The sequence below is a fragment of the Rousettus aegyptiacus genome, unplaced genomic scaffold (genome assembly GCF_014176215.1).
Source record: "Rousettus aegyptiacus isolate mRouAeg1 unplaced genomic scaffold, mRouAeg1.p scaffold_m13_p_13, whole genome shotgun sequence".
NCBI classification, from domain to species: Eukaryota; Metazoa; Chordata; class Mammalia; order Chiroptera; family Pteropodidae; genus Rousettus; species Rousettus aegyptiacus.
Window position 1 is genome coordinate 61,962,020 of NW_023416288.1, and position 141,908 is coordinate 62,103,927.

The 141,908-nt window shown below is 43.7% G+C and overlaps 6 protein-coding genes and 1 pseudogene across 10 annotated transcripts in view; 1 reads left to right on the plus strand and 6 right to left on the minus strand.

The window, feature by feature from the left end:
* Positions 1-281: 281 nt before the first annotated feature.
* On the minus strand, positions 282-6,738 carry CPA1 (carboxypeptidase A1). The gene is made up of 10 exons (XM_016148723.2): positions 6,607-6,738; positions 6,051-6,132; positions 5,402-5,635; positions 5,082-5,183; positions 4,447-4,548; positions 4,190-4,300; positions 3,406-3,496; positions 2,700-2,899; positions 2,105-2,189; positions 282-543 (listed from the first exon to the last, which is right to left on the minus strand). Exons 1-10 carry the CDS (start codon positions 6,669-6,671, stop codon positions 356-358), a joined length of 1,260 nt encoding a protein of 419 aa, XP_016004209.2. The 5' UTR covers positions 6,672-6,738; the 3' UTR covers positions 282-355.
* Positions 6,739-16,171: 9,433 nt separating this feature from the next.
* Positions 16,172-35,346, minus strand: CPA5 (carboxypeptidase A5). 2 transcript variants are annotated; one of them, XM_016148644.2, is made up of 12 exons: positions 34,958-35,346; positions 33,546-33,757; positions 32,405-32,486; positions 31,270-31,404; positions 24,456-24,554; positions 23,170-23,271; positions 21,873-21,974; positions 21,411-21,521; positions 20,859-20,949; positions 17,364-17,563; positions 16,989-17,073; positions 16,172-16,496 (listed from the first exon to the last, which is right to left on the minus strand). In XM_016148644.2, exons 2-12 carry the CDS (start codon positions 33,659-33,661, stop codon positions 16,309-16,311), a joined length of 1,311 nt encoding a protein of 436 aa, XP_016004130.1. In that variant the 5' UTR covers positions 33,662-33,757; positions 34,958-35,346; the 3' UTR covers positions 16,172-16,308. The 2 variants fall into 2 exon arrangements, with proteins under 2 accessions (XP_016004130.1, XP_016004129.2); XM_016148643.2 differs by lacking the exon at positions 16,989-17,073.
* A 15,185-nt stretch (positions 35,347-50,531) lies between these two features.
* CPA4 (carboxypeptidase A4) lies at positions 50,532-72,710 on the minus strand. The gene is made up of 11 exons (XM_016148722.2): positions 72,514-72,710; positions 67,131-67,212; positions 66,535-66,669; positions 65,362-65,460; positions 62,609-62,710; positions 61,249-61,353; positions 60,399-60,509; positions 59,231-59,321; positions 57,637-57,836; positions 56,513-56,597; positions 50,532-51,909 (listed from the first exon to the last, which is right to left on the minus strand). The coding sequence occupies exons 1-11, from the start codon at positions 72,579-72,581 to the stop codon at positions 51,722-51,724; spliced, it is 1,266 nt and encodes a 421-aa protein (XP_016004208.2). The 5' UTR covers positions 72,582-72,710; the 3' UTR covers positions 50,532-51,721.
* Positions 72,711-74,886: 2,176 nt separating this feature from the next.
* CPA2 (carboxypeptidase A2) lies at positions 74,887-96,647 on the minus strand. Its single transcript, XM_016148721.2, has 11 exons — positions 96,511-96,647; positions 94,577-94,658; positions 93,790-93,924; positions 92,560-92,655; positions 90,640-90,741; positions 88,273-88,371; positions 86,843-86,953; positions 85,681-85,771; positions 83,922-84,121; positions 81,792-81,876; positions 74,887-75,123 (listed from the first exon to the last, which is right to left on the minus strand). The coding sequence occupies exons 1-11, from the start codon at positions 96,612-96,614 to the stop codon at positions 74,936-74,938; spliced, it is 1,293 nt and encodes a 430-aa protein (XP_016004207.1). The 5' UTR covers positions 96,615-96,647; the 3' UTR covers positions 74,887-74,935.
* A 7,371-nt stretch (positions 96,648-104,018) lies between these two features.
* LOC118611168 lies at positions 104,019-104,137 on the minus strand (annotated as a pseudogene).
* A 9,551-nt stretch (positions 104,138-113,688) lies between these two features.
* SSMEM1 (serine rich single-pass membrane protein 1) lies at positions 113,689-120,275 on the minus strand. The gene is made up of 3 exons (XM_016148645.2): positions 120,093-120,275; positions 115,741-115,795; positions 113,689-114,182 (listed from the first exon to the last, which is right to left on the minus strand). The coding sequence occupies exons 1-3, from the start codon at positions 120,273-120,275 to the stop codon at positions 113,689-113,691; spliced, it is 732 nt and encodes a 243-aa protein (XP_016004131.1).
* A 2,343-nt stretch (positions 120,276-122,618) lies between these two features.
* Positions 122,619-141,908, plus strand: part of TMEM209 (transmembrane protein 209) — a 23,685-nt gene continuing 4,395 nt past the window's right edge. Inside the window, exons 1-13 of one of the 4 annotated variants that reach the window (XM_016148719.2) lie at positions 122,619-122,724; positions 123,624-123,760; positions 123,889-123,947; positions 124,769-124,900; positions 125,389-125,630; positions 129,135-129,336; positions 132,966-133,141; positions 133,752-133,823; positions 135,708-135,804; positions 138,171-138,296; positions 140,189-140,286; positions 141,139-141,253; positions 141,349-141,446. In XM_016148719.2, coding sequence (XP_016004205.1) covers positions 122,722-122,724; positions 123,624-123,760; positions 123,889-123,947; positions 124,769-124,900; positions 125,389-125,630; positions 129,135-129,336; positions 132,966-133,141; positions 133,752-133,823; positions 135,708-135,804; positions 138,171-138,296; positions 140,189-140,286; positions 141,139-141,253; positions 141,349-141,446 — 1,557 coding nt within the window. In that variant the 5' untranslated portion in view covers positions 122,619-122,721. The other 3 variants (XM_016148717.2, XM_016148718.2, XM_016148720.2) reach the window with 3 other exon arrangements.

Here is a 141,908-nt window from a genome sequence, read left to right on the forward strand (position 1 = left end):
GCGGGGTGCCAGGCATTTGGTTAGCAGCTGTGGCTGCTGCTTGCTACTGAGGTATGAACAAATCACCCCGCTGACGAGCCGAGCTCAGGGTGGTCTAATTAAAACAGACGCCACTTGGATACAACTTCACAGGACCTTGGAATGCGGGGGGATTTAGGGGTCATCTAGTCCAACCACCCACACATTTCCAGTGAGGCCTGCAAGAACTAAATCACTCCCGCCGCGGCCTGAAAAGGCAGACGCACCACGTGCATTCCCATCCGCGCATCCCACGGCTCTGCTCCACGTATGCTCAAGCTTTATTGGATTGCCCGGGTGGGGCCAGAAAAGAGGAGGAGGAGAGCGCCTGGCGGGTTCAGTAGGGGTTATCCCGGGTGTACTCCATGATGACCTGGAGCGCCAGCCACGTCTCCTGCGCAGAGGGGATGATCTGGGAGGCCGGCAGCACGAAGCCATAGCGCCCCATGTCCCGGAGCTCGAAGGTGTAGGAGTACTTGATGCCCTCGTTGTAGGCCCAGTCAACGGAGCTGCCGCTGGTTCGGTCTGGGGCAGGAGAGAAACGGGAGGGCAAAGGTCAGTCACTCGAACATTTCTGTGGGCCGCGCGGATAGGCCCGGGCCCGAGCCCAGAGCCTCCGCAGAGTCGATTGGAGTCGGCGGCTGCTCAGTGCCTGCTGTTGATCAAGCAGCCTGGCTTCCTCCCCAGAGCTCCGGAGGGGCTCAGCCCCCAGAGAGGCAGACCAGCGATGGTGCTCCTCTCACCCTGGGATGAGAGGAAGTTCCTACGATTGCAAAAGCGCCAATGAAAACCACCTTCGTCCTCCAGTACCCGCTTCGTCAAGACTCAAAGACACCAGAGCTCCCGGCGTGGGTAACCGGGTCCCCACGTGGGTAACCGGGATTGTGCCCCTGGGCTGCGGTCTGCAGCGGGAAAAGGGCCAGCCAAAATGAAGCCCCTCGTCTGTCTTTTCGGAGGAAAATCTGCCTAGACTTAGTCACCGAGCAGCTCCCAAGCGGCTCTCCAACTGGGGCAGGGAGAGGGGAGTGGCTGCATATCAGGATTTAAGGTGACAACGTTGAATGGAGCAAAAACCTTCTGACTCGGGGTTGAAAGAGTTTCAAAAGAAGGCCCTGCATCCCAAGGCAAGGCCAGCCCCAGTAAGGCTGTGGCCCGCTCAGCCCTCGGAACCTGGGCGCCCTGGGCGGGAAGCGCGTGAGAGGTGCGTTTCGCCCTCCCGCCTCTGCCCCTGTCGCCCCTGCCGCTTCAGTGCCGCTGCCTGCTGGCACCCGGCAACCCTGGTGGGCTCCACAGAGCCACACGGGACCTGCCCTCACCCCGCCTGTCTCTCCAACCCCAGCCTGTCACTCGGCTGCAGCCATCAGGGTCTCCGTGCTGTTCTTGCTGTTTCAGGGTGGGGACGCTCCGGGCCAGACCACACAGTCGGAACCTTTGCTCTGCCTGGACGCTCCTTCCCAGATAGACGGCCCCTCGGCTCCCTCCCTCATCTCCTTCACCACCTGCCCAAATGTCACTCCCTCAGTGAGGCCTCGCTTTCCACCCACCCTCCTGCTCCCACCCCCGGTATTCCCAAGTCCCCTCGCCCCATTCTAGTTTTCCTTGTTCTCCCTAACACTTCCCACCTAACATACTGTATCACTTACTCCCTCGATGTATCACGGCACCTCCCAGGAGTGTTGCATGTCTAGGTAAGTTGGGAAAAGAGGATATATTCTCTGATCGAAGGGCACTGGCGGAGGAGTATTTTTTTCAGTCGAACTCCCCGGTGATCTACAAAGGCCAGCAGCACTCTCCTCCTCCTCCATGCCCGAAGCTGGACTTAACCCCAAGACAAGGGTGCAAGAGTTCTCAGAGGACCCGACATGTTTGTGTGAAGGCATCGAAAAGGGCAGAGTTCACTTCGGGAAAGGGCAGTGCTGTGCCCCAAGTCAGCAGTTGTGGGCATGGCCAGGGGCCATTCTCCTCACCCATGCTCCCAGATCTGAGCACCCTTGGGTACTTCCTCCAGGAGGGACACTCCCTCCAGGAGGACAAGCCAGCTGAGTGTCCTCCCAGGGCCACCCACAGAGACCATGCACCCACTTACAAATTGTTGTAATGATGCTGCCATACTGGAAACTGGTCTTATACAGAGAGGCCAGGGCTGTCACAGCAGACTTGGCCAGCTGATCCTAGAGAAATGCCAAGCAAGACCATCTGTCATGGCCAGCAATACTAGGCCCCCAAAGGACAGGGCCAGGTAGCCCTAGGACTAGCAGCGTGACCAAGGAGCATGCATCCTGCAGAAGCGGGTCCCCAGAAGAGGGCATAGAACCTGCTAGGTCCTACGGGGTCAGCCCTGAGCTTAGCAGCCGCATGATCCTCCAACCCTACAGGATGTATGGCCGGCTGCACGGTAGCTCCAAGTGTGAACTTGATGTACAAGCTTGAAGTCCAGCCCCGCCCCTCATTCTGTCATGTGACAGAAGTGACTCAATCACGCTGTGCCTCAGTTTCTCAGACAAAAGGTGAAGTTAGACAGCCTTGCCAGCCTTCCCAAGCCATCAAGGGTCCCTGGGGTAAAGGGGTGCCAGGCACTCTGTAGGCACTCCTTGTGCCTTAAGCATGTCTGATGGTTGAAACCCCAGGCCTCCCCAAAGCTACCTGTGGGGACAGAAGGGCAAAGAGGGGTCAGCACATACTAGCTCTGCCTGGTCAGGAGCTGGTTCTTCGGTGTAGCCATAGGGATAGAGGAGGAGCTGGGAGTAGCTGTGGATGGAGATGAAGGCCTTGATGTTCCCATGACCCTTGATGAAGTCCACGATGGACTTGACCTCCGATTCGGAATTGGCGGACGTGCCATGGTAAGTCTCTGAGCAGGGGTTGCTGCTGGCTCCTGCCACTGCAGGAGGAAGAGAGGTGGCTGTTAGCATTCTTTACAGCCGAGCAGTGTAGCTTCCACAGCTTCCCATCCTTTGCATGGAGTTAGGGGTGAGGCGGCATGCAGGAGGGCTCCCCACCACCTCCACATTAAGGAAAGGCCAGCGGTCTTTTACAACCTGGGGGCCCACCTCCCTCCCCAGCCAGGCTTGGGCAGGTGAGAAGGGCTCCTCAAGCAAGATCGGTTCTTGCAGTGACGTGGTCACAGAGTAAAGGAGCTGGGGTCACTCTAGAAAACCCCTAGGTAGGTTTCAGACCATAGTTCCATTGGGAGACACTTTCTTGTCACAGACAAGAAACAAGCAAGCCTCAGAGTGCCGCTCCCTCACTGAGAGCCTCAAAGGAGGGGCTGACATCCCCCAGCCCTCGGGATTGGGGTGGGACAGAGGTGGGAGCAACAGGACAAAGGAGGATGAGAAGCCATTCTGGGAGCACCATCCCTGCTCCCCAGAGCGCGCTGGGCCGTACACCCGAAGCCAGCGTCCCAGTTCCGGTTGGCGTCCACCCCAACACAGCCGGAGCCCGCCGTGATCGATCGAGTCTTGCGCCACAGGCGGTTCTGAGGAAGAAATCAGACACTGCCCGTCACCGTCCCCTCGCTAGGCTGGGGTTCAGAGCCCGCAGGGAACAGCGTGGGCTGCGAGTGGCCTCAGTCAACACAAGGCACCCCGATCCGGAGTTGGGGTGTGGACACAGTGTGGGACCGGAAAACAATTTCAACTTGTTTGTCGGAGAGGAAGATCTGCAAAGGGAGCTCTCGGTTGGAGAAGGGAGGAATGGTGCCTGGCATTTGGCCAGAGGTTTCTGCTGGAGGAAAGTAGAAGGCAGGGGGTGACCTCCCCCCATACGCATCCGACTGGTGACATGCTGCACCTGCCAGAAAAATAAAACAGAACCAGGAAGCAAGGTCTGGGGCAGTGGGTATCCACTGGGGACAGGTCCGTCCCCCACACCCAGACATGTGGCCATTTTGCTGGTCTTGGCGGCAGGGGGAGGAGGGTTTCTACTGGCACCTAGTGAGTCCTTGGTCAGGATGCTGCTAAACACTGGGCGAACTCTGGACAGCCGCCCACGCAAAGGATTACGTGCCCAAAACGTCAGGAATGCCAAGGCTGAGAAGCTCGGCCTAGGGGGACAGGCCTGTTTGCTCTTCCCATGGGTTCTGAGGGTTGAGATGAGGGGTGAGTAACTTGCGGGGCTCAAAGGCCAGAGACCCACCCTGCTTTCCCCAAGAAAAGGAAAAGGCGTATACCTTGCTGAGGGTGAAGGCAAAACCATCGGGGTTGGTGACGATCTCCAGGAAGATGTCCACATTGTCAAGAATGGCCGTGAAAGCCGGGTCCTGGCCATAGTCTTGTGTGATCTGGGGGTGGGGGGGGGGATGCAGAGAGGCAGAGCAGTGGATGCCTGCGCTCGGCCTCCCTCTGTGGCCGCTGCTTCGAGATGGGAAGCGGAGGGCAGGACTTCCACGGGACTTGGAACGCCCTCCGCCCACTGCCCCCGGCTTACCTTCTTTGCAAACCAGACCCCGCTGGCGTGGGTGACCCACTCCCGGGCATGGATGCCCGTGTCAATCCAGATGGCAGAACGGTTGTCGCCCCCAGTGCTGAACTGGACGAGAAGAGCATGCACATGGTCCCGCCTCCTCAAAAGGCAGTGCGCCCCAGGCCAGGCAACACCTGCTCTCTGGGTATCTCAGGTTGAGGCTCTGATTATGGGGCCATCATTCAGGTGGGGTGTGGGGGCCAGGGGCTGGGCAGGGGGCCCACAGAGTTTGGCCTCCTGCTCTCAGCCCAAGCTCGGGGCAAATGTGCTGGGCCAGATTTCTGGTCGCCACCCCACCCCCATGCCACTGCCCATCCAGTTCTCTGACAGAGGTCACTAAGCATTTTATTGGGATTACCCCAACTCCAGGATAACTCTCCACAATGTGACACTTGATTGAAAACTTGATTTGGGTCACTTAAAAATTCGAGTCGTGTGTACAGGTATGCGTACACCTAGACTAGCGTGGAAATTCAGAACTTTGTCCAAATGTCGGCAGGGGAGGTCTGTGTAACAGTGTGCCCCCTGTGCCCACAGGCTAACCTTACACACAGATGTGGGTGCCCATTCTTTCATACACACCCATGGACACCCGTTACCTTCAGCACATAGATGGGACGGTCTTCAAAGGTTTTGCCAATCTGGAGCTTGCTAACAAGTTGTGGGTGCTCGGCCACCAGCAAGTCTATGAAGTCATAGATCTGAGAAGGGAGAGGAGGCAAGGCCAGGCTTAATGGCTCTCGGGCTCCCGAACGCATCCCTTAGCAGCTCCATTAACCGACCAGCCTCGAGCCGCAGCCCAGACCATCCAGGCCACGTGGAGACAGAGCAGGCGCCACACGCGCCCTGGCCTTGGCCGAATTCTGTCAGCCTGGCGAAGAGCGGGGGCCGGCGGGATGCGGCTCCAGGAGCCCCTCACCTCTTCCAGGGTGTGGTAGGCGCCATAGTTAAAGGTGTCGGTGGAGGTGGCCCGGGCCTGGACGGCCAACATCTGCTCCTGCTCCTCGTCCAGCAGTGCCTGCACGTCCTCGATCATGATCGTGTACTCGATGCCGTGTGCCTCCAGGAAGACTTTGACAGCCTGGATACTGGGGAACGGCACTCGGACATCGATGGGGGAGCCAGGCAGGGCAGGGGCCTTCCAGAAGTCCAGCTGAGGAGGACAAGAACCGGCACCGTCACGGCGGGCTGCGGAAGGGCCGGCCTGGGAGGCAGTGTTGGCTCCAGTGTGGTGTGTGGCGGGGCATAATGTTGGGGCAGAGGATGGAGGGAAACCCTCGGCACTGGACAAAGGCCAACATGGTCAGGGAAATGGCCCAGGAAGCAGAGGGCTTTAAGACAGCAAAGGAGGGAGAAGTACGGAAATGGGGGTCCCCCCTTTGCTCAGATGCTCAATGGCACCAGGATTCAGGACCTGGGAAGTTTAATCACTTTCTAACAGGGCTCAGTCCCATGATTCCTTTCTGGGTGTCTGGGGAGGCAGAGCCCAAGCCCCAGGGGTTGGCGGAGGCCTAGGGTGGGCCCGGCTGGCCTGAGAGGCACCCTGGGGCCCCGACCCATCCTCTGACCTGCAAGTGCTCCAGGTGCTCCAGCTCCATCACCTTCTGGACCTGGGCTTCACCAGCTGCAGAGATTCGGAGCACCTGGTGCCTGGGCAGAACGGGAGGGAAGACTGAGGGTCCGCACAGCCCACACTGGCCATGCACACTCCCCAGGTGGGAGGAGGGCAGCAGGTGGCCTCGGTCCTCTGGGCTGAGCAATAGGTAGCACTGGGGGCCTTAGCAATAGATGGTCTAAACTCCTTAGAACCTTCTGGACACCACTGCTGTCCCCAACCCCAGTTTAGACTCTATTTCTCTTTCCAAAGCCAGCCAGGCCTCCTCCAGCCTCCTCTCCTGGGAGGCCTTCCTCGGAGCTCGGTTTCTCCAGGGCTCAGGAGGCTGTCGTGAGACCGGACCCCTTCTCAGCCCTGGTCCCCCGTCAGCCTGCCTTCCGCGACGCGCTAGTCTGCTCCTTTCCGGCCATCTTCCCATGTGTCTGTCTGTCTACCTCCTCTAGACACTGGCTGGAGGCTGAGTCCTCCCTATCTCCCCTCTGAGCACCCCCTCCTCTCCACACTCCTACCCCGAAAAGTCCTCTTTGCCAAGGACAGCCCCCAGCAGCACACTCAAAATCAGCAGCCCCCTCATGCTGCAGACAGTTGTGAAGGTCAGCTAAGACCAAGAGAGGGGCCTGGGGCCTTTTAAACTCTCCCAGGACAGACAGAAGTCTCCTGGCTGTGCTAACAGTTGTCCTCCCCCTTGCACCTGGGCCCTGTCCCACGGGGTGGGTGTTCTGATCTCTGACACCTTCTCACACTCCCTGATAAAGTGCCAGGGAACAGAGCAGCTGGAGAGATTAGCTGGGCCTCAACCCCTTGACCATGGAGGGCCAGCTTAGGCCTGAAGGTCAGCTGGGTCTTAAAGCCTCCCTGCTCGACCACCGCCCACAGCCCTGCAGCCCACAGCTGGCCCTGGCAGCGGGAAAGGACCCAGGACTCTGGGGTGGCCATACTGGCTGGGGCCTCCTGCGGGGAGTTCCTGCTCCCATGTCCCTGAGTGTCTGCTCTTTGGTCCCTGTGACAGAGCATGCCGGGACCCTCTGCCGCCGTCCAGCTCCTGTACCTGCTGGCCCTTCACCGCGCTGGCTTTGCTCCTACTCTGTGCATGGAACACCCCCTTTGGGGGTACATGGCCTAGAAAAGCACTTCCCAGCCCCATGCCTACCAGCCTCGGTGGCCTTGTGGGAGTCAGGCCACAGCAGCAGCAGCTGGGCCGGGAGCCCAGCTCTCCCCAGCATGTCCCCAGTGCTGCAGGGGTCTGGGATCAGGGGTGCCCTTGATGGAAACTGTAAACGAGGCCATGTGAGTAGACGGCCTGGTGGTGGGAACCAGGGCCAGACCTAGTGGGGACTGTGCAGTGTACAGGAGAGACTGGAACTTACCATGGGAATTCGCTTGGGCTCTGGGCGCTGATCTCATCACAGAGCCATCTAACGCAAATCCGCCTTAATCCACAGGGGCCCCCGGGGGCTCCCAGCACCATCTGGGGGCCCTGCTCTGTGTCGGGGCCTCCGGCTTGGGTGCAGATGACAGCCAAGGAGGCCCTTTCTGGTTTCCAGCTGCTCCTTCTGCCTCCCTACCCCACCCCCTACCTGGCCAGACCTCCCAGGCCAAGGCAGAGTGACCCCGTTGTATCTACCCACAACTTCCTCCTGAGCCCAGCTCTGGGAAGATCACGAAACACTGAATTCAACCCCAGCAGATGCTGAGCTTCCACGAGGACCGTTCTCTTCCACTCCAGCAGCCTTGTCCAGCTTGTGCCCTGCACAAAGGCATTCTGCTGAGAGGATGAGGGGCTGTGTCTGCCCAGAGCAGGAGGGGCGCCTTTCTCCTGGGCAAGGCTCACTTCCTCCCTGAAGCTTCCTCTGGCCTCTTTCTTTCTCACTTAGCTGTCCCTCCTCTAACCTCTCAGCCCTTTGCCCACTCGCGCTTCTGGGCCAGGTACTGTGCTCCACTCTGGGATGACGCCTAAGACAGTCTGGTCTCATGGTCCAGCAGGAAACACAGAAGTAGCCAACTAACCGTGTTCTCTCGGGTCCTACAAGAAGCTGTCACCAAGACAGGATTAAACACACGAAAGACTTCCCGGCGAAGGTCTCCTCACTGAAAAAGTCCTGAGCAGCACATTTTCCGCGATGCGGCATGAAGAGTACCCGTAAGGCTGTGGACTCAGCCCTTTGTGTCCAAACTCAAGGGTCCAGGAAAGACTTGACCAAGAAGGTGATGTTCAGTCTGAGTCTTCATGACAGGGTTTTGCCAGGCTGGGAAGGGAAAGAGGTGTTTATCAATCACACTAGTCAGTGCTTGAACACAAACTCACACCTATTCCTCCTTAATCGTTCCCGGAGCATTATTTCCTCAGACTAGGACCCACCTTACTCGTTCCTCATCTCATGGTACCCTGCAGTAGTCTCGAGCTTTCCAATCTATTTCCCACCAGGAAAGAAGTTTTCGTAGAGCCTCTCTTGAGTATGCATTATGAAAACAATATTTATTTTTCTATGTCTAACTCTAAAGCTGTCCTATAATTCTGACTCTGATTCATGTACACTACACGTGTTGAGGGGTGTTGGCTAATTCTTGGGTCTTCTGTGAATTCCTTCCAGCAAAGACAAGTCCATGGGAAAAGGGGGGAGGGTGGGGAAAGGGCAAAGCCTCCCCACGAGGGCCTCTCGAAGTCTCCAGCCAGCAGTCGAAGATGTCCAAGAGTCATATAATCTATTTCCTTGCAAAGGTGGAAAAGATTAATTCGATGCTGCAAACTGAAATTAGGGCTGCCACTGGCAGAAAGCTGCAAACACAGTGACAGAGGAATGTGGGTCTCAGGTGGAGGCTGAGCCTAATTCCCCAGGTTCCAAAGCACCTCAGGAAGCTGAAAATTGCCTCTTGGCAAAAAAAAAACAACTCTCCAGAATGGACCCTGGGGCAAAGGGCCACAGCTCTGCCTCCCTGTGCCGAGCGCTGGTCTCACATCGATCCAGAGCAAGGACAAAGGTGGAGGCCATGAGCACCCAAGAATGAAACCACCAGGCTGGCGTCTAGATTCAAGGACAAGTGACCGGGCAAATGCAACTGGGTGGAGGCCTGCTGCCGCCACACTCACCGGTGCCCACAGGGTCCCTCCCTCTTCCTGACTGAACAAACCCAGATCAAGCGATCAAGCGCAGGCGTCAGCCCTCCGGAGACTCACCTCATGCACAGCTCAGGGACTAAGTGTACGATCAGTCTAAGACAATCAAGGAATCTCATTGTCTTGCAAGTGATTGGTTTAGGGGTGGACATGTGACCCAGTTTTGCCAATGAGATGTGAGGTGCGGCCAGCGAGGAAGCTTCTAGAAAACGTTTCCCCACTTGCGAGGAGGAGGCCCCTTTCTCTGGATATTGTCGAGTCTGTTGCCCCTCCTTTGGACTAGATGAGATGAAAGAATATACATTTCCTTTTTACTAATTGGGGTTTCTGAAGTTGCTGTAAAAAGTATTCTAACTGATGCACGTAATGAGCTTTTAAAATCCTTGTAGTGTCAGAGGACAGTACGATTTTAGCCCAGGGAACTTGTATGTGAAATGGAGAAAGGTACCCCGCCCCCGCTGGGCAGACATAGTCCCTCGTCCTCTCGGCGGATGCCTTTGTGTAGTGCGCAAGCCCTGCTGCCAGCGACTGCCCAAGCATGGTCCATGAACAGAGGCTCTAAGACAATGCTCAGAGACCACCCCACAAACCAAAACCTAGAAAATGGGTTTCTAAAGAGATGGGAGAAAAACCAGTCGCCCATGTCCACATTAGGGACCAAGGGGGGACAGTAGACGTGGGAGACCCCTGCAGCGTGCAGACAGGTGCCGTCGGAATGGCTGCATCCAGCCGCCTGGCGAGCCGTCCTCTGTCTCCCTTTGGCGAGCGTGTGTAAGGCGGCACGGGGCACAGTCGTGTGTGTGTGTGGGAAGAAGTCTGTGAGAATTTGGGGCAGCCAGGTGGTGGGCTGTCATGGGCATCTCTCGTTTCCCCACCAGGCATCCTCCTTCCATTTTCCTTCAGCGACCTCCCTTCCTGCCTCTGAGGCCGTGTGATTTATGGGGGGGAGCCTACCCCGCCCCCCACCACCACCACTGCCACCCGCACGCTCGGGGTGAGCCAACAAATTTCATTTTTTTCCCCTTCAAGCTTTTTCAAGTTGATTTTCCGTGACTGAAAAAAATGCGCAGCTAACGCAAAGTCATTCCCTAACTTAAGAAGAGAGCAAAATGGAATTAGGGAACGCCTTCTAAAGGCGGATTGGCCCCCCCCAAAATATTAAATCATTTCTTCAATTAAAAAAATAAATAAATAAAAGCAGATTGCCACAAACTCATTATATGATTTAAGGCAAGTCGCAATGGGCCTCAGTTTCCCCACCTATAAAATGAGGAAGTTAGTCAGAATGGTCTTCAAAATCCCTTTCGGCTGTGACATTTTATGATTCTAGGACATTTTCGTTTTTTTACCCCCAGACAGATTACAGCTGTGGAGACAGGTCTGGGCCCCACAGCGAGAGGCTGTCCACGTTTGTGGGAGACCAGAGGAGAGCCACAGGGGCCCTGCGGCAGTGGAGGTCAAGAGGTGCCACATCCTGCCGAGGCTGCAGTGGGGGGTCGCAGGGCTTGGGGGTGCCTTGGAAGCCTGGGAGGGGGACGTTCTCACTGGCCTCTCTCAGCTTTGCTTTCCTAACTGAGTGCCCGGAGCCTGCGTGTTTGTTTGCTTTGAAGCTGCAGAACTGTCTGTCACTTTAAAGTGGCCGGGGGCGCTTGTCTGTAGAGTAGAGGCAGAATTCTTCTTTGGAGGGAGAGTCACCTGAAGAGAGGAGCACTCCAGTGGGTCTTTACGAAATGTCAAGTCAGAGCCCAAATCGCAGAACAGAGACGTGGAAGGGAGAGGAACTGCGCGGGAATCTGGCCCACAGTGCAAAAGGCACGATGGGGGAGGGGCGGTTTCTTCGTGCTGAGCTTGGGAGAGGGGCTGAGGAGCACTTGGAGGGGTGTTCCTGCCCTTGGGGGGCAGGATGGGCTGCCCCTGTGATGACATGGGAATAGGCAGAGGACAAAGGAGAACGAAAGCTGTAGGGAGGGGGTGCCTCACGAAAGAACGTGAACCAACTCCAACGCCAGCTTCCAGTTGAGGCGTTTTATTTTCTGCATTGTCTTTCCCTTCTGTATTCCCGGAGTAAAATTTTGCGAATTTACCTCCTGCGGTCTTAGCTATGTTTTGGGGGATCGAGGGAGCTGAGCTGAGGGCAGGAGGGTAGAGAAAGAGCCCCAGAGCTTGACAAAACCGGTGAGGGGGTGGCGAGAGTCTGACTGCAAGCAGACCCCCACGGGGACAGGCCCGCGAGGGACAAGCCACAAGAATGGATTTGCAAACATGTCGCCAGTCTCGAGGACTGTCCTCAATACTCAGGGAAGGAGACCCTCTGAAGGCCGACCTGGCTGGAGGGTGTCCTTCAGGACACCCCCGCCCCCTGAAGACAATTATTTGGCCCCCAAGATCAAGACGTGGCAGGCTTCACCAGTGTGTGAAATGCCATTGTCCTCTGGATTCTCCCTCAGCTTGTACTACATGGCTGCCTGGGCCGTCTGAAGTTTCTAAAGAAGTTTTTTTTTTTTTTTTCAAATTTAACTTTTTTTTGGCAAAGCTGTTTTCTCTCTGGCCCCATCTGGGGCTGTCAGAAGGAAGGCTGGCCAGGCTGGGGGAAGCGCCTCACCGGACGCCCTCCCTCTCCCGCCCTCGACCCCCGCCATCAGCCCATCACCCTGGGCCTCTGCCGCCAGCCCTACCCTCACACAAGACTCTTTCACATTCCAAGCTGCCTGCCTGGTTTGTTTTTTTAAGAAAGCAGTAACCGCAGCACATTCACTGTGGTTCTTTATGGCTTTCCATATGTATAATCGCTCTTTCTCTCTCCGGTTTTTCCAGTGCTTTTTCCTTTTAAATAAATGCTCATAAATTTTACTGGTGAAAAGGATGAAAAAACATACCTAAAAAGAGTGGTTTGTTGGAAGGAAAAAAAAAAAAAAAACCCAAGCTGAATGTAGAAAAACTAAACTGTTTAGCATTATATACCTAAGAAATAAATTTTTTTAATGTTCAGGTTTTATAAAAAAAGAGATTATTCTGTAATATCTCTGAAACGTGCATGTCTAAGTATCGAGCATTTATCTGATGAACTCACACCCCTAAGCCATCGCCTCCCCCGGCTTGCAGAGGAAACCCTCGACCTGGAAGGAAAACCCCAGGCTATGGTCCTCTCAGCCTTCAGGTTCACGTGGGACCCTGTATAAGCTGCACAATCCCGAGGCCTCCCCATCTTTATAACTACAAAATGAGGAGGGGGTTGGGCTAGAAGCTTTTAAAGGTTTTCCCTTTTATCTGGAAAGTTCTATGGCTTTATGATTAAGTCAGGCACCTGGTAAACTAGAGCGAAGAAACTGATTTGAGATGTTCTCTCCCCTTAGAGAAGCCGTGGCAGACTCTGCTAGCCGCCCTCTCAGTATCTATCCTCCCCTTCTTTCTTACCAGCACAACTCCAGTTTTTATTTGGGGCAGCCATGTGCCCAGCTGTAAAGCAATTTCCCAGCCTCCCTTGCAGCTGGACGGGGCCACTGACACAGTCCCAGCCAATCAGACGGAAGTTTAAGTTCATGGATGGGTCATCTCAGTTGGCTCGCCTGGAATTCAGTTAGGTGATGGAGATAGATGAGGGGTCAAGATGATGATAGAGTTTCAAAACTGAATAGGCCAGAGGAGTCTGGGTCCCCAGTGCATCAAGGAGACACTGAACAAGCCTGGGACAGCTCACCTCAGGCAGCTCTTGTTATGTGACGAAAATAAAACCCCAATCTAGTTAAGCCACCAGAAAGTGGGTGTCTGTCACAAAATGCTAAACCTGGTCCTAACTTGTACTAGGCTGAGGAGGAGGAACAATCCTTCATCAAATACTGAGTGCCTACTGTGTGCCTGACTGGAACTGAGTAAGAAAAATAACCCAGATATGGTACTTACCCTCACAGAGTTCTCGAACTAGTGGCTGAGACAAACATCAAATAAACAAAGCCAATTAATTATATCATTGCTATCAAAGAAATAACGCCTTGGAAAAGAGAATAGTAGAAGATAGTGGGTGGGCCTAAAAGGACTAATGAGAAATTATACTGAAAAGAAAAATTTAAGGTGTGCACCATTTGAAGGAAGAGCGGCAGAAAAGAATGTTCCAGACAAGAAGGAGCAGTACACGCAAAGGCCTCTCGCTGGGAAGGAGCTGAAAGGAAGCTGCTGAGGTTGGGGCTGGTGATCCGAGTGTTGTAACAAAGGGAGAGGGAGGCAGGGCCTGTTTTCTTTCGCCACTGAAGGATTTTAAGGAGAAAGTTGCCTTTCAAGGCACCCATCTGAAAAGAAGTTTCAGTCCCAACTTTTGTGGGCCTATCGGCTGCACTGAGATCTTGGTAATGTGGCTGTGAGAACAAGTCCCTGGCCCCCCATCAGGGGCTTCGGGCATATGACTCGGGTTCACTTGTCGGTCAGTCCCAGGCTTGTCACTCAGTAGCTGTGTGCGGTTTCACCACTGCCCTGAGCTTCCTCATCTGAAAACAAAGGCAGTAAGAGTCCTACCTCTTGTAGCTGTGAGGAGGCCACGTGTTGAATCGTGGAATGCACAGAACCATGCCTGGCACATAGTAAGTATTAGAAAAGATTTTATTATTCTCACTGTTACCAGGAAATGACCAGGGCCCAGAGACTCCTGCCTCTAGGGCGATGCGCGTCCAGCTTAGCATGAGCACCACCTGGGTCCCGGCACCAGAGAGTCTGATTCAGTAGGGCTGGGATGGCCCAAGAATTTGCATTTCCAGCAAGCTGCCAGGTGATGCTGATGCCTGTGGCCAAGACAGCCCTTTGGGGATATTTCGGAGAAAGATGACTGGCCTCCCACTCCTATAAACCTTTAACCCTAACGGACCATGGCAGGGGGTGGGAGACCCAAAGCTCCAGTTCCCCTGAGAGACTTGAACACGTTCCTTCTGGTGGGGAGGGGAACAGGGATCAGTGGTCCTCAGCCTTCGAGGGACCTCACAACTCTTAGGGCAGATTGAAATAATGCAGATTTGAAACAGAGATTCTGTTTCAACCTAGGGGTGGAACTCCGAAATCTTCACCTTCAATGACTCCCCATGGATTCTGCTGCAGGTGTGACCACAGGCCCACTTGGACAAATGGTGATACTGTGGTTTTGGAATTAGACAGACCCAAGTTAAAAAGTATATAAAGGTACTTTTTAACTTTCCATCCATGTGGTCTCACATGGCCATTAAAACCTCTCCAAATTGTGCTTTCCTTATCTGAAAAATGAGCTTATTAATACCACTGATATCCTCCCCATGAGGATGAAATAAAAACATTTGTGCAGAGGACCTAAAAGTTATATTCACAGACTCCAGTGTGCAGAGGTATAATTTGCTTTATTTATCTATAGCTTATATTAATTTAACCCATGGCCTCATATTTCCGCTAATAGCAGAAAACTTCATCTTAGAAATTCTAGTTCACTCATACCACTTCCAGCTTTAAAAAAAAAAAATGCTCAGTCTCTTTTGGGAAACTGCAGCCTAAATTGGGATTCTCTCCTGTTCTGTTGCTGGCTCTTCCCCTAGAAATGAATTGGGGTTCTTCAGGGATTCCTTACCCTGATTTCCTCAGGCTTCCCACACGGCACAGCGGGTCCTGGGCATGGGCCTCCCCGGTTAGTGCCCACTGTGCCATCATGGCCGCTGGCTGAGTGGCCCCTGGGCTTGGCCTTCTTGCCTCTACCTAGGCCTCCTCGCCTGCAGCCTTCTCATGTATTTGCTCGGAGTTCTGAACAGCTGCATCGCTGAGGCATGCCCAGCCACATGGCTGCTTCTATCACCTGGCCAGATGCCTTGCCCAGCTACTGTTAACCTGCTGCTCAGGTGCCATATTAGACATGGGCCTTACCTAGTACCACTGCTGATACTCTCCTTCCACTAATGAATCCAACCTCTGTGTTCCTCTACAGGCAGGGTGTGTGAGTGTGTGTGTGTGTGTGTGTGTGTGTGTGTGTGTGGTGGTCGGGGGCGGGGAGGGGGGTTGTTCTCATCTCCCCCTGCTTTCTTCCCTGCGATTTACAGTAAAACCCCATGTCTCCCTACAAGCGGCCAGCTCACAGGTGCCCACATCCCTTTATTTTACAGCAACAAGGAAAGTCTGGCCCTTGCTTTCTGCCACGCAAACCCATTCAGCTCTCCAGCTGACTTCTTCATTCTTGGGGGTACCTGCCTTCCCCCAAGGGCAAGGCAAATAGACCTACTATCCCTACTTCCCCACAGTGGGGGAAGCAAAGGTATGGACGGAGAAGCCTGAGGATGAGGGAAGACACCTCACCTGCGTCTCAATATATTACCCCTCTCTCTCCCTTAAATAAAGTCCTTAGCATGTGGCCTGAACTAACTGCTGTGTGTGTGACGACCATGACGTGGTGAAGAGGAGAAAGAGGGTCCCCTCCCCCTGGACGTGTGGTGCGTTGCTGTGCCGGCTCTGACTGGCTGTGCCTCTGTGCTCCCAAGACCAGGAGAGCCTGTGAGGGCGCCCAGGAGGAGCAGGTCACAAACCAGTGACTTGTTCACTTTCGTTTATGAGGTAAGTGGGATCTTCCGGGGAGGGGCGGGGGGCAGGCTCTGACACATGCCCCTGTCCCTTAGCCAGCATGAGAAGTGAGCAGAAAAAGGAGGAGGCTGATTCTCTGTGCCAACCTCTCCCTCAAGTTGCCAGAAATGACACCACTAGAGAGCCACTCCTTTAGATCAAACATTGTCCCCTGGGGGCATCTTAAAATGTAAGTACCACCAAGGGGACAATGTGTATATAAGTAGCTCCCAGGGGTCGAGTTCCCTGTTCTGGGCCCTGAGAACACTGCGAGGGGACAGAAGGTAAGGCCGGCTGGCCCACGCATCCTCCCGAAAACCTGCGTAGTGAAGAGGCATTTCAAGCTGCCCCTGCTCCCTCCTCAATGCTGAGCCCAAAGGGGTGTCAGCCAGTGCAAGAGGCATCGAGCCTATTCAAACTCGTCTTTATTTCCTAAGGGGTCAGAGCAGGGCTGTGGGAAAAGGGAAGGATAACTTGGGGTTCAGGAGGAGCCCCAGGCCTTGAGGAAGTGGATGAACCCTCGTGCTCTTCCCTGGTAGTGTTGCTAGTAGGGGTGATTCTGGGTGTGCTCCATGATGGTCCGAATCGCCACCCACGTCTCCTGGGCCGTGGGGATGATCTGCGTGGCCGGCAGCAGGAAGCCATAGCGCCCAGTGTCCCGGAGCTCAAAGCTGAAGGCGTACTTGATGCCACTGTCGTAGGCCCAGTCGACAGTGATCCCACTGGCCAGATCTAGATACAAAAGGGCAAAGAAAAAAAAAAAAAAGCCCCCAAAGGGAAAAGCAGAGTGTGGCCACAAGGTAGAGAGGTGACTTGAAGCGGAAATAGGGTCCTGAAGGCCAAATCCCCACCCACCCCAGACCATGCCAAGCCTCCCGACCACCTAGGCCTCGACTTGGGCCATACCCTGCCCTCCCTGCCCATTCTCTGTGAAAGCGCCTTGAAGCCACCAAACAAGATCTTCCCCCTCCAGGATCATCACAGTAACCCAGGCCTTGGGAGCTGTGCACTCACTAATCGATGCTGCGAAGAAACAGCTCCCTGTTTCTAGGTACCACCATTCACCCTTCTATCCAGATGTGGAAATCAGCTCTGGCCCAGCCCGGCTAGATCTGTGGCACTGTCCTGTGGCCCGCCAGGCCTGCCAGTCAGCAAAAAGCCTGCACCTGCCCAACCCCAGGTGGCCGTGACGCCTGCAGCAGTAGCCAGGGAAAGCTCACTCACAGAGGGTGGTGCTGATGCTGCCATAAATGTACTTGATCCCGTGGACCTCATACAGGGCCTGCACTGCATCCTTGGCGACACTGTACTGCAAGATGACAGCCAGAGGGTGAGCGTCCAGGGCCCCCCGCACTCCTGCACCCTCACTGGCTGCTAAGAGTGGGGAGTTGGGAGTCCTGGAAGTTGAATGTATAAATGGCTCTCATTAGAAGGGATCACAGCACCTCCGGCTTTGAACTTGATCACATTTGAAAACAAACTCCCCTGCTCCTCCCTACCATGGGGCTGGTTGGTCTGGACCCTTGTTTCAGAGTGAGAACCTAAACGCCCTGGAAGTCTGCTGGATGCCTCCCCCAGCCCCTAAGCAGCCAATCTCACCAACTCCTCCTGGTTTGAAATAGGTTCCAGTGAGTGGCCATAAGGGTACATGAGCATCTGAGAGTAGCTGTGGATGGAGATCAGAAGCTTGACGTTCCCATGGGCTGTGATGAAGTCCACAATGGCAGCCACCTCGGGCTCTGAGTGAGGGTAGGGCCCATGGTAAGTCTCTGAGCAGGGATTGTCATTAGAACCATTTCCTGGAAGTAAAATAAAAACCACCCCAAAAGGTTTGAATTCCCAGGTTTGGGAAAGACACTTAGTGCTCACAAAATACCCATGTACTTCCCAGCCTCCTCTGCAGTTTGTTTGAGGCCAGGTGACTACCTCTGACCAATGAGAATGTGATATGTCACCTCTCGTTCAAGGCTGTTAAGAACAAGCACGGCTTCTCCACACTCTCTTCTGTCTGTGGTTAAAAGCGAAAAACTCTCAATGGAGAAAGCATCCTAGGGCCCTCTGTCACCATTGCTAGAGACCGTCGCCTACCCACACTGGACTCCTGTGCATGAAAACAAACTTTTGCTGTGTCGAGCCACTGAGGGGTGTTTTGTTGCTGCTGCGTACTCCTACTCTAATCCATCAGAGGAGTGTAGCCGTACTGTGGCTCAGCGACTCTGTGGCCCTGGACAGAGCTCCGTTGGCTGGTCCTTCGGTTTAATCCTGACTGTGGTTCCATTAGAAAGGCAGGCCTGCCTCAGCAGTGGCTCTGAATCCAGCCCCCTCTATGAGCAGCAACCCCTCCAAGCTGACCCTTCTCTGCTGACTGTCCTGCACCCTGGGGGAGGCCTGTTTATGGGGGTGGGGTGGGGTGGGGTTGGGGGGAGTCAGCTGAATGCTGCTCAGACTTAGTGTCTGCGTTAGTTCGCCCAGCCGCAGAAGCAACATGGACCTGGGGCCAGGAAAAGAGAGAACAGAGCCCCATAGTTGCCCGAGGCTGGTCTGGGAACCACAGATGCAAAGAGTCTTTGAAAATTCTTCTCGGGGACCTAAGCTGGGGGAGAGGGCCAAAAGAAGCTATGTTTCTGTTTTGCTCACAAATTTAATTTGTTTCCATCTCCAAAATTCTTTGCTCTCCATCTCTTTTCATCCTCTTTCCCTCTTATTCTGTTTTCCTCCCCTCCCTAGGGCCATGTCATGGAGGGGTGAGCTGGGCTGGTAAGATTTGTGGGTTAGGGACACATTTGGAAAGAGCCATCCCAATTCCTCCTTTCACTCTCCTCCCTAAAATGACCACGCACAAGCCGGGTCCAGAGGCCAGGGATCGCCCCAGCTTCTGAAGCTTCATAAGGATGCCAGGGCAACCCCCTGGCCCCCCAGGGCAGTGGGCTGGCTGGGGAGCTGGGATGCTGGCCTGAGGACCAGTTTAGGCTGCTCTAGGGATGCAGCAAACCATGCCTCCCTGAGAACGCAGGTGAGGGCGGCGCGGGTGGGAGGGATGATCCGCAGATTACTCATTACACAACAATTAAATTAAGACAATAATAAAACCATAAACAAAATCTTCCTGCCTGAGTCACCAACCCAGACAGACACTATTTCTGATCAGAGACAATTCTGTCACTGGGGAGCACATCCCCTCTTGGATCGTGGGTCCTCACCTGGGCTGGGGACCCTGGTTAGGAGGGGAGGTGCCTGCAGGGAATGAGGGGGTGAGGAGCAGCCCCACGGGCTGGAGTCAGCCCAGCTAACAGTGGCCCTGATTGTTGTGTCTGCCGGGAGCTTCTGCACCTGCTACACTTGATGAATGACAAATAGCAACAGATGAGCAGAGCGGGGGAGGCTGAAAGCTTTGTCTGCTTTTGCAGCCCACGCATGGAAAGCAGTTCCCCTGCCAACGACCAGGTGGCTTTGCCCAAATATGGAGAAACACTTCAGGCCATTAGTTCTGGTTTGAGCTAAACAGAATAAACTAATCTTCCCCTGACCAAATGGGAATTAGCTGCCTGCCTTTCTCTGACGTTTCTTGAAGTCCTCTGAGCCTGCCTGTTTCACAAGTACCTGCTAATGGATTCATTAGCTATTTATTTTTCCTTCTCTCAAAATGTAATTTGTAGCAAGGGGAAATCTCTGGAAGGACATGGTAAATCATTAAAAGTAGTAATCTTGGAATAGTGGGATTATGAGAGCTTTTTTTGTCCCCTCTGGGCCTTTTTTTTCTCCCCATATGTACGTATTTTTTACGTTGTATATGTAGTGATTTTTTTTCCTGTGGTAAAACCACAAAAGTTCTTTAAGAGGTAATTTGTCTTTCTACCAGCCAGTTAGTTAATCTCAGCATCTGTGGGTACACACTTCAGCTGGTTTCGAGGGGCCTGCGTGGATGACCACTTGGGGCAGGTGTCTGGTCACTCAGAGATAGAAATGCCTAATTTTCCATGGTGTACTCCCTTGCACAAGCAGTTACACGCACGGCTCCAGAATCTTCAGAAACCTTCACACTGCGGGCTCAGGGGAGCTTCTTTCTGGATGTTTGAGGGCTTATTTTGTCCTTATTTTTCATGAGAACAGACTCAAAAAAGCGAATTTTCAAAGCGACTGGCATCCAGCTCTAGAATGTTCTCTCTCACTGGTTCAGCCACCAGTCTGTGGATCTGCTTTTCGGCAGCAATGGCACTGTCTCCTGTGGGGCCAAACCCCGATCCCCCAGCATGGTGTGGGGGCCACATTTGTGGGCAGAAGGCTGTGCCCATGTAACTCTCCACTCTGGACACTGTCCTGGCCAGATCCAGCATTCCACCCGTCAAGTTGCCATTGTTCCCAGGTCCACATACCCATCCCTGAGTTTTCTGGAAGCCTCAGTTTCCCCATCTAGTCCCCGTGCCGCAGGCATGGTAAAGGAGATCATCAGGGAGCACATCAAAGAACTGGAGGAGTGCGGGGAAGCCGCCCACCCCTCCCTGGAATCACACAGCCCCGGCAGATAACCCCAGCCCCGTCAGCCCAGAATTACTAAGTAATTGGGTCAAAAATAAAAACCAGGTCCAAGTCAGTGTTGATGAAAGTGTTGTCTTATTCTATTTTTGAACTATTGCCCCGGCCTCTCCAGAGGGCAAATTTCAGGTCACCGCTCTCAGGAAATGAGTTTGAAGGCATTTTGCTGCAGTGTGCTCCCTTCAAGGAAGGGCTGGAGACATTTCAGGGGCACCATTAAACTCCGGGTTTCAAATAGCGGGCAAGGCTGCCTTTTGTAATCCTTCGGCCTGTCTCTGCCGTATTTAGAATTTAACCCTCGCAGTTAGTCCTGTGCAAGACACCATATCCCATGTTTCTCATGAAGGCTTAGCGTATGTATACATTTCACACGCATGGGCAACTCTCCTCATACCCCACGGCCACTCCTAGGCACGTGTGTTGCCTGCCTCTGACTACGACTCACTTGCATGAGCTAACTACATTGCCTTGCAAGTTGGGAGTCAACGTACTCTGAGGGTGTGGAGATGTGCCGAGGACCGGCCCTTCTCCAGCCCCGTCCCCAGGCCCAGACTGCCATACCTCCGAAGCCAGACCTCCAGTTCCTGTTAAGATCCACACCAAGGCAGAAGACTCCGGGCCTGTTGGACTTGTTCTTCCGCCACAAGCGATTCTGAAAAGCCCAGGGCAGATGACCTCATCCAGGGGGCCCATTCTCAGGGGCGGGAGCCCCTGACATTCTGGCCTAGGAAGGACGGGGGGGGGGGGTCCAGTGGGACAGGGAGGAGCGAGGGAAAGAATTGCTGGGGTGGGATCGGGCTTGCATACGGCTGGCCCAAGGCCACAGACCACACTCTTTGTGGTTAAAGCCAGGGTGTGGGCAGAAACCTGAGCACAGGCTGCCAACAGTGACCTTCCCCAGGCAGCAGGAGGGAGGTCAGAGGGCAGAAGCCTCAGCTACGAGACTGAGCAGCCCCTCTGCCTCAGTGAGACTCTTTGAAAGGAGCCACTGAGAGGTTGGCCCGCAGGAAACCTCAGCCCAGCTTCCCAAAGCCAAAGTGCCCTTTTCTCTATCCTCCCGGAGCTGACTCCAAACCCCTAACCCCTGATCCCACCCTTCCCAGGTGCCCTCACCATGCTGTGGGTAAAAGCAAAGCCATCGGGGTTGGAAACGATCTCCATGAATATGTCCGTGGTGTTCAGTATGTTTGTCAGCATGCGGTCTTTGCCGTATTCACTAACAATCTGCAAGAAAGGACAGAGTGTGTACTGGGGAAGGGATGGGAGGCCCTGCTGGGCTCTCCTCCGAGGTGGAGCAGGACATTTGCACAGCCAGTGGCTGTAGCCAGGGGTAGTATCAGGCCACCTGGTATATCCTTCATGCAGAACCAAAGGCTTGGATTTTAGACAACTAGAAGGCAGAGGATAAATGCAGGCTCTGCGCTGCAAAAGGCCAGCTGGCAGCTGTTGCAAAGGGCAGGAGGGTAGAGAGCACTCTGAGTTTAAACAAACCAAGTATAATATTTCAACTGGAGGTGCCCTTAAATAGTTGAGCAGCCCCCCGCCCCCTGCCCCAGCCCCATGGTCCGTGCTGACCTTTTTGGCGGTCCAGATGCCGGTGGCATGGGTGATCCACTCTCGGGAGTGAATTCCAGAGTCAATCCAGATAGCCGGGCGCTGAGAACCTCCAGTGCTGAACTGGGGAAAAGCACCAGGCCCCAAGCAAGTTGAACCGAGACAGCTACAGGGCTGTCCCCAGACTGCCTGGAAGGAGGCCGGGCAGCTATCCTCACTGCCTGGGGTGGCCCTAGGTACCCAGAGAGGAGGCTGTACGTGCAGCTGGGTGCCTGTGCATGAGCCCGTGAAGTACACGCATGTGGGGGCCCTGGTGACACAGTGCTGCTCCTGGAGAACAACGCGATCCAGCCAGAAGCACGGAATTTCCCAGGTTTGAACGTCTCGGATGCTTCTGGAAAGTTCTAGTGCTTCTCAAACTTTAAAGGGCGCAAGAATTCCCTTGAGATCTTACTGAAATGCAGATTCTGATTCAGTAGGTCTGCGGAGGGGTCTGAGGTTGGGCATTTTTACCAAGCTCCTGAGGATGCTGCTGCTGTGGGTGCAAGGACCACTCTCTGAGCAGCGAGGTCTTAGACAGCATTACAGAGAGAACACGGACAGGCCCCGGGGGAAACTGAAGCAGGGGCAGGCAAAGTAAGGTCCCAAGTTCAGCGAGAGCACTTGACCCTTCAGAAGAGTTCCCTAGGGCATTGTAGAGGGCAGCAATGCCTGTCTTTTCTGAGAACTGGATATTAAAGGCCCCGTCTGGTCCATGTGCCTAAGTGGCCTTTGGGGCACTTACGAAGAACGGCTTTCTAGTGGGCTCTATACCCTTCTCTATCCTGCCTCGGCCAAGGACACTGCCGCTGCCATGTTTGGTCACACTCTGTTTCCAGGGGCCCCTGTGAAGGGCTGGGAGGTCTCCTCACAGACTCACACCTATCTGTGGGGCTGCCTGAGCCAGATGACCTCAATAAATGAGGCCTCTCTTCCCATTCAATAGACGAAGCAACTGAGGAAACAGGAAGAAGGCTGACTCACCCACACTCACACCCCAAGTCCAGGCTGATGACTGCCACTCTGCCATTCCGGCTCCTTAGCAACCCTTCCACCTACTTCCTGACTCAGGACGTGCCAGGTTATACACTGTCACCTGTCCGTTCCTACAAGTGTGGGTTCCTGAACACCACAATCTCAAAGTTTATGGGTCACTTCAGGACAGGAGTGTCTACATCTCTCCCTAAAACTCCTACCCAGCCATGACCCCACCTGAGCTCAATTCTCATGCCAGAGGCTCTCATTGTAGCAAATTTTAATCAACACTTCTAGCTTTTACCTTCAGGACAAGAATGGACCGATTTTCAAAGCTGTGGCCAATCTGAATTTTTGAGACAATATCTGAATACTCAGTTACAAGGTTGTCAATCCAGCTATATATCTGAAAGAAATGAAGTTCATCAAACTGTCAGTTCATCAGCGGGGGCGGGGGGGGGGGGTGTGGAACCCAGGATCTCTCCAAATAGACTTCCCGATCCCACCCTCCTTAATGCTTTTCTACTTCCCATGAGAATCTGAAAGAACCTAGATAAAAACTGCAAGACGACACCCTCCAGGCCTAAAGGAATCAACCGGGTTGGCCAGGATTCTCAGTGTTTTCACCATTGTGCAGAGCTAACCCTTTGCCTGGAAGAACAGCACGTGCGGAGCTTACTCGGTCCCCAGGGCAGCCTGCGAGGCTCTCTCTGGTTACCAGATTCTCTCGGTTCCTTTCTTTTGGCCCATTCAATCCACTTGACAGAGTCACAGACCTCCCAGCGTTGTTTTTGGGCCTCTCACCCTTTTAGATTCTAAGCCCCGTGAAGGCAGGATTATTTATCTCTGGCGTCGGTAAGTACTGACGGGCTAGATTAATCATTCTCTTATTTTTTCAGTACATATCACTGAATTAACAAATATCTGAAAGAAAATGGATTTTCTATTACAGGACCTATGAAATGGGAAGAGTGAAGACGATGATAATAGAGTGGACATTGCCAATGATGTCCGTCCTTTACATGGCGTCTGTTGTCCCTTCGGGCCCTTTACATGGACTGGGCGTCTCTATGTTCTCCTTGCATTTTCTCCTTCATAAACAAGTCACAGTCATGTCTGCCCCAGCTGGCTATGATTGTGATCACGTATTTTCTCCAACTGAAGGCAACTCTGTTTGTTCTACAAAACGGCCCTCCAATGTGCCTGGCTTCCTGCCCCTTCTACACAATAGTGCCCAAAGGTAGAGCTACTTACCACCAGGAACGATCATGGAGAAGTCATGACCCCTGGATATGAAGGTGCCTCCACCCGCTCCATCCTGGCTAAGGACGGATCCTGGCTTAGTGTCCTGCCATTACTCTCGTCCTGTACCTGCCATGGGCTGTGCTGTTGAACCACGGTCCCCTCTATCTGAATCTTGGCTTCCGGGCCTCTGAAACTGACTGGCCTCCTCACAGACCTTCACCCAGAGTCTACTCCGCACACCCCAAAGTGTCGGTTCACTCATCCTTCGCTAGTTTGTGCCTGAGTCTGGAGGCCCCAAGGGTCCAAAGGGACAACAGAGCCCAGAGCTTGGCCGGGCAGACTCACCTCCTCCAGGGTGTGGTAAGAGGAGTAACTGAAGCTGCTGGTGCTGCGCTCCAGTCTGCGGGACTTCGCCATGGCTGCCCTCTCCTCATCCAGCAGCACCTAGGGACAAACGCACTCATGGGAAGGGAAGGGGAGGGCCGGGCCAGGCGTGCCCCTTCCGAGCCCTGCCTTGGCCGGCCGTGCACAAAAACAGCCTTTTCACAAGAGAACGAGCCACCATGAGCATGGGCTGCACAGCAGGAGGAGATGCTGGGTTTCCGGGTGATGCTTCTGCTTGACGAGTCGGCATCCATCATGTGTGTCTGTGTGTGCGCACACACGTGCACACACAGAGGACGAGCGAACGTTTAAAACGTTGACGACAGTTGAGAAGTCCATCCCTCTATTGCGATTTTTTTTTAAAAAGTGTTTTAAAATAATGAAAGAGTGATACCCCGAGCATAGGACCACAAAACACTGACATACCAAAAAATATACCAAAATGCTAACAATTCCTGTTAGGATAAAAGGATTATAATTTTAAGCATTTTTTTTTTCGTTTCTACATTTTGGCGATGCCTTTATACCAACTCAACAAGTAAAACGTTCGAAATGAATAAGTCATACTCAAACAAAAAGCCCTAATGGCTAAAATACAGTAGCAGCCACAGAGCCTTCAGTCCCTGGGCTGGAAAAGAGCCCCCCACCCACCCCCATCTGCCACAGACCAGGCCCTGCTGCCCCGGTCAGCTCACTCACAAGCTTGCACGAGTTCGCAGATTTTAAAATAGGGCTGACAATCCATGTGTGGGGCTCATTTTTCTTTTTGTGCACCAACTACGCACTAGGCAACTGTCCTTGCAACACCTTCTAGCTGAACTGGCTGGGCCGGGACAGTGTCACTGGGCAAAGCTGGGATTGCTGGCTGAGTTGGAGTGGCACAAGTGCCACCCAGGGAAACTCTCGCAAACGGAATCTGTCTTCTTCCCAGGAAATCGACGGACATCTCAGCCCCCACGACTGTCGTGTGCGGGCACTCCAGCTGTGGTGGGCAGCTAGCCACAGGGGAGAGAACAGGCCGGTCCAGTGCACCCGGAGTCAGGGCCCGTGCTCTGGCCCCACCAAAGTGAAGTTAAAGGGTCCATATGGCCAACTTCCTGGGGACTGGTGGAGGGCCCGAGGCAGTAGGTGAAGATGCAGGACAGGGAGGAGAAATTGGGAAGAAAGGACCTGAGGGCCCGGCTCTTCCGCACAAGACACACCAGGAAGACAGCTCCCATAAGGCTGTCCTTTGTTCTACACAACAGCTTGGAGGCAAATGGGAAGTCGGCACCAAACTGCAAATATCTTTCCAAACACCCTCACAGGCTTGTGAATGGATATGACACCCACTTACAAATTGGGAATGCTCAGCCCTCACAGCTGGGCCCCAATTCCAGGAACTGTTAATCTACCCTGGCCTGAAAAAGACACAGATGTTTGCTCCCCTCCCCGGCATGAGGGAAGGGGAAGAGAACTAAGGAAGCAGTCTGGCCCCGGGCTGAGGAATGCCTAATTACAGCCCTGTCAGGCTTCTCACAGAAAAAAAAAAAAAAAGGGAAAAAAGTAACCCTCAGAAACAAGCCATTTGCCTCCCTGGAAGTCATAACCTGGCAGGAAAGTAATACCTGGGCGTGAATTAATTTATGACAGGGGTAAGGAAGGATGCAGCATTAAGCGAAGAACAGCGTCTCCGGGAAGGGGGAAGAGGGAAGCGAGGAGCCCGAGGACCCCAAAAAGAGGAGTTGACACCTAACAGGAACTGGTACTGCGCAGCTGGATTCCAACCACAAACATGAAATGGCCGCCACGGCCCGTGGAATGGGGGGGCAGGGAGCGGGAGATGGCTCTGACCCCTGCTCTGTGACCACAGCCGTCACCTCTCCTTGTGCCCCTGGCCTTCTCTTCAGGCCCGACGTTTGCGATGGCGGCGGCATGGCTGGTGGCAACTACGGTCCATGCCTACATCAGGGATGGCTGCAGATCCGAGGGTGTTAGAACGGACGCGCCCCCCCCCCCCAGAGGCCAAGGCTGAACGGTGGCTTCGCTGCCCAAGAGGCAAAGTTAAAACACGACACAAACGACAACCTCTGAGGACGCGGATGGCGGCACAGGAGCAAACCGTGCCCGGCCTGGAGCCAGGTCATCTCGGATGACATCCTGACACTGTCACTAACTCGGGCAAACTGCTAACTTCTCTGTGCCTCCGTTTACTAAATTACTAATTTCTCCGTGTCCTTATAAAAGGGAGGGGGTCGCGTTATCACACGCTTTGGCGTATACTTTTCAAGTGTTCTCACGAGGGTAGAGGAGTCAATGCGTGCACAATACTTGGCACATTGCCAAGCATGCAGTAAATACTAGCTATGACGACGACGACGACAGTGGCAGGACAACAATAGTAACTCTTGGGGTGACTCCGGGACTCCGATGGCACAATTGCTGCAAGGCATGTTGGGGGAATCTGGATTCCTCCATAGAGCAGTGGTGTTTGTAGGACTAGGGACGGCAGACGGCCCTCATTAATGGTCACTTGGCTGAGCCAGGTACACTTGCTCCCCTTGAGAACCAACAGAGGGGCCAGTCCTTTTGTCCCTGCCCCCTTGGTACAGCTGGACTCCACCTCTCCCTCTGCGCCTCGGCCACCATTGCTTCCTCCTTCCCTTGCCTCCTCCTGTACTCACCCCTGCCTGTCCTCCTCTCCTCTTTAGAGCTGCCACCCGCCCCGACCCGAGCCAACACCTGGGCGTCTTATAAATCTCTTTTAAACAAGTGTTTGTTGAGCACACGCAGGGCACCAGACACGTGGCAGCCAACAAAACAGAACCACCTGTCCTCATGGAGCTTACAGTCTGGTAGGGGAGACAATAAACAAGATAAATAAGTAAATGATATGGGATATTAAAGGCGGTAAGTGCCATGGAGAAAAGCGACGTGGCCAGAGGAGGGAAGGAATTGGGTGAGTGTGGAGAAGGGTAAATTTAAAATAGAGTAAAAAGGTGACATATGAATAAGACTTTGAAAGCAGGGAGGGACTAAGCCATGCAGATATCTGCAGAAACAGCATTCTGGGTTATAAAGCCCAGCATGTGCAAAGGCCCTGAGGTGTGAATCTAGTCAAGGGCCCTGAGGCACGAATGGGTCAGGCGAGTGTGAGGAAGACCTAGGATGTCCAGGTGTCTGAAGCAGAGTGATCACGCGGAGAATGGTTGGTGGTATGGGGAGGGCCATATAGATCACGTAGAGTCTTGGCTTGTTACTCTGAGTGAGCTGGGACGTCGGTGAGGGTTTTGAGCAGAGTGACATAATCGGACTTGCATATTTTTGAAAGACCCCTTTGGCTGCTGTGTTGAGACTAGGCAATAAGGAGGCAAAGATGGAGTCGGGGAGAGCAGTTTAACTAGAGTAATCGACGTGAGAGCTGATGGAGCGTTGGCCCAGGGGGTAGCGTAGGATGTGGTAAGATACATTCTGAAGAACGTGCTGAGGGACCGAATGTGGGGTGTGAGAAAGGAGGCGAGGATGAGTCCAGGCTTCTTGGCTGAGTGACCAGAAGGATGGCATCGGCACTTCCTGAGATGGGAAGGCTGTGGAGGAGCAGTTTGTGGGGCTAGGGGAGCTCAGTTTGGACCCTAGGAACTGTGAGATGCCCCTTAGACACCCAGGTGGAAATGCCGACGAGGAAGCCAGGCGTACGAGTCTGGAGTTCAGGTTGGAGGTATGAGTCTGTCTGGAGCTACAAATCTGTAAGTATTCAGGAGCTTGAAGGTACTCAACGCCATGATCCTGGGTGAGTGGACAGAGGAGAGATCAATGGATAGAGCTAGAAAACAGAAGAACCACACGCGAAGGCACAGCAGTGGGTTGGAATAACCCGGAAGCACACAGGCTTCCAGGTTTGCCCTACGGGAGAAACAGGGTGATGGCTGGAGGTGGGGGGAAAGGATCAACAGAGGACTTTTTTAAAGAGGAGAGAAATAACTCCATATTTATATGCTAATGGGAGCGATTCAGTAGAGAGGGGAAAATTGGCGGAGCAATATTTACACAAAATTGTATTTTGCTCTAGATACTGGGAGCACGGATGATTTTTGTTTTCTCCTTTGTGCTTTTCCCCTATTTTCCAAATTACCTAACATGAATATTTATTAATTTCGTAATCAGAAAAAAAGCCATTAAAATCCACAGAGCTGATTGCTCAAGTGAAGCTTTTCCACGGTGACTCATCTTAGGGAAAAGGAGGGAAAAAAAAAACCACGAAAGGGCTAAAAAGAACAAGGAGGTGAAGAAAAATTAAATGCAAATAGAGCTCACGCGGAATCTGATCATTTCTTGCCTGGCCCACTGCAATTTCCTCACCACCTTCCTGCCTGTCAGTCTCTCCCTGCTCCTGTCCCCAACTCAGCATTGTCACTGTCAGAGGGATTTTTCTTAAATGCAAATCTGATCATGTCAGAGACCTCCGATGGCTCCCCCACGGTTTTCGGGATAAAATCTCGACCTCTTCACCCGGCAGAGGATGCCCTTTGTGATCTGGATCGTCCTCATCGCCAATCGGGGGCCCCCTTCCCCTCCCAGTCCCCCCCACCCCACTCCACTCCTCAGCCACACCGTAATTACCGCCTTTTCAGAGCGACTAGCCGGGCCTCTTGTACTCGCTCCCATAGCAACCTGCTGCACTCCATCAGGGCTCCCATCCACTCCATTGTAATCACTGATTTACTCCCTCCGCTCCCCGCCCCTAGGACACGCCGGCTTCCCTGGACACAAGAACCAGATTTCTTATCATTGTATTTCCAGCACCTTGCCCAATACCCCAGCACACAGTAGGTCTGTCTCTCTGTATCTGTGGGTGGAATGAATGACTCCACCTCTTCCATCTCGAGCATCCTTCTCATAGTGGCAGAGGTGGGTGGGGGAACTCTGTCCTCAAAACTCTCCAGTGCCTCTGGCCAAAATGCTAGCCAGCCTCAAACTCTTCACACTCTCTCTCAGCCTAGTGCCACGAGCAAACACACCATCTCCTCTTTTGTTCTCACATCCACGAATTCAATTAAGATTTATTAAGCTCCTACTAGGTGGCAGGTTCCATAGTAGGGGTATAAAGATGAATAAGGGACATGATCATGGACCTTGAGGGACTCAGGAGAGGGGGCTCTGGGGACAAAGACCAGCTCGTATTACTGAGGTCTTCCTCTGTGGGCATGCTCTTCCAGAACCTGCCAATAGAGTAATTCAACAGACAATTGAGGGCCCACCATGCAGGAGACGCTTTGCCAAAAACAGGCAGAAAAGATCCAGGAGACGGGGAGAAGAAGTCAGGCCTACGTGTCAGTAACTAAAACCTAATACCGGAGGCCAACGACCTGCGTGGCACGAAGCCCTTCCCTGCTGTTAGCGCCTCTGAGCTTTCTTCCTCCTGGACACCTTCCCCCATCATCACCACAAATCAACTCGACAGGGCAGCCTCCCCCCACCTCCAACTCCCTCTAAGCCAAAATTTGATCTCGGGTCTGACAATCAGAGTTTGATGCGTTGCAGATAGAGCAACTTGGTGAAAACCCCGCCTGGCTGGGTTCGGGCGGAGAGTCCAGGGCATTTTACTGAGAGAGAGTAAAAAGTACCCCCCCACCCACCCACCCCCTCCAGGGACCCAGGGCTGGGGACCACGGGAGGGCGACCAGCTCCAAAGGAGCCAGCGGGGAGGCTCAGAGGTGCCTCTGGGGCTACTCCCGATGTGCGGAAATCAACAGAAAAATGTGAGAGACTTCTTCATGTCTGTTTGCCAAATGCTGCGGGGTTCCCAGGGCGGAGCAGGAGCCGGGAAATGCAAACTTCAAAATGCAGGCATGGGCCGCAGTGAGAATGGAGTGCTAGTTCTTTTGATGTGGCGGCCTCTCTTGTCTGTGGGAGTTTCCCCATTTCTGTTTGTGGGGATTTAATTAGAGAAATCGCCCACCCCCCACATGTTGAGCGGGGAAACAGATGTGCCCGAGGAGGATGAAGGTCTTTGAATGGATCTAAGTGCCCCGGCCCTGTGCCTGCATGGGAAAGGAATGCTGGCTAATGCGTTTATCCCTTGGCATGTGGTGTCAAGTGTGTGCGCTCCCCAGGAGACTCTGTGTTCCCACACTCCAGCCCCGAGAGGAGATTAGCTGCCTTCGGGAAGGAATCTCCGAGCAGGCAGTCCTACAGGTACACGACGGCATCTGCAGAGGGGTGCCGCCGCAGGAGGCCTAACCCGAGGGCGCCCCAAAAACTCGCTTGAGGAAGAAGGCTCCTTGGTGTCTCCTCGAAGGCAGAACGATTGAAATAGGACCCCACAGCGTTCAGAAGAGACGCTGTCAGGGGCACCAGCGGGAGGGGGAGGGGAAGATGGGGTTCCTGGGATGAAGTCTCCCTTCGCCCCACCCAAAGGCAAGTCTGCGGCCACGTCTCCCAGAGCTGCTCCTCTTCAGGAAGCCTGCAAGGGAGAGGCGCCTGGTACGATCGGCCCCGTGGGGGAGGTGCGGGGAGAGCAGCCACCGCCGGCCCCCGCTCTGGAATGAAGGAATTCCCTGAATCGGATGCCTGAGACACGACTGGGACAGGAGGGAGCAGTCAGAAAGCAAAGCGAGCCCCCCCGCCCCGCACGCTGCCCCCCCCCCCCACACTGCCTCAGAAAGGCTGAGCTAGTTCCTCCTCCTGTCTCCCTTCTCCACTTTTAGCCTTGGAGGCTTTTCTTCCATGTTGGGCCCAAATCGGAAAGGCATCTGGAAAGCGAGCCCCCAGCCGCAGTGCTAGGGCAAAACCTCACCTGGATGTCTTTTATCATGATGCTGTAAGCCAGGCCGTGAGACTCCAGAAAAGCTTTGACATCTTTCAGTTCAGAGAAAGGAACTCTCATGTCCACAGGGAGGTTGGGCCTAGCTGGGCCACGCCAGAAGTCCAACTTGTTCACAAAGGAAAGAAAAACAGGCACATTCATCACATCTCCTTACACACAACCCTGTAGGCATCCTGGAAAGCCAGGCAATCTTCTTTTATATGGATAAAAGGTCCCAGTTCCATAATGAAAACCCTAAGGCCAATGAGAAAGACTGGCACAAAAAAATATCTCCAAGACTGAGTTTCTGTTTCTAATTTCAAGCACCTTCATCTCCCAGCCTCACTCATACACTGCAACTTTGCCCAGATCCAAAAGCCTAAAACAGTTGCTGAAGGTGAGACAGCTCAACCTCTGGGCTGTGAACGTGGACAAGAACCCTGGTCAGCACAGAGAGAGACGTCACTGCCCCCAAACCCGGAGAAGCAGGAAAGGCCTGGCCTGGACCCCCAGGTCATCCGGATGCTCCGTCTATTTTTCAATTTATAAAATGGAGGGAATTATTATAAGGTGTTACGAGGCCTGGTTGATAGGAGCACTCATACAAATAGGAACAAGGACTTTGGGCCACATCCAGATATACCTGGTTGTTTCAATGGCCCTCAAACAAAACCCTTCTATTATACTAGCCGAAGATGTTTCCATTGTGGAATACTTGCAGAGGACAAATGCTCTTGGAAAGAAATGCTCAGGCTGACAGGGACAAGCCCAAATAAAACACAGGTTTGCCAAGCTCAGCCCTTTCATTGACAAACAGATGTGTCCAGTCTGTGAGCTGCTTGACATCACACCCAGAGACATGTGCACTTCCCGTGTGCCTGACAGGGTCAGCTCAGCATCTCCCCATCCCCCCATCTAGGCCAATAAGAGCCACCCGACCTTCTGGGCAAGGGTCCCCAACCCTTCCTGAAAAGGAGCCATGGTTGATTTTTACACGATGTTGTGATCTTTGGCAGAGCCATCAGGGGGCAGGTTTTGGGTGGGGGGAGCAGGAAGGGGAGAGCCAAATACGCTAGCCACTGGGAGGGGAGGGAGAACGTGACCCCAAGCTGTGAGGAGTCCTCACCTTCTGGGGCTTCAGGCCCTCCAGATCCCTGAGGAGTGAAATCTGCTTCTCATTTTTAGCCAGGACTCGAAGAACCTGGTCTCTGGAAAGACACAGGGAAGGGTGGAGGGAGCAGCTGAGAGGAATTCCTTGGAAGGCTGTGCTGCTCAGAGGAGGCAGCGTGGAGAAGAGACCTTGCCAAGGGGACCTGGCAGGAAGGCTGGGAGGCCCCTGAGCAGAAGGACTTGCAGCTCTGGGAAGCACTCAAGCCCTTTGGCATGGGGCCAAGGATCTCTCAAAGCCCCAAGGACAGACCGCCCAGGGGACTAACTAAAACCTGTCAAAGCTACTGAGGAAACCATTGCTGAGACTGAGGAAGGAGGATGGGGAAGGATATGGGAGATGGAGGAGAGTGTAAGAAAGAGAGGAACAAGGGAAGAAAGAAATAGATACGGGATCGCAGGAACCCGCGGTGACCCCGAATGATCTTCATACAACCGTCCCAAGCCGCGGTGCCCATGCCTGGGGTCCGATGCCAGAGATGGCGCTGGCTCTCTCCCTGACTGGCTCTGAGACTGTGGATGATAAACTTGCTCACTAAGCTTTTGTCTCCTCTTCTCTACTCTGAAGATACTACGGGGCTTCTGCCTCGCAGCACCAGGGGGAGGCTGAGAGATCACGTGCGTCCGTGGATGGCCTGGCCTATAGTACTGGTGCTTGTTATTTGAAGGAAGACAATACCACACCCACCTATGGTAGGGGATATAGTCTCTTAAGGGTTACTAACATGTTTAAGAATCTGAGGAAAGCTATGAATCCTTCCCCCAGAAAAAAAGTACACACACACACACACACACACACACACACACACACACACAAATTTAATCTCCGGTTTCGAGGGATTCTTAGAATCCTGAAAGCTTATTCATGGACCCAAATTAAGAACTGTGGGTTTGGGGAGAGATAATGATATAGCTGCATGTCCTGCCCTTGAGCGTGAGCGTGGGAGATTATAGAGCTGGAAGGAGGTTCAGGATGAAACCCAAAGCCCTCTCTGTGCCTTGATCAGGTCCCAGCAGCACAGCCACCCCCCCCCCCCCACTGGGACACGCGGGCTCCTAGCTCCCAACGGTCCTCCTCCTCCTAAGCAGCAGCCACTCACCCTGTGAAATTCATTTGGCCCAAAGCTGCTGCCAGGATAAAACTGCAGACCAGGAGCGTCCGGCTATCCACAGGGGACAGCCCAGGGCCCGTGCCTCCTCCAGGGAGGCCCTGCATGCTTCTTCCTCCAGGCGAGCTTCAGGGGCCTCCCTCACGCACAGGCATGGCCCAGGCCTCAGCACAGCACAGCACCTAAAGGCCGGCAGGCCCGGCCTGAGAATGGGCGCGTTAGGCTCTGTCTGGGGAGACCAGGCGTGTGACTCCCACATGCTGGGCCTTGGGAGAGCCAGGGCCGCCCCTCCTCACGTTTAGGCAAATCCTCTCCTGGGAAGGGGAGAGGGAAGAGGGAGAGAGGAAGACGAGGCCCTTAGCTTTCCTTCCTCCCTGGAGGACTGTGGGGCCAGCTTCCTGTGAACAGCAAATCCTCCATCTCCGGAGAAAGAGGAGAACAGCTGGAGTCCCGAGGAAAGCACTCCATTCCTCCCTCCTCGTTTAATTCTTTCCTTTTGCTCTCCTTCTCCCTCCCCAACCACTCACACTTTCCCCAGGGGTGTGGACGCCATCAAAAGAATTTAGGGTTTAGAGACAGAGAACCAGGTGCTCACTTCCCCTCTAAAAGATCTGGAGCAATTAACCTAATCTCTCTCAGTCTCAGTTTACTCATTAGTCAAATGGAGTTAATAACGCCTCCCCTCCCTACCTCACAGTTTTGGTTTTTTGGGGGGGTGGGGGGAGGCGGTATTAGATGAGACAACTTGGGTGAATTGGCTTGGCAAAGCCTGCAAAATAGAATATACTATTATGTCAAAGGCATTAATTCTTAGTCACAGCTGCATCTTAGGTCAGTACTCCAAACTGCAGTGGGGAGAAGGGGAAGAGAAAAGAATGGAGAAGGGAACAAAGGAAATAGATATATACGGTATGAGAAGAAATTCAGTGAAAAGTCCCCTTTCTGTCTTCAGGTGGTCACCATAATGCTGGAATAAGCAGTGTGTTTTCTGCCGGACAGGAAGGTCCCCGCAGTCGTTATTATAGTTTTCGACACACAGCGGAGTCAGTTTCTCGATCCTGCTAAAGCCCCGCACAGCCCCCTTTCTGGTCTGGGAATAGTAAGAATAAAGCAGAGGCCAGCACACAAAGCAGTCATATTAGAAGGAGAGACTGAAAGATGATGCCTGAATAGTAAATGATGAATCTAACAGAAAATCCACAGGAGGTGGAGGAAAGGCAGAGACTCAATCCAACAAAGTTGTTCAGCAGAGGATGTCAACAAAAGGCCACTTAACTGTCACCGGGGCGATTCTCACAAGCCCCCCTCCCTATCCGTACCTTCCCAGAATGGCCAATTAACTGGCCATGTGTGCAGAGAGGGGAGCTCTTTTATTGACAGAATGCCCTGCTCCCACACCCCGCCGGACCTACTCCATTATTTCGCGGTTCAGCTGTTCAGACATGCCAAACTCTCCTAGAACTCTGGCTTTGGGAACTCTCAGACAGAAACATTTAGCAAAGGCTTTAAAGACCTAGAAAAGAAAGCAATCACGCTTTCCACCCAAGTAACGTCCAGCGTTAGTAGAAAGAGGAACAAAAGAATGTATTAGTAAACAATAGCTCGAGGATCTAAAAGAAAAAAAAAAAGTGGGAATGGCGCTCGTCACCAAAAGTACCCAGCGTCTTCTTGTTCAAAAGCATCATTTTAAGTCACTAATAATAAGACAATTATCCCTGTGCTTGGTTTGCGGGTGGGGGGGTGGGGAGAGAGAAAGACCGAGAGCAAGAGCAAAGGACAGAGAAGAGCAATTAAGAATTCTTGAGAATTCTACGGCTGCGCTTCCAAGAGAACTTTATGTGACAATGGAAATGTTCCATGTCTGCACTGTCCAGTAGCCACTTGAAGTGTGGCCGGTGCAACTGAGGAGTTGAATTGTTAATTTTAGTTAATTTTTAGTTAATAGCCACAGGTGGCTCGTGGCTAGCACAAACCACAGGGTAGTTCTACGGGAATTCACCAGCCCTGGAGCACTGCCTCCCATGGCTGGGTTTGGAGCAGAGACACACAGCTGTGCTTGAGCTAACACCCCATACGGGCTTCTCCCTTGGAATTAATTACTCGTCTAATTCATTTATTCGGTAAATGTCTACAGAATACCTACTACGTGCTAGGCACTTGCTAAGGCCTGAGAAAAAAATAGTGATGTAGAACTGACCCTTCGGTTTCTGTTGGGGTAAGGAGACAATTTAAAAAGCATATAAACAAATGTAAAAGTATAGCTGGCGTGTGTATCACCAGGGGAAGATTCGACATGCCGTGAAGACGGGCGACATGGACTCCACAAAAATCGAAGAGACAGGGAACGTTTCTCCCAAAGAAGTTTCATTGGAGGACTTTTATCACCAATGGGTGGGTGGATTAGATACCTAAACAATTCCGCTCGAATGAAACAACTGACATACTGGATAAAATATTTTTAATAACAATGTAAAAAGTATATAAACAAATGTGAAACCATAGATGGTATATGTACCACAAGGGGTCCTTTATCTGTGAAAATCCTTGAGGTCTGGATTGAAGCTGAGTTCCTCCAGAGAGGGTTTGCATTTACTTTCGTGGGTCGCCGGGGGTGGGTAAGTGGGGGGCGGGGGGCACCACCAACCTGAGACCACTCTAAATTAAATTATTTGCTTGAGATTTTTGGACTGCATGGTTAGCATAAATTTAGACCACAAACTTATGTGTGGGCTTACTTGTGGTTATGAATTCTCAGGGGAAATTTTCTCCCAGATCACCTAACACTGCGATTTTAAATCCTGGATAATAATAGCATGTTATTTGCAAGTGGGTAGTCAGAGTTAGTGTTTTAAGGTTCTGAGATTGTTGGGAGGAAAATCCAAGTATTGATCATTTTCTAGACTTTGGTAAGTATGCAATACTCAGATTACTACAATAACAACTAACAGACTAGGCATAGAGCATATAACTTCTAAACAGATAGAAAGGGTAAGGAACGGAATGAGAAAAGGGGGAAGGGGAATAAAGTGAAAGAAAATAAGTAAGAAAAGATTTTAAAAAGTAATTTTTTATACTAGGACAAGTAGAAAGGACATAAAAGAAAAGAAACTCATTGTACTAAATGTAAATAAGTTTAACTCTCCTGTGAAAGACAAAAATTATCAGAGTAGATTTTTTAAAAACCTAGCTATATGTATTCATGGGAGATATGCTTAAAGCATAAGAACAAAGGAAAACTAAAAGTCAAGGCTAGAAAGAAGATATTTGAGGTAAATGCTAACCAAAAGGAAGCATCTATAGGTTTATTAATGATATAAGATAAAATAAACTTTAAGGCAGAAGGACTTATCAGAAATAAGGTCACTTCATAATACTACTTTCAATTTCCCAAGAATATTTAACATATAAAAATATTTTAGAATAATTCCAACAAATAATGTGCATTCCTTCCTGGAGACAATTATAAAATTTCATTGAAAAATGCTAACATTCTAAACAAATCTAAAGATATACTGTATTGTCGAATAAGAAAATGCAATGCCTTAAAAGTATTATTCCTTCTCCCCAAATAGATCTAGGGATTCAATGTAATTTCAGGCAAAAGCCCAGTGTTCCACCAAACTTTGTAAGCTGATAAAACCTAAACATAAACACAAAGATTCTAAGAGACAAAACAATCCCGAAGAACAAAGTGGGAGAATTTCTATACCAAACATTAAGGCATATTATAAAGCTATAGTGACTGAGACAGCAGAGCATCGGAACAGAACAAAACAGCGCAGAAACAAACCCAGGCAGACTTCACGTGCAGACTTGACACAGCAGATCATTGTGGAACAGAAAGACAATTCAATGAATGTTGCTGGGACAACTGTAGATCTATATGGGAAAAATTGAATTAAATTCCTATCACACCACATACCAAAATCAATTTCAGGTAGATTAAAATATTTAAATGTAAAAGGCAAAAAACAAAAAAACAAAAAAACTATAACACACTTAGAGACAATATAGAGAACAGTTTTATGACATTGGGCTAGGTTGTCATTTTTCTAAATAAGACATGAAAGGAAAAAGAACACATAAAGTTTCCCATAAAGGAAAGATGGATAAAATCAACTGCATTAAAATTAAGAACTTCTGTTCTTAAGACTCTTGACAGAGAGAAGAAAGCAGACCTCAAACTGAGAGGATGTATTTACAACACATAAAACTGGTCAACAATTAATATCCAAGACATATAAAAAACATCTGTGAATGAATTTTTTTTACTGGGCAAAAACATGAAAAGCCATTTCACAAAAGAAGACTCGCAAATGATCTATAAACGTGAAAATTAATATTTAGTAATCAAGGGAAAACAAATTAAAATTGCAATGAAATTACCATAACACACCACCAAATTGGCAAAAGTTAAAAAGTCAGTCTATATCCAGTGTTGGCAAGGTTGGGGTTGGGGGCAATAGAATCTCTCGTCCATCCTTGGTGAAGCTTTAAATTGGCAAAATCACTTTGGGAAAAAGTACTGCACGCCCTGTGCCCTGACATTTCCGCCCTCAGCTTCATGGCCTGGAGAAACGGGTGCATGTGCACCAAGGTACATGAACAAGACTGGATAAATGGAGATGGAGTTGTGCTCGTGTGAAATACACCCAGATAAAGGAAAAGAATCTACTATAGCTCCCTGTGTCCCCTGGAAGAAACCTCAAAACTGCAATGTCAAGTAAAAAAAAAAAAAAAATCAATCAGAACATGCATTGTATGTTTCCATTTATACATGTTCACAGACAGGTTAGACTAAACAATATATTCATGTGTGCACATGATAAATATGAGGGTAAGGAAGGAAATGATTCGCAACAAGTAGTGGTTTCGTCTAGGGAAGGAAAGGACGTGCAGTTGAAAGGCTCGGTACAGGCTCCTGAGATTGTGTTCAGTTCTTGTTCTTACGCTGAATAGTGGGTAAAGAGTGTTAATTTTATTTTTTTAACAGACTATGGAAGTTTTATACAGCCTCTTATATGTATCGTATTTTACAATAAAACATATTTGAAAGGACATATGGGAAAGCTAAATTCGCATTTTTCATTGTAAAAAATCAATAGAAGATGCGTAAAACTGAAAAATCAGGAAGTAGCAATAGAAGCGCCTTATCTAAGTTTATGGATGTGAACATCAGGGCTGAAAAGAACTCAGTATGGTTATTGCTGAAGAGCGAGATGTGGGACGGAGGAAAGGGAGCAGGACTGCTACTTTTCATAACAAGTCTTGTAGAAATACATGACTCTTTAAACAATTTACTTGACCGTATAACTGATTAAAATAAAAATGAGGTTTAAAAAGTGGCATTTGATACCTGGAGGAGTCAGATGCACAGAGACAGGAAGTAGGAGGGTGGCGGCCAGGGGCCGATGGCGGAAGGGACGAGTGGGGGGTCAGCGTTTAATGGAGACAGAGTTTCAGCTGGGGCAAATGAAAAAGTTCTGGAGCGGAATGGCGCGGATGGTTGTGAACGTAATGTTAATTACAATGTGAATGTGATTAACATCAACAAACTGTACACTTAAAATAATTAAAGTGGTAAAATTTATGTCAGGTTTATTTTACCACACACACACAAAAAATTAAAGCTCAAAAAAAGGAGAGTGACATTTGAGCTGAGTTAGGTAAAGTATGAAGGAGTTAATTAGCTGAAGCAGGGTGAGAAGGTTACAGGAAATCTGATTCTTGCCCTGAATCCCTTCTTTATTAAAGGTATTAATTCCCACTGCTGGTTGGAAACCACCCTGAGGATCTCCAGAGATTGCATGAGGTGTTCCAATATTTGCAAATAAAACTCCCAAACTAAATTATGTTTGATTTCCAAAGGTCCCCTTTGGGTGCTTAATGGAAACAAATATATCAAAATGTAATCTTAAAAAACAGAATAACAGGAGTGTTCTCATTCATGTTACAAAAGGATTCTTTGATTAACAAGAGGATTTACCACTTTCTTAACACAGCCAAGTTCCCAGGTACACTCAAGATGTGATTTAATTAACGAAAAACAGGCTTATCCCACCTCCCAGAAATATGCCAAACTGGTTCTTTCAAAGGAAATTGAGTACTAAAAATCCAAGAAAACAGTGACCCACAAAAAGTGAGTTAATGATGCTCTAGATTAGAGTTTCTAAATTCACTTCGTTCATTCAGAAGCTCCAAGCCCCCACCCTCTACTCCAGGAGCCTTACTAACCGTATCTCACCTAATCATGCCTGGTGCCTCCCTCTACCATCACACATCATATAGATTCTGTCTTTACAAGCATCAGTCTAACATGAAACAAACTCCTCGTGGGCTGGAGCTGTGTTATCTTCATCTATGTGACCCCAGAAACATTGCATGTAGCCCAGGCCACAGCCTGGGACTACTTATTGATTAATTCACTCATTCAAATGGCTGCCTAAAGCTTAGGAAACAAACGCTTGCTTACTAGGCCTTTGCCTTTGTCTTTTCTACCAGCTCTGCCTCCATCAGCTTAGACCTCCTAAATCTTTGCTCTGTCCTGCTCCCCATTTTTAGTTACTAGACCCCATTCTCACCACCCACAGCTAGAGACCTCACCTGGTGCCATCCTTAAGCGCAGTCCTCTAACACAAGGTTCTTGCCTTCCTCTCTACCCCCAGGAGAAAGACTGGTGGCCCGGCAGTTGATGACAGGCTCACCCTCTGCCACATGCCTGCCTCCATCTGGGCACCAGCTGACCTCCTCCCAACCATAGTAGACTCACCTCTTCCCCACTGGTCCAGCACCTACCAAGGGAACCCCCAGCTCCAGCCCACCTCCATCCAGTCTCTGAGGAGAGCAGGGTCTGCCCAGTGACTTGACACAGCTCTTACCACCCTTTGGCGGAGGGTCAGGCCACCCAGGACCACCCAGCTAATGACCTCCATGAAGTGCCCAAGATCACAGTCCTAGCCCCTACCACCAGTGAGGCCGAGGGTTGCCAGACACCAGCCAAGAGGCCAGTTCATAGTCTTTGGAGAATGGGTGACTACATGTCAAGGGGTGTAGTTGCAGCCAGGGCCAGCCCCTTGGACTGGAGAGCCACCTGTACAGCCCTGTAAGAAGCCCGTGAAGTCCCAACTGCGTGGAGAAAGGGCAAAGGTGACCCAGACACTTTCCCCACCCTGGGGCCAGCAAACTCTTTTTGGAAAGAGCCAAACAGCGTATATTTTAGGTCTTGGGGGCCATGAGGTAAGACAGAGTAAATGTTCTCACTAAATATTCTTTCTTACATTTAAAAATATAAAAACCATTCCTACCTTTCAGGGGACTAGATTTGCAGGCTGTAGTTTGCCTACCCCTGGTCTAGGTGAAGAGTCAGGCATTCATTCATGAGACTATTAGAAACTATTAGAGAGCTCAAGGTAAATCAGAGACAAGGGTTAGAAGCATCCAGTGATCTCCAGAGTGAGGCATTCACTCCTATTGGGGAAGAAGGAAAAAAATTATTAATACTTCTGTATATTTTTATCTCATCCTTTTTTATCTCCATTTTTACTTGTGTTTTATAAAATACATAAAAAGAGTGCAATGATATTTATACGGAATTTATAAATACATAATTACATATGTCGGGTGTGACATGCTAATTTTTTTTTTTTTGATTATGAGGGTAAAGTATGAGAAAACTTTGAAGACTACTGGCCTGATGATCTGGCACCAGTTGATCTTGAAATGCCTTATACTACCATGCCTTTGTTTCTGTAAGTACCTCTTCTCTTACCTAGTGATGGGTGGCAAAATCTGATTTTTTAAATTCAAATTTATTTAAATCAATGTTGAAAGATAATGGCAAAGTTCACCATCTTTGAAATCCATGTATTATGAAAACAAACAAAAAAAGCTACTTCTCCCTGCTATGAGCAAGGTTCTGCCTTTGGAACCTGATGTCTGGTCTGGATTTTGATACTTTGCTGCTTATTTTTGTCACATAGAGTCAGAATCATCTTCCCCCATGGAAGACCTTTGGGATCAAGAATTTTAAGACTATATACTGCTGCATGCATGCTTCCTTCAGGCTCTCCTGACTTCCCCCAATTATAAAGCGGCACTCCCTGGAAAGGCTAAACTCAGTCTTGTACCACAGCAGGCTTTTGTGTAGCAGCGGAAGTTGGGGGAGGGGGCCGGAGCTGCCTGTCAGTTTGGCGCCTCACATTGCTTGATTTCATTTAAACAGCAGTGTTTGTGCATTTTGCTCACATTTTGTAAAAATTAGTGGAAAATGGAAGACTGAAATTATTAGTGCCCATGATTAAGCAGTGATTAAACAGCTGAGCTAAAGATGGAAATAAATATTCTGGAAGCAAATAGTTAGCCTCACTAGGACATTCATTGGATTAATCCAGGTAGCTAGGTTTTGATTTGGGCTGGAAAAGAATAAAAATAAAATGGATGTTATCAAGATCTCCGAAGGGTGAAAGATTTTACCCTGCCTTCGAGCTAACGAGTTAGTGTGCCACCCTTTCATGGATGCCAGCAGAAGACACGAAAATCGTAGGCCACGCGCAAAGGGCTTTATTGTTCATGGCAATGTCGACATTTGTGCCAGTCCCCTGAACCTCACTGTCCACAAAGAAGGCCAGGCGATGCCTGCACAGGTTGAATTACAGGAGAGGTATCCTGAGCGTAAGGAACCTGAAACCTTTAACGATTTCCATTTTTTTTTTTAATTTGTTAAGATTTTTTTTCATGGCCCAGAATGTGGTCTAGCTGAGTGAAAGTTTCATGAACGCTCGAGAAGAACGTGTGTTCTGCTGTCGCTGCATAGAGTGTTCCGTAAATGTCAGCTAGATCAAGGTGATTGATGACACTGTTCAGGCCAACTATATCCTTACCGAGTTTCTGCCGGCTGGATCTATAAATTACTGAAAAAGGGGTGTGAAAGCCTCCAGCCAGACAGTGGATTTCTCTATTTCTCCTGGCAATTCTCTCCATTTTTGCCTCGTGTACGGTGACGCTCCGTTGCTAAGTGCATCCATGTTAAGAATTGTTATATCTTCTTGGAGAATTAAATCCTTCATTGCTTCATAATGCCCCTCTTTATCCCCGATAATTTTATTTTTTCTGAAGTCTGATTTCTCTGAAATTAAGATAGCTACTACAATTTTCTTTTGATTAGAGTTAGCTTAGAAGAGCCCTCTCTATCTCTTCATCGTGACATATCCGAACTTTTATAATTCAAGTGGATTCCTTATAGACAACTTAACAGTTGGGCCTTGTTTCTTCATCCAATCCAACCACCTCTGTCTGTTAGTTGGTGACTCGGACCGTTTCTTACTGATACAGTTGGAGCTCCATCCGTTGTGTTTGCCACTGTCTTCTCTTTATTATACTTGTCCTTTTGTTCCTCTTCTTTTCCTGCCTTCCCTTTAATTGAGCATTTCGTACAATTCCATTTTATCTTCTCTCTGGGCATGTCAAGCATATTACTTTTAAAAATTATTTTAGTGATCGCCCTAGAGTTTGCAATGCACACTTTTACGGATGTTCATTTTTAGATAACGCCGTAACTTCATGTGTGGTGCAAATACCTTAGAATAGAGTATTTTTGATTCCTTCTTCCTACCCCTTATGTCATTGCTGAAATACTTATCCTTAAGCTATAATCACACATATATTGTAACTATTATTGCTTTAAACAGTTATCTTTTAGGTCAGTTAGGAATAAGAACAGCAAAATGTTTTATTTTACTTTCATTTATTTCTTCTCCTTTACTTTCTTCATGTAGGTATGATTTCTCACCTACATCATTTTCTTACTCTCTAAAGAACTTCTTTTAATGCTGGTGATGAATTTTCCTCAGTTTCCGTTTATCTGAGAAAGTATTTCTCCTTCACACTTGAAGGTTAATCTCACTGGATAGGAATTCTAGGTTGGTGGTTTTTAATTCCAATACTTTAAATATTTCATTCTATTCTCTTCTTGCCTGCGTGTTTTCTGACAAGAAGTCCTCTGTAATTCTTATTCTTGTTTCTCTACAGGTAAGGTGGTTCCTCCCAATTTACCCCCCAGCTTCTTTCAAGATTTTCTCTTTTCCTTTATTTTCCTGCAGTTTGAATATGATGATTATTTTTATTATATGGGACAGTAAACAAATATAGCCTTTGCTCCAGAGAGAGCTATTTGTTGTTTTAACATCCTTGAGAAGATAACCTGAAACAATGTGGTTGTGTAGAATTTTAAGAGATTCGTAGAGAAATGTCTCCCAATTGATGTATAAAACATTGGGCAAATGGCCCTGGAAATTGGGTTTAAAACAGTGGTCCTCAGCCTTGGCTGTCCATCAGCATCACCTGAGCAGATCTTTACAAAACCAAGGTCCAGAGATTCTGTTTCAATGGATCTGGGATGAAACCCAAGCATCAATAGTTTGCAAAGCCCCCAGGTGATTTTAATGCATAGCCAGGGTGGAGAAGCTGTCTAAAAGATAATGAAGGGAGGTGTAATTAGTAATATATATATTTTAGCTCAGCACTTCCCAAACTTTGCTGGACATGTGAATCACCTAGAAATCTTTTTCAATGCAAGTTCTGCTTTAGTTAATCTGGAGTGAGGCCGGGGATTCTGTTTCTGACAAGCCCCTGGGTGTAGCCTGATGTCGTCATCCCACTTTGAGTAGAAAGATTTTGGCTCACTGGGAATACACTTCTCACTATAACCTGTGTCCACCGCTAGACATCATACTTTAGGCTTCATAAACATACATGTTCAGGAATTTATCATGGATGAAAGGAGAAGGCAGCCTGACTCTGGAAACTGGGTCTTGCAATAAGAGTGAAGCTCATCCTTTCCTGGGACCCCAAGCGTTGATATCATGAGAAATCTGAGAGACACTTCAGGGTGTGGAAAAACAGAGATTTAGAACCCATGGCCATTAAGTCCTATGCAACAACTTTATTCTGACTCTTACATGGCTCAAGTGTTGATAATGGTAGCACTTGGGGAAGGGTCCACAAATTTGAATCCCAGTGTCAAAGAAAAAAAAAGGTAAAATCCTGATTTTGCTGGAGCAGAAGCTCTATTGGGTTTGAGCATCTCAGGAAAACATCAATCAACTGATTATTTCTCCTTCAATTGGGAGTAAGGGAAATCATCTCTGGACCACCTTCTCCCAATCGCTTGGCTTCATTCCAAAAGGTCAGGAGACTGTTGGCCTCCACGACCGCAGAGCTGGCACCTGTAGCCTCCCACCACCCTGCAGCTCTGGCAGGAGTGGAAAGGGAACACCCTTTTCCAAGGCCAGTTCTGTTCGCTGCCAGGTCTTCCCCAGCCCAGCAATTTGTCCACTTTCCAGCTTGAACAAATATCTTTCTGGCTACATGATTTCAGTATTTGTTTTCCAGAGTAACCGGAAGGTTCCTAGACCTCTTGCCAGGCACCAGGGAGCCTGAAGGACACAGAGAAACATGCCTGTTAAATATTGATCCTATTGATGGCCCTGGAGCAGCAGGAAGAGAGGGAGGGAGGAAAATCTGATGCCTTCTTTGATATGCCTCCTTAACAAGTTCATATCTGTCCACCACCAGCTGCCTCTGGAAACATTTTAGAAATACCATTTCACAATGACGAGGTAGGTCATACTGCCTTTCCCACCATGCCTGGCCTATCTGAACTTTCTAATCCAGATTTGCTGAAATTGGAGAGAAGGTCTTTGCTTTCCATGACCTCTGTGTTTCTCACGTCCATCAGGAAACAACAATGCCAGGGGAGGGTACTCAGAGCTGAGGAAGGGGACCGTCTCAGCCAGTGGAAAGAAGACACTGGCCTTCTTTTGGATCAGACATCGCCACAGCAACTCATTCAATGCCTGCATGATGCACTATTATGTGCTTGTGTGTTGGGGATCCAAAATAAGTAAAACTTTGGCCCTGCCCTTGAGTGAATTACAAGCCCCGAATCTGGCTCACTAGTTTTCTAAGGGTAGGCCAAGGTGTTTACATACTCTAAACAGAGCACATCTGTTTGCTTGTTGAGAAAAGTGGACGTTTTGTCATCTAATGTTTCAAGAGGCTAATAGTTAAAGATGGGGGTTTGTGGTTTTATGGGTTGTCTAATCCCTATGAAGGGCATAAAGTCCGTAAAGGATAGAAGCAGTCTTTGGTCTATTTGAGATGTTTCACAACAATTAAAACATTATCTCAAATTATCTCTGGATGCAAATCTCCCATCTGAACAATGCCCCATGATTGATGGTCAGCATCGGCCAGCAGTGGCAGCTGGAAGGCGACCTGGCTCCTGTTTTCTCCCTAAATTCCCTCTGATCACCACAAAACCAAAGCTCAAAGGTTTCAGGAGCCAGAAGGAGGCCGTGCAGAGGAAACCAGAGGGACTGGAGGAACTGCGTGCATTTCAAAGGCATTCAAATTCAAAATAAAAGTCAACAAAATGGTGGCCTCTGGCCTTTTGCCTTAGCAGCAACAATCTGCAGAGCTGGTCTTGAGAATCTGCTTCCCCATTTCCATCTGTGTATGTTTGGGCATATTATGACCTCTCTTCCTTAAGATTTTGATTCCTCATCAGTTCGATAGGGATAATAATACTCATCCTGTACATATCATCAGGTGGTTGTGATAATTTAATTACCCAATACCTATAAAAGCATTTTGAACTATAAATCATTACAAAAATGCATGCAATTTAACCGATATCAAGTCTTCCTTATCTCTGAGGGTGTAATTTATGCTCTGTCTCTCTTAGAATTCAGGGACATACATTCCAATCTACTTTCCAGAAATCCCTTGATGATACTTGTTGGAAAAAGTATTCTTTTCCTGCTGCCCTAACTTGTTGAGGGTACAGCTTATGCAACTGTTAACTTGCTGCCCTGCAGCAAATCAAATCAACAAATATTTACTAGCTGCTGAGCTTAGCCTTGTAGGAGCTACAGAAAATGATGAGATTCACTTTCTGCATTAAAGGAGCAAATTGCTCAGCTGCAGCACAGTACCCATATATTCTAGAAGAGGAAAAAAACTGCCTGTGTTCTCTGGATGCCCCCGATACACCTGGAGCCTTACTTCAAATACAAGAAACAGCTGGTGTTCATGATTTAAGGCTTAATACAAATAGAGAGAATTTCTTTTACAAGCTGCCTGGTTTGGCAAAATTCCAGAATTCATCAAACAGAAAGATAAGGATGATGATGATAAAAAAGATTCTTCATAGTTGGCCTTCACATCGTGACATAAAAGAAGTGTGATCTACATAGGACATTCCAGAGCGGGAACGTACGCTTGACTTCGCTCAAAGATAGAGCTAGGCCTTCCCAGCACCTGTAAATATCAAAGGTGACCCCACATACCTGACTCGGTTGTGCTTGGAAGCTGAACCTGTGAAGGTTTCAGGCAGGCAATGATTCTTTGTGTTACCGAAAAAATCATTGGATGATTCTTTGATTCATTGGATGATAAGGTATGGACTTCAGAAGATAACGTGGGAAAGCGCCCAGAGAAAGAACCTCAATATTCCCAAACCCAAATACTAAAAATGACTTAACATCCAACTAGTGATTTTCTGTGAACTATTAAGATCTTTGTCATTAAGTCTCATGAAAACTCTAAAGAAAAGAAGCCTTCCAGTTAGGGAAAATGCCAATGATCTGCTCCATAAATGACTTTTCACCACTTGGTGAGAATAATAATTCCAGCTAACCCATACTGAGTGTTTCTACTGTCAGATATGGAGCCGAGCACAGCAGCTTGTTGAATTCTCTTGAGAAGCCACTGTAAATAATATCATTATTCTCATCTTAAAGACAAGGAAACCAGGGCGCCCAGAGGTTACACCACGGCCCAAGGTCACATGGCTAAGTGAAGGAATTGGGCTATTCCACTTCTCACCATCTGTAACCCAGAAGACAGAGGTGGATGTGGTCTGCCTTTCAGTAGGCTGGCAGGTCAATGAATGGTTTCCGTTTTAAGTGGGCAGCACTCTCATCCATAGCCATGGACTGTATCCTTCACTCTGTGAGCTATTTAACAAAGATCTTTTGGTCCCCAACAGGACTGAGTGTAAGGCCTGGAGATGGCTCAGAAACCCCCTCTTCAATACTGCAAAAAAAAAAAAAAAAAAAGAACTCTAATACTTTTTTCCATTAATAGCGCTCACTGGTGTCTTTAATAGTGGAAAATTCCATAGAGACTGATTTCGTACAAAAGCCTTTTGAACTTTAATGTGTTTCAGAAATTTAAGTCATGTCCCTGAATGTTTATGGCTCAGGTTTTCTCTTTTTTCAGTGGAGTCTTCACTTAGAAAACAGAACATATTAATTATTTGTCTTGGGCAAGAAACAAACATATTGCTCTTGAAATTTTCCACCCATAAAATGTGGATAACATCTAGCCTACCTTGTTCACGTGGTTTTGGGGAATATAAAAAGAATACAAAGAAGAAAGTTAAAAAAAACTTTATAATATAAGCCCAAATGCCATCTTTTCTAACTTTCCCAATCTAGAGGTCCTCATTCTCCCTACAGCTGCCAGTGTGTCTTTTATTTAAAGCGGTTCTCATTACCTAAATTAAATTTTTTAATTTAATTGTTTACTTGAGAATTTCCTGTATCTCCAACTACAATGAAATTCTATGCAAGAATGGATTTTGTCTCTCTCTCTCTCTCTTTTTTTTTTTTTGGCCATTGCATTGCCAAGTATCTAAAACTGTTCCTGGCAGACTAGACAATTAATGCAGATTGAATAGTAACACCTTTTTGTGTTAAAATCTGTATCTTTATACACATTTTAAAAATTGGAATTCAAGTCCATAGAAACAGATTAATCACAATCTCTGATTAATGGCACACTTGTCCAACGCCATCCATGCATGGCCCTCTTCTATTATTTATTTAGCTATTTAATTAGTTTTTTTTTTTAAATCAGGTAATAAATACCTGAGAAAATAGAACCTGAAAAAAAATCTAGAGTCCTTCATCTAACCATAGGGCCCTGACCCCTTCTCCTCCTCCTGCCTGTCCTTATCTGAGATCACCGTCATTCCAAATCCCAGGTTCTTCGTTTCTTGTCCCAAATCCATTTCCCTAGAAGCGGAGCCTGAGACGATGGGAGTCTTGTGTAGGCCATTTGTTAAAGAAGGGGAGTTCAGAAGAAGGGAGGCAAGGCGGGGCAGGGGAGAAGTGAGGCAAGGGTGTAGCATCAATGGAGACCAGGTTCAGAGCTTTGGAGCACACGCCACACTACAGCGTTGCCCTGTCTTGAGGCAACAGACTAACTCCTTGTACCCCCAAGTCAGTCAGTCGTAGGCTGACATTGGGGAGGTGATATAGGGAAAGCAGTGCCCGGCCTCCTGGGTGAGGCACCCCATTTAGCTAAGGGCAATTCACTGGAGAAAGAGAAGCCTTGAGCTGTTAGCAGCCAATAGATATCCATAGCAGCATGGGATCGGTGTCCTGGACCAGGAAAAGGGGTGTCTGGCATTTCTTCTATGTCTTACTTCCTTTTTTGTACAATTTATCAGACTTTGTATGTATTCCTTGAAAAAATATATATATATGTATGTATATATATTTTTTTAGTTATTTGGAACTTTCTAGAAATCATACAAATTTTGTTTTGACTGTTGTTTAATATTTCAGTATATGAAAATACCATCGTCTATTGATCCATTCTTCCACTGGTGGACTTTTGAGTCATTTTCAGGTTTTTTGCTATTATGAACAGTGTTGCTATGAACAGTCTCATGTCTCTTGTTGTATATGTGCAAGAATTTGGGAGATTTATGCCTGGTATGAACTTTAGAAGATAATGACGAGCCGTTTTCCAAAGTGGTTTTACTAACTCACATGCTCACCAGTAATGTAAGTAAGAGCTCTATCATCCTCATCCTCTCTAACTTGTTTGATTTTTGTAAATCGAAGGAGAATGAAAGGGCATCTCACTGCAGTCTTGATTTAGATGTCTTTCATCACTAATCACCTCTTCATATGTTTATCAGACAGAACTGTTTCTTCTTATGTGACATGCTCGCTCTTGTCTTTTGTCCATTTTCCTATTAGGTTATTTTTTTCTTATTGATCTGTAGGATTTTTTTTTTTTATATGTGCTTTATCTGTTGTGTATATTTTGAATATTGTGACTATCTTCTCCTAATTTGTAACTTTTCTCACTTTCTTTATGGTGTCTTTTAATAAACAGAGTTTCTTAATTTTATTATAGTCACGGGTATTCTTTTCATGGCTTTTTAGATCTTATTTAGGAAATTTTTCCCTTAGAGAATCTAAAGGACAATCTCAGTCCTGAGGAGGACAGTGAGGCACGAATTAAGCCAAGTTACAGGTGAGTCACAGGGTAAACATTGTCGTGCCTCCTGAGGGACTATCTGGTCCCAGCAGCCCTGACCAGGCAGCGCACGTACCCAGCTGCCCCTCTGGCAGGTGTGTTCTGGTTGTGGAATTGGATATGTCGTGCTATTAGAGCTGGATACCATTAAAAATTCTAATCATAGACTGTAATTAACTTTTCTTGCTCTGATGCCCCGCTCACTAAACAACCTTCTGATTATAATTTGGCTTCCCATGTATCTTGCCTACAGGGAGAGAATGTACTGTTCAGGCCGACGTGAGGATCCAATCCACTAAACAGTTACATGCCATGATGTAAATTAATAAATTCATATTCTGGTTTTATCATCTGCCTCATCTGAGCTCCGTAAGCGTGAGTCAGCATCCCCGAGTCTAATCAACATGGACACTGAGAATATCAGGCTTCTGAGCTGAAAAACTGGGAACTAGACCCAGGACCAGAGCAAAATCACCAAGGTAGCACTGCCCTGGAGGCCCCTTGGCCTCATGGAGAAGGTCTTCTTACATGTCATGCAATATGAACAGAAATTAAAATTAACTTTTAATGTTATAAAGTGTTGCATATTCAAAACCATGGCTTGGTTCTATTCAGGTGAAGGCAAAGAACAGGAGACAATCATAAGACTCATATTGAATATTTATTGGCTTATGAGCACACACCAGATGCTGCACAAATCCTAGGCAGAAGGATAAGATTTACAGACATGTTTGAAAAAAGAAAAAAAAGGGGAGTGCAGATGGTACGTGCTAAGGAAGGATGGAACAAGGGGAGTCTGACTGATAAATCCTTGTTCCACCTTAGTACTCACTGTCCAGGGTACAAAATGGAAGTTGACTTAAAGCCGCCCCCTAAAAAACCACAAACAAAAAAACAAAAAGTAAAAAAACGGGGGAGGGAAGCACAAAGCACACCAGAACACAAGGGGGGATGTGCCAGGGTGGTGAGATGATCCAGGCCAGAGGAGTGATTTAGGACCGTTAGGGCGAGGGCAAGATCTTTGAAGTAAGTTCAAAAGGCAAAATGGAGGTGAGCCCGTTAGGACAGATGGGGATAATTTAGCGATCCACGATTAGATCATCATTTCAACGAGGGTTTCTGGGTGAGCAGTATGAATAGTGACACAGATGCCTTCCTGAGATCCCAGTTACACGGAATAATAAAGGGAAGAACATGATCAGAACTGTAGTATCTGGGATTTTTTAATGACAATCGATCCTCTACTTTCTGTTCAGGCCAAAAACAAACAAAAACAAAAAGGATGGGGGGCGGGGAGCAAGCTACTTTGATAACCCTGCAGGATTTGTTTTTCAAAGAAAAATATGTTCCAAAAGAAATGAGATAAACTAAAGGAAGTTCTGCATCATCTTTGAGACCCACTGGATTATTTCCCACAATGCTTTCTTCAAGGTCCCCACCAGAGCAAGGGCACTATCCTGGCTAGACTGGACGAGGCTAGAGAACCATTTCCAGTATCGTTCTGTTCTAAAACGAGGTACAGACATACTGCCCAGTAAGAGGTGATCCTGAATGTGGTCTGCCCAACCAGCCGTGCAGCAGGAAAGGCATACAAGGGGCTTGGCAAAACAGCGGGACCAAAATATGGCAGGTGATAGAAGCGCTTCTCTCAGGAGCACTGCCGGAATGCCCGAACTTCAGGAGGCGGGGTTGGAGAGGGCCTGACCTGTGTTCTCCACGAAGCCAGAGGGGTGTGACTCAAACGCGAAGGAACAAGAGCTCCCTTTAAGAGTGGCTTCAGGATGCCTACATACATGAGGATAAGGAAGTGTACACAGAACGGGGCTCCTCATCTAGTAAAGGTGATCCCGCACATGCTCCATGATGGTCTTCAGCCCCAGCCAGGTCTCCTCAGCAGTGGGGATGATCTGGTTGGATGGCAGGAGGAAGCCATAGTGCCCAGTATCTCTCAACTCAAACGTGAACGCATACTTGATGCCATTATCATACGCCCAGTCGATGCTGCTCCCGCTGGCTTGATCTGCAAGTCGGAAGAGAAAACATCTTTGAAGCCCAGCTCCTTTCAGGGTTAGCTGGGAAGGGGCCAGGGGTTCTGCCTGCCTGTGGTTCCTTAGAGATCCCGAGTTCTTTGTGCAAGTCATCAGGCCTATGATACATAAACGCTGGCCTGCTCCATATGCTGTGGGCTGTCCTACACCATGAGGATCTTCATTAGTCTCAACGAAGAGATTTTAAATCCTCATTCCCACCTCGTGACTGAACTCTCTCTGTAGACCCCTGCATTTACTTGAAATCAATCTCTACAGAAACAGTATGGTAGACAGACTCCACGATAACCCCAATGACCTTTGTCCCCTAGTATTCATGTCCTCGTGGAGTGCTCCCCTACATTGAATAAGGCCTACTTGACATGTGTAACTAAGAAGAGACTACAGAAATTAAGGTGCATGACCTTCAGGGATAGGTAACAAATGATACTGTGGCTTCCACCTTGCTCTCTCTTGCATCGCCAGCTGTCACATTATAAGGACAATCAAGCAGTCCTATAAAGACGTCCACATGGTAAAGAACTGAGGCCTCCTACCAACAGCCAGTACCCGAGGAAGCCACTGGGGACATGGACCCTCCAGCCCAGTCAAGCAGTTAGGTGACTGCAGTTTGGGAAGATACCTTGACTACAGCCTCACAAGAGCTCCTGAGCCAGAGCCCCCACTTAGTGACCCAGCTAAGCCACTCTTGAATTCTGAACCCACAGAAAACATTTAAGAAAATAAATGTTTATTGTTTTAAGCTGCTAAGTTTTAGGATAACTTGCTTTTTACACAGCAAGAGGTAACCGATACACAGCGAGAAAGCAGCATGGCCCTTGGGGATTTTTCCCTTTGCCAAAAGGCTGGGGAAAGGCAAGAGGCCTGTTTTTCTGCTTCTTCCCAAACTCTGCTAGAGTAGAGACTGGGCAAGAGCGCAAAGCATAGACGACCCTGAATAACAAAATAATGACGTCAGTAGGAGCTATCATTATTGCTACCATGAGCCAGACATTATACTGGAAATTTTACATTTATGATTTCATTTAATCTCTTAAAACTCAACGAGAGTAGGTATTATTGTCCCGCTATCTATATCTCCTTAGATAAACTGCACGTCTGGGCTCAGAATGTGGAATTTATCGAAGGAAATATAGATAGAAAATGTCAAGGGTGGAATTTAAACCTAGGTCCATCTGATGACAAAATCCATGTATTCTTCAACCGATTTCCAGTCCATTTGGCATATTACATGCCAGCTCAATGAAAATATGGGTCCTTTTGCTTTTTCACTGCTCCCGAAGGTTATTTCTTATGATACTATTTGTGATTTTTTTTCTACGGATGCTGGTTCCACTGAGATTACCTGCTTCCCAACTCCCTTAAACTCTCTGAAATTTTTGTGTGGTTCCCACAGCCTTTTTCTACCCTGAGAAAATGTTAAATGAAAAACAGACAGTGGCCCCCGTGGTTTCCAGAGGTTATATGTGCAGCAAGTTCAAATATTTCAGAATACGTTTAAAATGCAGAAAGGAGGCAAGAAGGCTTCTGCTGAACAAAATGTTCAAGTTCATGAACTTCACTTTGTTGGGTCCCTGCTCAAAGTCTATCTATTCTTTTTTTTTTTTAAACACAAATAGGAACATACCATTTACACTACTCTGCCCACTGTATTTTTAAATTAACATTTGAAGGTTATTGCCTATTAGCACATATAGATCCACCTCATTGACTGAGGGCTGCATACTGTCTCACTGACGAATGCACCGAATGTGTTTTTATCCAGCACTCTACTGATAGACATTTAGATGCTTACCAGTCTTTCGTGACTATAAAAAATGCTGTTGCAAACATCCTAATACTCACGATCTAATGAGCCAACCCAGCTCAAAGAACTCGTTCCCAAGCCCCTGGTAGCTCAAAATCAGTAAGAGGAAGGGGAAGGGTTGCTCGCTAGAGTCAGTCAGCCTGAAAGCAGTACACTCTGACCAGAGGAAGGAGACATGAAAACTCTAAAAAGCAGACACAAGAATAAAAGAAGCAAAAAAGGCCAGTGCTGTTTAGCACAGAGAGTAAATAGCTTAATATGGCACAGTGGGCCTTCAGGATGTAACAACTGACGTCCAACAGGCCACACGGTCATAAAGACAGGAGCTTAAATCTCTTCTACACACTCTGCTTTAAAAGACAGGAAAGCGCGAAATCCATTTCAGAATGATTTTCATCTAAAATGGTCAACCTACTAAAAGGTCTAGCGCTTGAAGGGACAAGCATCAACTATTTATTCTATATCCCATAACCCATGGAGCTGGAGTGTTATCGAACAACAAATAATTACATTTTTGGAAAGCAAGGGAGGGTAGACAAAACTTATAAAGAAAATTGAAAATGGGCTCTTGAAAGAGGTAGGAAAATATTATGTCTCCTGGACAACACTCGAAAGCGCCTTCCTCCTCTTCTGTTGGAGGAATCTGATACGTTTGTCTTGATTTTGCCACAGCTTATGTTGGGGAGAAGAATGTGTTTGATGTGGGAGGAGAAGGCCATTCTTTAAATTGGTGTTTCACGGCCAAGAGATATATAAAAAGATGCTCAACTTCACTAGCTATTAGGGAAACACAAATCAAAACCACAATGAGATACCACTTCACATCTGTTAGAATGGCAATTGTCAACAAGACAAGTAATAACTAGTGCTGGAGAGGCTGTGGGGGAAAAGGAGCCCTCATACACTGCTGCTGGGAATGTAAATTGGTACAGAACCTATGGAAAACAGTATGAAGGCTCCTCAAAAAATTAAGACCAGAATAGCATAATCCCTCTTTTGGCTTTTTATGCAAAAAACCTAAAAGCATTTATTTGTAAAGATGTATGCACCTCTATGTTCTTTGCAGCGTTAGTCATGGTGGCCAAGACATGGAAACAACCAAATTTCCTTTGATAGATGATTGGATATAGATGTGGTGGGTACACACACACACACACACACACACACACACACACACACACACACACAGACTTAGCCATAAGAAAAGATGAAATACTGCCTTTTGCAACAACACGGTTGGATCTTGAGATGACTGCTAAGAGAAATAAGTCACATAGAAAAAGTTGAGAACCATGATATCCCTCAAATGTGGAATATAAAACTGAAAGCAACAAAGGAAACAAACAAAAAAACTTATAGACACAGACAACAGCTTAGTGGTTACTGGAGGGGGGGGGGGGAGGAGGGAGGCGGAAAAGGGTAAAAGGGATCAAATATGTGGTGACATAAGGAGACTTGACTTTGGTGGTGAACACACAATGCGATATACAGAAAATGTATTATAGAATTGTATGCTGGAAACCTATTTATTAACCAATATTACCGCGATCAAATAGAAAAAAATTAAACTGGTGTTTGACCTAAAAGCCAGGATCCTGGTGACCCACAGAGCTTTTGAGAGGACCTTCTCAGAGGACCCCTGCCAAGTCTCTTTAGCTCTTTTTGGTTGGGGACTCAGTTGTGACTAATTAAGCAGAGGGTGAAGAAACTCTCCTGATGTGTTTGTTCTCTGAGGAGTTCCCATTTAACAACACTAATAATAATAAACCATGAATAACTAATAGATTGTTGTTGCAATTAGTAACACAAACACCAACATCACTCTAAGTGCTTTATGCAGCATGGTGGCTGAATCAGAGCATGCAGGAGGACCCAGGAGGTGGGGCGGAGCATCTTCCCAGAAGAGGAAGACTGAAGGGAGCAGCCAAATGAGGCAGGTAGGAGTGTGAGCTGCAGTATGGTAGAGGGGAAAAATACAGTATTGGTAAGTCTGCAGGACCTCTGAGGGTGGATCAACTGTTGGAAAATTTTTTACAGAAGAGGCAATAGCTTAAAAGGCAGCAGAGCTGTGTGCCCCACGTTTGTATTTACATTTCCCATTTAGAGCTGAGGTCCTGGGGAATGATCATTTTCTTCAATTTTTAAATTTAAAGATCAGACTCACAGAATACAGGAACTGGAAAGGTCTCAGCAGGAATAGAGCGAATCGCTCAGGTGACATACTTCGCCGAGAAACCCAAACAAAGGGATTCCCTCAAAATAAAGCGGAGGTTGTGAGTGATGAGGCGCAAGACCACCATCAGGTTTGGGGTCTCAGTAGAGCTCTGTTTTGTTTTCGTTTGTCTTTTTATTTTTTTGGCTCGATGCCAAACATTGCCCGGCGCACCCCCTAACCCAGCTCCCAGTTCTAACGCATGTTCATTTCTGACAGCAAGGGGAGAGAGTCTCGCCCACCCCACTACCACCGCCTCAGTCTGCCAATCCAAAGGTGGGCTTCCACTGAAAAGTCAGAATCTTTAATGGAAGATGAGGAACGCAGCCTCTGATGCTGACAGGACTGAGCGCGTCATGGGCACGTGATAAGTCGCATGACCATGGTGGTGATGTTGAGGAAGGTGACTGCCTGCGACAGTTATTCCTGTCAGTCTGTTACTAACAACAAAAACAATCAGACTGAAGCGCAGTAACTTGCAGCTCTCGTCCTGCTCCATTTCAAGTTCCCTCTCAAAGCCTTTTCTAAATAATGAATAAATACAGTGTGTACTTACAGACGGTGGTGAAGATAGAACCCACACGGTACTGAGTGCCCGACAGGGAAGTCAGAGCTTCGGCTGCACGCCTGGCCACCTCGTCCTGGTGTGGGGGGGATCGGAAGAGTGAGAATGGGGCCCGCAGCTGACGTTCCTCAGCCATTCTGCACTGCAATGGTTTGGGAGGGTCTCGGCCCCTACCCCGATTTTCTCTTCTGTCCAATTCTTTCCCATCCAACTGAAGGCGAGGCCTGACCACGAACTGAGGGGAATGCGTGGTTCCTCCAACTCCTCCTCCCACCACGCCCCAGCCCAGTTTTTACTTCCAGAGGGCGGTGGAAGATGACGAATGTGCGTTGTCGCACACTCACACCAGAGGAGCTGCAGCCAAACTCTCCGAAGATCTGGAGCGCTGCTCACCAGCCCACTAGGAATCTGGTAAAGGTGCTACCATCTTCACCAACGCTGAGGGAAGGGGCCTCACGTTCGTGAACACGAAGGAAGGCCATGTGTGTTCAAGAGAAAACCTTCTAAGAGTTGGGCATTTCCAGAGTGGAGGTGTCCTATGCAGAGTGTCGACTTGAGACCAGAGTCCCATCCACGCCTAGCTGTGAGCCCTGCATCTGTCGGGAGGTTCGTGGGCGAGCTGTGGCCCTGGGCAGAGGGGCACAGTCGAGCCAACCAGCACACAGAGAGATGCTTGCTGTCACTCTACAGATGCCAGCCTAGCTCCAGTCAGTCCACTCTTAGTGCCTACTCACAGGTGACACAGAGCACCCCAAGGCTGTGGCCTACACCCTACTTAAACACTACTTTAATTGGCACACCTCCCCCTCGCCCAACACGATGTCACCCTCAGCTCTTGGCAAGCAGTAGGTCTGCCACACGTCTTGGTCAGAGAAACAAGTGAGAAGGAAAGGCAGGGGTCAGGTGTAATTCTTGGAATGCATAGCAAACACAGAAATAAGGACACTGTCTTCTTCCTTTTCCCAACAGACTGAACAGCACATCCCAAAGGTCAGGGAGAGAAGACTGGGCCCTTAATGAAACAAGTCTAGGCTCCTGGACTTTCCCTATAAAACTTCAGAATAACCGGCTTGGCAGCAGGCCTAAGGCCGGGTGGGAGGCAGCCTGTCACTCACCAGTTCATCAGCATCCGAGGCCTTTTTGTCCGTGTACCCATATGGATACATCAGCAGCTGTGAGTAGCTATGCAGGTCAATGAAGCATTTGAAATTCCCGTGCTCTTGAATGAAATCTACCACCGATTTCACCTCCACTTCTGAATTGGCATGTGGTCCATGGTACACTTCGGAGCAAGGATTGTCACTGGCTCCCCTAGCTGTGGGGGGGTGCCCCAACCAGAAAACATTAATCCATAGGCCAAGAAAGAGAAATGAAGACCCCTCAACCCAGAAGAGGGGCCGAAGGTAGTGGCAATGAGCGTGCCACTACTAGACGCCCCTAAGAACCTGGTCCGGGTGTGTGCGTTCTGAGGGGAGGGCGCAGAAGTGGAAAGGCAGGGTGTTGGATCTGCCACAGCTGAGGAGGACAACTGGCAGGACTCCTTCAAAAGGGTAGAGTTGACCTTGTACTGTATCACTAACAGTTGTCATAAATAATTAATATCATACTTGACAATGAGATGTAATTAATAAGTATTCTAGATAATTCATATGAATACCAATTAATAATGAAAATGACTCCATTTATTCTGGTGTCAGCTCATTCTCTTGGTTCGAATCTTAATGGCCAAGCCCTGCCAAAAATAATCTATTGTTGTGGCTAAAATCTCTTGATTATTTGACAGGTGTTTAGAAATATGGTCTTCAATATTCCTTCACAGTATAGCTCCCTGAGGTGTCTGGTGTGTGTGTGAAACCACCCCAGTTGTGGAATATCTGACCCAACTGTGATGCCCTCAGTTCCCACATTCGTATCGGCTCCTTTCCCACAGCGACATTATTTCCCCCAAAGGCTTATGTGGTATTTCTATGCAAGTAAAAGAAGTACATTTAGCACAAAACATCGGTACAGCTGTGGAACAGCGAAAGAGAATTAGCTGGATTGGAACTGCAAGGTAAGTTTAGATCCTAACTCTTAACCATTGTCTCTGAGCTTCGATTGTCTCATTATAGATAATAAAATTCACTCACTAGGTCAGAAGGATAAATAATATATGGGAAAGCACCTGACACACAGTTGGCATTATAGTGGGGATGATTTTTAAATAATGGGAACTCAGAACCCAGGTCTCAGTAATTCTCATTCTCTTTCCATGACATCTAAGAGCCATGGCAAGTACTTACACACCTACGGGCAACCTACCGGCATTCAGCTCTTACCACAAGATCTTGCCTGTCACAGTAACGGTGCTAACTGCTCTCTTCTGAGTTGCCACCAGGAGCCCTTCCACCCACCCAGAGACTTGCCCAGGACAAGCTGGGATGCTCAGGTATAAGGAAGAGGCATGGATCTGTGTATCTAAGACCAGGATGGCTTTTAAAATGTTAGTGTTCTCTCAGAAGGATAGAAATTGCTGAGTCACTTCCTTTCAAAATTAGAAAAGAAAAAAAATATTTAAATAACGAGACACGGAGGTCGTAAGGGATTCACCCAAGTCTCTTGGTGCATCAGCAGTGGAGCCGGCCTGGGAATGGCTCTCTGCCAGCTCTGACCCCTGTGGGCCAGGCAACCCAGGGGTAGCAGGGTTTGAAAACCATCTCCACAACCTACCTGCAAAACCAGCATTCCAGTTTCTGTTTGGATCAACACCAATGCAGGGACTTCCAGGATTTTGGGACCGTGTCTTCCTCCAAAGTCGGTTCTAAAAAATCCACCAAACGAAGGAACAAACATCCAGAGATGGGTCAGGGCGCGGGAGAGGTGAAAGTTTTCTTCGGGAGCCAGTGATGGAGATGGACGCCATGCACGAGGTGAGCTGCTCTCAGCTCTGCCTGAAGGGTCATCAGGGTGCCCGTCCTCTCAGCCCAGAGAGAGGAAGCTTAGCCCTTTTAGCTCTACGAGAAGGACTCTCTCAGAATGCCCCGATGAGAACTTTATAATGCCGAGAACCAGGCCAATACCACCAGAACCCAGTAAATAAATTTTGGCTTTGGTAAAAGTGGGACAAACGAACATTATACGCCTGAATGATCACTGATGGGATAGGAGGTGCATGACTATCGTATTCTTACCTAAAAAATTAACCTGAATCCAAACGAGCCTCTAGATCTGACCACCAGTGCACAGGAAATATGCAGATAAGAGAACAAATTAAATGGCACAACAAAGAAGCCATCAGCCAAATTCAGAATATGAGACATTCTACAGGACAATTTACTTGTCTTCTCCAACAAATGAATGACGTTTTTAAAATGTGTGTGTGAGGGGTAACGGTTATAGAATTAAAAAGCCTGCAGAGCCATAAACAACCAAATGAAGATAGAGATCTTTCTGGATCCTGATTTCAACAAATGGACTTAAAGAGTTTCCACTACTTTTTAAAGGTGGTAGTGGTGTGGTGTTTGTTTCTTTGTTTTAATTACATCAGCTAGAGATGCATATTAAAGAAGTTTTGGGTGAAATAACCTGACGTCTGGGATTTGCTTTAAAATACGTCAGGAAAAGATGTGTGGGAGGGAAAGAAATGAAAAGAAGATTGGTAAAGTGTTAATAATTGTTCAAGAACCATGATAGGGAGTTCATTAGACTGTTCTCTCTAAGAAAAAATATTCCCTGGTGGTTCTCAGCTCAGAGAATGACTGGAAAATGAGACCCCAAGGAAGCTCATAACATGCACATTTGTGGAAGTTTTCTCCAAGGTCATACGACTATTTAGTGGCAAAGCAAGGAATTCAACAAACAGGTCTCAACTCCAGGCAGTCCATTTGGGATTACTCACTTGAGTGTGCGTGTATACATATCCATCAGGATTGGCCACAGGCAACAAGAAAATATCCATTTTCTCCAAGATGGAGGTGATGGCTGGATCCTTCCCGTAATCAGATACAATCTAAGCAGAGACAGCGAGTTTGTCAGCTCTGCCACTGCAGGCTGGGGTGTCAGGTCTAAGCCCATGTACCTCCCCCGGAAGCCCAGGTCCTGGAGCAGCATCCACCCTCTGCAGCGTCCCTGCCACCAGCAGAGACACGGCTCTCTGCAAAGCCCTGGGAGCACTTGAAAACCTGAGGGAACATGGCTGCATGATGACATCAACAGCAATGCGTCCCGAGCTGCCTGGTTTGTTCATTCCTTCCAGGGGGTGGGAACAGGGGAGGGGAGAGCCACACATCATAACAGTTATTAGGAATCTGAGCCCCCATGCCAGGGGTGGGGAAGAGGAATCCAATACACGCACCACCCCTCCCCTCCCAGCACTGGCTTAAAGCAGGCTTTCCAGAGGGACGTGGAGACGGCACGCGTTCCCCGCGGGCCTGGGGGCTCACGAGGGATGGAAGGCAAAGTTCATCTGGGTTTTGATGCTGACGAGGCTCTGCTCCCTTTCTGCTGGGCTATGGGTCAGTGTTTCAGGGCCACCTCTGCGGCTCATTGTCATAAATGCACTTCGTCATTTAGCCACGGTGGCTCGACCAAGGGGCTCTGACATTTTGCTTCTCCGAAATGAAAGGCCCCTAGCCTACTGTGTCTGTGCAGGGCACCTTCCCACTTCATCCCCTGGGCTCAGCCTGGTGGGAGGCTGCAGGGACACCCCAGGTCCACCAGAATTCTCGCCTAATACCAGGCGACATGACCTTCCTCGCTGTCCAGATCGCCGTGGCCTGTGAGACCCACTCCCGGGAATGGATTCCCGCGTTCAGCCAAATGGCCGGCCGGTGACTGCCTTTTCCACTGCTGAACTGTGGAAGGAGAAAGAGACCAGAAAATGACCCTCCTGCCCCCAGTGCTGCTCACTTTTCCTCTCCCCAGCTCGCCCCTATTCATTTAATCCATTTAAGACAATTCAGAAACCAAATGTTCCTGAGGGCGCCATCTATTTATCGGGTTTATCCGTGACCAGGGAGCTTAATTGGTTGGCTGCCGGGCAGCTTGAGCTGTTCCAGGGTTGGAAGCAAATGGGAAGGGGAAACAATTGCTATTGTGAATGATAATGCCAGTGTGATTAGAGATAATATTATGTCTCTTGAAAAACCTCAAATGGTATCCCAACAGAGAGAGACCAGAGTGCATGAACCAGCCTGTTCTAGTTGATGCAATAAACGAATTCAGTTTTAAAAAAAAGGAAGAGGGGGTTCACTACAGCTCTTTGTAAATGGCATTAAATGGATTCTGGCTCCTGACTTTTAGTGGAGGGTTGGGGGGCGGGGGGCCTCAGTCACAGCTTGGTGCTAATGAAGCCAGGGTCTCTATCAGATTGGCAAATAATCTAAATTTATGAAGATTATTTTAGAGCAAGCAGCTCAGTAGCAGGTCTCCTCCCACTGGTAATTTATCCACTGCCCTGAGCCCAGGTTCTTTAGTGCTTATACGAAGATAAGGGTTCAACAAATACGTAGCATCATCAGTTATACTATGGTTCATATCTCCAAATTCCCTTTTATTCATTCGACTGGATTATTTATTTAATTTATGTCACTGCCATAAATTCTCTACTTCCTTTGCCAACATAGACCTGAATCTGTTAAAAATATCTGGAAATTAAGCTTTGTGCAGCCAAGGACCATGGGCTGGGCTTAAAATTACATCAGCTCCAAAATTAGTTTCCTAGATTGTTTTTCTAATAAATACCCCTAAAAGCAGGATAGAATCTGTAGAACTATCCCAATTTGTCTTGCTATTTACAGAAGGTGGGCATAAAGGCAAAGGTCTGTGGCCTATCTGAGAGCTTTCTGGAATGCTAACCACCCCTACACACCCTGCACACACTTCCTTAATCCTGGCTTTCTGTCAAAACTTGGAATGGGATGTACAAGTAGGGGACTTTCTGACAGACCAAATTCGAACCCTGGTAAATGTCTCCCCACCTCAAGCTCCTCCCTAACGACAAGGAGGCCTTAAAAAGCTGTCCCCAACAGAGTTCTGATAGCTGGGTCTTGGACACGAGGAACCAGGGGCCCGTGTCTAGTCAGGCCCTTCAAAGAGCATGGGCCTTACCTTCAGCACATATATGGACCGGTTTTCAAACGAATGTCCAATCTTCACCCTGCTTGCCAAATCAGGAAACTCTCCAGCGATGCTGTCCATCTCATGGTAAATCTGAAGCATGAAAAAGTGAACTCAGGGGCATTTTAAAAATCTGTTCAGCTTTGGGTGGGTATCTGTGAACTTTATGTTGCTGAGTTTAATGATTTCTTCCAGCCCCCTAACCCTGGGGTTGAGAATATGATCAGTATGGAATGCTTATTCTTGAAGATCTATCTAAAGGGTCCTTTTCTACAGTTTTCTAGAAAATAACACATTTTATCTATCCACACCATTATAGTCCACTAAGTGTGGCCCTCTGCACCATACTAGACTGGAAAATTAGCAACAGACTCATTTAGCCAAGGTTCTTGCAACAGTGCTCTTCAAACTTTTTTGATCACCTTCTCCATCAGTTAAAAAAAAAAAATCAGCATGCACTATGTATGTGTGTGTGTGTTTATATCATCACAAATATATTGTGTACATTATAAAACAAAAAAGAGAAATAAAATGGCTGCATTAATAATAAATATAAATATACATAGAAACATAAATAGAAGTTGTAATAGTCTCGTCCTCCATCCCAGGCAACCATCTTGCTTATACCCTGCAGTACAGTAGCCCACTTTGGAGATGATTCCTCTAAAGTCTTTAAGAGAACAAGTAAAGAGCTGTCAATCAAGGCTATGAATGCTTCTATTTGTTTTCAGTTAAAAGAAGAAAGTTTGATTTCAAATAGAGTTCATCCATCTTTTGCTCAAACCTTTTGAGGGTCAAAAGAAGGAAATAAACAAATTTATATTTAGACCTTAAAACTGGAAGGAGCTTTCCAGAAGAGAAAAATGGGCAATCAATATATAGAATAAAATCAAGCTGAAAGGGTTGATCAGAGTTACAGTCAACATGGCAGATGGAAGCAAGAAACCACCTCCCAAATATATAGGCAAGCCAGATAAAATGATTCCCGGCCAAGTTAAAAGCCAAAACAAGGGGATACTGCAGATGCCAGAAGTGAAGAGGGAACTAGCTCGCAGAGTAGAGGGCAAAGGATGGCAGCCAGGACCAGATATCTGCCTTAGGTGCTGAGGGTTTACAGCAAACCAGGAGCAGGAGCAGAGGGCGCAGGACTCAGCCTGGGGCAAGGAGCTGGAACCTGAGAGCTAGGAATTGGCAACTGAGCCATGAGAAGGGCCAAGAAACTCTACCCACTGACCCTAGAAAGTGAAGCAAAAGTCGGATGTCTGCCTTGAGTCATGAGAGGAAAGAGAGTCACCCAGGAAATGTTAAAAAACAAAGTTGAGTCCATATAAGGGTCCAAAATCACACTGTCAACATCAGGGGAAAACTCATCTGAGAAACCAATGAAAATAACAGAGACACAACAACACACAAAAAGGGTCTGTTACTAGAAAGCCTGGCAAAGACAACGTGAAATTCCCATGAGAGACCTAGAAGCCTGAGCTGTTGTAGGATATGAGCTCTTAAAAGCTGTTTTTAGAAAGAGCTGAATATGATCAAGCCAGGAGGGAGATGGTACACGGATCCACAGCAAAAGGCCTCACAGGGAACAAAAGATGGCTGTAAACCAGATGGCAATGGCACTGAAAGCCAGAACATGAAAGCCAAAAGCCGGCGGATAAGAGAGTGAGGTTCCCACAGCAGGCAGGTAAGGGGATGGTTTCTGGGGTCTTGGGTGACATTTGCAACTGGTTAACTCAGCTGGAGAGTGCCTGGTGTTAATGAAGCTGACGTCATGGGTTTGACCCCTGTTTGGCCCCCTGAGCTCTGCTTTCGTCCATGGCCCTGGTCTGAACTACTAACTCTACCCAGCTGTTTTGCAGATGTGTGTCAGGGGCCACAATGGAGATCAAGGGGCAGTGCAGTTGGAAGTGCACGTAATAAACCAAGCTACTGACAGTCATGGGAAAGACGTGGAACTAGCCTTTGAAATAACCTCTCATCCAGAAGGAAAATAACTCCAAGTGTATGCCTCATGAAAAGCACGCCAGGAACACCATCTTTAGACATAAAGAACAATGTGTGTCGAGTATAGGAAGGAGAATAGCAGTTAAGATTTGAGGCATATTCCTAAACTAGCAGTTTCCAAACTAATGAAAAAGACATTGAGAGACAGAAGAGAACTGTATTGTACGTGATGCAATTCCATTCTATTAGTTCTCTCTTGATTCCTCAAGTTCCAGTATCACATTAAATTATTCTGCTCCAAGTTTTTCATGTGAAGGGTTGGCTTACCTTGAAAGTCAGTCATCTGTATAAAGCGGTTTCTAACTAAACACAGCACCAAAATGCATTATGGCACAAATATACATTATAAGTAGTCATAATAAATGAGTGGAAATACTTAGTTAACCTTGAAATAACCACTTGTCTACTTGCCTGGAATAAGTAACATTTTAACCTCCGTGTAAGAAGGCTGTATTACAAGCACTGGAAATTATTGCATTTATTTAATGGCTTCTTTAAAGGGCTGCTTGAGAAGAGGATACATGTGGGAGAAAGTATCTGGTCTGTGTTTCACTAGGCTCTTAGGTGTGGTAGGAGTTAAACAACCCAAGAATTAGAAAGGAATCCGAGTGTACACATTTTGGCCTCTCAGTGAAAGGATATTATGCTAGGGACTGATGCCTCCTGGAAGTAAGGAACGAGGTCACAAAATCCAGGAGGCCAACAATTTTGATCTTAACCTGTTTGGAAACACTTACAGCTTCCAAGGAATGATAGGCCCCGTAGTTGAAGTTATTACTGCTCCGTTCTTGCCCTTCATTGTGTTGCATTTCTTCATCTTCTTTATCTAAAAGGGCCTAAAACATACACAGCAACATTGGGAAGTGGTCCGCTGGAGGTGGTAGTTCATGTGACTTCCCCCGTATCTAGGCACGTCAGCCAGCCAAGATGGCGGCACCCTCAGCACACATATCAAACAGCACAAATGTCAAGGTGTAAATGAGGGTCAGATTCCTTCCACACATCTATAAAGTCGTACTCCTTGGCGCCCAACATACATCACCCCATTCAAAACCCACTTACTCCCTGGAAGCAACATATGTGCTATTTCGTTATTCTATACTATGAATTCTCTAGACATCAGCCTGCATCTGGTATCCAGTGCCTCTGAAATACACAGCTTGGGAAACCATTCAGAAACAAAGAAATTCTTATAACCACTCATACTTTGAAGGTTCCTGGCAGATGTCTATGACATGTGAGGATGATTAATAAGCTCACAGCTGCTCACGCCATCAGGAAACTCCCGGGCCAAATCATCAATTAGTCCATAACCCACCTCAGTAAAAAAGAGAGCGTGAGCCAGACACCGTTCTGCTGTTCAAATGCAGGTCATGAGATGGTGGCTGTCTTGGGTGGTGATGTTCCCTCTGCTGGGGGCTGTTGGTGATAGTCCCCCTTTCTCAAAGGATCCTTTCTATGACTGGTCTACAACCTCCACCCCTCCTCTATTCTTCAAATAAGAAAAGGGTGACAGACTTAATACTTGTGGCATCTCTGACGCACTGGGCACTGTTAAGACATTTCACATACACTTAATCACTTACTCTTCTCAATAAATCATATGAAGTACATATCACTATTACCATTTTACTGATGAAGAAACAGAGGCTCAAGAGGTTAAAAGTTCATCCCAAGTCACACAGCTTATACTTAGCAAAATCAGCATTTGGATCCAGATCTGTCTGGTCCCTACCCACTGTATTCCTTTTCTACTACAACCTGCTCTAACGAGTCATTGAATTTTACTTCCATATACCTCAATGTCTTCATTTGGAAAATGGAGGATAGACCATAACTTAGAATTATCTCAGGTCTACTCCTGTTGCTTTGCCCTGCGCAAGACCTGTGAGGGGCCTTGGCCTACCCACCTGTAGGTCTTTAATTATCACTGAGTACTCTAAGCCCTGGGACTTCAGGAAGAATTTGACTGGTTGCAGACTGACAGATGGGACCAGGACATCCACTGGAAGACCGAAAGTAGAGGAAGATTTCCAGACATTGAGCTGAAGAGAACAGAAATAAAACCAGGTTAAAGGACAGTTCAGGTAAAAAGCACAATGAGCTCATTTTTCTAGAACAACTGCCAAAAGCCAAGGTGATCCCTGAGGATCTGGGTTCTGCCCAAGGGCAAACTTTGCCCATTTCACAATTTTATCTGGCCAGGCCTGCCCAGCAAGCAATCCCCAGCAATCCCCAAGAAATAAAAAGTCAACAGCAAAGAGAGAGATGGAGCTCACTGCTGAGGCTGCCTGTCTCCCAGAACAGCACTGCTATGATATATAGCACTTCTTTCCCAACAACCCTCTCACCCACAGAAAAAAAATAAGAAAAAAAAAAAAAAAAGGAAAGGCATGTTGACCAGTACAGGGTTACACACAAAAACTCTTGAGAGATAACGCCAGTATGCAAGTGTTTTCCCACCAAAGTTAGCAGATACCCAGGGGGACTGGAAAGAACCATGTACCTTAAAGTTGTCTGAATTCACTAGCTGATTTAGTTTGCTGATCTCGTCTCCATTTCTGACGTTAATCCTAAACACTTGGTCCCTGGAGGGGGGAAAAAAAAAGCAAAAGATAATGGTGAGCTTTCGGCTGGCAAATAAACCCCAAGCCTCCTATCCCAGACATAACTGGGCTGAATGAGAGGAAATGGTCTAGTCTTTGGTTATAATGTATAGCCATTAAAAACAAGACTACGTGGCAAATATGAAAAAGTGCTTATGGTATAACTTTAAAGGAAATATTAAGTGAAAGAGCAGGACACAAAATTGTATGTATGCCATGATCACAAGTATGGAAAAAGCAGATGCACTGGAAGAAAAACAGACAACGGAAATACAGCAAATGCTGACAGTGCTTATGTTCGGGTCGTGGGATTATGGATGACTGACTTTTTTTCCCTTGTATCTGTTTTCTGTAATGTGGTCATATTACTTTATAATGAAAAACATATATACTTCGCAGAAAGGAATGTTCCTGAGTTACACGCAAAGCTAACTCAAGACATAAAGAAGTACTTCTTCACTGTCAGGGGCTAGAACTGAAACTCTGGCCCAAGGTCCATCCTGGAAAGAGCTGGAAAAGAGAACAGACTGTCCGTCCTTGAAGGGTTAGCTATTTTCCTCTTAGCAAAAGGGGAGAGGCTGGGTGCTCTTTTGATCTCGTCCAGCTCCAGAACCCTATAGAAATTTGAATTATGATAAAGGCCAAGGTGCTGAGGCTAAAGCTGGGATTCAGTCCGCCCAAGGGGGGCCCAGAGAGGGCCGGAGGGAGCCGGCCAGTCCCGAGCCCCCTTTGTATTTGTCCTGCACTCGCTTCGTATACACTATTTAGCATCCCCAGCAGCGGCAGGGGTAGAGGCCCCCGAAGTCCTGTGTGGGTGGGAGAAGGCCGAGCCTGAAAAGCTGCCTTTGTGCTTTCAGTCGGCTCAAGTAGCCAGGGGAGCCATTAGGCCGTTGCTAGGTGACAGCCCGAATGAATCCGCACTCGACGCTGTCACATGCGTCATCCCTTTGACACGAATGAATGCAGGAAGAGCTGCTGGAGAGGGCTGTGGGCTGAAGGACCTGTTGACAGAGAAAATGGCTCTGTCACAGGGAACTAAACGTGCAGCCTCACGTTGCAGATCAGCATCTCCTCATTAGAAAACTAGCTCAATCTGGATGGACTCTCAGGGTGTAACTTTGTTCTGGGAGGTTTGGGGGGATCTCTGGGAGGGGGGGGTCTAGTCCAGACCCAAGGAGGCAAGATCCACTGAAGACTTGCTCCCATCGAGGTGGCAGGTCTGGAGGAAATGCTAGTCCCGAAGGCTCACTTTCTCCCAGCTTGCCTGGTCTCCACAGGTCGTGGAAAGGAGGCAGCTGACTGTATCCATGGTGCCCCTGGGGCCGCAGTGGAGAAGCACTAGCCAGGCAGGCCCCAGTCTGAACTCAACAGGCTTGCCAGGAGTTGGACTGCAGCCCCGGGAAGATGGGGAGTCAAACCGCCATTTCCCGAACACAGGCAGGCAGCCTCACACAAAAAGGGAAGGGTTTAAAACAGAAGGGAAATCCTTACTCCTGGCTGAGCACCAGGGTGTATCTGCCAAATTCATGCTCTGTCACAACCCACCCCCAACACGCCAGGAAAAAAAAGTCTTAGAAGTGGTGTGCTAGAAAGCGCCTATGCACTGATACTGGCCAAATTAGGCATTTGTAAAATACAGCACTGACAAGAGCAATCACAAAGAAGCAGGGGAGGAGAAAAAATAGGAAGAGAAAAAAGAGGAATATAAGAATAAGGAGCTCTCAGGAGCATGAAAGTCATGTTACACATTCACGTTCATTTTACTTTTCCCAAAGTGGTAACCTCACAAGAGAACTCCCACACTCCTGGGCACAGTCCACGACAGTGGAACACGGTGAATGTCACTGGCCGTGAGGATAATTAAATCCACAGCCCACTTCATCATGCCCTAATCAGCCCAGCTACAGAGGTTAGATAGACAGCTGTAGCATTCAGAAAGGCAGTGTGGAAGAGATGGACCAAAAAAAAAGGGCTCTGTAATAAATCCAGCCAAAAGTCACCTCTCAGGGTGATTAGATCATAAATGCCTAACTGAGCAGGACCTGGCGGGTCGTCAGGTCCCAGGCCTGTAAAAGGTTTACCTTCTGCCTTAAGCGAAGCCCTGTCCATTGTTCTCCTGCATCTACATTAACATACCTTTGAAATGCCTCTTTTTCAGACCCTGATTCAAGGAGGGAGGACATGATCTTTTTAACTTTCCAGTAACCCCCACCTTCACATAACCTTCTTTACCTTCCCTCCTTAATTCCAAATGTACAAACGAAACTGCAAAATGTCATTCTGTGAAGCGTTTGAGATCTTGCTTCCCAGCACGTTGTCTATTTGGCTCAAATAAACTCTTATAAATACAATTGTTCTCTATAGGTTTGAACGTTTTTACATCCGCGAAGGGTCGGTGCAGAGTCGAGTCCTTCCCCATCTGTCTCCCCACCACCTCTCCCTCCTATACCCTCTTGACTCAACGAAATCCCAAATTCACCATGTGCTTTGCCTTTCTAAGCCTTTGCTTATGCTGTTCCCTCTGCCTGGACACCAAGCCCTCTTCCTTAGTTGCCTGGCACTCTCCCACCCAGACTTTAGGAACAACTCCCATCGCCCAGAGGAGACAAAATTAGGGACGGTCTTCAGGCAGTGCTAAAATTGGGGAGGGGGAGTTGTCTAACATTATTCTCATGAATGTAAGTCCATCAAAACCTGGAAGCAGAGCGTCAGAGTGTCGGTGGCTGAACACTACCTATCTTCACCATCTGGAAATCCATGCAAAGACCTCACGTTTGTTCTGACAATGGAAGATTGGCCTGGGAGGGGAAACATGATGGGATCTGCAGGTTGTCATGCTCACCACTCCTAGTCTACACAGGTGTTCGTATAGTTCTTTTGAACTCTGGCCCTCTCCAATACCCAGGGCTGTCCAGCTGGTGCCTATGCAATGGTTGGTGATGCCCTCTTACACTCTCACACTTGCCCCATGTCCTGGACAGTCAATAGTCACCTTGGTGCTGACCTTCAATTCCTCCCTCTTTTACCATGTGAGAAGCCAAGTGGCCTGGTCTTTGCACCTTTCTCCCCTGCATCCCCAGCCACCACAAAAACCGAGCGATGGTTCCACAGAACTCTTAAATGCCTGCCAGCTACTGCTGGTGCTACAACCAGTTCTGCAACTACTTCCTGTTCTCTGCCTGCCCTACACCCTGCCTAGGTGTCTTGGCCACTGTCCCACACTTAAGATGACTGAAGACCAGGGCAGAAGCCACTTAGCAGAGTGAAAGAGACTGGGATGTAGGTGAGTTAGATGGAAGCAATGGAGACAGGAATGGGGAATTTGAGGGGAGACCATCATCTTCATCTCCATCAGCGCTGTACCCCCTCCAAGCTGACCTGTGTCTTAGCTCCCCAACCACCTGAATCCCAGAATCCAGCTTCCCCTCACTCTAAAAATTTACCTTCTGGGTCACATCTGTAGATTCCAGGAAGGATTTTACCACCTTTGCTGGGTTCCCTGCTATGAGATGAGACCAGATTTGAGGGTGAAGATGACACTAATGGTGAAAACCATCTGTAATTAGCCCAGGCACACAGCCCTTCTGTGTACACTCCTGTGGCGAGCGCTCCAGGGCTCAGGCAAGCTGTCTCAACCCAGATGCCCGCTGCATTATAAGAGAAGTCTGTATCCTGAGAAATAAAGATTTCCCAGCCATGTGGATAGCTGCAGTGGGAGCCCGACAGCTGCATGTGTCAGCCCACACAGCAGCGCGCGCAGTCATTACACACTGGCTGCCGAGCTGCCTGTGGAAAAATCGCCTTCCCTGGCCACCTGCTACGCCTGACTCCTTTGAGCTATTTGGCAGTAGAGACCAGGTGTGAACAGACGTCATCACCAGAAAAATTACTCAGCCTCATGTAAGCACAGTCATTCCCCCTTATCCACAGTTTTGCTTTCCGTGGTTTCAGTAACCCAAGGTCAATGAGGTGACAAATATTAAATGAAAATTTTCAGAAATAAACAATTCCTAAGTTTTAAATTACACACCATTCTGAGTACCTCATTTCACCGCCTCACGTAGGCACTGTACCATCTCACCTCATAAGTAGAAGGGTGAGACCAGTACAATAAGATATTGAGCAAGAGAGAGAGACCACATTCACATAACTTTAATTACAGTATATTGTTATAACTATTCTATTATTAGTTATTATCATCAATCGCTTCCTGTGCCAGATTTATAAATTAAATTTTATCATGTTTGTATGTATCGGAAAAAAACTAGTATATATAGAGCTCCACTGGGGTCTTGGAAGGTATCCCCCGCAGATAAGGGGGAACCACTATAATTACCTCCATAAACAACCCCAAAGTCCCCTTAACCAGAGAGTATAATAGAGAATAAACTGATAGATACAGATAGATCAGAGAGACGTAGGATTCTATCTGGAGATTACCTTGTGTTACAGCAAAAACATATGGGTTTTGCATTCAGAGTTCTAGCTCCCCTGCTTACCAGATAAGTGGCCCTGGATGGGTTCCTTAACCTTTCCAAGGCTTAGTTTTTTCATGTTTAAATTAAGGAAAATAACACGACCGCCTGGCAGAATAGTTGTGTGATCCAAAAGAAAAGGCACACAAAAGCTTTTTGCAAATAGCAAAGCATCATGCAGTAATGAGTTATTAGAGTTCAATCTTCTGGCAGGGTACCATGGCGTCCTTTCATCTTGCCGACCTCTCCTTATCAACCCGCAGAGCATGTTGTGTGGAGCACACAGAGCACATGTGTACACAGGTGTACAGGTGTCCCCTTGCGTGTCAACTTTCACAGCTGTGGAGAGGCAAGACCTATCAAGTCTCCATGTCCCAGACATTGATGAGAAAGCACCGGCACTACTAAGCCTGCACCGTTAACGGAGAAGTGATACCAAAAAGCCTAAGACCCATGTTCTCCTGTAAGCATGACAGACATTTGAAACAATTTCTGGTAATTCTTGGTCATTCTCAATGTAGAAGAAAGAAAATAGGAGATACCTGGAACTGACCTTACAAGTAAGAACTAGGAAGAAGAATTGGCAGGAGATTAGGGAAATGGGGAAGGGCTGCGGAGACCACCTACTCCTGATTTCGTAGGTAAAATCAAGCCTAAGGCTGACACGGAGCAGAGCTAGGACAAGATCCTAGGCCTTCCTTCCCAGCGCCATGCTGCTGGAAGCACGATCAGCCATTCATTTCCAAATTCATTTGAATCCCATTATCTCTGAACTAAACAAGTAATAATAGGTCCACAAGGAACTTACCCCAAAAACTTTTCTCGGCCACAGATGCTGGGCCCAATAAGGACCCCAAAGAGCAGTATCCACTTCATGTCCCAAGGGTGTCAGTCACACAATCGCTGAGTCAAGCTGTATTTATAAGGAGTCTGCGGCAGACTCATGTCCTCAAAAATGCTAGTGTAATTCCTAAGCAGCCTTGCAACTCTGTTGATAGACAGGCGGGCCCCTGACCATGCCTCTTCCATTCCTTTTGAGTGATAAAGGCCAAGCCTCCCATGTTATAAGATCAGGAACTTGCTCCTCAGGCTGGAAACTCTGTGCCAAAGGTATCATATTGCTCAACACCATATTTAAATAGTGTTTTTTGAGTAAATAGGAAAGTCCCACAGTGCTGGATAAAATTATACTAATAGGAGAGGCCAGACTGTAAACCTAAGATAGAGTTACCTCTAGAGTAAAATCAAAGAAAAAAAAAGAAGACTATCAGAGAAACTCCAAGCCAGCTCCAAGACCACACACTGGACAATATCTGTCAGAGAATTCACCAGGGCAGGTCAAAATGATACAGTTTGTGGCCTCTGTCATAAATCTGACACGTAATTCTTATGACTCCAGTAAGAAAGTAGAAATATAAGAGGTAAAGGGTATATGAAAAATGTGTTAATCTGAAGAAATGATCAGTTTTCCTTAGGGTCTGAGCTAAAGGTAAAGCTTAATAGTATTATCAGTAATAAGACTTTATGTTTTCTAGGCTCTGAGTCTAGTGTCCTGTCCACCAAATCACTGCAGAAGAAATGGAAGACACTCGTGCTCTCCATGAGTTCTTCATGGGCTCTGAGGCCTTTGAGTCTGTCCGGGACCTCCAAATTGCATGAGCCTCCCCTATCCTACTGTACCCCAGTCTGCACTCTTTCTGCACTTGCTCAAGGGCAGCAGATGCAACCAATTGGGAGTGTTAAAGAAAAATTATTCTGACGTTTGATATAACTATAAGGAAGACTTTATTCAAGGTTATTGCAATAGGGGGCATGTAATAAGCGAGTATAGTTGTTTACAATTCCAAATACAGCAAAGATAAGAGAGTGAAGGGTCAGTGGATGGAAAATTGCTAAAAGGAGACATGGGGGGGGGGGGTGTTCTTGCCTAACTGGCCTACCAGGATTCTTGCTTGCCAATGATTGAGACATCAAAAGTGGAGGATGAGAACTTGATCAGACATCAAGGATTGGGGGGTGCTTACTTAGCAGGATTCTTTGCTAAGACTGGCTTGGACAGGGCCTAGGGACAAGCCCAGTGGGGGAAAAAAAAAGACTCGGAGAAGCCTGTCTAAGATTTGGCCAAGGACAGCCTTTGCTGAGAGCTGTGGGCCTGGGGTCTCTATCAGGACCCTTTTATCCTTCCCACACTGCAATTGAACTTTTATGTTCATCCTGGCCTGGTCCGTCACAAGACTGGGCTCTCCTTCACCACAATAGATTTCAGCTTTGAAATTAGTAACGAGAGGAGAGGAGACCTGAACCTGCAAGAAATGCAAGCTAAAGAATCTAGTACCCAGATTTCTAGGCAGGCTAAAATTCACCTCCCACCCTTTTCTGCCAGGAAAAACCATCAACACGAAGAAAATCTAAACCCCTAATCGAAGTGAATGTCTACAGAGAAATTATATGGAATCTGAGACTTGATGGGGCAACCAGGAAGGAGTACCATTGATTTGGGACCCCACCAGATTTTGTAATGCAGCACACCAGAAATGGAAAAGCAAAGGGAACAATGGAACCAAAGGACACTGCATCTACATGACACCTGGAACTATGTAGTTGCTTAATTAGTATTTACTGAGTAAATGAACATAAAAATCCCTTTCTAACTCTAAAATGATACTGTATTAAGATGAAGAAGCTGACACATGCCACAACATGGACAAAACTCAAAAACGTTTTGCTATGTAAAATAAACCAGTCACAAAAGGACAAATACTACGATTCCATTTATGTGTGGTACCTAGAATGGACAAATTCATAGAGACAGAAAGTAGAGGTTCTCAGGGCTGGAGGGAGGGAAAATGGGGAGTTATTGTTCAAGGGGTACACGGTTTCCATCCAGGATGATGAAATAGTTCTGGACATGGATGGTGGTGATAATCGCCCAGCATTACAAATGTACCGAATGCCACTGAATTGTACACTTAAAAATGGTTAAAATGGTAAATATGTATATCTTACCACAATTTGTTTAAAATATTGGAAGGATTTTGGAGCATTTTACTAAACAATGGATTTTAAAAAAAAAAAAAGATGAAGGGGTACAGCTCAGTGGCTTGCTATGTTTTAAGGCAACAAAAATGTAAGAAATAATCCTCCTAAATAGGAATTAGAAAGAGGAATACTCGCCACCCAATTTTGCTTCAAACTAGAGAGCTTTTAATGGTGTTTGTTGCCCCAGAGCCCTAATACGGGTGATCTCGAACATGCTCCATGATTGTCTTCAAGCCAAGCCAGGTCTCTTCAGCCGTGGGTAAGATCTGCTTGGCAGGCAGGAGGAAGCCATATCGACCGGTGTCTCTCAGTTCAAACGCAAATGAGTATTTGATGCCAGAGTCATAGGCCCAGTCAATGCTTCCTCCACTGGCTTGGTCTAAAGGGCAAATGAGAATAAAGACTGGTTATGCTGCTCCCACTGGCCTCTCAGAGCTACACAATCTCTGTGTTAAGTTCCACTTTTATCAAAGATAAGTTAGGCCCCTATCTGTATGGACCTCGAGAGCAGGGATTGCTTAGTAGGGGGTCAAGCTTATGAAAAAATACAAGATTGATTTGAAAAGCAAAAGGCATCATGTAAATGGACCCTATGCTTAGCATTCCTCTGGTGTTCTTAAGAGATTCTGGCTTTACCTGCTCATTTGGAATCCTGCCTGCTCTCCTAATCGGCATCTTCTACACCTTTAGTAGGCCTACTTCCTTCTTTAGAAGAGTGCTTGGCATAGATATTGTTTTCTCTAGTGGGAAAGGAGGGATTATAAATAGAGGAAAAATTTGATCCCTGCCCAGTACTCATGTGTGATGAGTTCAATCAATAGAGTAATGTGCACCTGTGCCATGTGTGGCTGCTGACATGACAGATGATGAAGCAAGGTGGCATCAACCCACAAAGACTTGGGGCAATCGTGACTCAGGAAGAGCTGACTGATGATGATGAGCTCTAAGGCCCCGCCCAGGGAGAGTAAGTAGAGGTCAAAGGGAGGGGACAGCTGGGGTGGAGATGCAGGAAATCGCCTAGTCCCTGAGAACTGGGTTGACAAAGGGGAAGACCAGGGAGGTTGTACCAGGGAGGAGCAGGGCTAGTGGTTAATGTGGATTAGCACTACGAACTACTCCAGTGACTTGTGTCTTTGCCTTCACTCACAGCAGCTGTAGTAGCACCTTATAAATAACAAATACTGAATGGTTGCTGACTTGAACTGAACCTTTCTGGGTACCAAAATTACTAACTTATGCCTTTGGTGTGGCTACGTGACATAGCCAATCTCACTAATAAGTCCACAGTGGAAGGATTACTGGCTTCAGTAATTGATTGAATCCTGATTCTGCAAACTAGCTGAATGACCTAAGGGATGTCACTTACTTCATTGAGTACCAAATGGTTCATCCATCAAATAGGGATAACAATACTACTTATTCCATAGAAGAGTGAGAATTAAATGGGATACTATAATGTTTATGATTCTAACACTTATTGAGTGCTTGCTTACTAAATGTGTTAGGCACTACACTAAATTGGTTCATTTAATCCCCATTTGGGTACAAGGTAGATACTAATATTATTTCCATTTTGCAGATGAGGAAACTGAAGTTCAGAGACATTAAGTGAAAGAACTAGGATAATGTATTAGAGTAGGCATTCAATAAATATGATGACAACTATCATTATGAATAAATGCTAGGATACTATCAAAAAAGTTGGACCACATTAAGAATCAGAGATATCTGGAGGAGCGTCATCCACCAGAAAACTATCACAGAACATTTACACAGTGCCTTGGAGTTAGTAAACCTTTCATTCCACATTCTACCTTTTGAGCCTCTTGTCAACCCATTTCACAGAGGAAGAAACCAAGGAAGGATAAATGACTTGCCCAAGGTTCCAAATTGACAGACCTACAACTCAAACCCAAGCCCTTGTCCCCAAGGTCTATTTTTTCCCCCTCTCTTAGGAAGAACTCAAGTAACGACTTCTCCTGGACCAAACACCTAATGTGCTGTAGCTCCTCATAGCCCTTTCCAGATGAGAAACTGCCCAGGAGATGTCTCACCCACACCAGAAGTCCAGCCACCTCTTGGGTGGAGTGAAATAGGTGCTCGGCCCAGAGCTGCATACCAGTTTAGGGCAGGAAGCAAAAAGTACTTAATTGGGACTAGTTCCTAGAGGCAGTGTTTATCCAAACTGAAAGGAGGCCAGGATGAAAGATAACAGAGTCAGCTCTCTGCAGAGATGTAGCCAGAACTTGCTTGACCACTAATGGTCAGGTTCCAAAAGATCAGACAGCAAACCCTATACTTGTCTGATATACTTGTCTTTCCTTATTAAAAGCATCTTCATTATCTGTGACCTTACCAAGAAAAACAGACAAAACCTCAGCCTGCCAAGGTCTACTTTACTTGTAAATATCTCAGCTAAGGAAGGTGAAAAACTAGATTCCTCATAGACCGAAACTCCATTTGAGGGTCTCAGGGGCATATGATGACATTCTGAGGACATTTCAAACTCCAGCTTCCACTTAGAGACTGCCAACCAGGGAAAACATGCATTCTTCAGCCTTAAGTGGCCATGATGACCTTCCTCCCCAATGCCGCCACTCAGAAGGCCTCCTCCCTGGGTGTTCCCCCACTAACGGGAGGGACAATCCCACATGCAATATGGTGAAAAGATCTGGGCGACTGTAAATTCAGTCTTCCCAGAGAATAACCTAAAACACATGTGACAAGAACTCCAAAGCTGTTCACTCCATTTGACCTGGTAACCCTGCCCTGGAAGTCGAAACCAAAGAGATCCGAAAGAAAACGGGGTTTGTACCAGTATGTTCAGAACGGCGCTATTTAGAAAAAAGCTCATGGGTGGACCTCGAGATAATCATGCTAAGCAAAATAAGCCAGACAGAAAAAAAACCGAAAATCACATGATATCACTCATATGTGGAATATAAACCTAAAGGCAACAAATGAACTGGACAAGCAAACAGAGACTCATGAACATGGACAATAGACTAGTGGTTACCAGAGGGTACAAGGGAGGAAGGAGGGGGCAGGTTGATGGGGTAAAGGGGGCCAAATATGTGGTGACAGAAAGAAATCTAACTATGGGAGGTGAACACACAGTGTAAATATATATATTCCTCACTGTTGAAGTGTACAGCTGAAACTTATTAGATTTTGTTAACTAATGTCACCATAAAAATAATTAACTTTTGTAAAAAGAGAAAAAAGTTTAAACAATCCAAAGGCCCAATAACTGGCATATAGCACTATAATAGAGTGACAAATATCTAGAGTGGAAAAATATAAAGCTATACAGGAAATAATGTTAACCGGAAAAAGCTGGACTTGAAGTAGAACACAGACACTGGTCACCATTTGTGGATGAAAAAGAGGTTCTACGGAAAGTCACCTCGCAGGGTGACCCAATCATAAATTCCTAACTGGGCAGGTCTGGATGGGTAGTCAAGCCCCAGGCATGAAACTTCTTTAGCAAAAGCTTCCTCTTCGCCTTAAGCGAGTCCTGTCCATTGTGTCTGTGCATCTAGGTTAACATGCCTTTGAGCTGCCCCCTTTCAGACTCCTCCTTCTAAAGTATGACCACCCTCAAAAGAGCACATAATCTTAATTATTTTGTAATCCATCTCCAGCCTTGCCTTCTCTCACCTTCATGTAATCTTCCATATCTTAAATACATAAAAGAAACGGCACACTGTTACTGTCTGAAGCATTTTCTCCAGTCTGTTGGTCTCTTGCCTCTATGCATATTGTTTGGCATAAATAAATTATTATAAAAATTCTCAACAGGTTTGGACATTCCTATATTGACAAACTAGATAAATATATTACTGTTTGTTAAAAAAATCATTAATGAAAGTAAAACTGATAATAAAATAGGACAGTTATTGGATTCTTTTGTTCTATGACATTTTAAAAATATATCATAATAGAAAACAAAAAAAATCATAATCTGGAAAAAAGAACTTTCAGGATCTGAAATAGTACCAGATCGGTAGTTTCTAGATTTCTATTAAGTATTCTACATATGAGTAAATTATTACTTCTCTGCTCGCCACAACTCCATTAAAGAGAAAATCACAGGCCCAAAATGGCATCACTTGTGCTAAAAGCCCATGATTCCAAACCTAGATTTAATACCAAACCTGACTGCAGTTTCAGCCTCTCCCAGGCGTGGCATTTTAAACGAATCAGTGTGGAGTTTCCTGATCCACACTAGTGAGGTCATCTGCCTGAGAAGACCCCCAGCCTTCCCTGAAAAAAATGTGTCCTCGCCTGGGGTAACCCACTCTTTACTTCCTAGTTCCACCCATTTTCTGCCTATAAAAAACTTCCAATTTGTATAACCCCCAGAGCTAGTTGCTCGATGGAATGCTGCCCAATTCATGAATTGTTTAAAAAAGCCAATTAGATCTTCGAATTTACTTGGTTGAATTTTGTTTTTTAACAATTCCCATTAAAAAAAACCCAGACTCAAGAGTGCGCATTCCCTCAGATTCCTGCCAGCACCCTCACACAGATGTGCCTACGTCTCTGCCCCCAGCATGTCTGCAGATGGTTCGCCTGCTTGTTCAAGCCCAGTCTGCCAACTTCTGCTCGCCCCCTTCTTGGGTTTCTTCTCTGGAGCAATACTACATCTGGTCATTTCTTGTCTCTCCTGTATCTTTCACCTCTCCCTCTCTTAATCCTTTCCCACAGCCAGTATATACGTCTTTTGTCTTAAAAAAATAAAATATAAAAAAAATAAAACCGAAATCCTCTGTTCTCTCTCCTCATCTAGGCTCCTCTGAAGTGTGGTCTACTCACCAGGGTCCCCTAGGCCCCATCCCTCTACTCCTCCAGCAACTCTTGCCACTCTTCTGGGATTGCTCTGGTTAAAGTCACTGATAATAAGTTCGTGTAAGGGTTCAGAACGAGTTACCTCAAGATGTGCCTCTGTGGTATGTAAATTGTTCTGAGCTAAAGGCAACCAAGACCCTGCAGGCTCAAGAGAAATTTCGGCCCTCCCTGATTAACTACCTAGAAGAATCTGATTTAGGGACATTGTCCATAATAAGAGATTATCAGAGATAACCATTTTTTGACCTCTAATTACAGAACATCTGCTCTTTTTATCATCCTGCAATCACCCTCTCTCCCCTCTGAAGCCCCAAGGTGATCTTTAGCTCAAAATGTCACATATATCTCAGTTTTCCTTTCTGCCAAAAATGTGGGGTCTCTGACTCATGTATGTGGGGTTCCCATACATATGTATGTAATTAAATCTGGTCATTTTCTCTTGTCGATCTATCTCATGTCTATTTATTAGACCAGCTGAAAAAACCTGGAGGATAGAAAAATTTCTTCCACCCCACACTAGTGTTAAAAGGAAGAGCCACATGCCCAAAATGGCATCACTTGTGCTAAAAGCCCACGATACCAAACCCAGATTTAATACCTAACTTAATTGCCCAAAGTCTGTAGAACATCTCCATTTGAAAACCTCAAAATTTCCGGAACAGAACTCCTTATCTTTCCAACCTCACCCACTTCACCTTCCTAGATGTCTCCCTCAGTTAATGGCACTGTTCAATGTCCTTCAGTGAAAAACTCTTCACATCCAGTAAATGGCAAAAGGTTTTTGCTTTTACCTCCCAAATGTCCCCCTTCCCTTCCATCTTTATTGGCACTGCTTTAATGCTGGCCACCATCTCTCCCTTAAAGTCTTCCCATTCTTGCTACGGGATGTTCCTACTTACGGTCCATTATTGCTCCACCCTCCACATTGAGACTAACATGTTTTATCTAAAACACAATGCCCTGACGCACTCACTGCTGAAAACCCTCCAATGGTTTCCAGAATCCTTGAGTTAAGGCCTAAACTCCTTAACATGGATGGCACACAAAAACCTGAACCTCCCCAAATCCCCTTCTTTCCACTTTCATTCCAGCAGTCCCAAACCTCCTTGTAGTTCACAGAGCCCACCACAAAGATTCATACTTCTGTGCCTTTGCATGTGCTGCAAAGAGCCAGAATGTACCATTCCCTTTCCCCTTCTGTAGCTATCTGGCGAGCAGCCTTCAAAATCCCGCCCTCTTCCTATATGAAGATTTTCCTCACTCTGCCACTGTCAAATCCTTCCAACCTTCAACAACTTTTGTAGCATTTTTAGTCTTCTATTGCAAATATCATACTAGAGTTCATTGACTTCCTGTTCATTTCCCACATGAAACAGTGAATTCTCTGTGGGTTCATTATGTCTCTAGCACTTGACATATTAATTAGCACATAGTAGATGCTGAATAAAAGTATGCTGCCTCCAAGAGGCATTTGTTTCCAAAGGATCCATGCGCATGGGAGTGCTAGGGAACTCCTGGGCATTCAACGGTGGGGTCCTGAGTTTCTGGCTGTGTCCATAAGGAACTGGGGGGATTGCTCTGGGGGACGCAGAATCTGCATGAAGTGCATTAGGATTTCCCATAGCACTGCAGTTGTTTCCTGTTTTTATTCCAATCTGCCGTGGGAGAGGGGAGTTTCAGGAAATCTGAGTGCAGGCTCTCCAGCTTTATTCCTGATATTGTCCTCTTCTTTGGCTTCCCAAACTCTGCATGGGCAAATGGCTGCAACAGAGTCTATCCACTGAGCCGCCTGGGTCCTTTTAAAAAGTCACTCCTATTCTGTCCCCACACACAGTACGTGGGATTACTCAGGGTGTGAGACCCTCTTAGCCAACAAAAGCATAATTTAGAACCAGGTCTTGATAAAGGCCCATTTTCAGGGAGAGATTCCACATGATGAAGGTGAGCTGTAAGGACTGGGACGAGTGGGGCAGAGACCACACAACTCCAATATGTAGAAAGTCCTTTGTTCTAGATGTCGCATAGTAAATATCTTATGGAGGAGACCTAGCCTTACTGAGGAAAACCGGTAAGGCTGGGTTTCATGCAGGAAGGCCTATCTATTTCACATCAGGGCATTTAAAGGCTTTGGCCCAAAACCACAGGGTTTTTTGCTATCCTTAGTGGTTTATTGGTAAAAACATGTTCGATACTTACAGATGACTGAGCAGATAGGTCCCACTTTGTACTTGGTACCGTGTAGGCTTGTCAGAGATTGGGAAGCCTCTTGGGCCACTTCATTCTAGAGTGAGGGAACCAAAGAAAGGTGGATAAGTAACGTTTGTCTCTTGGAAGAACAGATGTCCCACAGCAGAATGTGAAATGGGACAGTCTGATTAACTGGACGCTCCGATTAACTGAGGCTTAAGCGCAACGCCCTTTTTGCTGCAAACATTTTCACTAAGAAGCAAGCACAAGTTCACTTTTGTTGGCTTTGAAAGGACAACACGAACACGCTCGTTGCTTATTTGATCCAGGTGTTTGCATTAATAATGACCCAGGGTCATTATTTTGTCACTAGCTCTCCTTGTTCAGGGTTGTGGATGGAAATAGGGTGGGAGTAAGGGGTTCAACAGAATGTGTACTGACCCCAGGATGTACCTAGGAAGTTAACTTTTTTTTTTTGCTAGATCCTTACATTGGCTTATTTCCCTATAATTGTCTCTTTTTCCAAGAAGTAGAGCTCAGCAAAATATTTTCCATTATTTGAGGGTTCCAATTTTGACCAATTGAGGCTTTACTATTCTTGCTAGGAATAAATGTAAGGTTCTGAACTTGGGTCCAGGAAAACAACTACCAGATGGGGGAAACCTGGCTCGGCAGAATCCTCTGAGCCTAGGGGTTTCAGCTGTCAATAAGCCCAACATTAGTCAATGGTACATTCCCACTGCCGAAAACCTGTGACCCTCAACTGCATAAGCAGAAGTGTGCAATCTGCACAAAGGCAGTTATGGTCACACTGCCACGTTGGTTAACCCCCAGCACAAGTCTTACACTCACTTCTGGGAGCTGCTCTTGAAGAACGCAGACAAACCAACGCATGTGCAGAAAATAGTGACCTGCGGGTCTGGAAACTTGGAACCACATTGTGAGTGCTTGAAAGAATTGGGGGTATTTAGTAGAGATAAGGAAAAACCTAGGAGAAGCAGGTTCCTGGTCTTCAAGTAATTAATGGATTTGCCTCTCAAAAGGAAACAAACTTGCTCCATGGAGCCTAATGATACATCAGGGCTGGTAGGGGGAAACCATAAGGAGGTGGTATTGCCTCTCTGTTAAGGAAGAATGCAGATAATCAAATATGCCCCAACGAGGAACAGTCTCCTTTGAAAGCAGAAAGCCATCCAACCATAGGCTGAACGACTATCTGGCAGAGTTTTGACCACCAGTTTTGGAAATTTTAAGACGATCTAGGTCTAGTAAAAGTATCTTTTAGGTTCTTTTCAAACCTGACATTCTTTTGCCCCCCAATTCGACTTTGAGTGGTAATACTCACCATCGAAACCTTGATAACTGTCCTATAGTGCTAAAATCAAACTGATGAGATGTAAGATACACCTGAACTGGAACAATCTATTTTATTTCTGCCAAGAGCTGTTGACAATAATCTATTTGAAAGTAAACTGACCAAAAGGCCCCATCTCAGGGCTTATCTCTACATACAAATTTCAAAAACCAAGCCTAACAACCAAATTGGAAATATTTGCACATTCTCTTTAGCTGGGGATAGTTCTTGCTCAGATGTCAGCAGCCCTGTAACATGTCACCATCTGACTTAAGGCTCCCATCAGTTTACTTATTCCTGAAACAGGAAAGATAATGGAAGATACCAAGTTAGGGAAGTGAGTGCTTTACACCCAACATCATACACCTGTGCAACATGATGTCAGGTCATAGAGTCAAAGGCACCAGGAAGGTCTTAGGCAAGTAGCTGGGAGACAACATTTCTTAGCATAGAGCTTCTGACTACAGATCCAAGACCCTCAGGTTCAAATCCAAACGGTTATTTCCTAAGTAACAAAAAGCACATCCTGAGAGCTTATGTTCAAATCAGGGTCCTACTTGTCTAGATTAAGGCAATAATAATTTCATGAATTCTACTTCCCAAAGAAACTTAATTCAGGAAAGTCTCCATCACAATCGTGTCAGTGGTTAGACGTATTATATCTTATGCATCTATATAACCTATATAGTACAGGTCCATCTCAGTACCTAACTTTATAACTGAGACTTACTTGCCCACACAATTGATGTTTGTAGCTGAGCTGAAATGAAGTTTCAGAAACTCACCAGCTCATCAAAGTCATCTGACTTGGTACATTTATACCCGTAGGGGAACATCAGCAGCTGGGAATAGCTGTGGAGGGTAATGAAAGCCTTGACTTTTCCATGACTCTTGATGAAGTTCACTATGGATTTTACTTCAACTTCAGAGTTGGCACTGGGTCCATGGTATGAATCAGAGCAAGGGTTGCTGCTGGCTCCAGGTCCTGACGGGATACAGAAGGCAGCCAGTGAGAACAGCGAGCTTTAAGGAGACACTATATGGAGGCGGATACCACGCATCACCAAGTTCCAGCTCTGGAAATCAGAGCAAGGCTGTCACTGTGTTTAGAGCGAGTCACTACCCAAAGGCAGAGTCAGGAAGCCTAACTGAAGTGATTCTGGACCTCTCTCTTCTTTAAAAATATGGCTCCTCTTTATGGCAGAAAGAGCTATCAAATTAGATCATCTCCTCTCTGTGGGAGTTGTTGGAAGAAAAGCAAGATTTAATATTATAGATGGAATTCCTGCATTGGGTGGGAGTTGAGCAAGCTCACTTTCTGGGATTTCTTCCAATTCTTAGAGTCCAAGAGTAGAAGATTCTATGCATCTGTATGTCTAAGTCACAAAGCTACAAATGCAAGGAACCTCTGACACCCTTTCTTACAGTGAGGAAAATACAACTACATTCGACAACAAGGCCACCTTTGGCCTTGATTTTTTCAGCAACTGGAGTTACTCATGACCACTGAAGTGGGTCCACTGTGGCCTGGCAAGGGCCCTGAATGCTAGAGAAACTCTGATGGGATGGGTAGGGGCTTGGACTCCTCAGGGCCTCTAAGTGATATGGACAAAGGATAAATACAACCTGTCACCTTATTTTAGAATTATTTTATAAGAACAACATTTCAGGGCGGGGGGGGGGGAAATTGACATTGAATTGCTGGGCATTGTTCAATATTTTGGATCTGATGCTTTGATTTTTTTTTTCTCGACACTAAAAAAAAAAAAAAAACTATTGTAAAAGCAATGAATGAAGTTGCCACTCATCCATATCCTGTCACAATTCCCTAGTGTGTTCTTTCTTGGTTCAATGAATCTCATTAATTTATTTGTCTTACAAATATTTAGTGATTGCCTTCTATGTCCCAGACACGGTGTTAGGAATACTACAGTGAAAAAGATAGTTTCTTATCTCACTGCTATCATATCTAGTAAGGAAAAAACAAACAAATTTCCCTTCTGTGATTAGAGAACAATAAGGAGTTTTATCTGACAGTCAAAAGCATGAAGGAGCCCCCCCAACCAGCCTGCCACTGAGCAAGTCAACAAAGCCAGAGCAGCAAGCTAATATTTTCCCTTTGAATCTATTTTGAAAATCAATTTCTTAATCCTATTTGTACTTCTTCAGTTTTCTTTCTCGAAGCATCCATAGATGATGTAATGCTTCTCCTTTGAATAGATGCTAACCCCCTCTGGTGGTTGGTTCGGGGCTTCCGGAGGCCTCCCGCCATTGCGCAAAGCCTCACTCTGAGAGCTCAGAAGCCGAGGTGGGCTACAGCTTGTGGGAAAACCAAGATGTGAGACAAAATATATTAAATGCTGCTCAGAGCTCTGTGACAGCACTGCGCGCCTGTGAAGGGAACTTAGTTAAGTGTTTTTCAAATAGGTTTTTAAATGGCTCGAATCCTGAATGGGCTTAGCGGGCTGACAGCACTCCAGAGCCACGCAAAATAGCTAATTGGCCAGACGTCTGACCAGCCCTGGGGCAAGTCCCTGCGCTCACCTCCAAAACCTGCGTCCCAGTTCCGGTTAGGATCGACACCAACACAGAATCCTCCAGATACCTTGGACCGGGTCTTCCGCCACATACGATTCTTTAAAAGAGAATATGGGGGGCGGGGAGCCGGTCATTGAGCCTGATGAGGTCCCTTTAGAATTCTGTTAATTTCCCTCGCTCCCTCCCCAAGGCCCCTCTGGAGCTACACTAATTTCCCTTGCCACAGAGGTGTCAAATAGTCCTCGTATGCAGTTCTGCCTGGAACTTCTCGCATCACCAGTGAGTAGATATTCCTTCATCTCAAATCAATACTGCCAAACCATATTCATAGAACATCAGTTCTATTACATGTTAACAACCAAAAAAAAAGTGGGGGAGAGCACAAGGGTTCTGTAATAGAATATTTTGGGGGAAATACAAAGCTAAATTGGCTAATTTACTTCAGAACTTCTAAAGGTTTTTAATGCTTTAATATTTTTATGAAGCTCCAAGAGAGGGATACAGTGCAAAGTATTTCCTAAACTTCAGTGTGGAAACTTTATTCATAGGGTATCTCATGAGTACTATTATTTGTACGAGTTCCTTTTGAACACACACTGAAAAATGCTATCTAGTCAGATCTCTCCAAAAATAAACTCGAAGCTCTGATTCATTTTGAACATACATGGGGTCACGGTTGCCACAATGGTGTTTTGTAATGAGATTTTTAAAGGAAGAAAAGAACTACATAACTCCTTTTAGTAATACTCAGAGGATTTCTTCTACAGAGTTAAAGTAAAATGTTAGATGCATTGTACTGCCTACCTAAATCCTGCCGCAAATCTAATTGTCAGCAGGTAACATCCGCCTCTTCTTTTCTATCAATCCTGCCACAAAAACACAGAGATAATTGGAACAAATCTCCTAGGTGACTCACACTGAACACTAAGTCTAATAGCCCAGCCTAACAACTGAAATGGGCTCTGACGCAAGCAATATGTGAAGACACCGTGTGTTGGAATAAGAAGTGATTATAAACTCTACTATTTGCCTCAATTCAGAGCCACTACTGAGAGATTACTCATTCTGTTTCAGGTAAATCAAGAACAGAAGGATTACTTTTATTTATTTTTGAAGTTCTTACACATCTCCCTAGATTCTTGTTTGAAGAGAAAAAGCCCGGGCTTACTTTGGTTTGTGAGTACACATATCCATCAGGGTTTGTGACGGGCAGCAAGAAGATATCCATTGTGTCCAAAATGGAAGTGATGGATGGATCATTTCCATAATCAGAGGCAATCTGAGCAGAGACAACATATATGTCAATCTCACACCTTCCCTTTCCCAGAGAACACAGGATAGAATATTAAGGCGATGTGTTTTTTCCAAACACGAACTAGCTATCATTGCTGATCAACGGCTCTTCCAGGACTATAGTCCAATCTCCTGCAGTATTAGTATGTTTCATATGCCAGTGTCTATACATTTATTTCTGGTCAGAATTATTTACTTATTTGAAATAAAAGTCAGCTATCACTTATCCATTCTCCCTCAAAAGCAGAATTCTTCCTATTAATTCTGGTGAAGCATTTTGCAATGGTTGGCAACGGTGTATGTGGCTTATAGGGATCTATGAACCAAAGAAATTTTTGCCGTTTACCTTAATGACCACACAAGGTAGCTTTCCAAAACAACTCACGACCAACATTAACTTAAATATACAGAGACTTTTCTGAAGATACAGAGAACCAGTTAAATTCCTCTTGGGGAATTAAATTTCTACTTGCCGTCAATTGCAGTAGAGTTGAAGTTTTTGCTGGATTAAAATTTATTCATTTCCTGTGCTCAGCCATCCTAAGGCATTATTATTCAACTGTTAAATATCCATTTCATAATACCCTAAAGGTAACCGCATTTTAATTGAAGGGAAAATGTATCAGTCAGTATGCATGTGGTTGCACATGCTTGAATGATCTGATGTGGATTGATTTCCTTTGCTCATGAATTAACATTCTAATTTATAGCGTGTCATTTTTGAATCACTTAAGAATTACCAGATGAGGTCACACCCAGGCTGGTGCCCTGACTCTAATTCCAATGAACATGTGGAAGAGGGGTATCGCTGCACCCTAACTTCAAAATCAGATTTGGAAATTTTTCAGAACCACCAAAAACCCTTAACTAATTCCAGTTTGGCTCTGTAGGTCAGAGTAAACTCTCTTAGCACCTGTTTATTTTCCATCTGAGCCCCTTTTGTGATTTTATAGATTTCCGGCACATTGTGCTTCAGCCCTGAGAATTCAAGGCAGCAAAACATTTTTCTCTAGTCTGTTTTTATGCTGAAATCTGACTCCCGCAGTCCTTCCTTGCTACCCTCTCAATCTCTTCTAGCTCGCTCTTTCTTTTAACAGAACACACAGTGGCTCGCCAGAGAGAGTGCCAGGGTACTGGGTGGGACAATACCAAAAAAGATTGAATACATCTGTATCCTGCCTGTGTAACAAGAGGAGGGCTTGGGCTGGAAGCAGTCAGCCGTTAGGACCACAGGGACTGTTGTGAGGCTAGCTGGGGTCTGATATTAGAAAGACAAAGTAATTGCTTAATTTTAGGCAAAACGACCTTATTTGCCGTCCACAATGCAGTAGCTTGTGTAACCCACTCTCGAGCATGGATCCCGGCATCTAGCCAAATGGCCGGCTTGTCTCCTCCGGTGCTGAACTGCAAAAGAAGCGTGAAAATGTGAACGCTCTACCGCTGCAGGTTTCCAGTCTCCTCTCTTTTCCCTGGGGCCTTGTCTGTCCCTCTTTCTATACTTGATGTGATTGAGAGAGAAGGAAGAGGTGTAGACAGTGAGGCTATCGATTAACTCCTCTCAACGTGATTTTTTTCCGTCCCCGTTTCAATGTAAGCGTAAGTGCAGGCTAACGAGGACGGCATAGACTTTTTCTTCTTCCGTCTGTAAAAAATTGTTGCAGAGAACGCACTAACGTGAAAATATGTTCATCGTATGTTGCAAACTTTAAAAAACAGATTACAGAATATGCCATTTTATTTTTAAAAGGTTAATTTGTGTACACATATATGTATGCAAACATAAAAAGGGAGAGGACGAGAGAAAAGAAATAGATATATAGCAACATGTTAATAGCCTTCATTCCATTGTTGTGGAATTAGGAATATGGGATTTTTTTGGAGGGGTTTGTTTCTCCATTTTCCAATTTTATGCCATGATTGCGTTATTTTTGTAATAAAAATGCTCATGATAACCTTTTGAGTCCTTCACATGAACAGTCGTTTGACTCTGGAGGTCCATTCCAGAGTTTAAATTTTATGATCTAAGTGACTCAGTTTTATTTGGAGCAGTAGCTTTGCCAATTGGATCAGTAAATGGGGAGGAAAAGATTATTTTTGCACCATCAACTTCTATCTCTGTGCAGCACTCTAAACATAGCAGATAAGGTAAATGAGAAATGCAAATCTTTGCTTAAAATTACAGTTCACGGGTTTTGAGAGTTTTAGTTGAAGGTGTTTCGTGCTTTTTCCTCTAGAGCTCAAATGTTAAAAAGCAAGGGAACTTTCAAAAACACATAACATTCTCAACCACGAATCACGGGGGGGAAGAGGGGGAATCCAAGAGGGATGAGAAACTGCGGTTTCCTGGCCCAGATGCAGGAGAAAAGGGCAAGAGGAAATTTTTAAAAAGAAGGTAGTAAATATTAGCAAATGTAGCCCGGTGTCAATAAAGTAGGCAAACCACTCCTCTCAGGCCTGCTTTGAGAAAAACACTCTGGAGAAATCCATCTGTCCCAACGAGTCCGTTGGTTCACAGCCATAACGTTTCCAAATTTAGCAGGGAGTTGTGACACTTTTTTTTTTTCTTAGCAAACTCTTTCTAGGAAATCGGGAAATAATTTTCACTTTTTCAGGGCAAAGTGAAAAAGCTCGAAATTATCAGCACTAAGGCTGTTAGAGGTCACAGGTTAAAGTAAAACCTTAATCTTTTTCAGCGAGCTCCTAAAAAATGCCTGCGTTTCTGGGCATTTGCCTTTGCGATTTAGTCGCCCGTCATTCTTTCGCACACTGCGGGAACCCTTTTTTTAAATGCGTCTCGGGCGAGTACTTGGCGCTTTTTTTTTTTTTTTAATCTCTCGCTTTACAAAAAGAAAAAGGGAAAGAAAGAGAAACAAGGCACAGAACTCCTAGCTTGATTAATTATCGAATACCTCCCCTAGTCCCCCCACCTCACCCCAGGCCCCGCTCCCCCTCCCATAGCCGCCCCTCACCGCGGGCCCCGCAACCCCTCCTATTGGGGCCCCCTCCCCAAACCGCCCCTCACCCCAAGGCGAGCGCCACCTCCCCTAGCCGCCCCTCACCCCGGAGCCCGCGCCCCTTCCCCCCGTCGCCCCTCACCCCGGGGCCCGTGCCCCCTCCCCCCGTCGCCCCTCACCCCGGGGCTCGCGCCGCCCCCAGTCAGCCGCCCCTCATCCCCGCCCCCAGCTGCCCCGCTCCCCTCCCCCAGCGGCCCCTTCCTCAGCCGCCCCTCACCTCGGGCCCCGCATGCCCTCCCCCCGTGGCCCCTCCTCCAGCCGCCCCTCACCCCGGGGCCCGCGCCCCCTCCCCCAGCCGCCCCTCACCCCGGGCCCCGCATCCCCTCCCCCAGCCGCCCCTCACCCCAGGGCCCGCGCCCCCTCCCCCTCCCTCTGTTCCTATTGGCGCGTTCGTCTCTGGTTCCCTGAGAGTTGAATCTATCAAGATGAGAGCATTAATTCACTCCTGCAGACCTGCGTCAATTTGCGCAGGAAAGAGAAAAAGGAAGGGGGTGGAGGTCGTGGGGAGGTGCACACTCAAAACCAGCAAGGACCGGTTGGGGGTCGGCGGGGAGGGGGAGGAGCCGCTCTGCAGGCAGCGCCGGGAGTGACAGGCCGCCTGGGAGGAGCGGGATTCTAGAAGCATCGGGAGGAAAATCCACCGCGGCGACCTGTGTACCTTGAGCACGTTCAGGGGCCGTTTTTCGAAAGAATACCCAATAGTCACTGTGCTCACTAGGCCAGGGTGCTCAGCCACGAGGTTATCCATTTCTTGGGAAATCTGAAATGTTTAACATGAATAAATAAACACATTGGCAAATGAATCATCGGACGTATCCATTAGCGACTTTCCTCTCCCTTACATTCCCCCAGGACAAAGGGGCGAGGTCAGCGCGGCAGATGCCGTAAGATTAGGGACAGTCGAAGCAAAGCTGAAAGATGACTCCCTGGGCGTCTGCAGGGGCCGGGACGAGGGAAGCCATTTTGCGGCAGCGGAGCCGGCTCCTTCCAGCTTTGTCCTCAAGACAAAATGGCACTTCGCTGGCTTCCCTGTGGCTTTCCTCAGCCCAGCTCTGAGGTGGGGCATCCCCAGTCGGGAAGCTGCTCTCCCTCACTAGCGGAAGGACACAAAAGGTAGTGGCGCCAAAAAAAAGAAAAGAAAAGAAAAAAAGTGGGTTTAGAAGCGAGGCAGGCGGTACCAAACGCAGCAAGGCTAGTTCAGGAAAGGGCATTAGGGCGCCTGTCTCAGATGCACTTGTCGCCAGCTACAAGGGGGCCTATTCGCAAGGTTGATGGAAATTCCGTGCAGCTGGGGCACCCAAGCTGTGTCCATTGCTGGGATTGAGACATGTTTGGGCGTGTCTGGAGAGTGAACAGCAGGAACACAGTTCCTCCAGCTGTTGCCAGCATTTGTCCTCCAGGACACAGACACCAATCTCTGAGGCCCACAAAGGAGCGAGCCTCTTGTTTCCCTCGCTCCCTTTTCTCCCTCACTGTTTCGGTCTCCGATCCGTTATCTGAAACCTTTAGGGGCCATACATGTTTCAAATTAAGATCGATCTTTTCTTTCTTTCTTTCTTTCTTTCTTTCTTTCTTTCTTTCTTTCTTTCTTTCTTTCTTTCTTTCTTTCTTTTTCTTTCTTTCTTTCTTTTTTTTTTTTGAACTTTAGGAAGGTAGAAAGTGCTGTATGTTACACATGCGGCATTGCTCTATATTCAAATATATTAATGTGCCTAGCCCTGACACGAATGGGTAGTCAGTTCAGGTCAGATCTGCCCCCAAATGAGCTTAGATTATGCCAGGTTTTGCCACCGAAAAATAAGTGGGGAAATTTTGTTTTCAGAGTTCTTTGCATTTTATGATTCCCGATTTGAGGAATTAGTATCTATCAGATACTTCCTCTCTGGCTCTTTCCTAATTCCCCAACTCTCCCCTTAAAATCCCAAATCCCTAGTGCCTCGTACACTCCCCTCATCTTCCATTCCCCAATCAATTCGTGCAAATAAACCCTTGTGGGCGAAAGGAAAGCTGTCTGTCTCAAAAAGGCAAATGCAGCACTGCTCAAGTGGCCAGGAGGCAGCATGTGACCCAGGTAAAAAGGAAAGGGCATTCTTCACACCAACGAAATTAGGAAAGACAGCAAAGACTACACAAGACTTTACTATTTTAAGACCTGGATGCTTTGGGCAGAGACCCCACCCTTGGCTGGAAGTCAGAGGTGCCAAGGTGTTCCCTGATTCTATCGTCAGTTACAGCCATGAAGCATACTTCTCAAATGGCTTTGTGAGCAGCACGGGTCAGAAATCGGCAAGGGGGCCCTGAGCAGAGAGCACGAGCATGGGAAGCTGTTTGTATGCTCACCTAAGACACTCCTAGACCTTTCTGAAATAATGGGATGGCTGCTGGGATGGGCAGGTGGGCTTTAGGTCCTGACTTAAGGTAGTGACACTAACACTGGCTATGAAATCCTAGGGAAACTTGCAGAAAGAAGTTAGGAAATATGAGAATAATTTCCATTAAATCACCACATGAATATATAGGTCTTGTCACCTGAGAAGAGAATGGTCCATTTCTCTGATGTTCAATTTGAGACACCTACCTCTTCCAAGGTATGATAAGCCGCAAAGTCGAAGTTACCATTCCGTTCTCTTTTTTGATTAAATACCATTTCTTCATTCTCTTTGTCCAATAGAACCTAAGATAAACCAGTCATACCTATGATTAGTTTATAGCAATGCATTTTAACCTACAATTGTGAAGGAAATGGTGACACTCATGTCCCCAGTCCCGAGCATTCCTCTTCTTGTGCTACAGGCTTTGAGGTCATGCTTTTCGCTTATTCTGGCGGCACTCTGAAAGTGGACAGGGCGTTAATGGGACTTCCAGCCAGCCAGATCCTGCAAATAGAGGATGACAGTCCCATGGTTGTCCTGTGGCTCGTTCTACCAATCTGGGAATCCAGGGTGTATAGATGTGAACAAAACCAACTCTGTGTCCTACATTTCATTTCATTTTTAAATTTCATTCTGTGACTTTGACCAACTTCATAGCCTTTAGCAAGCATATCGAAGCTTTCTAGTTAACTATTGGTGTTCCTTAAAATGAAGCACTAAATATTTTTGTTAGCAACATCTGGAATGGCATGACAACCCAGATAAATATCAAAATAGTAATAGTATTGATTATAAACAGTCGTCTTGTCACAAGACCACCAGGAAGTATGGCCCCTGGAACTACTGCGCTCTTTGTCCCTTTGTCTTGCCAATCATTAGGACCCAAATCATACTATAGGAAAAGGTACTGTAACAGCGGTCTGATACAACTTTGCTTAAAACTGCTGGGCCATCTGTCTGCTCTGGCCCTGAAGTAAACTACCCTATAATAAATTCTGTTTTAGTTTTTGGAGTTGCCTCCTTTGTCTTTCGGTCCGAAGGTGCCTTCTCATTATGGTGGCCATTACACCTTTGCTCCACTGTCAGACACAGGGCCTAAGGTAACCTCCAATTCAAAACTCGATGAATAACACCTTACTTTTACCTGCCTTGACTGACGCCCATCAGTTTGCATTTTATATTTCATGCTGGAGACTCTTTTGCCCTTTCCCTTAAATTCTTTATTACCATTTCCTATTTGCGTCAAATACAAAAGAGAGAGAGAGAGAGAGAGAGAGAGAGAGAATGTCTCCCCAGGTGGCCTAAACAGCAGGTAGGCCATAGTGGAACCCACGGGGCCCTTCCTTGGCAGAGGGTACCCAAGAATAAAACATGATAGCCCTTCAGTTCATGTGGACCAGCAGGCCTCTGGAAGGGTGGTCTGTGGGGGTAATTACCTGAACATCTTCAATCATGATGGAATAAGCAATGTCCTGGGACTCCAAGAAAACTTTGACTTCCTGGACATTGACAAAGGGAACTCGGACGTGGGCTGTCTCCCCTGGGATGGTGGGTGACTTCCAGAAATCAAGCTGAAAGGGATAAAAGGCTAAAGCAATGAGTGTGCCCCACGGAAATGGACAGCTCAGCACTGATAGATTTCAAGAAATCAATTCGTATCTATTTTATCTCGAGCCCACAAGTCTGGAATCATTGTGTAATCACTACGGTATTGTAAAAAGGGTTTTTAAATAGCCAAGCATTGGCATATGTGTTATAACCTCCCCCGTGGTCAGATATTAAAACTGGCAGAAGGAAAAGATTATTTAAAACTATGGCAGTTTTTTTTTTTTAACAGTTGACATTCAAGCGATCCAATTCATTTCATAACAGAATATTAATACTATAAATTCTTTTAGGAGGGAAATAATGCATTAAAGTTGTGCGAATTATTTTCAAAGTAACTTCAATCTCTCTTTTCATTCTTACAATAAACCCGTGAGATAGAATGGTTTATTTATCCTCATTATACTGAGTGGAAAAATGAGACACAGGAAACATAGGTGACTCGCCCAAGTCACATAGCTGAGACAAGAGCCCAGACTTTCTGTATCCCGGCCCCATGAGTTAGCATTCCATACGCTGTCAGAGAAGACGAGATACAGTCCAAAGCATGAGATCTCAGTCATCACATCTAACTGCAGAGTAGTCTCTGGCAGACAGAAACCTCTGTAGGACAGATACCTGAAGATGTTCTTCAGCCTCCAGTTCCACCAGATTTTTTACTTGTTCTTCATTCCTTGGTATGATCTCAAGAACTTGGTCTCTAGAGAATATTAACCACAATCATGACCTTAAAAGCAAAGCCTGGACATTGTTTCCTGTTGCTTTCTGCTCTTGTTAGTCTCCACATGCCAAGGGGTTAATGCAGCAGTCAATAATAATCTCTTTGACGATCAAGAAACTAATAAATAGTACACTGACCCACATCCCCAGAACGAGGAGTTGATAGAATGGCTTTACTTCCCCCAAGGGTATGTTATCTAAATACTAATTAAGAGGTGTACCTGCTCCTAACAGGAAGCATGCCATTTAAGTTACCTTTCCTTAGCTAATGATTATACTCAAATAACATCTGCTGCTCATAAAGCATTGGCTTTTAAAATTTGTCTGTTCTTGTTTTTCAGGAATAAGTTTTTTAAAACTGGAATAATTAGTTTGGTGCTTGTAAGAGGAATTAAATTTGCATCTGGGTAGACCTAGGGTATTTTTTTTTTGCTGTTGCCAACTGAAATGTATCAGAGTTCCACCTCCAAACCCCATTTACGTAGCCCAAGCTTGGGGTATGCCTAGGAACAATTGAGACCCCGAAAAATTATGGTATGCCTCTCTCTCATGCACACATACACATAATGAAGAATAAAGGGTATCAAGGACAGCTTGGCAGGAAAGAGAAATTGCAAAAACTAAGCAACCGCCTATCCTTAGAAAAAAGGTAGGATAGTAGAGCTGGATTCTTACAACCCTTCCCCGGTGAAAAAATGTTTCTCTTTTATTCCTTTCTCCAAGTAGACTGACTTCCTGTGTCCCTTCCCTTCCCATTTGTGCAGTAGGGAATGGATTGGTAAAAAGAGCCATATAACAGGGATGAGAATTCAGGTCTTCTGAAACCAAATGCCATGCAATTTCCAATAAACTCTAGTGGAATACATAAGTGGTAGAATGGGATCTTCGAGACTCTCCTGCCTTCAAGTATCCACCTGCGACAGATGGCCTGAAAATTTTTCCATTTGAGTCTCATTCCTTTTGGTTATTGCATAGACTCCCAGGAGTCCTCCTTTAAAATGGAAAGGCACTGGGAAAAGTAATGCATTAGGCTAATATTTCTTGGTATGTGTGCTAAAGAATAGTAGCCCTATGAGTTGCTCAGCAAAAAAAAAAAAAAGTGGAGAGTAGTGCGATAATGAACAATACTGGGTAGATGCAGCACCCGGATCCCCTGTTATAGATTTACAATGCACACTAATTTAGTAAAAGTACCTAGAAATCCTATAGTTTATTTAACTCTCTGAATCCTAGATTTATTTGAATATCCAATTTGGGGCCAAATTTATTTGACCACTTCGTTATTTCCCTGAAACACTCTTTAAGAAATGCTGCCTAAAGCTCTTTATAGAATCTCAGAATCAAAGTGTTTTGAAGCGAAGATGAATCCTACAAAGCCATGAGAATTGGATTTGGGCTGAAATATGCAGCGCTGGTCCTCCCAGTTCATCAGATTCCACTGCAGGGTACTAGATCTAAAGATGGGGAGGCCGAGAAGATGAAGCCCAGAAAGGTAGGAAGGAGGTGGTGGGGGGGGGGTAACTCATCACTTACTGAGATGGTGCTGAGACAAATGGCCAAACTGCTTTATTTCTACATCCCTACGTTCTGATCATCAGAGGGGAAAGTGAGTAAAGACCGAGAGAAATAGAGTATATGTGTTGTTTTCATTATTTTTCTTTAAATGTCATTCATCTCTTTTTTTGATCACTCCTATTACTTCCACCATGCCCTCTCTAAATCTAAGAGAATTCTGAAAATGCTGAACACTCACACCCTTTATTCTTCCATAATCCAGTGAGAGACTCTGAATCACGTAAGCAAAATTCAAACAGGCATCAAGAGTAACTTACCCCACAAATGTTACTCGACAGTAGATATGCCCCAAAAGGGAACCAAAAAACAGGATCAACTTCATGGTCCAGGGTCTTCCCCAGAGTCTAGAATTCAGTGTCATTCTCGAACTTTATTTATAGGGACCACAGCTAAGGCTGAGATGTCAGCAGTCTAAGAACTCAAGTGAATTCCCACATGGTAAAATTCCCACCTGCAGGTCAAGTTCTCAAGGTTGTAGACATCCACCTGTATGATACCACCTGTGTGATATTTTCCATTCCTACGGTGAGATAACAAACTTTGATGGAAAGAAAAAAAAAAAAACACTAGCATATAACAAGGGCAAATCCTATATTTATGATTTAGACTACAAAATGCTACTAACTCTGCTCATTGATAGAAGCCAGATTAATAGACCTAGAGGTTAAAGTCCTTTCTGGGTCTCTGAGAAAGAAAAAAAGGGGGGGGGCACAGCATGTATAGTAATTACTTGGGCATCCTATCACATTCCATTAGTTTGCTCATTTGTTTATTTATTTTGATAATGTTTACCCTGAAATGCTGCAATCACTCAGTCCACACCTGCAGAATCTCCCTCTAGATGTGGCTCAGTCCAGTCCTCATGCTATGTTAAAACGAAACAGGAAGGCCCTTAAGTATTCCATTTGAACCGTCTCTAAAGTGATCCATCTGCATTTATACCAAATTGATGTCCCCGTTTCTGTGCTTTTTCCCAAAATGAAAACGTCTTTCTGATTGTGACAATGAAATTGCTTGTTATAGAAAGTTTAGATAAAATGGAAGTGTTTTACTTAATCACCAGTAATTTCTCCACCCAAAGAAAACCATTTGGTGTATATCTTTCTAAATTTCTGTGTTTTACAGCTTTTCCTGAAACAAAGATTAGATCATATCATGTATTGTGATTTTTAAACAGATACTTTTTTAAACAAAAACGATCTTCTCTTATGTATAAGCATGTATCTACATTAATCTGACTTTGTTCTTCCTTGCAAAAGAAGAAATTACACCTACCTACTTTTAGGAATCATATGTTATTACATTAGTCATTTGCACACATTATATTCAGTCTAGCAAGGATCAACTACAGACACAAGGAAATTTTCGTCTGCCCTCTGTGCGTCAAATTCTTTATCTGCACACACTTTGACTCCCTGGGTTAGAATTCTTAGGCACCTACTTAAAGAGGAAAAGGTACATAGCTGGTGTTTTTGGTTTAAGAAACTCCCAAAATCACTTGGTTTTTTTAATTTCCCCAGGCATCGGGAGAAAATGAAAACCAAGAGACAGAGGCCATAATTCATCCTCATGTCCCCAACATCTACGGAGTAAAGGGTAGCCACGTGAATTGAAATGGGTGTACTTGGAGAAACAGCAAAAGTTTCTTGGAAAAGAAGGGGTCTGAATTGAGTCTTAGGGCAGGTAGGATTTGCCGAGGAGAGCCTGGATTTCTGGCAATAGGGAAGCGTGAGAAAGGGAGAAGGTGGGGAAAATGCACTGCGCACATTTGGGTTAGGGAGGAAACGTGCCTCACTCAGATTGACCTGCCCTTGGGTGTGGTGGGAAAGGTAAAATACGAGAAGGCAGGGCGGGATGGTAGAGGGCCTCACAGTCCCAGCAGAGGGGTTTACACTTGACCAGAAGGGAAATGGAGAGCCTCGGAGGGTTTCTGAGCGGCTAGGTGATGATGAAGGCAGTATTGAGAGTGATGAACCTTACGGAATTAGTTGCATAGCAGTCATATTCTAAGCAGGGAACCAAGTAAGGAGCTTCCTAGAGAAATCTCCATTTTAAATGATGCATGCAGGTGGCGGCAGAGGGGATGCCTGAGATGGACTCAAAGAGGTATTTCAGCGGAATAATCACGAGTCCCTGGTGAGCGACTGGTGCCTGACTGAGTAGAGAAGTCAGGGAAAGGGTCCTTTCCAGCGGCCAGATGGTCACCTCCCCGGCAGCCTCTCAGCAGTTCTTCATCCAATTGCCACACCGTGTAATGTACCCCTGTAAGAATTTATTTTATCTCCCCTATAGTACGCTTTCAAAGAAGAGTTTTCACTGAGAAGTACCACCCAATGGATTGAATTCACTATAACCGTTAGGGACATGCTAGCTCTTATCCTGAAAATGATAGGAGAGATGAGCCTAAAGCCACAGTGAGGAGCCAAGAGAAGCTTGGACCCCTCACTCCTGAGCCTCGAGTTAGTCCAAAGGAGAGAGAGGACTCCAGGATGAAGTCTGAGATGAGGAAAAAAGAACATTCCCCGGAATTCATGAAAATAGTAATTAAAAATAGATAGGAGAAGTCGGAGGAGGAGAAAGCACAAGCCTCAGTAGGAGGCTGTAGGGAAAACTCCAGAAAGCGCTGTTGTTCCTCTCAGTTAATGACAATACAAGCAGATCCTTAGCAAAACAGAGCTCCATCCTTCTGCCCCTCATTATTCTAGAGGCTGGATAAAATCCGTTTAGATAGCTATATTGAAGTATGCATGACATACAATAACTGCATATATTTAAAATACGCAGTTTGATAAGTTTTGACGTACGTATACATCCCACATACGTATACATCCATCAGATCATCGTCACGATCAACATTATGAACATATGCATAACCCCCAATAAAACCTGTTTTTGAGAACTACCGAGAACATCTCCAGATGGAAAGAGATCATCAAAGCCCCCTTTGCTTTGCGGAGGAGGAACCAAGACCCCAAGAGGGAAAGTGGTTCACACAAAGCCCCAGAGCTGATCTGGGGTTGAAGCAGGCACGAGAAGTTCCATCCTCAGACTCAGGGGCACTGCTCTGACACTCTGGACTGTCCAGTTATCCAAGGTAATTCTTCTCAGCTCTAGGAAAAGACCATTTCAGACCAAACACTTACTTATCAACCTATCCCTGGGGAAGCTGTAATTTGAAAAGAGAAAAATGATAGCTCTCTTTAGAAAAGTGCTCTAATGGCATGTTCCTTCCTATTAAGGATGATGTTAGGCACACTTCTCATTTTTGCCCTTTAACCTTAGAAAGTGAGTAGCCTAATAGTAGGAAGAGTAAGACACTAAATGAAAGCACAGGAGAACCGCCTACAAATTCAATCCTCCAGTAGTTACCGGATTCAACAGCACTTCAAAATCAAAACTCTGAATGCCTTTGCATATAGAAACAGTATCGCTTATAGTAAAAAAAGAGTTTTACAGCTCTGTTCGTGAACGATTAATGATACGTTTCAGAACATTACAGACTAAATAGACTTCTGTGTTCTGACTAAAAAATACACAAAATTATAGTGTCCGAAAAAGATGTTCTCCAAATCTCAATCAACCAAACTTGAAACCAAATTTTCCATCAGAGAACGATAAAGATTATATCAGAGTTGCTGGGTTCTCTGCTGCACATGAGCAAGGTGACTCAAAATTTTTATGAGATCGCTTCGTTTGGACAAATATGCTGTGGTTATGTAACATGTTAGTGTCAAGGAGTCTGGGTAAAAGGAGCACGGGAACTCTCAATACTATCTCAGCAACTTTGCCATAAATCTAAAGTTATTCCCCAAATTACTCCAAAATAAGAAGTGTTCTGAAAAATTAAAAACCTCCAGGAAGTCACATACCAAAACAATGAAAATGCAGTCAATATACGGTGGGAAATATCTGCACCTATATTTTAAAGGGTTAATATCCTTACTATGTAGACAGTACTTACAAAAGTCTAGAAAAAAGTATCTTGTGTAAAATGGACACACACACACACACACACACACATATACACAAATATATGGCCAAATATTTTAAAATGTTCAATATCTGTAGTAACCAAAGAAATGCTATTTTTAAAAAAGAGATGGCCTTTTTTTTCAGCAATTAGGTTAGCAAAGTTGTTTGCTTTTTTGGTTATAGTGGATGTTTGCTTAGTTGTTTTTGTTTTTGTTTACTTTTCAATTACATACGATATTAGTTTCAGGTGTATACCTTACAAAGTGATCACTCCAGTAAGTCTGGGGCCCATCTGAGACCACACAGAGTTGTTACAATATTTTCGACTATATTCCCTTTGCAGGCCTTTACACCCCTATGACTACTTTTATAACTGACAATTAGTACTTCTTAATTTCTTTCACCTTTTTCACCCATACCTAGGAATAAATTTAAGCAAGGGGGTAAAATACCTAGACTTGGAAAACTTGAAGAAAGAAATTGTAGATACAAATAAATGGAAGGATACACTGTGCTCATGGATAGGAATAATTAACATATTAAAATGTCCGTACTACTCAAAACAATGTACAGATTCAATGCTTGTTTTTAATATTACCCAGACTTGGTGAGGGTTTGGGGAGATGGGCACTAGTGGAAGAGCGTACGCCATTACAGCTTTCCGAGAGAGATTTGGCACTTCACATCCAAAAGCTTACGGATATGGACCTCTGTGCCTATCATTCTTCTTTCTTTTAGGAATCAATTCTGAGGCACTCATCATGGACGCACACAAAGATTTGCCTACAATTTATATCGTTTAAAATGGTAAAAAATTAGAAAAATCCTAGTGTTAGTTAAATCAAGCAGAGCAAGTCCACATCAACCAATGTGGTGACCATTAAAAATGATGCTGTATAAGAAACTATGAATATGTAAAGATATGAAAAGATGTTTCTGGAAAATTAAGTTGTTTTTAGGAAGGCTTACAAAACAAAACATACATTCAAAATGATTATATAGGAAAGAGATACACCCAGTGATTTGGCTACACAGATTTGCCAAAATTTCTGTGTAGTTACAGTTGCTTTAATGTTCTTCATCTTGCTTATAATTTAAATTTTTTAAAAGGGAGGGGAAAAAGACCAAATATCCCTCTGATGTGGGAAGCCATGATCTCAGCATCTTTCCTTATACCTTGATCCCAATCTAGTTTGGGGGTCTCTCTTGGTACTGTGCTTTCTAGCCTGCCTTTCCCTTTGGTCTGTGAGTTCCCAATTTGGGTTCACCCTTATTCTCCATTTTCCTACTACCTATCCATCCTTTGGTACTCCCCAGAGCTCACCACCCTGCCCGCTCTCTGCTGCCCCCTCCAGCCACCAGCAGACAACCAACGTGTGAATTTGTGGGATCCATTACGCATTATGTGTGTGTGTGTGTGTGTGTGTGTGTGCATACACACACACACACACACATGTCAATTGGGAAGAACAGACAAGCTCCATAGATGGTTGCCATTTGCAACACCAGATTGGAAGACCTCCAGTATATATCCGTCCTGCCTCAGCTAGAAGTAAATAGAACCATCCAACACCATGCATGAAGATCTATCTCCCCGTCTTCTCTCTCTGCATCAGGTTTCCATTTGTGATTGCCCCAGTCCTGGATCCATGAATGGATTACTCATTTCTGGAATACTTACTTTGCGACAGATACTGTTAAGTCATAGGGCACCAAAGATTAATAAGATTTTATCAGCTAAGAGCTCAATGTCTAGACCAGCACTGTCCAGTAGATGATGGAAATGTGCAATATTCACACTATCCAATAATGTAGCCACCAGACACACATGGCTATTGACCACTTGAAATGTGACTGGCATGACTGGGGAACTGAATTTTTTATTTTATTTTAATTAGTTTAACTTAAATTTAAAAACTGAAGCAGTGTAAAATATTTTTTCCTTTAAACATACTTTAATGATTTGGTAGGACATTGTAACTGTTGAACATTTAGCATCCAAATTGAAATATGCTGTAAATGTAAAATGCACACCAGACTTCAAAGACTTAGTATGAAAATTAGAATGTAAAATATCTCGTTAACAATTTTTATATTCATTACATGTCAAAGTGGGTATATTGGGTTAAAAACATGTTATTGAAATTAATTGCACTTGTTTCCTTTTACTTTTTTATGCAGTTACTAGAAAATTTTAAATTCCGTATGTGGCTTGCATTAAATTTCTATTAGATAGCACTGGTCTACAGAAAAAAAAAATAGTGATATTTAAACAGTCTCCTACTAACATATGCTATAATTTCCTGGAAACGTGTACAAAGTCTAATGCATAAAAGTTAAACAATACACTTACCTGGGGTAGTTTATTCTTGAGAGCTGAAAAAAAATCACAGAATCCCTAATTTCAACCTGCATTAAATAACAGCCTTTTTCCCGGTTGCAAAAGTAACTCATGCTACTTATTAAAAATTGAAACATTACAGAAATAACTCAGTAAGTTAAGGTATCCCCAGAGATAATTAACAGTTTGAGCTATATAAAAACATGTTGTTACTATTGGCTATTTTTGTAAGTGTGATATTATACTGCATTTTGACAAGAGCTGAATCATATACCACTATATGCATATACTATAATTTATTTAACCAGTCTCTTATTTATGGCATCCAGTTTTTACTATTTTACAGCACACTACAAGGAACACTCCCATACTACCTTTTTTATACTTTTTAGGTTTATTTATTTATTTTTTGCTTCTAAAATAATGTTCTCATAGTAAAAACATTCCAACATTACCGAAAACTGTAACACAAAAATGTGACAACCTCTCGTGTTGCCCACCCCGACTCCCCTGCCCTAATCTGTACCTCTGATGACTGTTATCAGTGGTATGTATTCCATCAGAATTCTTTTTTCTATGTCTATATTTACTAGCTTATCTTTTTCTTTTAAAAAATTTTAGACAGACTATACATAGGTCTAAATTACTTTTTAACTTAAAAAAATAATATTTGGGCACCTTTCCATGTCAGTGCATATACCTGATCTACTAATAAATGTTCATAAAAAAGACACTAGTTTAATACATAATTACATCTATATACACACGCAATTAATACTGTGCATTTATTAAAAGGAGATTAGATAGATCTTTACAAACGAACATGGAATGATGTCAAAAATATATTTATAAGCAAAAAAAGCAAGTGGTTGAATGGTGTGTATTACAATTCAACTTTTGTAAGAAAAGTCATATTTGTACAATTATCCAAATCTATTTATTTCTAAATTCAGATAGCAAGAGTTAAAGTTTGGGTAGTGAACTCTGGTAGTGAAGGACGTTAAGTTTTCTAAATGTATTCAGCTCTGAAATTTCAGATCATGAATAGCAAGAGCTGGGCTGAGGAGAAACATAGCTCAAAATATTTATCTGAATCTATTCAGTTCCTAGGTTTGGAAAGCAAGAGTTCAGCTTATCACATGTATTTATGCACAAAAATGGTCTGGAAATAATATGCCTAGAACTGTTAGCAGTAATCATCTTTAGGATGGAATTTTCTTTCTATTTTAACATAACTGTGTTATTTGAATTTCTTACAATGCACATGGGTACTTCTATTCAGAAAATAACACAATAAAAATGTCACTTAAAAAAAAGCAGATTCAGGGAACATGGCAACCTAAGCAGATATGATACTTCAATGAATATTCTATCTATATTTTTTGTATATCTTAAAGAATATTTCTGTTGGATCGGTTCTTTTTTTTTCTTTTCTTTTCTTTTCTTTTTTAAAGCCTACAGCACTCAGTCTTCCTAGATGGTCTCCCATCCAAGTACTGACCAGGCTCTACCCTGCTTAGCTTCCTAGATCAGACAGGATCAGGCACCTTCAGGGTGACATGGCCAGAGACTGGACCAATTCTTAATAATGGAATTGCTAGGTCACAAAGTGTGAGCATTTTTTTGTATTTCCAGGTTGCCCTCTGAAGAAATTACACCAGTCTTCTTTCCCACTAACATTGCTTTGAGGCCTGATTCCCACAGCTTCCCAATACTGGCGTTATCAGTTAGGGGACCTATACCAATCCAAAATAAGAAGAATATTTCATTGTTTTATTTTGTATTTCTTTAATTATTTGTGAGGTTGAGCATCTTTTTATGTATTTATTGGTCATTCAGAATCCCTCTTCTATAAACTTTCTATTCACCTATTCTGGCCATTTTTCTCCAAGTTGTTTGACTTTCTCTCAGTTTAAAACTCTTTACGAATTACCGGCCTTCAGAAAACAATTACATCATAATTTTCACCGGTGTGCCACAGGCTGCAGTACTTTTAAAGTTCCTAGAGAGATCCAATGTATAGCCAGGTCTGAGAACTACTAGATAGAATAAATGCCAGCAATAAACATTGGTAACAACAGAGGAAAGAGACATGAGAACTACACAAATTGACTAAATATTAAGCCAGGTTGGGTTCAGAGCCTGCCACATGCTACTAGACACGGGAACTTGGCTGATCAGCAGAGGGGAACCTACAGGAAGATTCTTGCTGAGATTACAAACTACTTCCCCATGACTTGAGTGTTGCATACCTATACCCAGAAAAGGAAACAGGTTTGAACTAAATTCCTTGGACACTCAGTCTCTCTCTCATTCTGTCTCTGAGAGGAGACCATGTCTCTGTCTGTGGAGTGTTATAGCTTCTCTAATAAAGTTTCCTTTTGTCTCAAAAATAAAAAAAAAACAAAACAACTTCTTTAGGTATTAGGGATATTAAGACTTGCCCTAATTTTGTGTTCCTACGTATTTCCCAGCTTGTCTTTTCACTTTATTAACTGTGTTCCCCTTTCTCTCTCTCTCTCTGTTTAAATATGTTTATGCAGTCCAAGTATCAGTCTTTTCCTTTAAGGTTTTGGATTTTATCTATATTATACTTGGAAAAGTCTTCCTTACTTTAAAATTAGGAAACTTTTTAGTATCACTTTTTTCTAGTTCTTTTATGGTTTCTTTGTTTTATCTTCCAATCGTGTTCCATCTGGAATTAATATTTATATCAGAAATTAGTTCACATCACCTTTCAGATATATTCTTCAGAAATATATTTTTCAGCATTTTATATGTTCTTTAATTTTGATCCTTCCCCCCCCCCCCCCGCCCAAAAGAACAATCAACAGGCCTAAGTCCAAATATGTGATTGATGCTAAAATGCATCCCTTCAGGCAAATCTAATGATTTCCAGCTTCATCTCAACTGAACTAAATTTATTAAAATCTACTTTTCTTATCACTAACAATGACACATTCATTTTTCCATGTATAAATGTCAAGGGCTAAATATGCAAATAGATGTACAAACACTAATGCACAAAGATATTGATGCCATTAAAACTAAACAATGTAGTCGTTTGAAAAGTTCATTCATGAGCTCATTTACAAAAATTCAAGTTCTGGGAGTTTAATTAATGCACACTGTCCAAAATGTCCAGTCGTTTGAACACCAAACATACGAGAGGAAAGATTGGGGTTCATTACAGTAAGACATGATCAGGGCTAAAACAGGTCTCAGCTTTCCTGGGAGAGCCACAGAAAATGTTACAGAGGGGTGGTTTTTGAGACTTGTCTTAAAACTGAGGAGAGGTTCAACATTTGAAGTCCAACATTTAAAGACTTGGCGATTGGCTTTTCAGGCAAAGGAATCAGGTGTGGGAAGGTGGCCAGGCCAGAAAGTGTTTCCTAAAGTCCTGACACCACCTTTCTCCGCCCTCCCAACTTCCCCTCATCAAGGGAGAAAGATCTAACACCAGACTTACTCTTACTGATTATTTGACCTCATTCACAATCAAAGTAGTTCTCCAACCCTGCATTTAAATTTTTTAATCTTATCTTATTTTTAATTGTGTAATAAAAGGCTTTTTCCTGCTTGAAAGAACTTCAGACAAGAAGCAAAGCAGGTCAGGAGATTTTACAGGAGATGGCCGAATGACCTAATTTAGTCCTTCGTTGGTATGGTAACCCGGGGTACCAGGTGGCCTCGGCTTCTCCCATCATGCTCCTCCTCAACCGCAGAAGGTAATAGTCTCCTTTTTGTCAAGGCCTGGACCCTGCCCTCCCACAGATCCCCTTCTTCCACACCTGCCCGGCTGCACGCCCAGCCTTCTTCCCTTCCTCGGTCCAAGCCCCTCGCACCGCCCCCCCCCCCCCAGTCCCAATACACTCAAATCATTATGATACTGAAAGAAGTATTTTTTCAATGTTATTTAAAAACTTAATCCTACTTCCTCTACTCCCTGAGCCCCAGGACTCTGCACATTTGAAATTAATTAAAAGATTTTAATACTAGAATTCCCAATTTAGCGGCCATCGGTATATATCCCTGAATCTCCTATGATGTGACTTATGGATTTCCTGAAAAGCGTGTTGTGTGTTATTCTCGTTAGGCAGTGAGTGATATGCCGGAGCTGTCTTGGACCAGCTCTCCAGAGCCAATGTGCTCATTTCTTCCCAATTCCACATTCAGCGATGTCACTTTGGTGACCTGAACTAAGTAAGCACGGGAGCATTTATATCGTGGAAATCAGCAAGTGCAACAAAATCGAGGCTTTTAACGATCAGAGGCAACTGTTAAACATTTACCAACACACCACTGTTTTAAGAATTCTTTTGGTTTCCAGTAATAGAAACCCACTCGAGCTAGTGTAAGCATGACGGGGAATTTATTATAAGAATTTGCTAGCCAAGTGTCATGGTGTCTATGGGTGAGTAAGCAGAAGAGCCTCAGGGAGTAACAGCTCTAAATCCAGTCACCTAAAGAGGATGATATCTTTCCTGGTCCTAATTCCAAATTCTCAAGAGGAGACTTTGAGAAGGAAGTCCTACTGAAATCAGCAACTGGATGAGCTGAAAGTGGGGAGGGAACGGACAGGATCGCACTGCACCAACATTCATGAGACTTGGGGAATAAGAGGCTCCCCAAAAGAAGAGGCAGTCAACCTAAAAAGGCCCACCCACAACATTTATAAAGACATTTTCTCAGCTATCAATAGTTCTCACCGTCATCACCACAGGCAAAGCCACAGGCCCCATCAAAGGAATGCATGCAATTTATTCATTATTTAACACCTGAAGCATTAGAGAGCTCTTTCTAGGTAAAAGGAGCAGTTTTTCAAAATTATAGAAGCTCAGACGATGACTAAGACCTTGTATTGGCTGCAAGTAATAGAAAAGCCAACTTTAAATGCTTAAATGATAAGGGGAGTTTTTTTGCCTAATACAAAGTCAAATAGTAGGATGTTTCCAGAATTTGTTAATTCAGCAGCTCAGGACCCAGTCTTCTCCATAGTCTCGCCCCGACATATTCAGAGTAATGCCTCCGTAGACGAGGGTAATCATGGTTGCAGTGATCACGTGCAGCCTTGACATCATCCACCGAACAAAAAGGAACCATTTCTTCCCTGTGCAGGTCTTTTTTAAGACTGAAGAAACTTTTCTCAGATCACCCCCACCGGCAAACTACTCTTTCCAGAATTAGATCATGAACCCATGCATGAACCATTCATTGACAAGGGGAATGGCACCGCTACGGTTGGCTTACACCAATTGGGACCAAACTCTTAAGTCTTTAAGCGAAGGGGAACAATGGAACAAAATGAGGATCTACTAGAATGGAAGGAAAACAATCAAAGGAGGCGGCCACAGACCCTTTCTGCTTCTGAAGGGGTACAATCAGAGAAAAGAGACAAAAAGACTCTGGCCCTAAATAGCATTTCTCCAAGCCCTTTTGTCTCGTACTCAACTCTGACCTGCCAGTCAGTCTTACTAACCCTGGCTGCAGACCTTTACACTGGGATCTGGTTTTTATCTCCCTGCTTCCTCCTTTTGATTTATACTAATTAGTAGCAGAGTTGGCTCCCTGCCTGATGTTCTCACTGCTAAATCAAGATTTTGAACACATGAAACTTCATGGTGAGAGAGGGCCCTAATAAACAAAGACAATTATAGACAACAGACCCCTGTAATAAGGCAGCTTGAGGAACCGCCAGTGAAAGGAGCCAAGCTCCAAAGATAAAAGATAAGGACTAGAAAACACTATTACCCAGGATTAGAACATTTTTGTTGTTTGGGGTTTTTGTTTTGTTTTGTTTTGTTGGTTTTTTTTTTTTTTTTAAAGTATATCACACAGTTCCTTTTGTGCTGAGTGGAACTCTGCAGTGAGAAATAAGTCATTCAAAAACGGACAAGTACATATATTTTTTGTAATAACATCTTTCCTCTACCCACTTTTCTAGGCCTCTCTAATGACTTCCAGTCCACATGCAAAAAAGTTCAGTTTTCTATTTTCATCTGTATCTTTGTTAAATTTAGATGTAAAGTATAGCTTTTCTATACCAAAAAGTGCCTATAATCTGATATACAGTTAACATATAATAGATACCAAAAAAAAAGCACTTCCTCCTTTGTCTCCTTCCCCACCCCTGCATGTCTGTGTCTGATTTGTATTTCCCCTCACCCTCCCATGTACCTCTGTGACCACATGTTCCTGACAGATAGAGAATATCCAGGTGGCCTGGTACTTGGAAACTTGTCAGATGTTATTCAAAGCAATAAAGAACACATCATACGAGTCTTTGGTATATTGTTACAGGGAAACCCTGTTTAGAATTCACTAATTGGGAATTTGTGATAATTTGAGGAAGGGCTGGCTGAAGTTAACCTTTGTACTATCTATGGAAAAAAAAAGAGAAAGAGAGAGAGAGAGAGTTCACTGAAGTTCCGAATAGTGTAAACAAGATTGGAAGGGGAATAATTATCTACTTAAAAGAACCAGTTGTTTTGAAAAGCTTTAGAAGTATCCTTTTACATACAAACAGGGTAATTATGATTTAAACAAAGGCTGGCCTGTTTCTAAGACTTCTTTGAAATGTCAATTACAAATTACTCTTGTCTATTCACCAAGGCTAAACCCACCCCTGTCCACCAGGCAACAGTTGGTTACTTGCTTCCACTTACTTTATTTGGAAATAATAAACCTAAAGTTCTTTCAAAGTAGTATAATTTAATTCAAGCTTTTCACCAATCTAGACAGTTGGTCCATCCTAAAGTATGGATGAAGATTTTACTAATTACTAGCACACAGCAATCAGGAATGCACAGGGTCACAACTGCCTTTACCAACTTAGTAAAATAGCTGGCTAATACAGAAAATTTACAAAGAAAACTCCAGAACAGCGGCTTTTATTTTTTATTTTACCATAGCAAGAAACACATTTCACATTGCAACTGAGTACACACACGCACTGAAACAAAAACAATACTTACCCTTATTATGTGTGATGCTCTGTTATTTTCTATTTATTTTCTAATAAATGCTAGTCACAACCCACTAAATTGATTTCACAATCTATTAATGAGTCGCTGTTTTGAAAACACTACTCCAGAAACTGTTGGGAGATAGTATTCTTTCATGAGAGAAAGGGGAGCGGCGGGGAAGTACTGTGGTTGCTCTCTGGTTTTCTCCAAGGTATCCTCTCCTCACTCTCTCTGGATCAAATCCAAGGTCATCCACCTCACTTCTCTAGTCACTCCAGCCTCTTGTTCCTTGACATTTAGTGCAAAGCTCATTCCTACCCTTGCCAACCCTTTATGTTTCCCCCTTTTTTCAAAAGATTGCCCTGAATTTTGGTCTGATCTCCGTGGGGAAGCTGGCCAGGTTGACCCAATGCAGATAAGGTGAGATGCTCAAGCGGCCTCTCCACTCAATGGTGCGAACCCTCTCCAGCTTGGCTGAACTGCTACCGTCTCTGCTCCGCTGCTGACTCTTGGCTCCATTTTTCATGATCAGGCCTGTGTTCTTTTTGAACTGGGTTTGGTATTGGGTATTGTTCTCCCAAGTTCCTATCTAATCAATCGCTCTCCACTGAGAACATGGATAATATATTATTATCACGGTAAAAACAAAATCTTACTGGTCAAGACAACATCCAGCTCCCCCACGCTCGTCAGCTATATGATCTTGGGTACATCATTTAATTTCTTTAAGCCTCAGTTTCATCATCCATAAAATTGGGGAACTATCTATTCCACAGGCTTGTGAAGGGTAAATAATTCTCATTAAATGCTTTCCTTGGTGCCTGGCATATAGCAAGCACTCTCTAAACGCTATTATTATCAGTATTATTATAGTTCCTATTATTATTATTTAGATTTTACCTACTGGCTCATCTCTCCTCCCACCAAAACCATACCACCCAGTCCTTAAGGGCAGATACTGGTTCAGAGTTTGAGACTGTCTACCCTATAACCATGGCTCGCAGCTCCCCCCATGTCTAAACTCCCTCCAAATACCTACCATCCATTTACTCTAATTTGTCACCACATCCATCTCAGTTGGGCCTTTCCCTGCATCCCATAGTTCCCTGCATAGCAGCTCCTGACAAGAATTGCAATGATATATAGGTGGACATTGCTATGGGCATCAGTTCTGATCAGCTAGCTGCACGAAAGGGCCACAGATAGGAGGCAAGTCCAAGAATTCCATGCCTTTCTTCAAACAAGCCATCCAAATAGGCTGCAATCTTCTCCCATAAAAACCAGAGACAGCCTAGCTTATCCCATTTAGCAAAAAAGGCCTAAAGAGGAGACTATCACGCAGCTCGAGGACCCGACCCTGACAGCTCACTCCAGACTCTGCAAACAAGCAACGTCCAGCCATGATTAATGTTTGCAGCCCCGGTTTCAGGCACTATCTCCCACCTCGCTGGCTCTGTACCTCGCTCATTAATCCCGTTCCCACAGGCCTGGCTATGCTTTTGCTCCTTATCCCACCACGTCTTCGCCTTAATGTTTTGATACAGAGCATTTCATTCCTTGTCTTTAGATGTCCTCCCAGCTATGTTTGGCCTGTTTTCGGTTTAATGTGCTCACAAATTACCCTGGCTAATCCCCTCACATTTACAGTCCCTGGCTTAACTCGACCCTCATTCCTTCTTCCTGTAGGTGGCTATCTTCCACCCCATAACTCTGATCTGTTCTAGCCCCAGGGATAAGACCCAGGTAAAGCAGCAGCCTTTAATATAAATAACTCTTCGGATAATAGTGTCTTTGGTTTGTATTCCGAATCCACAAGCAAAACATTTGTGTCCTTACTCTGTTATCTAGAAAATAGTCATCTTTTCCTGGTGAGATTATCTGCTCGGCCATTACTTATGGCTGTGTGGGGGGTGGTAATGAACTTACCTTAAAGTCAGGATTGTCCGTCTTCAGAGAATAATGGGCAATATCATAGTACTTAAGAGCCCAAACTCTGAAGTCCGGAGACTTGGGTCTAAATCCTGCTTCTTCAACTTGTTACTATATTTTGACCTTGGTTTTTGTTTTTTTTGGGTTTTGTTTTTGGTGCTTGATAAACAAAATAAGCATCTTGATTATATCAAGTTAGAACTATCAGGATCATTCACTAAAGTTTAGATATGGTCCCTGCCTTGCTTTCCCCACCTTTGCTTTCCTAAGCTCCTCCCATTTGAATTCATGAATCCCTGTCATACACTGATTCAACTGGTTTATTTATCTGTCATGTCGTCTGGCACTGTGCTGGATCACAAAAGTGACAAATCATGGACTCTACCTTTAAGAGTAGGTAAGTATATATAGGGGAAAGAGAGACTTGCAAACAAATATATTCATTAAAGTGTTAAGGGTGCTGAGATGGAGGACTTTTCGAGGTATACTAGAGCATAAAAGAAGGGCATAGCGAGTTTGCCTGAAGGAATACAGTGGAGGAGGATGCTGAGAAATGAAAGCAGTCTACATGAAAAAAGTTGCTGCTTGAGCTGAATCTTGAAGTAGTCCAGCCTTTCACTCACGGCTTCAAACCTGTTGCAATCTTGAGACAATTTAAATAAGGGAGTCTCCACAAATAAGCTTATAAATGGCTTCCCATACCCTGGATTTCAGTGGCTTAGTTCTTATGCTTGGGGCTCCCACTCTGCCCCTCTGTTATCTCTTTGTTGTAATCAGTTAAGGAAGCTGCTATTATCAGAGTGACTCCTGAGCCCCAAATCAGAGCTCTGTGATCTCTCCCCCGTAAAAGGCTCAATCCTTAGTACTATGTTGCAGACTTTATCATATACAGCACAGAAGTCCTCCCCTAAGACTTAAAGCCCTTCTTTGAACTCTAGCCCAGCGCCCAGAGTCTCTGCTGCTTATCTTGTCCTGGCCAGCCCTCTTCTCTGGGATCTGGGTTTTGTTGTATATCCCAGCTAGGGTTCTGCCATCCATCTGAAGAATGATCTTCAGAACGGTCACCCACCTACCTAGGCCTACTAAATTCCCCACTGCTGGGATCCCCAGTTACCTGGAAAACCCAGCCCCAACTATGTCTGGGTTGTGGCTAACTTGCAATTAAGATTCTCCTTGACCAAACTTTAGTCAGGCTCCTCTGAGCCCTCTTCTCAATCAGATCTCAGCTTGGATGCCCATCCTATCTTTGGCATGCCCAGCCCCGTTTTAGCAAGAATGCTGCTAAGTAAGTTTAGTGAGAGTCCCTTCACCCTTGACATCTGATCAAGTTCCTCATCTTCCATCTTTGATGTGTGTAAGTCCTTGGCCTGCCTTTAGCGAGGATCCTATTAGGTCAGTTTACCCCTGAGGTTTCCTCCCGGTAATTTTCTATCCACCGGCCTCCTCACCCTGCTCCCTGGCCATAAATCACTGCTTATCCTTACTATATTTGGAGTTGAGCTTGATTTCTCTCGCCTATGCAACAGATTTGACTCATGACAGCCTTGAATAAAGTCTTCCTTGCCATTTTAATAAGTGTCAGAATAAATTTTCTTTGCCATGCCCTTTAAACAATAACCATGGACAGCCCACAGCCCAGCTGCCCTTCTGGGTCCACCTTCCCTCCTTGCTCTACTCTAGGAATCAGAGGTCCTAGTCCAGGGGCTTGAGCTCCTCCACCTCACCAGCCTCTAGCTGACACATGTGCAGTAATTCAGCTCAGGTAGAGTCAGTCACCTAAAAATATGGACCTGGAGAATATGGGCCACTTCTCTTCTGACCAACTTCACCTAATTCATTCAGTCAATCAGCTAATCAAAACATATGAATAAATGTAAATAGTGGTTTCTGAACATAAATATATTTTCAAAGAGCTTCCTTATTAGTATTACAGACATAAACAAAATACATACACTCAAGGAATAAAATATCTTTCTTGTGCTCTATTGAATAAAAAATCATAGTGGATGATCTTTGATGTTCCGATGGTGCCATAAACAAATTCACAGGCCTGTTTTTGAACAAAGAATTATCTTAAATTTTACCTCTTGGATTCCAAGTATGTTTTTTTTGTTGTCGTTAGTTGAGAGACTTTATTGTAAATCCTCCTCTCCTAGAGCTCTGGTGATTTTTCGTGTTGTATTTATTTCTTTCATTTGGCTTCAAGTAAGGTAAGGACTGGATGTAATTCAGAATTTACTGAATTTTGTCTTAATGTCAGGAACAGAATTTTCCTCTTGAATACCTCTCTTCACTGGGGCTGTCTCTGAAGCATTCCCGAGGAAATGGCGTGTCAGCCATTCGTTGGTTCTCAGGGCTTTGCAGTGGAGGCAGGGCCTTTCCCTGATTTGGTAACTTCCCGCATTCTTTTGGCTCTGAGATATTTTTCTCTTCTTACCACTGGCTAGTGATGGGTGCTCACTTTCACTCTCCTTCCACGAGGAGGCTCCCGAGTTAGATTCTTCACTGTCACACTCAGTAGTGTCACTGTCATGTTGGGTCTGCATTGCCTGGCTTAATTGAGAATGGCGCCTGGCTCGTCTTTGTGCAAGGTAGGCATTGACCAAGGCCACTTCGGAGTTAGTTACAGGGGTAAGTGGGCTCTGCTTTGGCTTTTTCGTCATTGGTAGAGAGTCCTGGTCACCGTCTTTGTTTTGCTCTTTAGAAGAAGTATCTTTGCTTTCTAACAATGAATGAAACAAATCAACAAGTTAGGCACACTGTTGGTTACTATAGCTTCATATTACCCGAAGAAGCCTATGGAATGTGTGGGTTCATTCTTAGTTGCCATTTGCTAAGCCACCACTTTTCTGCGCTCATTTGTAAGTGTTGGCTGCCGACAGCATTTCCTAGTACCATAATATCAAGTCTCCCGAAAACCAGAAGGGTCAAATAGATGCTTAACATATTATTTTTGAAGTTTCATGGACTTTGACAGCAGTTAAAGGGAAAAGTCTCCAAACTTTTTTCCTTTGCCTTGAAGTTCTAAAGATTCAAGTGCATATGTGAATGTGATTTGGGTAGCAGGAAACTAAAAAAAAAAAATCTTTTCTTTAAACATTGGTGTGCTGAAGTTGGCTTGCATCAGCCAGCTTGCAAGAACTGATTGCTAAGCTTTCAGGAATTTTGTGAGATGGTTGTTAAACACAGCCATTAGTAAAAATTAAATTATCCAAAATTACCATCAAGTCTATTTAAACAAATAAACATAATGCTCAAAACATCACTTCCTAATTATTTTATTACGTTGTATTGTGGTGAATACTCTTGAAGCTATTTGTCTGTTGTATCTGGGTGTCGGAAATACCATGTGCTACTGTGCATCCCTTCCCAACTCCATGTTTGGTGACGTCATGTTGGTCACTTGAAAACAGTTTGAGAGGGATAAAAATCAACAAGCGCTAAAAATCAGGTCTCGGCTTATGGTTTTGTTGATCGTCTAGGTTTAAAGCGATAGAGAACATGTTACTAACAAAGATTACACTTAAAAGTGTCATGCCCGTGGCCACTACATTGTGACTAGCACCCCAAAATAAGGAAATATTCCTCCAGAGTATCCTAAAACTATTATCCAATTCAGCAAAGAAGTCACATCATTGACAACCAAGTTATGTTGCAATATATATCACCTAGTTTCTTTAATCTCTTTAACTTAAGGGAAAGTGAGAGTCATCTTGGAACTACACTTGTTTATCAGTTGCAGCCGTAGGTTGGCTAAGGATGTGAGTGTTTGACAAAAATCAAGAAAAGTATTTTTGAGAATCAGTAGTCTATTCAGAATTTACCACAAAGAGTATTGTATATTTTATTATTTGTAAATTATGTTACATCATTTTTTTCATTATATTTTTAAAATTATATACACATACACTCATTTTGGAGGAACCGGTTGTTAAATATTTTCCAGCATACCACTGCTTATAGGCTATCGAAAAAGATGTCATTTATAGCTCATAATCTTATAGTAAACTCTAACCACGAATGTATGTAAAAAGGAAGCTGTGTGAAAGGAGAATGCTGAGGACTGAAAAGAGAACTTGAGCTTTGCCTACCAGTAATGTTTAGCCTTTGCTAAAGCAGTTACGTTACCTGCACGACAGCAAGCAGCTCATCCAGTGGGCCACCACAGGTCTGGGGAGGCCCCGTAATGCTCTTGGCTGATCACCTCTGTTGTTCGCTTTTCACAGTCGGCACCCATTTCTCCCATCATAGTCCAATACGAAATATGCACGGTCTCTTACCTTTACTTACTGAAGCCCTTGTCCCACTGCCTTCATCCTTTTTCTTCTCGGACATCTGTTTCAGAAACATAGATTAGTGGTAGTGATCTTACATCATCCACACTCTCAGATCACCCACACCCTCAAAGTCCTAATTATTATGTAGGGATGCAAAAGCTGAACAGTGAAGAAGACTGATAGGAAAAAAAAGAAAAGAAAAGAAAGAATTCATTTGAAGTATGCTTTTGCAGGAAAGCTCTATAGATACCCTGGGCTGCCAGAAAGATGAACAAGTCCATCGGTCCTAAGGCTAATTAATCCTGAAACACCGTTGGAGACAAAAGTGATAAAATTGAAGCTGCTCTACCTCGGGCACATCAAGAGAGGACAGGGTTCTTTGGAAAAGGCACCAATGCTGGGAAAAAGAGGAGGCGGCAGGAAAAGAGGAAGACTAAATAAGGGTGTATGATTCCATGAAAGAAGCCCTGGGCGTGAGTCTATAGGAGCTGAGCAGGGCTGCTGAGGATGGGACATGGTGGACGTCACTCACTCGTAGGGTCACCAGGAGTCGGGGCCAACCCCATGGCATGTAACACACACAACAGTCATCTCAGTTGGTTGTTTTTCACTTATGTGTACTTGTTAAAAAATACTATTGCCCTAGGCCCTTTGACCACATCTCATTTTAAACATTCAATGCAGTTCAGTAAATACTTATTGAATTCCTATTACAGTATAGTGATCCAGCTTCTGCTCCCAATTAGGCAGACCATGCTTTGGTAGCATAATCTAACAAAATGTTTTGAACTAAGCAAAATGGAACAAACTTGAGAGAAAATAATACTGGTAAGGAGCTATAGGTTATAAAGTTTTCCTGTACTCACATTATAGAGAAATATCATTTATCATTTTAAAATGGATTTGATAGTACTAAGGTTAGTTTTAAATTACTTTGTACAGGACATATTATCAGTTATCAATAGTTCTTTCATATCTTTACCTGAATTCATAGACTTAATATCTCCTAAATCCTTCAGAACCTTTCCTCCAAAATGCGACCATAATACATTATCTCCAAAATGCAACCATAATATCCATAATTTACTATCCATAATATGGAGACCAGAATAAATGGATTTCTCTGAATAGTTATAATTTCAAATATTCTCCCGCAATACTCCATAAATATATTTGCCTCATTTTTCAGGTCAGTGTTTCACTCTTTGATGTTGAAAATGGTTTTGCCGAATGATACAAATATAAAGCACCTCTTCTCTTACATAATGTATCAGAAACTTTAGAAATACTCATAACACTTTGACACATAATAATTCTTCTGGGAATCTATCACCAGGAAATAACCCCCAAAAGAGCGAAAGCTTTGTGTACAGAAATATTCATTGCAGTGTAATCAGGATAACAAAAAATACAAAATTCAAAAGTAAGCAATGGTTAAATAAATTATGTTACAATTATATAATCATAATATATAGTTGTCAAAGTTATTATAATAAAAGTATGCCATAACATGAGGAAATAAGTGTTATATTATTAAGTTTAAAATAAAGATGCATATATATGCAGTATAATCACAAGTTAGCTAAAAATATGAAAAGAGACTTTAAGGGATGTACATAAGTGTTAGCAATGGTTGGCTTTGAGTGGTGAAAGTGATTTTTTTCCTTTTAATTTTTCGGATTGTCTACAATGAGGGAAAAAAATGAATTTATGTATAAAGTTCTTTTGGGTTGGAACATACCATACTGGGGTATTTAAAACAATCTAAGATCCCCCACCCATTCCTCTCTTAATATCTGATCTCTACAATGGTAGGCAAGTATCTCTAACAAGGTACTTCTTTGTTTTTTGGGTTACTGCAACCATTCCCTAAAAACCTTAAGAGTGAAATCTTCATTTAAGATACCTCTTTTTAAAAAAAAAAAAATTTGGGGGGGGAGCTTATTTTAAATTTAATATGTATAGAGATGATTATTAAAAGATTAGACATTTATAAACCTAAACATTAATAGTAGCTGGTTATTTTATGTAGTTTGGAGTTTATTTCATTTTTCTACTTCCCTGTCATTTCCACATTGTCTATAAAGCACTCTTTTGCAATGGAGGGGGAAAGTGTTTAAAAACACTTACTAGGTTTATATCATGTTCACGGAAAGCTTCCATATTTGACTTGATGTCAAATCAAAATATAAAGAAATCAAAATCAAAATCAAAAGAAAGCCTTTGCATCAAGTTAAGAGGAATCGTATAAACTGTAGTCACCAAAAGTCTTTTACTGTCTTTTATGTGACCCAGAGAATGAAAAGAGCAGCAGGGCCCGACCTGGGGATAGAGTGGGAGAGATCTGGGCTGTGGCTACGCCTTTCTGCTTCTAACCAACTTTGATTTTACCAAGCCGCTTAACACCTCTATTTCCTCCACGTAACAGCTCAATTTCCACATATACAAAATGAGAAGCTTGGACTGGTATTGTTTGGGAAAATTCCAGCACTAGCAGTCTGACTAAACACTAAACAAATACATGAACTAAACATAGAATACGGTAGTCTCTGAAAGCAAAAGGTTAAATGCATCTTTAAAAATGGCAAGTCCAGAAGCAATCACTGTGCTTCACATCTAAGGATAATTACCACCACATTTCCATCACGCTTTTACCATTACTTCAAGGGTTGTAAATAAAGGCTCAGAGTTTAGCGGTGAAAATGAAGTTCAAAGTGAAGGGAAAATTCCATCCTCCCTGACTAGTTCTCATATGGTTCTCAGATTTCAAATCTGGGACCCTTCAGAAGAAGCAGTTTAGCTGATTTTAGCTGCCATAAGAGAACAAAGTAAAAGATGAAACCTCTAAGATAATTAAGGTTTTAATCAGCACTGAATAGATTTAATTCAACATTTCAACTACGCTTTGAAGCAAACAAATGATATGGCATGAAACTTGGGTCTATTGCCCCCTCTGTCACTAACTACTTATGTGAGATTGGGCAAGTCACTTAATTTATTTGGGCCTTATCAATTTAAAAAAGGAGAGATACCGGTATCTTATTTGCCTACAAGCAGGAGACTGGTTTGTATGCTCTCTTGAGGACCTCGAAGTTGAGAGATCTATGACCCAAAAAGCTGATGCAAGTAAGGGAGCATAAGACTAGTTTAGACCTCTTAAGTGGTCTTCATGATGAAATTGCCAGGAATCAATTTCAATTTTTTGTTAATTTTCTAAAGTAGCTTTTCTTGCCAGACCAGACAAATTCAATATACTTAGCAAGGGAGTCTAAGATACATATAAGCTATCACTATTCTAAATCTCCTTTTGGCAAAGTATCTACCTTAAGAAGCATTTAGACTTTAGATAAAACTTCTTAGGAGGAGGTGGTGGTAAGGGAAAGAGTCTTTGATTATTATAATGGAATCGGCTGGCATAGACATAACAAACCTCTCCATCTAGAGCTGATACAGCACTCAGTCTAGTTGGCATTGCCCATCCAGCGCTCTGGCTACAGTACTAAATGGTGGTGATTTGATTAATTGTCAGCCTGGTATTAATGGCCAGCAAGGATTCCATGTCAGTGATTTATAAGAGCTCAGTTACTTATAATATGTCCTTATAAAATGGGCTATCTCATTCCTAAGAGGATGGCATTTTCTTCTGCTGGTCAGCGGTCTAAAGTGGTGACTTCGGTTCTGTCTAGATTAGTTTAGTTCTGCAGCTCATTCTATGCGGAGAGTGTATCACCCCATTTTGAAACTTCAAAATGCTACAACATGTATCCTATAAATACGACATCTTTTTTTTCCTCTGTGATTAGGATTACGTGGCTACAAAAGGAATTTGGAGATCATGAACCCAGCGTTATGCAGCATATGGACAAACTGCAAACAACATAAATATCTCAAAATTGCAGGTTTGTTATGGTGCAACCATAAAATAAAATTATGCTGTCACTAAGGGTATTGCTGCGTGACTATAATTTGGAGAAGTGTTACAATACAATATTAAGTTTTAAAAAAGTAAGATAAGAAAATACATACTTTAAAATAATGCCAAGCATGGAAGATCAAAGATAGAGAGGTGGAGAGAGATATATTAGGATAAAGAAAAAAAAAAAAAAACTAGAAGAACATACTCCAAAGTATTAACAGTGATTACCTCTAGGAAATAGGATTAACAATAATTTAAAATTTCTTCTTCCTCCTTTTCCATATATTTGGATTCTTTGGCATGGCATGAGATTGCATTATTTTTAATACTAGAAAATAAACTTTTAAGAATTAGTTTTATCAAAGTAAAGTGAATTTATTTTATGGCAAATCCTTTAGTATACAGTTAACATTATTTAAAATGAAAAAGGATATCCTACCCAGATAGATGCCCGAGAGAAGAACATCAAGGCCAATATAATGACAAAATACCAAAGCAAGAAGCTCCCTATTGCCCCACAGGAGTCATCCTTCCGGCACTCATAATCCTGACTTGGAATGGTAAAACTTAAAGGCATGGGGGGAGGATCCACCTCCCAAAACAAGGAAAGAAGGTCTCCCATGATGGCTTCTTGCTTCAAAAAGAAAACATGCTCCAAGGGATGAAGATGACTGGAAAGTACTTCAATCCACATGTATGACAACTTCCTTGGCAACGTATTATGACACACACTTTAGCAACTGTGACAAGAACTGACAAACACTTCTTGGATTTCTAAGTTTTTGGAAGATTTATCTAAATTACTTCTATGAAAGTTTATGATCTTTTCCCCATACCTCAATACAGTTATTTCTGCCTTAATCTTTTTTCCTGTGAAATCTGTATATATAGTAGACCTTGAAACATCAGTCCACAATTGCACGGGTCCACTTACACTAAGATTTTTCTCAGTAAATGCCTGTACTGTTTTTCCACCACGTTTTGGAGTCCAAGGATACAGAGAGCCAACTGTATGTATTGATCTACACCATTTTATATAGGGGACTTGAACATCTAAGGATTTTGGTATCCGTGGTGGTCCTAGAACCAAACCCCTACAGATACTGAGGGTAGTTCAGTTTTGCAGGAGTCAAAAGTTAAACTCAAATTTCCTACTACACAGGAATTGGTGCCCCTAACCACTGCGTTGTTCAAGGGTCAACTGTACTGTATTTTAAATACAATATTTTAATGTCTTTAAAATCTAAGGCTCTGAAGTATCCACTTTTTTCCATCTCTTTTCTGTGTCCCATATCATTGTAAATTAACACAGTTCTTATGCGTTATAGACTGAACTGTGTTCCCTAAGATTCACATGTTGAAGCATTAACCCTCAATGTGACTATAAGTAAAAATGAGGCTTTTAAAGAGGTAATTAAGATTAAACAAGGCCATAAGGATGAAACCCTAATCCAATATGACCAGTGACCTTATAAGAAGAGGAAGTGACATCAGGGATGTGCAAGCACAGAAGAAAAGCCCATGTGAGGGCACAAAGAGAAGGCAGCCATCTGAGAGTCGAAGGAGGTGAGCCTTAGGAGAAACCAATCCTGCTGGAATCTTGACCTTAGATTTTCAACCTCCAAAATGGAAAAAATTAATTTCTGTTGTTTAAGCCACGCGGTCTGTGGTATTTTGTTATAGCAACCCTAGCAAACTAAAACATAGTACCTTGAATAAATAAATGTACAGTAATTTATAGATTACATTAAGAGGAAGAATATCCATGTGTCTCTTGTGAATTGCATCAAATGCGTACAAATTTTTCATATGAAAAGGTCAGATATGGAATGGGGGAGGAAACTGGTCTTCTCAGTTTGAGAACTGTACATTGAAACCTTTCACTTCGAACAATTTTCAAGTTAAAATTCATTTCTAAATCTAAAACTAAAGCAAAGCACCATTGCTGCTAACGCACTCTAAAAATTATTTTAAAATCTCACTTAAAAAAAATCTGTCAAATCTTTAAGAGCACAGTATTTCTACAGCTTTTCATTAATATGTAATACCATGAGGAAACTTCATTTTCTTCTATTTGATCTTAGGAGCATTTTAGGAAAAATGTTGGTCATTGGGACTTACATAATGTAACAATCCACTAGCTTATTGTGACATGGTGTCTCTGCATCCCCAAGGGCAAGACCCCAGGCCCTGTGCATCCTGGTCTTGCCTGCTGTCTGCCTTAGACCACCATTGCCTTCTCCAGGGAGCTGCAGCTGGACCCATTGTACCTCCTGGGGGCTCACAGTGCCCCACCTTGCCTGACCCTGCCAGTCTACCCTGGGGCTGAGCTCCTCCAGGCAGTAAACATGGAGCTTTCATATCTCTGAGCCTGATTCAAGGGCAGCTGTAGGTATTTGTATTTGTTAAATAAAACCACACTGAACTCCATGATGAACCTTTCCTCAGGATTAGTTCTTCCACAGAAAATACTGGAAAATAAAGATTATTTTTTAAACCTCAAAACCACTAGCAACTTGAACAAAACACATTTTGTTTTTCCTTGTTACTGCTGCACCCTCATTGAACGAACATATAAAAAATAACATCAGATCGTAACACTTGACTTTTTTTTCAAAGATATGTGAGAAATGCTTTGTCATTGCTAATGGTGTCTGGACACATTATCACATACTCTATCTTACAATTAACCACCCTGCTTAATAAAATTTGCTTTAAAATAGGTCCATAAATGCCCTAAGGGAGCTAAAATTATATTAACATATAGAAATTCAGCTTGCTACAGTTATTACTTTTTACTGCGGGTTCAGAACCTGGTCTGAATTTTTGCTTTTCAGCTTTCTCCCTACACCTGAATGGGAGCCACAAATCCGACAGCAGTTTCCCTGGCAACATTCTTAGTCCCGGTCCCTCTTCGCCCCCTCCCAACTCTCCTCTTCTCGCGAGAAGAGAGAGCCCCGTTCTTCCGGTAACTGCAGACGCGCCAGTCGGTCTCTTTTGCTTTAGCGATTGGTTTCGCGCAAGTGCAGTAGAGAGTGGCGCGAGCCCGCGGCTTCCGGCCAGAGACCATGGTGCGTTTTCGGGGTCATTTTTGTGCTTCCTGGACACAGAATCCACGCGGGCCGGGCGAGTTCCGCGCCTGCGGTTCATGCCAAAGGGGCATGCAGCCAGGTGTCCCGCCACCTGTAGTGGAACGGAGGACAAAAGCAGTAGGGGTTGCTAAAGTTTGTGCTGGGAATGCCAGGGAGGGAAGCTGTCCGGACTGGGGAGTTTTGACTCCGAGTGGGTGGCGGGAAGGATACTTCTTTGTACTCTGTGGGATTCGACTCCATATAGCTGGAACACATCTTACACTCGTCTGCAAGCGATGAGGCCTAGCAAAACAAAGTAAATATAAATCCCAGTGTAGACCACAACCGAATGCACACTTCTCTCCGCTCGCCCTCATTCATTTCACACCATAATTACCTTTCTAAAACTTATACTTTATCAGAAACACGAAACAGTGATCTCTGGAGTGCTTTGGTCCCAGTGCAGAGCTGTTTGGGATCGTAGGCATTTAATGTTTGCACAAGGCTGGAGGAGAGTTTAATGGATTATAGCTTAAATGGAATATTTTCTCCTAAAGTTTGGTGTTTTGAGTTTCTTAAATTAGCCTTTGGTCCTTGTGACATATTCCAAAACAATATAGAGTAATTGGCAGACATAACTACCCTTAAATTACAAAATAAGACGTTTTTATTTATTGGAAGTATTGTTTTCTGAGGTGACCAGCTGGTTCTCTGTTGATTACAGTACGTTGCCAATGAAATTATAATTTAAAGTTCCCTTTTCATACTAAAATGTAAAAAATTTTGGAAAGACATTTTAAAAGTGAGGAAAAGTGCAATTTTTAGTTACTGTTGTGAAGGACACGTGTTATTTCTTAACTAGTGGCTTTTGTTTAATTTCTATGCTTTTTTTTGGATAGATGCAAGGAGAGCCAAACCCTAGTGCTTCCCTTATTGACAGAACCATCAAAATGAGAAAAGAAACAGAAGCTAGAAAAGTGGTTTTAGCCTGGGGACTCCTAAATGTATCTGTGGCTGGAATGATATATACTGAAATGTAAGTTAATTAGCAAAAAAGAAAAATAAAATTTAAGAGACTGGTGGTTGGTTCCACCAGTTTTTGTGTTTGTTTTGATTTTGTTTTTGTTTTTTTAACACATTGAAAAGTCTTTCTAATTTTTTCAGGACTGGAAAATTGATTAGTTCATATTATAATGTGACATACTGGCCCCTCTGGTATATTGGTAAGTAATATTCACTGTGATTTAGAGTTACTACCAATGAAAAACTGCATTGAAGTTTAATTCAACTAAGTATTCATGCCCTGATTCAACAAATATTTGAGTGCCTATTGTGTTGCAAAAACTTGGAATGCAGCAGGAAGGGAAAAGGGTCCTTGCCCTCATGGAAGGAACAGTCTTGTGGAGGAGACAATCAAACAATATAATTCTAAGTAATAATGAGTTTTGTGACGAAAAGTTTGAGGGTCGTGAGATTCGTATTTGCTACTCTCCCTGAAATTCTTTCCCTACTTCTCTACCTTTTCACCTTTCAAGACCAACCAGATATCTACTCCACTGCTGCCTTCCTCCTTTTCATTTCTTCCTCTCTCCTGTCTGCTCTTTATTAGTCCTTGGATATAAAGAATCCCTATGGCCATTAAAGTAAATTCTGTAGTCTAATACATTCATCTAAAGTCTGTGATAGAGGTGGTGTGGCAAGGGGAAGAGCAGCAGTTTTGGAGTCTGCATACCTCAGTTAGAATCATGGCTTCAGTAATTAGCTCTGCTCTTGCAAAAGTCACTTGGCTTCTCTACAGGTGTTGATTGATCTTTAAAAGGGAGGTGAAAATGTACAAGTTGTAAGGATTAGTAATAATATTTTGAAACTCACAAGTGCCCTACACATCACAGACTTTCATTAAATGGTAACTGTTATGAGGAATAAGAAGATAGTTTTCAATTTTGTTGTTAATTTGTTAAAGTATAAAGAGTTCATTACCCCATGTTTAATTTTTCCACTCCCCCCTCCTTTTTTTAAAAAATAAATTGTTTTTCTCTTACAGAGCTTGCCCTTGCATCTCTCTTCAGCCTAAATGCCTTATTTGACTTTTGGAGATATTTCAAATATACTGTGGCACCAACAAGTCTGGTTGTTAGCCCCGGACAGCAAACACTTTTAGGGTTGAAAACAGCTGGTAAGTGTTTTACATCTTTTCAAAGGTGGGGGAAAGGTTGGCAATAAATCTTTCTCCATTTAATTTTCCCTTTTAATAGACTCAGCTGGAAGGGACTTAGGCCATCTGGTTCAACTATATTAAACAGGTCTATAATAAATTGTCTTAAGACCAATGACTATCATTCCTATTTTTATAAATTGAATGGAACTAGCATTCAACAGCCTCATGAAAGTTTGTTCCATTATTGTAATTTAAAATTACAATTAAAGTGTAATTAATAACTCTTGCTTCATTGAAGCTAATTTCTTATTTTGAATTCTGCGGAAATGGTAAACAACTAATGGTATCTTTGGGTAATAATACTTTATGTAACTTAACGACCAGGTCACTCTATTTCCCTTTTCCTGAAGAAAAAGATTTAGTTCATTAAATGTTTTCATAGAAATTTTGTTTATATATATACACACACTTTTTTTATTTACTACTTATTTGTTTATTTCTTCTAGTTGTACAGACTACTCCTCCACATGATCTGACAGCAACCCAAATCCCTCCCTCTCCACCTTCTCCTTCAATTCAGGGTCAGAGTGTGTTAAGCTATAGCCCATCTCGTTCACCCAGTACCAGTCCCAAGTTCACCACCAGCTGTATGACTGGATACAGCCCTCAGCTACAAGGTCTGTCATCAGGTGGCAGTGGTTCTTATAGCCCTGGAGTGACCTACTCACCCATCAGTGGTTATAATAAGGTAATGACTCTTTTCTCTTGGCCAGTCACATTATTTTAGAATTGGGAAGTACCTTGAAAATCTAGTAAGTTGATTTTGTCAATGAGGAAACCAAGGAACAGTAAGTAATCGACTTGCCCAAATCGCCCATTTAAGAGCCAAGAATAGAACCCAGATTTCTTGACACATAGTTAGAAGTTCTTTATACCACATTTTAAATTGAAAATAAGATGTAGCTTTTGCAAAGAAATGAACTGAGGTTCACCATCTAGGATCATTCTATAGGATCTCTACAAGTTGAAACTGTGATAATTTTTTATTTTAGTTTCCTTTATTTATGTTTTCCTTTTCTTTGCTTCTTTATGTGAAACTTTTGCATATCCCTGTAGAACTTCAATGCTTTTCATTATGTAGGAACATCTAAGCTAAAAACTGGGATTGTCGTGTAGTCTTACTCTTGAGTATGGACACTTTCCATGGAATGAGTAGAAATCTTCATTCCGACTCCCATAGTGTTCCTAATTTTTAGTCTTGATAGCAAAATGGACAGATGTGAAATTGTGACTCCTGGCTGAAGCATAAGACTATAAGGGCTATTAAAAGAGGAGTAGTCACATTTTCAGGTGTTCTCACTTGTTAGATTATAGCTGCTAGTTAAATGAGGACTATCTGGAAAGGAAATCAACAGAGTCTGCCCTTACTTTTTTATATAATATTTCTTTGTAATGAAATTCCATACTACCAGTCACTCAGTAATGATTTTGGCAAGTAATAGAATTTAGAAAATTTTGTACAAGTTAAATATTATGTGAAAATATATATGCAGTGATAATTCATAACCTATAGGTAAATATGACTCTAAATTCGTTTCAGTTTGTTTTCATGAGACAAGTAAGTACCGTATGATCTTATAGAAAGTTAGAAAATGAGAAGAAAAATCACGTATAGTCCTGTCCCTCAAACATTTGTTAATGGCTACTTGATACTTATCTAGTGATTATACTATGGTTTACTCTTGAATATTTGTTATCTTCATTTCTTAAAAACAATTATTAATCTGTACTAAAGAGGTCTGTACGTGAAATTCATAATGTTGCTGAATTATTTTTTTTCAGCTAAATTGTAACCTTGAGCAGAAGATCGTTTTTATTCATTTTTGTTTTCTTAGCGTATGGAATATTGATAATATAAAAGTGTTAACGGAATTAATACCTTGGAAAAGTTAATGAATTGAATAATTATTTTTATGAGGAAAAAATGTCGAAATTTACTAAAGTGGAAAACCTAAATAAATCAAGGAAGAAACTTTAAAAACTATTAATCAAATACATCATCAATACATAAGGGCCCTGAAGTTTTACCATTGAAGTCTTTTAAATTTTCAAGAAACAGTACCTTTTAAACGTTCAATTATGGAAATTTTCAAACATACAGAAAAATAAAGAGATTAATACAGTGAGCTGTGTATGTATTACCCATCTTCGACAATTATCAACAATTTGTTATTGATTGAACAGATATTCTGAGCCAATAAAAAATGTTAAAAGTGTAAACTCCACAGTCAGAAAACTGGATTGAAATCTTGGTACAATCTTAAGCAAGTTACCTAACCTCTTATCTAAAATTAGTACAGTATTAATATTTACCTATTATTGAGAGGATGAAATAAGATAATGTACATTAAGCATAAAATATTATCCCCCTTGAGCAAGAATAAACCAATGTAGTCATAGTATATAAGGATTTAATATGTTCATTGAAATAAAAGAAATCAATGTGGAAGAGAAGTAACATTTTTTTTTCAGCTAGCATTAAGCAATTATAAGATTTATTAATCCTTAATTTATTACAACTGAATATAAATTTATCATGAAACCCTAGTAGAAAAAAAATTGTCAATGTACTGGAGTAAATAGTAATGTAGATAAATACCAGTGACCAGTAATTGTATTTTTGAAGTGTTTAGCTTCATAAGTACAAGGAAATGCAAATTAAATATACATTTTAAAAAATTCTAATGAGTCAAATAAACGTGTAACATAGCAATGCTGATGGACATATGCCAAAATAGATACTCCTGTCTGTTCTCCTTTGATAGGCGTATAACTTAGTGCAATATTTTCACTGAATAGAATGGGAATATGTATTTAAAATGTCATATGCTTTGATCAAATCATTTCAGTTCTAGGAATCTCCTAAAGGAAGTCATGAAATTGAGCAATAGTTTATGTACAAAGGTGTTATTCATAACATTATTTAATAGCAAAAAATTGTAGACAATCTAAGTCTAGAATAAGATAAAGTAAGGATAAGTTATGGCATATTTGTACAATGAAATTTGTACAATTCCTACTGTATAGCCAGTAGGAATGATATTTATAAAGGATTTTTTATAAGAAAATCCTTGGTTAACTTTACAACAGGGATATAAAGCTAAACAGTATGGTCTCATTTATGTAAAAACAAAAATATATTGACTTAGCCATATACATTTAAAGATTTGAAAGTACATAGAATGCGAAAAGAATTGTATTATCTCTGGGTGATAGAGTTATAAGCATGACTTTTTTTTTTCATACTTTTCATTTTTTAAAACATGCACATATTACTTTAAAAAAAATAGATTTTATTTTTAGAACAGTTTTAGGCTCACAGCAAAATTGAGGAAGGAACAGAGATTTTCTACACACACCTGCCCCCACACAGGAACAGCCTTTCCGATTGTTAACATCAGTCACCAGGTGGTCCATTTGTTACAGCTGATGAACCTCCACTGACATATCATTCTCAGCCAGAGTCCATAATTTACATTAGGCCTACTTTTGGCGATATACATTCTGTATGTTTGTACAAATATATAAGGACATGTACCCACCATTATGGGACATAGAGTATTTTCACTGCCTAAAATTCCCCGTGCTCTACCTGTTCATCCTTCCCCCTTAACCTCTGACAACTGATTTTTTTACTTCCTCCATAATTTTTTCTTTTCCAGAATCATATAGTTGCAGTTGTACTGTATGTAGCTTTTTCGTATTGGCTTTTTTCACTTAGTAATGTGCGTTTGAGATTCCTTCATGTCTTCTTGGCTTAATAGCTCATTTTTTTGTGTGGTAAGTAATATCCTGTTGTCCATACGTACCACAGTTTATCCATTCATCTGCTGAAGGACATGTTGGTTGCTTCCAAGTTTTGGCAGTTGTGAATAAAGCTGCTATAAACATCTGTGTGCAGATTTTTGTGTGGATATAAGTTTTTAACCAAGGAGCATGATTGCTAGATTGTATGGTAAGAGTATGTTTAGTTTTGTAAGAAACTGTCTTCCGAAGTGGCTGTACCATTTTGCATTCCCACCATCAGTAAATGAGAATTCCTGTTGCTTCACAACCTTGTTAGCATTTGGTCTTGTCAGTGTTCTGGATTTTGGCCATTCTAATTGGTATATTACTTTTTGAAAATCAAAAAAAAAATAAAATAAAATAAATTTCAATTAAAAATAAGATAAAGTTCTTTTATTTTGTGTAGTTGGCAAGCTATAGTCCCTCTCCTCCTCCTTCGTACCCTACCACTGTTGGACCAGTGGAGAGCAGTGGGTTGAGGTCTCGCTACCGTTCTTCACCCACTGTCTATAACTCCCCTACTGACAAAGAAGACTACATGACAGACCTACGAACTTTGGATACTTTTCTTAGAACTGAAGAAGAGAAACAGCACAGAGTTAAGCTGGGTATGTATATACTTTATTTAGATGTAACATATGTGTTTTTAGTGTCACTTTTTATTATCCTTAACCTATTTCATTACTTCGATTACCCGTATATAAATATTTAAGTCTCTTTTACTAATATACTTTATGTAGCTTAGCAGAAACATTTTGTTTTTCTATTTTATGCATTTAAATTAAGCTCACCAAACTTAAGAAGTTAAATATAGCTGAACTGAGAAATCTCGGACATTTCATCTCTGTTAAGATTGGAAACTTTTTCACATAATGGAAGTTGTAATTTCTCTTTAAATGTTAAGGCTATAAAATGTTTTGAAGTGGCTCAGGGCAGAGCTCACTGAATTAACAGTTGTCTCCTTTCCCTGGGGACCTTGGGAAGGTTGGCGCGGCCAAGACAGATGAAAGACAGTGTGGATTTACCCTAGAAGTGCTGCTGTTTTTTCAGAACATTTTTGAACTTATCTTTAATTTACCTGGGGAAACACTGTTAGCAAATCTTAATCTGTTTGGGGTGGATTTGATTATTACAAAATCAATTATTTGAAACCAAATTAGGTTATCGAGCAGAGTAATGATTTTTCCCCCTCAGGAACTTTCACAGAAAGCACATTAGGTGCTAAAGCATGGCCACAATGAGGAAGCCAGTTATTGGACCATGGCTCTTTGTGTCACTTTAAATCTCTCCATTGATTTTTAATATAATTTTGCCTGGAAGTGCCACAAATGTCAAAGAAACAAATCAATATTATCTTGTTATTTGTCAATACATGCTTTTTCTTCTTTTTAAATTTTGAAATATTTCAAGTATACCGAAAATTATAAGATGTAATACAAAGAACAACATGTTTACCCTCTGCATATCTTTGTCATATCCAGATTTTTTTTTCTGGCTTCCTTTTTTTTTTCTTCCTTGACCAATAGGAGTATTTATAAGTATTATTATTATTGTTTGGAAGTATTGTCGATGATTGGTGCTTTTAATTTCCAAACATATTACATGAAAGGCTTGGTTATCTTTTCTTTTTTTCTCTAAGCTATTAGTACTGTGGCTAGAGATTCTGATCTGCACCCTGTTAATTTTTTGGTATTTTTTGAGACTTGTATTTAGGCCTGCAATATGATCACTTTTTATAAATGGTGCTTTGGTATATTGAAAAGAATGCATGGTCTAAATACCAGGCTTCATGTTTGTTCATTTAGTCAAGTTTCTTGATGGTGTTCTTAAATTCTTTTATCATTGATGATCCTTTTCTGAGTAAGTTAATACAATGGTGGTTTCAAAATGGAGACTTTCTAATACTTTCACCTCTTCTACATTTACTAGTTTGGCATTCTTCTGTAAAGAACTTTCTCTTTTACTCCTCACACCACAATTTGTTTTAGCCAGTTTGGACTCATCTTTGGTTCTTTCTTTGGCAGTGTCTAAACTGCTGTTTAATTAACTCGTTGAATTTTTTTATTTGACTTTTTGTTTTTATTTTTCAAAGTTTTGTTCTCTTTCAAATATGCCTTATTTTAGAGTGTCTTGTTTCTGTGTTTTCAATTCCTTTTCCTATCTCAATCACTTTAAACATACTTTTACAAAGTTTCTGTCCAGTGGTTCACTTATCTAAAGTTAAAGTTCGCGGAGATTAATGCTAACATTTTTGTCTTGTTGACTCATGCTTGAGGCTTCTTTCCTTGTGATTTATGTAGTTTTTGTTTGTTTTTGGTAAGCTCATCTTCAGTAGAGTATTATCTGTGCTATTTCTATCCTCAGACTGGATGTCTTATCTCCTCCTAGCAGTTTTGTACGTGCCTCTACTTGGTACCTAAGGAATATCATTGACTTTGAACTAACTTAAGTAATTTCCAGGCTTAAAGTACCTGGATTAATCTCCCAACAACCTAAAACACACACGTTTTCTTGTTTATCCTAGTGCTAGTGGGCAGATTATTTTCTTATTCACTGAGAATGTGGCCCTTTGAGGTTCCTGGCCCTGTGCCAGATACAACAGATGGACATAGGAGAAAGGTCTCTACCTCTACTTCTTGTGGGCCTACGTCTGCATTTTCTGTTCCCATTTGGCCAAGCGGATAGGTTTCCCAAAACCTGCCAAATTTTTCAGAGCAGCCGCAGCATCAGCTTACACACAGGCCACTCTGATTTTCAATTCGTTCTTCATTTCTAGCTGTTCTTCATACTTTTTTTTGCAAGTTCCATTATTCATTTAAATGGGTGTTTAATAAACATTTTTAGATCTATATGGTGAGAGATACCTGGTTTGTTATGTTGCCAGAATTCCAAATCTCTTGGTGCTTTGATTCTTAGGTCTTTGGAGTTCTCTAGCTACAAATTTTTTGCTGTTCTGTTGGTGGTGGTGGTCATTACAGAGGGGTCCTATTTTGTCACTGCTTGCTATATATATTTTGCTTGTATTTTGGCTGATGCACAACAGATATTAAAACTTATTTCTGTCATTTTATTTTTATCATCTAGATAAAACTCTTGCCCTCTAAAGCCAGTGTTCACTGAAATTTTTCTCTAATTCAGGTGTCCTCTCAGAAAGCTTGATTATTTTTGAAGTTAATAGTCAAAATAGAATAATTTTGTGCTCTATCATGACCATGTCTTTATTCCATATTGTTAAATTGTTTGGGTTGGTTTAAGACTTGTTTTCTTGACATTAATTCATTCCTAGAAGTCAATTTTGCTAGAAGTCCTACCTGAAAATTTACCTTTATACCAAGCGTGATATGTCTTTACATAATTATTTATTTTTAGGCCAGCATGAAACATACTAATATTCACCCAAGCTACTAGCACAAGACTGGCTAACCTTCAGGGTTTTGTGGCTGTGAATTAAAATATTGCCACATATTCCTTTCATGATTTCTTATCCTTTGTGCTTGTAAATAAATGTCATAAGAAAACCAGTTCTATCATTTTATAGTCACTGCTCTTAGAAATTCTGCTAAGATTAAAAAACTTGTTTCTATTTATGAGTGTGTGGGGGTATAAACTATCAATTGATTTTTTTATATCAGTAAAACAAAAAAAATAAGTGCTTTATGAATATCATATAATTATCTTTGAAAACTTGCTATTTATTCAGATACTGTGCCAAATGCTAGGGGGAAAAATATTCCCTGCCCTCAAGGAGCTCGAATTCTATTTGGAAAAAGAGATAAACTGTAATCTTAAAATGTAATAATTACTCTGGTATAGTGCAAGGGAGAGTGAGTTTAGCTGCTAGCCCAAAGAGTAGTTTATTAACAGGAGGCTATAGTTACCCCATTCAGAAAGAGCTTCTAAAATTTCAAGGAACTTCTTTAGCCTATTTACTTCGTGAAGAAATTTGTCCTTTTTTCCTCCCTGAATCATTTGAAACTCTTAGAGAATGAAACAAGCTTAGTTTTACAACAAAAATAAACACTTCCAACCACTTGGATTTTAAATTAACACTGCTTAGAAATAACCTTGTTAACTTTTAGCACAAGTAATGTTGGAGAGGAGGGAGGAGAGAGCCCCTCGAGGCTTTACCTTCCTTGGTTGCCATTGTCTCAGTGCCTGGATACCCGGTGCTCCTGCCCTAACTCTGGATGTCAGAATTACCACAACACACTGATACTCTTTGATTCAATCATTGTAGGGAGCCCGGATTCTACCTCACCTTCCACCAGCCCTACTTTCTGGAACTACAGTCGTTCTGTGGGGGATTATGCACAAACTTTAAAGAAGTTTCAGTATCAGCTTGCCTGTAGGTCTCAGGCCCCATGTGCCAACAAAGATGAAGCTGATCTCAGTTCTAAACAAGCTGCAGAGGAGGTAAATGGAAAATAAAAATTACTTAATATTTATGATTTACAGATTGTTGGAGGGTCTTTTCTATTTCTGGAACATTTGTTTTCTGTAACCTCCACTTTTACCAACTAGAATCACAAATCTGGCACACACTGAACAGTGGAAAGGCTCCTTCCTAACTTTGTGTGCCTAAAACTGAATTATATTGCATGATTTACTCTTTATGACACATAGTGGACATTAGTGTCCTGCCTAAAACTTTTCCGCATTCATTTATTAAAGGGTATCTCAACTATCAGTTTGTACTTAACATATACAAGACTCTTGCTTTTAAAATATATTCGGATTAGAACATTTGACAGTCCATAACTTCATCAGTTTAAGACCAAATGCAGGATTTTAATTTTGTCTTAAACGCAAGAAGAATGTTCTTTAGATGTACTAACATAAGGATATGTCTGCATGGATAGCAACCAAGTACATAATTAAGAAAATTATTGCATAGTAATTAGATCATTATTGATATTTGTGAAGTTTGTTTCAAAGTGGTCCAAATATTTTTGAGGGTGGGGGAAAGAATGATTGCTGGCAAGATTTTTCCTCGTTGATTATTCATCTTAAACATTTTTAATAGGTTTGGGCGAGAGTGACTATGAATAGACAACTTCTTGATCATATGGATTCATGGACAGCTAAGTTCAGAAATGTAAGTTTGACATTACTCTTTGGGGACAGTATTAGTGCCTTTTAATATATAAAGTATGTTATTAGAACATCAATTAGAGATGTTAATTGTTTATTAGATAACAGAATTATCAAAAGTGCAATGTGGCTGGCACAGGATAAATATGATATTTACCTTATGGTGTCCATTTTTATAGGCTATTTTTTCCCCTCCATGTTTAGTAAATTAGTATATTTTGAGTGGATAAAGGAACAATATAGTTTATTAAGATCTTCATCCCTTTCCAAACATCTCAATTTTATTTTTAAAGAGCTTTCATGTCAGAGGCTATTACTTGTCTAGAAATGTGAGGGAAACAAAAACGAGGTCCTCGCCCTCAGAAAACTTCAGTTAGAAAGAGAAGATAATATATATGCCTGAAGCTATGTCAGAATATATCAGTTTCTTCGCTTTTTCCAGAGAACCATCTCTGTCTTTGACCTAGAGGTCGGGAAGGCCAACTCTTAAGGTGCAGAGTGAGTAAGTTCCCTTGTCTCAGCCCTGCCTTTCTCTGGCTTTCTCTGTGTAGTACCTGTATGTCCCAGGTTCCGTTGGGCAGATTGTCCCCTCCTCCACTGCGGGTGTCCACTTAGATTCTGTAGAGGCCGCCACTTTTCCCATTTCATCCTGCAACAGTCATCCATCAACTCTGCATCAACTAGAAATGTGTCAAAATCACTTGTACTTCTTTTTTATTATTTTACAATAATTTAAACAGATATCAAGAGGGAGTGGTGAAAAATAGCCTACTTTCTTGAACTAAAAGTCTGGATGGCTTTTTAAAAACAAAAATTCCTGAGCCCAGCCCTAGAAATATTCAATCAGACTTTCTGGGATTGGGACCTAGATCTCTCTCCTGGACCCTTTAGATCATTTCGTTGCAGCCAAAGAGTGGCTGGCAAGTAGGATACATTTAATAAAAGTTGGAAGAATGAATGAGTGAAATGATGTCCTAGAACTGTACTCTTTTATTTCCACTTACAGTCTTGTCTAAAATGCTAATATATTTAAAATATGTAAAATCTTGATTGGGAGAGTATTAGCTTAGAAGAAATAGAAACAATCCCTTATACGAATTCGTTAAGCTACAGTATTCTGAAATGGGTTTATTTTGTTTTGTTTTTTGGATTTTTTAAAAAGAATTGTAGACATGTATTTCACCTGAAACTTTTTTTCATCCTTTTGTTTTATGGTTAAACAGAAGCATGGAAACAGAAGTGATAAAAGATTCTGCAAAGGCACACACAAAAGATATAACACACAAACAAACCAGATGGGCTATTTCCTTAGACAGGGTTTTTATTTCCCAGAATTAGTTTTATATTAGCCATGCAGGGTGGCATTTGAAATTCCTAGTCCTAAAGTAATATAGTAATATTCACAAACCAGTTTCAAATATAATACATCTGTTTTCTACACGGTTAGGGAATTGGGTGAGCCTGCTGGGACTTAATCAATTATGTTAGTTTGAAAAACTGTCTTACTAATTACAAACCAGTATAAACACTACATGAATAAATGTGTGAATAATTACCCTAGAAACGTAAACTGAAGATTATCCTTGTAGCTAAGTATAATAATTACAGAAACATATAAGAAAAACTTAACATATAACTGAAAGTTTTATATTTTCTTCAGGAAAAAACAGGCATATATGATTTAAGACTATAACTTAGTTAACTGACAGTCCAGTGGCATATTTACTTAACTCTCTCTAGACTTCAGGTAACTACTATACCCATTCTCTTTCACCATACTCATTAATATTCAAGTACAAGACAAAAAAAATCTTAGAGTTTTATGAATAACTATTTGAGAAGTGCTTTAGAAGTATATGTATAAAATCTTTACCTCATTTCTTCCTAGTGGATCAATGAGACAATCTTAGTGCCACTTGTACAAGAGATTGAGTCCGTCAGCACGCAGATGAGACGCATGGGTTGTCCAGAGCTGCAAATAGGAGGTATGTGAAAATCGAGCCCAACGTTTGACTTACCTTCAGTGAATCTGCCAAGTGGAAAATTTCTCCTTGTAGTGGGCTATTTAACAGCTTCCTTTGTTATCTTGAGGTGAAGAAAAAACTTCATAATATAGCTTTTTTTACATAACAGTTTTATTGAGATGTAATTTACTTGCCATACAGTTTACCCGTTTAAAGATTTGGATTGTGCAGCCATCACCACAATCGATCTTAGAATATTTATCGTCCAAAAAAGAAAAGAATATTTATCGTCCAAAAAAGAAACCCCACATACCCTTTAGCAGTCACCCGTGTCCCACCACCAGCCCTAGACAACTACCAGCCTCCTTTTGTATCAGTAGGCCTGTTCTAGATATTTCATATAAATGGAAACATACAGTAAGTTGTCCTTTGTACTGGCTACTTTCACTTACGTAATGTTTTCAAGGTTCATTCACGTTGTAGCATTTATCAGTACTGAGTTTCTTTTTCTTGCCAAATAATATCCCACCGTGTGGCTCTACCACATTTTCTTTACCCATTCATCGGTTGATTGACATTTGGGTGGTTTTCACTTTTTGGCTGTTATGAACAGTTATGTACAAGTGTTTGTGTGGACATGTGTTTTAACTTCTCTTGGGTATTAACCTAGGAGCGGAACTGCTGCATCGTGGGGTAACTCCATGTTTAACCTTTTAAGGAATTACCAGACTCTTTTTCTAAAGCAGCCTCACTATTGTGCATTCCCACCAGCAGTTTATTAAGGTTTCAATTTCTATATCCTCAACAATACTTGTTTTTTTTTTATTATAGTTGTCCTAACAGGCGTGGTTTTAATTTTCATTTTCCCGATGGATGATGATGTTGAACATCTTTTTTTGTGCTTATTGGCCATTCATATATACCTTCTTAGGAGAAATGACTTTTCATATTCTTTACCCATTTTTAAATTGTGTTATTTATCTCTTTATTTTTGAGCTGTAGATGTTTTTTATATATTCTAAATACAGTTCCCATGTCAGATATTAATTACAAAGTTGTATAAAGCATAAAGAATGTATAATAATGCTAATTTAAATATCACCTATTTTCAAATCTCTTATCTGCTAAAAATAAAACTGGTAAGGTTCCGTAAAATTTGCCTAAAATATATACTGTAACTTATTTAGTGTTAAGTAATTAGGTTTCAAAAGTAAGGAACATTGTAGTCACCTAGCTCTTTCTGGAGAATAAATTTCTTCTTGAAATATGTAAGTGCTTTGAATTGCACATCAGCGCTTTCTACTTGCTTTTGGCATCGTTTAATCAATCTTTATTCCCTGGACTGAGAATAGAATTGTGTATCCCTAAAGTGTTGTATTTATTGGGTATCCAAATGCTTCGTATGTGATTTACATAGCCTTCACATTAACCTTGAAGGCTAGCTGTTAGTGCCCCATTTTATGGATGAGGCTACTGAGACTCAAATCGATTAACTGGTCCGGTATCACAGAGCAGCAATTTGAAGCCACAGCTCTCTGACTCCAAAGCCAGAATACTTGCTTCCTAGGTCTCGGTTATGTTATTTGAACCTGTGCTTATCCTTTTTGAGCTTTCTTTATAAGCTATAAAAATTTGTATCTTTTATAACATTATACCAGTGTGATGTGCTTTTTAAGAAAGAATATTGTTTCATGACTACAAAAGCAACATACATATGTTCAAGTAGAAAATCTGAAAAGTACACAAAGATTATTATCCGTAATTCTGCTTCCAGAGATAACTTCTACCAATTTAGTTATTGGTTTTGGAGAAAATACTATGACACTAACTATGTATATCAATTGTAAGTTATACTGTAATTTAAGAACATGAAAAGTATACATTTTAGGAGTTGAGGAAATATGGTACATATATCTGTATATATTTCTAATTGAATTGAGGTTATACTGTTTTGTTACCTACTCCTCCCCCCCTCCACCTTTCTTACTTCAAATATTCTCCAGTATTATTTTCAATGGCTGAGTTATACTTTTTAAACACATATCTTTTTTATATATCTTTTGTGTGTAAGTTGTTTATAGGTCTTACAACATGAATTTGGCTGCTGCTTTTGAAGAGAGAGGGAATGTGTGCGTGTGTGTGTGTGTGTGTGTGTGTGTGTGTGTGTCCGTCCGTATGTCCGTCTGTCCGTCTGTCTGTCTGTGTAAATCTTGCCACCTTGCCAGAAATGATAAAATAAATTAGACATAAAGTAGATAATGCAAATTGTTAAGATAAACTATTGTTGCCTTCATGTATTCCTTCAACATCTATTGAGGGAAGGGCATTTTACGTTCTTACAGAGATGTATAATACCTGCGTGTTATGTAATTTTTTTTTTTTAACAGAGGCTAGTATTACTAGCTTGAAACAAGCTGCTCTGGTCAAAGCACCTCTCATTCCAACTCTGAATACAATTGTGCAGTATCTAGACCTTACGCCAAATCAGGAATACTTGTGTGAAAGGATCAAAGGTAACTATTGATATGAAGAAGGAAACAATGAGAGCCTTTCACTACTTTGAGATTTTATAAATAAAGGTAACAAGGAAAATTTTTTTTGAAAAATTTAAGGTATTACTAAGTGTGATCTTATATTAATTATATAATTATGGCTTGATTAAGACTTGAACAACTTTTGGGTTTTATATTTTATGTCCTTAAGAATTGTCAAAATAATATACTCGAATATTTTAATTAGTAATTTTGATCTATATAGGGAAGCTTAAATATGAGCTAAATAGGCCCACGTGAATAATTTCACTCCTTTTCTACTCTTAAACTACCAAGAATGGGTGCTATTATGACATTTTTTATAATTTCATATTTCTTTGAATTTTTTCTGTTTCTTTGAATTTTTTCTTATTTCTTTGAATTTTTATGTCATATTTATGATGTTGCTTTTTAACATTTCTATTATCTTCTGATTATTTGGGGGAAATATGATCTTCTGAGGAGGCTGGCTGAGAAACAGGAAATTTAGCCTCCCTTATATTCTCACACGTTACATTCTCTCTTTGCCTCCCTACTTGTTATATTTGGATAAACTGTAAAATGTTCTCATAAACGGAACAAACTTTAGAAATAGTATTTTATTCTACAGATTTATCATAAACCTTCATTTGAGAATGTTATGGTGCCCCCTCTCTCACCTAAGTTTGGTCTGGGGCTCAGGAATAAGCATTTATCATGACTTTTAAAAATCTTTTTACCTAAGGAGAATTCAAACATAAGACACAATGGTCCTCTCGTACATAGCACCTGGTCCCAACAGCTAGCAGTCCCTGGTTGCCTCTGCCCTGTTCATATCCCTGTCTACCTCTTCTTTTAACAGTTTCTTTCTGTCATGAAATATATAGTCTATACACAAATTTCCAACTGTCTCAAAAAATGTATAATTACTTTTTTTGGTATTGTTTATTTGAATTGGGATTCAAATACTATCACATGTGCTTGTTGATACATATAAGTTTCTTGCAAGCTATAGGTTTCACCCATCTATTCTTTTATTCAAAGAACTGGTTGTTTGTCCTATAGTGTTGCCCATGGTGTGGATTTTGCTTCCCTGTGGAATGCATCCCCATGGAGTAGTTTTACATGATCCTCTCTTCTGAAAATTCAGGCTACAGTTTTTTGGCAAGATTGCCTCATAGGTAGCAAGATATTTGTATATCCAAAAGTATGTGTGCATACATATGCAAAGTATACATAAAATATTATTATATATCAAATATACAAAAAGTTTTAAAAGTACAGTGAGCTCAGTATGGGCCTTCTAGATTGAATAGTTACAATATTTTCCATATTTGATTCTCCCTCTCTCCATACACTTTTTTTTTGCTCTGCCATTTCAAAGTACATTGCAGGCATCGTTACTTTTCAGCACACAATTCCTAAAACAAATAATATTCTACGTTACCACAGTTATCAGACCTTAAATATTAACAATATTTCTATAATGTTTTCTAATACATGGTTCATATTCAGATTTCTCAGTTGTCCAAAAAATGTTTTATACTCTTTTTTTTTCCTAACCAGGATAAAGCCTGGGTTCACACATTATATGTGTTTAATCTTTTTTCGGATCTCTGTCTAGAACAGTTCTGCCACCTTTTTTGCTCGCATGACACTGACTTTTTTTAAAAAAAATTCTGGATAGTAGTCTTGTCTCACATTTTGGAGTTATCTGAATCTTTCTTCATGGTATATGTTTAAATTAATCTTTTATATCTTCTATTTCTTTATGTTTGTTTGGGTCTTTTGATCAGGTTTTTAAGATAATTTGCTTCTCTCGTTGTAACCCCTTATCCTTTTTCCCTTTTTTGCATATTCTTAGCATTTTTTTCATTTCACCTTTGTTGCTACAGAACTTTCTCAAGGAGGCTGTATGAGCTCATTTCGATGGAATAGAGGTGGAGACTTCAAAGGACGCAAGTGGGATACAGACTTGCCCACCGATTCTGCTGTAAGTCTCTAGTTTTATTTTGTTTTTTTTAGTTTCGTTATTGGATTTATATTTGTTTTATAAATCCAATTGCCATGTTTCCCCATTATAAAAATAAGTATTAAAAAGAATTTAGAGACTAAGGTAAAAATAAAAAATTTTAATTGTACCAGCATCTTAACCCAACCACTGTTAATATTTTTACATATTTTTTTTATTTACGTAGATTTTGGTTTTTTAAATGTTTTTATCATAGTTGCAATCATTGTGTATGTAAAATTTTGTATCCTGCTCTTTTTCCGTTTTGCAATGTTTAAGTATTTTTTTACTCACTATCGTTTAACTATTCTCCTTTGTTGGACCTAAAAGTTTGAGAAACGTGGTAGGGGGAGGGATTTTTGTTTTTCTCTCATAAATAATGTTGCAAGGAATATCATGATGCATATTTCTTTCTTATTTGGGTTTATAACTTTAAGAAAAATTCCTAAAATTAGATTTGTAAGATTAAAGAGTAAAGTTTAGGGGCATTTAAGAGTTTTTCAAAATCATGTTCTTTAGTTTTTTATAGTGACTTTAATGTGTGAAAAATGAAGTTTTAAATGCTGATATTCAAATTAGGAATTGAATGTATGTATATGTTATCTTGGTTTTGCTGTTAACTGTGTGTATGAATGATCCACTTTTAACAGGAATGTCTTTTATCTTCATTTTATAGATTTCATCTTATAAGTAAAACCACTTGAAAGCATTTTTGCTAATTTCCTCGTGAGGGAAAAAGTTAAAAATTGGAGTCATTATAAACAGATGTTTTGAAAGGGCGATGTCCATGAAGATTTTAATGCTGACTTTGAAATATTATTTCCTCATTTTTAGATCATCATGCATGTATTTTGCACCTACCTTGATTCCAGATTACCTCCACATCCTAAATACCCTGACGGAAAAACATTTACTTCTCAGCATTTTGTTCAGACACCAAATAAACCAGGTATGAGCCTCTTCTAATAGAATGAGCTGAGCTCTGCATATGAAATACATCTAGTGGTTTCCTTTGTTTTTTCATGTAGCATATTTCCTTTACAGATGTGACAAATGAAAATGTTTTCTGCATTTACCAGAGTGCTATCAACCCTCCCCATTATGAGCTAATCTACCAGCGTCATGTCTACAATCTTCCAAAGGTACTTCTGAATGCAGAAGTTGCTATTATAGAATGTTATGGATGATTTGCTATGACGATATTTTTAAAATTAGTTTCTCTTGTTTATGGAATAGGTAATCTTTTTAAATTAGAGGAAATGTATGTCTCCCTTTTTTGTTTTAACTATAAAAGTATTATATGCTTAATTTGGAAAAGTGTAAAGAAAAAAAATCACTCATTCCAAATTCCTTAGAGGCAGCTATTGTTAACATTTGGGTGTATTGCCTTTTGGTAAATTTCATTTTGGTCTTTGTAATTTTTTGTGTGTTGAAATCATTTATGTAGTTTTATATGCTTATAATAATTTTCCATGCCATTAAAATTTTTCGTAAAAATACTTTTTAATGGCTAGAAAAAATTTATTATAAGATTATAACAGTTTGTCAACCATTCCCTACTGTTGGACATTTTGGATGTTTCTAATTCTTCATTATCATAAATA

What these genes read in the sequence shown, in the direction of transcription:
- SSMEM1 (XM_016148645.2), bottom strand. Translation starts at nt 120,275, where the DNA reads ATGGGAGACCTTCTTTCCTTGTTTTGGGAGGTGGATCCTCCCCCCATG. An exon ending in TCTCTCGGGCATCTATCTGG is followed by an intron (nt 115,796 to 120,092) that starts GTAGGATATCCT and finishes TTTCTGAAACAG; the next exon opens with ATGTCCGAGAAGAAAAAGGA. An exon ending in AAGGGCTTCAGTAAGTAAAG is followed by an intron (nt 114,183 to 115,740) that starts GTAAGAGACCGT and finishes ATTCATTGTTAG; the next exon opens with AAAGCAAAGATACTTCTTCT.
- CPA4 (XM_016148722.2), bottom strand. Translation starts at nt 72,581, where the DNA reads ATGAAGTGGATACTGCTCTTTGGGGTCCTTATTGGGCCCAGCATCTGT. An exon ending in CGATCTGGACAGCGAGGAAG is followed by an intron (nt 60,510 to 61,248) that starts GTCATGTCGCCT and finishes GTCTCTGCTTAG; the next exon opens with ATTGTATCTGATTACGGGAA. An exon ending in CTGGAATGCTGGTTTTGCAG is followed by an intron (nt 57,837 to 59,230) that starts GTAGGTTGTGGA and finishes ACCCCCCCACAG; the next exon opens with CTAGGGGAGCCAGTGACAAT.
- CPA1 (XM_016148723.2), bottom strand. Translation starts at nt 6,671, where the DNA reads ATGAGGGGGCTGCTGATTTTGAGTGTGCTGCTGGGGGCTGTCCTTGGC. An exon ending in CTGGGACGCTGGCTTCGGGT is followed by an intron (nt 2,900 to 3,405) that starts GTACGGCCCAGC and finishes TTCCTCCTGCAG; the next exon opens with TGGCAGGAGCCAGCAGCAAC. An exon ending in CAGCATCATTACAACAATTT is followed by an intron (nt 544 to 2,104) that starts GTAAGTGGGTGC and finishes CTCCTGCCCCAG; the next exon opens with ACCGAACCAGCGGCAGCTCC.
- CPA5 (XM_016148643.2), bottom strand. Translation starts at nt 33,661, where the DNA reads ATGCAGGGCCTCCCTGGAGGAGGCACGGGCCCTGGGCTGTCCCCTGTG. An exon ending in GGCCAAATGAATTTCACAGG is followed by an intron (nt 32,487 to 33,545) that starts GTGAGTGGCTGC and finishes GTGTCTTTCCAG; the next exon opens with AGACCAGGTTCTTCGAGTCC. An exon ending in GCATCTGGACCGCCAAAAAG is followed by an intron (nt 21,522 to 21,872) that starts GTCAGCACGGAC and finishes CCTTTCTTGCAG; the next exon opens with ATTGTTAGTGAATACGGCAA.
- CPA2 (XM_016148721.2), bottom strand. Translation starts at nt 96,614, where the DNA reads ATGACACTGAATTCTAGACTCTGGGGAAGACCCTGGACCATGAAGTTG. An exon ending in TGTCGAGTAACATTTGTGGG is followed by an intron (nt 94,659 to 96,510) that starts GTAAGTTACTCT and finishes AATATTCTCTAG; the next exon opens with AGACCAAGTTCTTGAGATCA. An exon ending in CATTGTGGACGGCAAATAAG is followed by an intron (nt 86,954 to 88,272) that starts GTCGTTTTGCCT and finishes GTCTCTGCTCAG; the next exon opens with ATTGCCTCTGATTATGGAAA.